This window comes from Pogona vitticeps, chromosome 1, assembly GCF_051106095.1.
Source record: "Pogona vitticeps strain Pit_001003342236 chromosome 1, PviZW2.1, whole genome shotgun sequence".
Taxonomy (NCBI): Eukaryota; Metazoa; Chordata; class Lepidosauria; order Squamata; family Agamidae; genus Pogona; species Pogona vitticeps.
Window position 1 is genome coordinate 78,526,245 of NC_135783.1, and position 144,179 is coordinate 78,670,423.

General features: G+C 41.0%; 3 protein-coding genes and 1 long non-coding RNA gene across 6 annotated transcripts; 1 reads left to right on the top strand and 3 right to left on the bottom strand.

Moving 5' to 3' along the window:
* Positions 1–12,522: 12,522 nt before the first annotated feature.
* On the bottom strand, positions 12,523–63,934 carry VTA1 (vesicle trafficking 1). The gene is made up of 8 exons (XM_020814095.3): positions 58,253–63,934; positions 40,240–40,334; positions 37,789–37,916; positions 37,046–37,121; positions 31,408–31,513; positions 24,354–24,524; positions 20,935–21,015; positions 12,523–15,635 (listed from the first exon to the last, which is right to left on the bottom strand). The coding sequence occupies exons 1-8, from the start codon at positions 58,359–58,361 to the stop codon at positions 15,490–15,492; spliced, it is 912 nt and encodes a 303-aa protein (XP_020669754.3). The 5' UTR covers positions 58,362–63,934; the 3' UTR covers positions 12,523–15,489.
* A 4,746-nt stretch (positions 63,935–68,680) lies between these two features.
* GJE1 (gap junction protein epsilon 1) lies at positions 68,681–76,027 on the bottom strand (the record flags this gene model as incomplete). The annotated part of the gene is made up of 2 exons (XM_020800178.3): positions 68,681–72,604; positions 75,797–76,027. Coding segments are annotated over 2 exons (627 nt in total), but the record flags the coding sequence as incomplete, so codon positions are not given.
* A 2,362-nt stretch (positions 76,028–78,389) lies between these two features.
* On the bottom strand, positions 78,390–85,909 carry LOC144585949 (uncharacterized). Of its 2 annotated transcripts, XR_013540589.1 has the most exons (3): positions 85,809–85,909; positions 83,165–83,964; positions 78,390–82,586 (listed from the first exon to the last, which is right to left on the bottom strand). It is a non-coding gene; the product is annotated as an uncharacterized LOC144585949 (long non-coding RNA). The 2 variants fall into 2 exon arrangements; XR_013540588.1 differs by having other exon boundaries at positions 78,390–83,964.
* On the top strand, positions 84,882–102,904 carry NMBR (neuromedin B receptor). 2 transcript variants are annotated; one of them, XM_020814209.3, is made up of 3 exons: positions 84,882–85,946; positions 96,651–96,999; positions 100,164–102,904. In XM_020814209.3, exons 1-3 carry the CDS (start codon positions 85,534–85,536, stop codon positions 100,548–100,550), a joined length of 1,149 nt encoding a protein of 382 aa, XP_020669868.1. In that variant the 5' UTR covers positions 84,882–85,533; the 3' UTR covers positions 100,551–102,904. The 2 variants fall into 2 exon arrangements, with proteins under 2 accessions (XP_020669868.1, XP_078239437.1); XM_078383311.1 differs by lacking the exon at positions 84,882–85,946 and adding an exon at positions 85,993–92,751.
* The last annotated feature ends 41,275 nt before the right edge of the window (positions 102,905–144,179 follow it).

The window sequence follows — 144,179 nt, forward strand, 5'->3', positions numbered from 1 at the left end:
CCTGCTTTCTGTAGTCAGTGTCAAAATATTACTCCCTGCATAGAAGGAATCACAGACAAGCTGAGCTTCGAATGCAGAGCAACATCTTATATGTGTGAACATGCAGTTTAGATAAATATGGGGGCCACTTTTCTAGACCTCTGTATGTTTTTTGGCTAAGAAAGTGGAAGTAGCATAGCAAGTTGTGGCAATGTGTCCTGCTTTGTAGAAGATAGTTTCTCTTTCAGAGATGAGGAAACTGCAGCTCTCCAGATGTTGCTGGATTCCGATCCCTGTCATCCATTACCATAGGCCGAGGTGGCTGGGCTGATGGTATCTGGAAGCCAGGCAAGATTCAGAGAGCTACAGGTTCTCGCTTCTGTTCTTTTTGAAGGGTTGTCTAGTTCAAATCTCGTTTAAAGAAACAGAATATGAGAGAAGAGGGTCAGACCTCTGACAACAGACTGAAAAGGGGCATAGAAGCTACCTGGTCACCATCTTCCTCACGATGGTAAGTATACATTTGTGCATGTGTGTTGTTGTTGTTTTGACTTATATACCACTCCATCATGCTAGAACACTCTCTGGATGGTTTACAAGACAATTATGTAAACCAGTGGTTCTTAACCTTTGTTACTCGGATGCTTTTGAACTGCAACTCCCAGAAACCCCAGTCAGGACAGCTGGTGGTGAAGGCTTCTGGGAGTTGCAGTCCAAAACTCCTGAGTAACCCAAGGTTAAGAACCAGTGATGTAAACAACAGCTTGTCCTCTTGTGAGATGGGTACTCATTTTACTGACCTCGGAAGGATGGAAGGCTGAATCCACCTTGACCTGACTACCAGTACACATAAATTAACATGAATACATTTTATGGAAATCTGCACATTTGTACAGAGGGATGCAATGCATTTCCTCTTGGTGATGTGTGAAGTGGCTACTGAGGTCAGAAGCTCAGCAAGGAATGATGATGACCACATGTGGATGATGAAAAGCAGACTGATTTAAACAGCGCATGCAACACGACCCAGGACTATGTTTCAGCCAGTGCTTGGAAAAATCTTTCTTTTTTGGGGGGTGGGTGGGTCACAACTCCAAGAATCTCATACAACAACTTTTCCAGGCAGTGATTTCAAGCATGGTTTAAAATAATTGTTCTGTAAGATTTCTGGTTCCATTCTGCCTTGCGCCATACGAGGCAGTGACCCCAAGATGGAACAAAAGCAAAGGTCTCCCAGAACAATTGGTTTACAACTGCTGAACAGTTGCCTTTCCATATGGTATCAAAGGCAACTAACAACATTCATAAGCAGAACTCTGAAATAAGGATTGCAGCTTGACCGAATGGAAAATAGGATTCCTGTGGGAGCAAAATGTGAAAGGAGACTTTGGGACAATGTTGTCTTCCTGTGTTCTTGAGTGGACTCAAAGAAACAGACCCCCCCCTCCTCCCATTGTAAAAGCATACTTAATTGTAGCAGCATATGGATATGAGGTTTAACTTTATTTTGAATTCATAAAATATAAATTGGTTCCAGCTACTACCATAACTGAATGCAGCATTTTTACTCCAGATGAATTAAGCAGTGGAGGAAACAGTTTTGTAGAAGCCATCATGTAAATCAGGCATTTGTGATTTTTGGGACTCTGGCTCCAGTGGTCATCCACCTTGACCTACATGAGGCCACCAAAATTTTGTGTCATGGCACTTTATGCAAAAACTTTCTCAAAAGAAGTACTTTTGTTTTAAAAGAAGGGACATAGGGGTGCACTCCTTGTTTTGAAATGAATTAGGAATTCTGTGGAACTTCCAGGAGCACAAATTGGCTTGTATACTGTACATTGCATACATTCCTCACACATGTTGTTGTTATGAAGAAGAGTTGCTTGGTTTATGGCAAAGGATGGGAAAGTGACACTTTGGGGAGTCACTGGGAAGCCCTTATGAAGTACTAAAATTACTTGGGGGCTGTGTGTGACCCACAAACGATACTTTGCCCATTCCTGACAGAGGGCCAAGCTTCAAGATGTTAAAATCAATGGAATAAAAATTAGATTCTTAAAGGAAAATAAGGCTCTCTGTTCATCTTATACCCTTACATTAAGATTGGAGGACTAGCAGCAAGACCTTGTACAGCTATTTTGGTGTTGCACAGGTGAGGCACTTCCTGCTTAGCTTCCAATCTGGCCAGGCCTTTCCATGTCACAGCTTGGCCCAATGTCTTAACTCTACCAACAAAAAAGTAGTGGAGGCTCTAGCAGCAGCAAGGTCAACCACAGTCATGGCCAAAAATATTGGCACCCTTGCAATTCTGTCAGAAAATGCAACTCTTCTCTCAGAAAATTGTTGCAGTTGCAAATGTTTTGGTACTCACATGTTCATTTCTTTGGTTAGTGTTGGAACACACACACACACACACACACAAAACAGAGAAGAAAAGAAATCTGATACAATTCCACACAGAAACCCAAAATGCACTGGTCAAAATTATTGGCACTCTTAATTTAACATTTGGTGCCACCCCCTTTGGAAAAAAAATAACTGAAATCAATCACTTCCTGTAACCATGAATGAGTTTCTTACACCTCTCTACTGGAATTTTGGACCACTCTTCTTTTGCAAACTGCTCCAGGACCTTTAAAGGATGTCTTCTCCCAACTGGTGTTTTGAGACCTCTCCACAGGTGTTCTATGGGATTCATATCTGGATTAATTGCTGCCCATTTCAGAACTTTCCAGCGCTTTATTTGTAATCATTTCTGAGTGTTTTTTGAAGTGTATTTCAGGTCACTGTCTGCTGGAAGACCCATGACCTCTGGTGGAGACGTAGCTTTCTGACACTGGCCACTATGTTGCACCCCAAAATTCTTTGGTAATCATCAGATTTCATGATATCATTCACACAGTCAAGGCATCCAGTGCCAGAAGCAACAAAGCAACCCCAAAACATCTTTGATCCTCCACCATGCTTGACTGTTGGGACTGCATTCTTTTCTTCGAATTCCTCATTTCTTTTTCTGTAAACAGTGCCATGATGTCCTTGACCAAAAAGCTCTACTTTTGTCTCATCTGTCCATAGTACGTTCTCCCAGAAGGATTGTGGTTTTGTCACATAAGTTTTGGCATATTCCAATCTTGCTTTTTTATGCCTTTGTGTCAGCAGTGGTGTCTTCCTGGGTCTCCTGCCATAGCATCCCTTTTCATTCAGATGGTGATGGATAGTGTGAGCTGACACTGTTGTACCCTTTGTCTGCAGATCAGCTTGAATTTATTTGGAAGTTGATCTGGGTTCTGTATCCACCATTCGAACAACCCTTGTTTTAAATTTTTCAGTAATTTTGCTCTTTAGTCCACGTCCAGGGAGGTTAGCTACAGTGCCATGAGCTGTAAACCTCTTGATGATATTGCACACAGTGGACACAGGAACATTAAGATCTCTGGAGATGGACTTGTAACCTTGAGATTGTCTATGTTTTTCCACAATTTGTTCTCTCAAATCCACAGACAACTCTTTACACATCATTCTTTTGTCTCCATGCTCAGTGTCACACACAACACAAAGCTAGTCAACTTTTCTCCATCTTAACTGGTTGCAAGTGTGATTAGTATATTGTCCACACCTCTTACTTGCGACAGGTGTATTCTAAATACAAATTAAAGGAGCACCACATCCTTGAAAAGCAATTATTTCTTAAATTTTAGACAGAGTGCCAATAATTTTGGCCAGTGCATTTTTGGGTTTCTGTGTGGGATTGTATCAGATTTGACTTTTCTTCTCTGTGTTTTTGTGTTGTTCCAATGCAAAACAATGAAATGAACATGTGAGTACCAAAACATTTGCAATTGCAACAATTTCCTGAGAGAAGGGTTGCATTTTCTTACAGAATTGCAAGTGTGCCAATATTTTTGGCCATGACTGTTGTTTTATCCCAGTGTTGTATATCTATTCATCTGGGACAACCACTTTGTATCCCATGGTGTGTTCAATTCCCTTTTCTTATTAAAGACATGGGTCCTCATTTAACTTGCCAGCCCTACACAACATGGATCAGGTCACCTTTTCAATACTAGGGAAATATTGCTTTGATTTTTTTCTAGGGTTTTGCTCTTTCAAATTTTTGGACTTCATTTCCTAGAATTCTCCAAGCATTCTCAGACTTGCAGCCTAGAATCTGAAACCAGCACAGGGCCTTGGAATGATTTATCGCCATCAGCTGGCTTATCCAGCTGCCACAGTGTTTCCTGGAGGTGTAGTTCTTTGGGAAGAGTCCTCTATAGCAGTGGTCCCCAACCTTGGGCCTCCAGATATTCTTGCACTACAACTCCCAGAAGCCTTTACCACTACTTCTGCTGGCCAGGATTTCTGGGAGTTGAAGTACAAGAACATCTGGAGGCCCAAGGTTGGGGACCACTGCTCTATAGACCCCAAGACTATGACAATGAACTTTTAAAATCCTTGTGTGTGGGGGGGGTGGCCGAGAAGCCAGTTGGTTTGGGGGTGTGATTGGCCATTTTTGTTCCCCACACCTAATTTAGACCCCTTTGGACCCATTTTTCAAATCAGAATTGACCCACTAGTTAATTCTGGTGTAGGTAACCAGACCCTATGAGCCCAAATCAATGGCATCTTCTGAAAACAACACCAAATGGCCATTTGTATCCCTAAAGGCGTGATTATCAATTTCAGGCCCATTTTCCCACCACATCTTTGGGGGTATGGATGAATTATTGAGTATGCTACAGTGGCATGGGGGGGGCGCTATGGAAGAACTTTTCAGGCCACATTTGCCTATCCCTGCCCTAACATATCAGATCCATAGTCTCAGGATAATCAGTGTTTACTATTTCTCAGACATTGGTAACATAAGGGGCCCACAACACATTTTACCAGTTACATCAACTGCCACCCTACTTGGGTGGGGACTGCATTGTTTCATTTACCCATTCTGTGGAAGTCCACAGTTTAGATTATTCAGGTGAAGAAACATTGGTTAATTCAAAATACAACGTGATATCTCCTGAGGGCAAGATCACCACATCATAACCAGTCTTTTGTTATCTTTGTTGGCTTCTAGAGAATTTTTAAGCCTAATTAAAGATTTTTGTTTTGACTATTCTTTCATTACTTGAGATAATGGACCTGAAGGACTGCCCCTATGTTTCTACCTGGACTATGAGATTTTCTTTGGAGACCCTTTGCCAAAAGCTCCTGCGAAGTGAAATGAACCCAGAGAAGGTGGGAGAGGCCCTTTTCAGTGGGAACACTCCAGCCGAGGCATAGCCTCTGTAGATAAACACACCTGGCATCTCCTTTGGTGTTTTATCAGCACCAAGTGAAGTCTTTTTAAGTGTTCACAGGCTGTTTCATCCCTTTTAGTTTTAAAATTTCAATATTCCATCCAAATGACTGACATTTTCATGCTGCTTACATTGTAGTTACATGAAATCCACCAGAATCTCTTTCCCAGTGGAATAGAGACTACTGGTGGTACAAATTCCATTTCCCAGTGCATCCCCCACATATAGTATGCTTTAAAGAATTGGGAGACCTTCCAAAGAAGATTTGGGGGTGATGCAATGAGGTAGGAAGGGGAAATTCTTGTTAAGCTGGTGGAAGTCCATACACATTGCTTATTGGTTTCTCTGACACAGAATTTTAACCCCCCTTCACCCCCACAGTGAATTGACCTCATACGTTTGTTCTAGAAATATTTTAAATAGAGTAAAAATAAAATAATGAATAAATATAGGAACTGGATGATCTCCTTGTAATTTCATTTTGGAAACGTGTTGGTGGAATAATAACCCTCATACTTACTGACATATTTCCAAAATGCAACTGGGCTGCTTCCTGCTGGAAAAAGAAAATCATATAGCTTTTAGCGTTATGAACAAAGCTCGTGTTCAGCAAATATGGAAAGTAAAACTAGAAGGTGCAGTTAACTGAAGCAATTCAAATACTTCCTTCTACATTCCAAGTCAACACAACAAGCATTATTTAACATTGGGCAAGCTGCCCTCCCTTTTCTAGGGCCGTGCATTTCCCATGAAAGTAGGTGGATATTTGGTCACTTAGAGGGAAATATTCTCAGGAGCACAGTGCGAGGTTGCCATTTTTTCCTTCCTTCTTCCCATCTCTCTCTCTCTCTCTCTCTCTCTCTCCTTCCTACCTCCTTCCCTGGACTGCCGACCTTCAGTTTATTCCTCTAAATGTCCCTGGGAATTATGCTAAATCATGACCCAGAATTGTTCTTCCATAAAGCTCTCATGAATAGTATAATCATGACTCGAGGAGTAAATTTTGTCCGTTTGTTTAGTCATTTAGTCGTGTCCGACTCTTTGTGACCCCATGGACCAGAGCACGCCAGGCCCTCCTATCTTCCACTGCCTCCCGGAGTTGGGTCAGATTCATGTTGGTTGCTTCGGTGACACTGTCCAACCATCTCATCCTCTGTCGTCCCTTTCTCCTCTTGCCTTCACACTTTCCCAACATTAAGGTCTTTTCCAGGGAGTCCTCTCTTCTCATGAGATGGCTAACTTCTGAGACCCACTGGAACTTGTTTGTTAGAACTAACTTCACTTTATATGCTACTCTTCCTTCACAATTAGTTTAACACAGTTTTAACACAGTTAAAATTACAATTCCAAAATCATAAAAATATATAAAGAAGCAATGAAACCATCAACATAGTTTTTTTTAAAAAGCAAAGGGAACATTTTACTGTACTCTAAAAGCTTGTACACATAACTAACAACAATTCTATTTGACATCAACAGTTTTTCAATTCCACTGGCAAAAATGTGCAAGGTAGCCAAATTTCTAATAGAAGAGAAAACCACAAAAGCCACAGAATGTCCTGCAATTTTTTTAAAGATATTGATAGGTATTCAAGTAAGTATTCTATATACATACCATCTTTCCTTGAAAGAAAATCACTCTGTATGCCTTCTTCCTGCCTCCATGCCTTTCATCCTGCTGCAGTAAGCTAGAAAAACCAAAGTGTCAATGTGCAACAGCATTTACAGTATATGACAAAGTCTCAGTAGCTTGTAAATTTATGCCTTTTACAGATTTTTATACCATGGAGTCTCATGGAAGATGGGGTGGGTAGCATCCAAGGACAGAGCACAAGAGTATTTGAATCCAAAAATCTACAAAATCTTTCCTACAGAAGTCTAGCAGTTTGGATCAGCTTTCCAAAGTGTCTTGTATTACGCTTCATACATGGATCACAGATTTTGTCATCGTCTGGTCATCTAATATCATCGGAGGGTTCATAACTATTTCTTGACCTAAGTTTCTGTTTGTTTCTGGGCCCAATTCTATATCAGTTTCCAGCTTTCCTTTACAAAGTGTCTCGCTTGATCTCGTACAGCCTCTGAAATCATATCTAGTTCTGCTTTGTCCAGAAGCTTCTTCAATAGCTCCTCCATTGTTGGTACTTCTTCATTCTTCCATTTTTGGGCCCAGAGTAACCTGGCTACTGTGTATATATACAGTAGACTATATTTTATTTTTTTATCAATAATCTCTGGCATTATATTAAATAATAACATTTCAGGTTTAAAACTTAATTTTCGCTGAACAATTTCTTGTGACAAACCTGTAACAATTTTTTTTATTTTGTTGGTTTTTTTGCTTTTTTGCATGACCACCATACATGATAATAAGTCCCTGGATTTTTTTTTTTTTTTTTTACATTTCCAACAAACGAACCTGTGAAGTTGGTGGGACCAATAGAAAGGCCAAGATTAAGAGGTAATATGTTAGCTGTCTTCAAGTATTAAGGGGTGTTGTATGGAAAACTGACCTTTTTCTTTTCTTTTCGGTGTACTGACCTTTTATTTTGGGGCGTGTATGTGTGTGTGTGTGTGTATGTGTGTGTGTGGCTCCAGACTGTAGGACCCGAAGTGACGGATGAAAGTTAGAAAAGAAGTCCCAAGGAAATATGAAGATTGTCTTGACATTTAAAAGCTGTTACATAATGAAATTAACTCCCTTTCAATGGAGATTTTGAAAGAGAGTCTGTAAATGGTTACTTGACAGGGATGCTTCAACTGGGATTCGCTAGAGACTGCCCAGAGTAGCTTTTGGCTACATGGGTGGTATATAAATCAAATCAAATCAAATAATAAATAAATAAATAAATAAATAAATAAATAAATAAATAAATAAATAAATAAATAAATAAATAAATAATAGGAGCCCTTTTATTTACCCTTGGAGTCCCTTACAATACCGCAAATTTATGATTCATTCAGAGAAGTACAAACAATGACTGCTTTTGTTCTAAAATTATTATTATTTTGTCTGTTGTAGACCTCTCACTTACACATTTACATGAGCAATGCTGAGCTTTTGCACCTACTTTCTCCTTATTTGCCCTTCCCATGTCGCTCATGGTAACTGCCGTGACCAACTTATTTGTACACGAAATGTCTTTGCGCTTCTGCTTTCCTATTTGTAAGGGTTTTTAGGGAAGCCAGTCTCATCGCTCTATAGTGTTTGGTAGATTTGAGCTAGGGATGAATTTGGCTCTGAAATATTTGTCACGCCCCCTCCCCCCCCCATGCCATTTATTATTTTGACGTTTCAAAGGATAGAGTCTGTTTTCTGTTATTCCCAACAAGTCACTATATTGCCACTGACGCTTGAACACATCTTCATCTTATTATATTTCCCACATGGCAGAAAACAAGTAGAGCATCCCAGTACAAAACCAGAGCAGGAAAAGGCAACCAGTAAACAGGGAGAAAGAGAAAACTTAGTTTCTAGACGAAATACCAAGAAGCAGAAAGTGGAGTGGTGGTGGAAGGGGAATTTGAATTGCCATGCCATGTCCTCCCTTTCCCACTCATCTTTCCTTGGCATTCCTAGGATGATGGGAGAGCATTTCCATTGTGCAATACAACGGTATTGGTAGTAATCCTATGTACTGTATGAGGGCACTGAATTGTATTGTTTAATAAAAGGGCTCCCCCCACCAAAGAGCAGGGGGTTGGGAGGTTCTACTCCCCTACACCCTCAAAAATTACTGGGATTGTATCAAATTTTGGGCAGGAGGAAGGAGTGAAGGAAAATGTTCCATTGAGGTCTTCTCCTAAGGCAGTGATTTTTGCCTTGTGGAGTAACACTGAATTAATATGAACATTCAAAGAGATTTGTATAGGAAATTTTGCATGGAAAATACAAGTGTGACCTGCAGTAAAATGTTGCACTGCAGTCTCCTGCTGTTTAGAATTCCAGCCAACCTATTGTTCCCTTTTTCAGGACATGTGGTTTCATTCTACCTTCTTCCGTCTTGATTTTCTTGTCTCCACCTTTTCAGGCAGGCTTTTAACAATCATAACTGAGTCCCTGAATGCGATTTTTTTTAGTTAAAATAGTTTTTAACATTTTACCTGTTTTTAACTATTGAAAGTATTTTAATCATTTATAGCTTAATAGTTTTTAATGTATATCTTACTCTCTTTTTAATTCTGTTCTTTTTAATACAGTGGGCTGCCCTGTGTATCCTTATGAGGAAAAAGGCAGCCTATAAATAAAACAAATAAGCAATAAACAAATAGTATTTTGCCAACCTCTACTCTGGTCACTTTCAAATATGATTATTCTCATTATGCCAGTTCTAGTTCTTCCTACTGATCTATTTGGGATTCTGAATACTGGCCAATGCTAAAGATTATACCACACATATGGCAGCAAACCCTGCTCAAAATCATATGCTCCGTTATTGGTTTTTACAGAACTAAGGGCACTAAAAGAGCTGAGCTAGGTATTATAGAAACCTTATTGTAGGAAGCAGCAACTTGTTAATTATTAAAAGACATCTGATTGTAATTCTACTTTTCTGATTTCCTGGGGCTCGGAAATTAGCTTGTTTTGGTTTGTTATTGGGCACTGGAGTTAAACACCAGCTTACTTGTGTTCTAATTGCTTGGATGCCAAGGTGGGAGCTGACTACATGGCTGAAATATGTGCATGCTTTTTTTCTCCCTAACAATGTGCTAATTCTGGCATCTCATTTGACATCAGTACAGACCAGATAGTGAGCCCCACTAGAGTGTCTAAGGACAGCTGCTATTCACATCACATGTGGGCTATGGTATGGATGTTGTTGTTTAGTCATGTCCAACTCTTCGTGACCCCATGGACCAGAGCACGCCAGGTCCTCCTGTCTTCCACTGCCTCCCGGAGTTGGGTCAAATTCATGTTGGTAGCTTCGATGACACTGTTCAACCGTCTCATCCTCTTCTCCTCCTGTCTTCACACTTTCTTAACATCAGTGTCTTTTCCAGGGAGTCTTCTCTTCTCATGAGATGGCCAAAGTATTAGAGCCTCAGCTTTAGGATCTCTCCTTCCAGTGAGCACTCAGGGTTGATTTCCTTTAGAATGGATAGGTTTGTTCTCCTTCCAGTCCAGGGGACTCTCAAGAGCGTCGTCCAGCACCACAATTCAAAAGCATCCATTCTGCGGTGGTGAGCTTTCTTTATGGTCCAGCTTTCACTTCCATACATCACGACAGGAAAAACCATAGCTTTGAGTATTCGAACTTTTGTTGGCAAGGTGATGTCTCTGCTTTTTAAGATGCTGTCTAGGTTTGTCATTGCTTTCCTCCCAAGAAACAGACATCTTTTAATTTTGGGGCTGCTGTCACCATCTGCAGTGATCATGGAGCCCAAGAAAGTAAAATCTGTCACTGCCTCTGTATCTTCCGCTTCTATTTGCCAGGAGGTGGGACCAGTGGCCATGATCTTAGTTTTTTTGATTTTGAACTTCAGACTGTTTTTTGTACTCTCCTCTTTCACCCTCATTACAAGGTTCCTTAATTCGTCCTCACTTTCTGCCATCAGAGTGGTAGCATCTGCATATCAGAGGTTGTTGACATTTCTTCCGGCAATCTTAATTCAGGTTTGGGATTCCTCCAGTCCGGCCTTTTGCATGATGTTGGTATGGATACCCATATACAAAATACCTGCAATAACGGAACACTTTCCTGCTACTCTGAACTCCTAAAAATGTAAATGTGAGGATAAAATATACAACTGAATGAGATTGCTTTACTACTTCTTGTAGTTGCCTTGTATTTTAGACAATATGAGTTTCCCTTGAGAATGAACACTACTTGTAGCTTTGCTTTTGAATTGAATTACAATGCCTCTGCAATTGCAGTTGTTTCCAGTTGGGACACTGAATATAAAATTCATCCAGTATTCAGTCTTTTTCTGCCAGCTCTCTATCCCAAAAATAGGAAGTGTAAAATTGTGTTGATGGAGTCTGTGGTAATTGGGAGGATGCATCTTGCTTAGAAAGTACTGGATCTTGAAGTCATTCTGTGGGGACGCTTATGGCACTTTGGTATCAACTGAGCAAAAAACAAACAGAAATTTTAGCTTGGATTACGTATCTAGTTGTGGAGCCAGAGGTTGAGAGTTCAATTCCCCAGTGTGTCTTCTGGAAGAGCCAGTTTATGTGGCTTTGGGCAAGCTGCACAGTCCCAGGATTTCCCCAGGAGAAGGGCAAACCACTTCTCAGTATTCTCTATGCGGAAAACCCAGAAAAGAATTGCCATAACTCAGAAATGACTTGATGGTACATGATTATTATTCTTTTCATTGTAACTCCCATTTTTGAACCTGTCCTTCTGATATTCAGATTTTGTGCTTCAGGATATTTTTATGGCACATGCCTTTCCCTATATCAATAAAAAAATTATGGAGATCTATGTGGGTTAAGGGGAAAGCAAATCCTTCCTCGAAGGTCTTCTATCCAAAACTTTGCCCTTATCCTTCTGAAAAATACAGGAAAAAAAATTAATGACCCTTCTGTTTTTGCCACTTTTGCATCCACTTCCCACAAAAGAAAATTTTAAAACTTCAAGTTAGTTTGTGTGTATGTTTGCAAAACCTATTTGTATGAAATTTGGCTTTACAGAGTCACCATGTCTGCACATTTCATCCAATTCTAATAAACACAGAAAAGCTATCTATATGTGTTATGATTTCCAATCATGGTCAATGGGAGGCATGAAGATTTGTACTTCTGAATCAAGATTCAGATTATTACTTCAGTTGAACGGGGTGAACTTTAACCAGAGATTAACCAAATTGGCTTGTTTTCTGAATACTGGATTTCAAACTTAATCTTGTAGTCAATATATATCCTGATTTTGTTTTTACTAACAAGCAAAGCAACCAAAAACAAACAAAAGAAAACCCACAAATCTATGTAAACATGTAAAGTTTCAAATTTTTAAAATGCCCGGACCAAGAATGTTTCATCTTGCACATAGGTTGCAATAAAGGTTTTCTGTCAAGTTTCACCACTGTTCATTGGCTGCACCACACATGATACTGATACTGGATGACTTACACTGAAGGTAGCAGTTCTCTTCTTTTGGACAGCTGGCAAGAAACCACGAGCACTGGTGCACACAGAGCACAGAACAGCAAATAATGCACTTCATTTCTAGTATTTGACTTGGCTCTGAATGAATGCATTCATGTCCCTTTAGTGTACCGCATGAAACAGACTACTGAGGCATTATAGTGTTATAGGTTTTTAGTATAATCTAATGAAGGAGAAAAATCTGGAACATACAGCTGAGAGGGAGTGAGGAACAACTGGATTCCAAGTTGACTTGGAAACTTCAGGAGTTTTCCAAAAAAGAATAGTTCATAAAATGCCTGTCCCAGATTACACAGTTCTGCAGCAGAGAAAGCAAAGTACAGTACATGGAACGTTCAGACCAACCAAAGGGAACAACACAGTGTAAGGAAAGGTGTAGAAGCTTAGAAGAGAACACTATACAGTACTGAAATGCACGGAGGTGGAATGCAACTAAAACAAAATGAAGGAATAGTAGTGGACTATTCTCTCTCTCTCGCATAGCAGCACACGCTATAGCCTGGAGACAGAAGAGAACTAGCAGGGCTGCAAAATGAGTGTCTAGGGCTGAAACTGTAACATTACTGATTTTTTTCTCTCATCAATTCTCACAATGGAGACTGGTCACTTAGATGTGCATAATTTAAAAGATTGGATACTGGGTTTTAATGCATCAAAGATAAAGGAAGCAAGTTAATGGGGTTCTTCAAATTCTGGAATTTATTTTGATAACTTTTCGGTCTCTAAATAGATTCCCTTATACTTATAGCACACTCTAATCTCTAATTTAACTTGATTATGGCCTCACCTCATTTCCTGGTATGCAGAAAGTGATGACAGAATAGGTATCAGGAAGTTACACCAAAATAACAAAATATTCAGAATTGTTTCAGCCTTTTGTTGTGCATAAGCTGAACAACTTAACAGATGATACAGGGAAATAAAAATTGGCTTCAGATTTGATGTTTCTCTTCTGTTCCTTTCTGTAAATTTGTGTGGATTTTTACTATCAGACAACTCTGCCCTTTTATCTCATTGCTGGGAAAATGATTAAAAGACACTGAAATGTCATGATATGCAAAATGCATTTAGTCTATTTTAAATGAAATTTAAACCACCATTATACATGTGGATAGCTTGTTCAATGTGTCAGTAGCCCTCTCCAGATGTGTTGGCCAACAAGTCCCATCATCCCAAAACAGGTGTCCTTACCGGGATGGTGGGGATTGTAGTCCAAGGATCTGGAAGATACAGGCTGAGAAAAGTAGTTCTATTTAAAAACATTTTTTCAGGGCATACTGAACTTTGGCAATTGAACAATATAGCAATATAATAAACACGTAATATCAAATGGATTAGAAATGCAGCTGCTACAATACAGAAGAATGTTGGTTGTCATTGTTGCCACGCATGCAAATACTGCCCTTTGTTGTGTTTGGCTTGCTTGAGTTGCGTAAGTAGCTTCCAAAGAACGCACTTTGGAATTCTCTGTTCTCTCCATGACTGGAGATTCCAGCCTGCTCAGTTTAGCAAAGCCAGGGAAGCAACCTTGTTCTGGCTAGTACTTTTCATCCAGGGGAATCCTGGAATATTTACAAATTCCAGAATTAGAAAATAGTGTATTCTCCAACTTCTGCTGGCATGGTTGAATGTGGAAACTTTCTAAAACAAAACTCTCTTGCCAGTAACATACAACTATTTTTGAGAACTAAAACGCCATAGATATTGGAAAGTGCTATGGGAATTTGGATCCTCACTTTTTCCTCTGGTGTGTGGAAGGGATATTATATGCACAGAAGGGCTACTTTTGCTCCTGGAATCATCTGTTGTCATAAAACCATGAACCTCTACCTTCAAGTAGCATTAGCTTTCTATTTTTAAAGCACTTTTCCCTTGAAAAGTGTTGCCTAATATGTTTTCCCTTCTATCATAGAATCATAGAAAAGTGAAGTTGGAAGGGTCCTACAAGGCCATCAAGTCCAACCTCCTGCTAATTTAATCAAAGCATATCACTCCATAACAGGAATTAATTTCTGGCAATCGCTTTATTAGAATAAAGATGTATTCTGCTGAACCCAGAACATTGATTCTATGTGTTTTGTATGTGTGTGAGAGAGACTGGGAGCGAGTCACCTTTCTTATTTGCAGCCTTTCTACCCGAAAGCTTGTCTGCAGCCCCTGTTCACTGTGAAAACAGCATGTATGGGTTTTAACATTATACTAGTAATTCAACACCACATGTACAAGGTCAAATGTGCTTTAATGGAGCCTACAAGACAGTATTAGTTGAAAAAAATGAAATTTAGGTAGCAACTGTATTGTTTGGCAATAGGTGCAAGTAAAAAGACTCAGCAAACAGCTCACCATCATAGTTCAGATAATTAGAACTATGGTAACTTTCTTAGAACTAAAAGCAGATGCTTTCAAAAATTCAGAATATTTGGAGCTGGGTTTCAGCCTTCAGCTGTATCTTCCATTTGATTCCTTTTACACTCAAGAAGGATATACAACATGCAAAGAAAAAGAAAAATCCTAAACCACAACAGACCATACAGCCTGGATGAGTGTGGCAGTCAGGAATCATTTAGATGGTTCTTGAAAATTCCGGCTCTTCTCACTTGATTTGACAGCTCCTAAAAATGTCTCCTCTGTCTTTCTTTTGGTGCCACATCACAAACCTTATGATGTGGTTTTCTGCCTTCTGCCCCCAATTAACTAAACTTTTTCTTTAAAACTATACTGCATTTCCAATTTTACCTCGTACTTGTGACAAATTCCAAATACACACTCTAAGAGATGTCCCCCTTCCTTCGTCAAGGTTATAGAAAGAACAGGATACGTCGTGAACTTTCAGCAGCACTTGCACCAGAAGTGCTCAGAAATGGTGTTCTCAATTCAAACCACTGTCCCCAAATCATCCTTGTTTCACTGTCAAAAAAATGGAGACAGGCCATAGCTCCAGACTAGACTATAGAAAGAATTTGATACAGAGACACAGACTTTGTTTCCTTGTTGCAGAAATCAAAAGCTTTTGTGCAACTGTGTTTCCCTGACAGGTTGACAGTAGGAGTAATGGACTGTTAGTTCTTTAGGCAAAACTCATGAATCCAGTAGACAAAGGCATCATTCTCTGCCTGTAGTCAGTAACTTGAGGGCTTTCTGTAGATTCTGCACAGCAGTGCTCACATCTTCATACTGTAAAGCACTGCCAGCATATTTGCAATATTTCTGGGCCTTGGCAAAGTCCTCAGGACTCAAACGAACTTCCCCTGTGAAAATAACGATAGATGATTAAGATTCAGGGTTGCTACATAATATACATATTTATTTAACCACTTGAAATCTAATCTTATATCAATAGTGAACACTGAAGTTGTCCAATACCCTTTACGAGTAAGCCAATACTTTGAGAGAGATTTGCCCTTTATCTGAAGCCACTAAGGAAACCTTTTAAAAAACCTCAGTCAGTTAAAAGTAATCATGTTACAAACTACACAAAAAAAGAGGACAATACCTCATGCGTTAACCTTACATTTCCCCTTTTCTCCCACCAAACTGGCAACACAAGTGAGACCATTCATGCCACTTCTGTATAACTTGCCTAGATATGGGAACATCCCTGTTACAAGATACACCAATGTGCTGATGCAAGATACGTGCAGTCTTGCATTTTAGTTTCCCTGACAGGTGAAAGAGAACTAGTCATGAACTTGCTATTATTGAAGGAATAGCCATTTCATATCAACAGTGAGATTTTTAAAAAATAAAGGAAAAATACAAGGCATGTGTTCATTCACAATAAAACTACACACTTCCAGACATAATGCCAAATTAATAAGATGTGATCCTGTTGTTGTCCCAACATATGATAAAGAAATGATAAGATTTGATTCAGGCCTCTTCATTTTTTAAGGAGAATGCTGAGCTTTCTGGAGGAAAAGTGAAATTCAGTCTCTCTGCCTGATAGATTGTTTTATTTGAATAATGTTTAGTTGTTGTTTTCATTGCTTTTCCCATTGTTTCATTTCTGATTGGTTCGTTTTTATGCATCCTGGAGTTATGCCTGCCCCAAAACAGGCGGAAAACTGGTTATGCAGCTATGTTAAATTGAGCAAAATACGCTCTTCCTGTTGTTTGATGAAAGCTACCTGTTGGCTCCACTACTGCCACACTCTGGAATGTTAGAACATAACTACTGAGGAGAAAATGTTGCTAACAAAATGCTAATAAATTACACAGCATTTATGGCTACATTAACATGAACAAATGTGAACCACTTTATTGATTACAGGGCACAGAGAGAGATCCGTTTATTCTTTTATAACACAAGTTCAGGCCTAGGAAATACACTTCATATGTTTATTTGAACCAGGAAGGCCATTGCTGTCTAGATACTAATGAATCACTACTCCCATTATCTTTCACCTTTGACAAGGCTGACTAGCACTAATGGAAACAACCTCTGGAGGGCAAAAGTTCCTAGACCCAGTATAAACTAGACCAATGTTATCTATGGTTTGTAACCTGCCCTGTTCCAAAGGCCTGCAATGAGTAATATGAAAGGTGTGCCCACAAAAAGTTTATATACTGTTTATTGCCTCCTAGACAGTTAGTCACTAAGAAAAATGCCTAACCCTTCAAAAAAAATCTGTTGGGGAAATCACATTGAAAATACAATTTTGCACCGGTATCCCTTGTGGCAAATTTCTCAGAAAATCTTAAGGTGCCATGATAGAAAAGGAGGCTGAAGGTTTTGGGTATCAGCTGCAAGTCTTTAGTATTATAGACACACAATATGACTTTGATTAGATTGTTGGTGTTTTTTAAACTTTGTGACTGCAGAATTTCTTAATATAATCTGAAAAGCAGAATGAAATGTTATGTAATGGGGGAAAATATGTCTGTCTCACACATATATGCAAATCAAACATCATAGAAATCATAGAATCATAGAAAAGTGAAGTTGGAAGGGGCCTACAAGGCCATCAAATCCAACCCTCTACTCAATGCAGGAATACAAGCAAAGCATATCTGCCAGGTGATTATCTAGGATTTTTTGGAATGCCTCCAGTGTTGGAGCACTCACCAACTCCTGAGGTAACTGGTTCCACTGTCGTACTGCTCTAACAGTTAGAATACTTTTCCTCATATTCAACTGAAATCTGGCTTCCTTTAACTTGAGCTGATTGTTGCATCTCCTGCACTCTGGGAGGATCAAGAACAGATCTTGCCCCTCCTCTGTATGACAGCCTTTCAAATATTTGAAAAGTGCTATCACTGAGCCTTGGGGTACCCCTCCTCCCAGTGAGAGAAGGACCCATTAATCACAATCCCCTGAGTACGATTCTGTAGCCAATTGTGTATCCACCTGACACTTGTTCTATTCAGCCCACACCCAGTTAGCTTGCTAACCAATGTTATCTATAGTTTGTAACCTGTCCTGTTCCAAAGGCCTGCAATGAGTAATAATATGAAAGGTGTGCCCGCAAAAAGTTCATATACTGTTTATTGTCTCCTAGAAAGTTAGTCACCAAGAAAAATGCCTAACTCTTCAAAGAAAATAAAAATATCTGTTGGGGAAATTGCATTGAAAATACAATTCTGCACTGAGTGCTATCATATCACTCCTTAGTCTTCTTTTCTCAAGGTCAAACATGCCCAATTCTTTCAGCCTTTCCTCATAAGGCTTGGTTTCCAGCCCCCTAATCATCCTTGTTGCCATCCTCTGAACTTATTCCAGTTTGTTAGCATCCTTCTTGAAATGTGGTGTCCAGATCCGGACACAATACTCAAGGTGAGGCCTAACCACATCACACTGTTGGCTCCTATTTAGCTTGTGATCTACAACAATTCCAAGATCCTTCTGACTCGTAGTTTTGCTGAGCCAGGTATTCCCCCATCTTGTAACTGTGCAACTGGTTTCTTTTTCTGAGGTGCAGTACTTTGCACTTATCCCTGTTGAATTTGATTCTGTTGCTTTTGGCCCAGTGCTCCATCCTATCAAGGTCATTTTGAATTTTGTTTCTGTCTTCTAGGGCAGTGGTCCCCAACCTTTTTAACCCTGCAGACCGGCTGGGGTGGGTGTGACGGGTGCCCACATCACTCCTGTCACTCATAGCTGGAGCTTATTTGCATGAGCCCAGTTTTGTATCATCTGCAAATCTGACAAGCATTCCCTGCATTCCCTGATCCAAGTCATTAATAAAAAGATTGAAGCTCATTCTCAGCTTTTGCCCTCCTAATGCCATCCCTGCATTTCTTTGCTACTCGCCTGTACTCATCCTTGGTTGCCTGGCCTACTTTCCATTTCCTGTACATGTCTTTTTTGTTTTTTAGGTCCCACCTGAGCTTTTTGTGATGCCACACTAGCCTCTTTTTTTGCTGCCTCCCCCCCCTTTTTTCTTGTTGGAATTGTTTGTAGTTGTGCCTTTAGAAATTCTTCAGAAATTTCTTTAGAATAAAATGCATCCTTGTCTGACACCTTTGCCTATAGGAAACCACCATCTCTTTCCATATTTTGCCCTAATGGTAGTTTCTTGTTCACAAGACAGGTTACACATCAGGACAATCACATGCTGAGGCACACCCATTTCCTTCGGAACAACCCAAAATTTCTCATGATCTGCACAGTCAAAGATTTTGCTATAGTCTATAAAATATAGACTAATGTTCTTATGAAATCCTTTGGTGGACTTCACTTCCCAGGGGATTAGGATATATTCATTACTTTTTGAATATACTGTTAGTGAATTCCAAATATTTCTAAATTTGAATGCACACATCTCGCTTTATTTTGTTCTAATGAAGTTAATGAGTTGGATCCAAAGACTTCCTTCCATTAATGGAAGAAGTCTTCCTCTAATGGATGTATGCATCCTGGCAGCAGAATCTTCTGTTGGAGGAGGGCAAACTTTGGCTTCAACCCCAATTCCAACAATATTTGAACAGTCAATGGGCCAAATCTGTTTTTAATCGGCCAAATGCCTCACTGCACCCAGAACCTAGAAAAATACTCAGAACAAGGCTCTTTTTATTAGTATAACTATACTTTGAGCACCTAGAGAAATGAAACTTCTTTCAGCTCCATTTATTCAAAATGAGTTATACAGATCTATGCTTAAAGTATACAACATCTATTTCAACACAGCATTAAACATCACACTGACTGTTCTCATGCAAAATATTACATCTTTTCCACATATACCAAGTTTGATACTGAAACCATGGAACTCATTTTCACTTTTAAAATATTACAAAGTTTTGTTTGCAATACCGAGGTCAACACCCATTAACTGATGACTGTGTAAAGCCCACATCTCACTTCTAAAGTTTGGTCAAAGCTAACCTCCCCCCTTTGCAAAACACAGCAAGAACAAATTACCCCAAAGAGTGTCTCAAGGACATTTTGTTTTTTTATACGATGATGCCAAAAGAAACTTAAAAATCATTCTTGTAGAAAACAGACAAGGCATCAGTCCAGTATTCAACTGATTTTCTGGAACAAAGCCTAAATTAACCAATCTAATCTTATTTTTACAGCACCTACTCTATTACATGTTCTGTTGGCAACATGCCTTATTTATTATTATTGAGGCCCACTTCAGATACCATTATAGCAACATTTTCCGGAAAGGGTTTGCAATTATTTGTAAATGAGAAAGTGAGAACTGGAAACATTTCAACAAAGAAACATTTAGAAACAGAGAGTTAGTATACATGGTACTTGCTTTAAATTGCCATCAGCGAGAGAAATAAATTCTGAAATACCAAAAATATTGACACATGGGTAAGGCTATGCCTTATGTAGCATGCAAGAAGTCAGCCTCTTTGCAAATCCAAGGATAATATTAGTATAGCAGTTATATTCATTACTGCAATGGGACAGTCCAGAGTTAACTTCCACCAACTATGAACCTTTCAGCTAAGCAGTTGATACAGAAGCTGAAAATAAAGTTAGGATCAGATATAAAGAAATCAAGCTAACAAAGAAGGAAAACTATTTAAAATGAAAATGTGTATGTGATAAAACCAATACTTATTTAAAAATTGGCTCCACACTTGCTTCTTTGAGATTACAAAACATCTTTGGGAGGGAGGAACACGTTCTGCCTGAACAGCAGCTAAATTTGTTTGTAGTAGCAAAACAAAGATTTACTCCTCTATGGACAGAAAAAATAATGATAATCTGATACCAGGGACAAATATAACCTAAAATGCCAAGTGAATAAAATTCCTGGAAGATACTCCTGGAAAAGAAAGAAAGAAATGCTTATTAGCTTCATGGTGTGAAGATCTGCACAGAGGCACTTCAGGGAATGCTTTTTTTGAGCAATATAAACCATGGCAGAAATTTAATTATTTTCATGTTGTCTTCTTTCCCTGTTTCTCCTTTTTTCTTAGTTTAAGTTGATTGATGTGCTTAATTTGATTTTTGTACTATTATTATGTTGTGATTTTATTTAAAGTTTTTTTCCCCATTGTGTTGTGAACTGTCCAGAGTGGCCTTGTAGCCAGATGGGTGGCATAGAAATTGAATGAATTAATTAATAATAAAAACAAAAATCTTACCTGCAGGTTGGATATTGTAAAGTGTAGGGTCAACTATTGGAACATTCTGTGGACTGGGTTGAATTGTGCTGCTTGCCACACCTGTACATAAATAAATACAAAACAAAACACACACATGTAGTTTTTAACTATAATCACCAAACACCTGTCACCTGGTCTAACCTATCTCACTGGGAAGCTGAGACAATAAATGAAAAGTCTGAAAGAAATAGAAAGTGCTGGGCATTGACCTGAGCTACAGCATCCATATAGTTCTCTTTAAGAATTAAATATTAACTGGGACTTAATGATTAATTTAAAAATGCCTACAATCTCTTTGGACGTCACCTAAATTGGAAAGAAGGAAGATATGTGCAAGATATGTACACATTTTATTTCAAATATACAAAATTTCAAAAGACCTTAGAGAACCTTAAGCCAACATTTTACAAGTAATGAAGGATAATATATTTGTAGTGTATCTATCATTAAATTTGCTATCCTCTTACAAGCCGTTCACACCATTTTATATGACACATTACACAAATATGCAAAGAACGGTGTTAAACAGAAACAAACACATGATAATTGCACACCACACTGCGTGGAGAACAAGATTAGAGAATTAAGAAAAGCAACCATACTTCTTTTGTTGTCAGAAGCCACAGGAGCCCCACTCTATGACTACTTTACTGTACTGAACAAAGAGTTGAAAGAAATAAGACTGGAAGGAAACAATTACACTCCCTCTTGCTAGAGCCTAAGTCAATATTTTAAATAATAACAAGCCACCACAAAAGATCATTATACCTACTGTAAGGCTAACAGTATGATCCTAAGCATGTTTATTCAGAAGAAATCCCACTGTTAACCGGTGCTTATTTCCAAATAAGTATGCATAGAAGTGTAATGTGTTCATACATGGATATTTCTAAGCTCCCATCTCTAAACTTCTTTAAACAAATACATCACTCTGTTTTTCAGACTTAAGCTCACTTTGGGCCAATGTAAGGTAATGTACTGATCATATTTTCCCAAGAAAATTGTCATCTTTTTTGTTGCCAAACTTTTCCTTTCATTCAGACACACAGAAAAACAGACCAAAACTACACAGACAGAGACCAAAATTACGCTTTCCAGATAACCCAGATACATCTGCAGAGACTCCTGTCATAGCACACAAGCCCAAAGATCCAAAAGGTTACTTAATGTATGCACAACAATGCAAGTAAGCACTGTGAGATGCTTGATCTTTTCTTCTTCAAACTGGACAATTTCATGTCGTAACAATTTCAAGTTATAATTTTTGATGCAGCACAGGAAGTACTGTTTAAACAAACAGTACGTATGCGGAAATATTTCTGCAGATCTTTGGATCAGACTATATAATTATATTGTGAGTACATGAGATATGTGACTATAAACTTCCACTGTTGGTCCCAATTTTTCTAGTGGTTTACCTTGCTAACTGAACAAATTTAATTAAAGGTATTAACTGGACGGGGGATAAAATTACCATATTTTTCAGTGTATAAGACTCCCCCATTTTTCTAACTCAAAATTAAGAAATCTAAGTAGGGCTTAGCAAGTGTAGGGGAAAGGGGATCAAAGCACTGCAGGATTGCATTGATCCCTGCGTTCTCCCTTCATGCTAAGCCCCATGTGTGAGTGTGAGGGAGAGGGAGAGAGAGAGAAAGGGAGAGGGAGAGTACAGCTAGTGGTGAAGGTTTCTAGGAGTTTTAGTCCAGGAACATCTGGGAACCCAAAGCTGGAAACCATAGGACGTTTCTTGAGCAAAACGTGTGTTAAAAAAAGGGGGGAATGTGAGAGGCTACATTTGGGCTCCAGGGGTGGAATGTTGTCCAATCTTGATTTAAATAACAATTTTATAATTTCTCAGCTCCTGTTTCACAAAGTTTCTTCTCTAACTGATGAACTCTTTATCTTTTTTCCTAAAGAAAACCTCAATTGTCTATGAATCCAGATGAAAAAAAAGGGTAATCATACAAAGATAACTTTCAGTAAAGCAATCACATTGGAAGTTCTAGCAGGACATCAGTAGCTTTCACTGACCCACCATCTCGTATCAGATATTCCACACAAGTTACCTTTTAAATACCTCTGTTCAGCTACCAAAATTGATAATGAAGCACAAATTTTTGTTGAAAACCTACTGACTGCTAGACACCCTTACTTGCTTCCAACGTCTATCCCAAGTATATCACAAATCTTCTTTCTGCATCCAAGCCCCATAATGCAACTGTATCTAATCAGATTCACTGAGAAAAGATTAACAACCAAATCTCTACATTCACTGGGGAAATCCATAACTTAAAGTGAATATCCAACATCACATTACCAGTGCAATACAGGCGTGACAGAATTCATTTTCTTTGCCCTCTCCCTTGCTGCTTTTAGTACTGCCAGAAGCAACTTCTGGGGAGCCTTCCAGCCCTCCAAGTTTTAAGGATATATGCAGGCATGCAGTACGAAAGGGAGATTGCCCCACTTTGGACTCTGCTGGTGAAACTGGTGTTGTCAGTGAGTAATACACTACTGGGTTTAAGTTTCAAACTTATGTCAGGCATTTCTAAAAACAAAGCAGGCATCAAACTAAGCAAAAACGAAAACCAACAAGGACAGATTGGTGTCCAGGAATAATTTACTACAGGACAGACTAAGAAAAGAAAATGACACAAGACATCTTTTTGTCACCTACATCTCCCATCTATAGCTACTCAAATGGGCCATCAATGAAATGTAGCCCATCTTGGACAATGGTGCTCCCCTCAAACAGGCCCCAAATGGTAGGTCTGTGCTTGTTTACAGACAGCCGTGTACCTTAAGCAACGACTCACCAACAACAGGTCACACAAAAGGATATAAACAGATTAATCAGAACCAGACACCAACTGTTTTCCTACACCAACTTTGGTAAGACCAGTAGAAAACTCAATAATGTCATGTACAACATCACAAGATGAAAAAAAAGATAAATCTTATGTGAAACACGCTGCTACCTCTGAGCAATATCCTTCAGCATGCATATTACAATGATTTATTTCCTCTATGTTTTTGGTGAAATGGACACAAATCTGATATCAGGAATGTCAATGTTCATAAACTAACTGGACATGTCAACTTCCCAGTACAAAATGGTCACTAATTTTGAAGTCAACATGGTGAAGTAAAGTAACTTGAAAACATATATGTACCTTAAATTACGAATAACACTTCTCACATCTGATGAAATTATATGAAAGCTCATGCTATAATAAATGTGTCTTTAAGGAGTCATAGATAGTATCCATTTTGTTTATAACTTTAGTTATGCAAACAAATAGTGAGCTTACCTGGAAAAAAAACTTCATTAGCGTGTAACAAGACTAATGAAGGAGATTAATGAGGCATGAGCTATAGGATGCATACAAATAACATACCTGTGCTATGAGGCACTTCAGCGGGAGTATTAGCTGGAGCATGGGCACCAGGTGGGATCTGAATGCCAGTGTAATTGCTTGTGGGCACATTGCCTGGTTCAAATGTGGATGATGATGGTTCAGATTCTTGACTGGGCAGAGCAGGGGAGCCATCATCTTCGTTTTCATCATCTTATGAACAAAGAACAGGGATAGGTTGCTTTTTTACTAAAATGCAGTTAAAATTATTTGCATATTCATAAATACTGTATATTGGCTAAAATCCTATCCCTTAACCACCCTGGTGTAAGGCCATCAGTGTTATTTTCAAGGATGTTCTGCCACAAGTTAAGAAGTCTTAATGTTACCTGATATGAGACAGAAAATTTCTCTAATTTCTTAATTTGCCACTAAAAATTAATCAAATGGTATTATGCTGATGAGTGATGAAATCTTCTGATCCATAGGGGTAGGAAGGCGGGTTTAGGTTAGTAGTTTTTTTCCTTGGTTCTTAGTTTTTATATTTTATCTTTTTGTCTTGTTGATTATATGTTAGATGGTTAAAAAATAAAATAAAATAATAAAAAGGAAAAAATGAGTGTAATAAGTAAGATTTTGGCCACAGGCATCCGCAAATAGGTAACTTCCCCTCCTCACAAAAGTATTGCAGGAAGAAATTAAAGAAGCATCCTGGATGATTTAGTTTTTCACATAAGAAATGCTAGGATAAATGAACATCCATGTACGGAGAGAATCAATATTGGCCAGCCTCAGCAAAAACATTCTCAAATTTTAACATGAAAGGACATTAGTGTAATCCCACCATGAAAGAAAGGTGTATTTCTTAAATAATAATAATAATAATAGTAACAACAACAACAACAACAACAACAACAATTTATTGTCATTGTAAGTATATACACATACAACGAAATTCACAGACACCCAGAGACCAGACACATGCACACACATACAATTCCCCAAACACTCCCCACCCACTAAAAGTCCCCCACTAAAAATACAAACATCTACACCGCAGGCCAAGTAACACAGTCCAACTAATTATTCACTGCTGGTGGTCTTTAAGCTCATTATCAACTGCAATTATAGCTCTGGGATAAAAACTATTGACAAAACGTGTGGTCCGAGTCTTAATTGTTCTATATCTTCTGCCAGATGGTAACAGTTCAAAAAAGTTATAAGCAGGATGGGAAGAGTCTCTCAGGATGCTATGTGATTTCCTTAGACAGCCGGATGTGAAGATGTCATCCAGGGTTGGTAGCTGGAGCCCGATGATATTCTGGGCAATTTTAATGGTTCTCTGTAGAGCTTTTTTGTCCGCTACAGAGCTACTCCCAAACCATGCCAGAATGCCATAGGTTAGGACATTCTCAATGGTGCTACGATAGTATGACAGAAGTAAATGCTGAGATAAATTTAACTTGCTGAGCATTCTCAGGAAATACAGCCTCTTCTGTGCCTTCTTCATTAGCATGTTTGCATTTATAGTCCATGAGAGGTCCTCTGAGATGTAAATACCCAGAAATTGAAAACTACCAACTCTCTCCACTTCCTCACCGTTTATGTACAGTGGTAAATGTACATTTCTCTTCCTCCTAAAATCAATTATGAGTTCTTTAGTTTTTTTGATGTTAAGTGTGAGATGATTTTCTTTACACCAACCTTTGTACTTCCTTTCTATAAGCAGACTCATTGTTCTTATTTATGAGCCCCACCACTGTCGTATCATCCGCAAATAAGGTGCTATGCTGTCACAATGACTAAGTTTTAGGAATAATAGTGCCAGCTCATGCTTGGGTTCTTAAATACCACCTGTTAACAGCATCAGCACAAGTGGCTGCTTAATCCTCTAATACTGTGTATATGCCACTGAGGATTACTTTGTTACACAGCAGCTGCCCATGTAGCCTAATGTACATATCAGTGAATGAAGTGACGATTGTGGGGCTAAGTTGTTCCAAAGCAGGCTTAACTTTACAGTATTTGCACTAAGGTTTTTGAGAATTACAGGGAGAACACCACTTTTTGAAAATGTGGCATTTTGTCAATTTACAGAAAGTTACTTTCATTCTTTTTCAACACTGACTTTTTCCAGAGAATGAAGAAAGTGAGTAAGCAGATAGGAATGGGGGAAGTCCTTCAGTACACTTAAACAATACTCCCTTTCTTTCTCAAATGCACAAAGGAAGAATTATGAGTCGTTCTTTGGAAATTCTGAAATACATTTCCGTATGAACTTTGGCACTATAGGACCCTAAAAATTGCAAGTTATGTGTTACATGTTATACACTTCAAGAATATTATTTGAAACAGATTTTGTTGGTTCTTATTGTAGAGATAGCAAACTACAGCAAACCATATCGGTATTATAAGCATCAACAAATTTTTAATTCTCCTTTTGACAAAGGCCCTTCAAACTACTGAAAGACAGAAAACAGTTTATTAAAATATTTGTTAACACTATTAAAATGCAGTGCAGAAACTCAACGGTCTACTCATAAAAAACTTTTTAAAGAACTCACTATTTTGATCTAGTTACATAAGTTTATCAGTATTTGTAAACAGATAAATAAAAACAACAACAACTGCCACCAGCTAAGATATCTGGACAGCTCAGTGAGTTAGGTTTCTGGTTACAGAGGTACAGGTTGGGAGTTTAATTTCGCACTGTGCATCACAGAAAAGCCAGACTATGTGGCCATGAGCAAGCTGCATAATCCCGGGATATCCCAGAAGAAGGGAATGGTAAACCACTTCTGAGTACTCTCTACGTAGAAAACCCTGAAAGGGGTCACCATAGAATTGATTTGATGACACACAATTATTATAGGCTAATATAGCTGTGGCTGAAAACAGTTACTATTATTAACAAAGGAGCTACTGGAATCCTCCCTTCCTTACTGTTCAGGATAAGCTATGAAATAAAATGAAACAGCAAAATTATACTTCTATTGCTTTTCAGCCACTAGCAATGGGATTTTTGGACCACAAATACCACATTTCTCCATTCTGGGAGTTCTTTCTATCTTGCAGGCACTTGGCAAACATCTCAGAAAAAAAAGATTCCAGATAACACTGGGGCAGGAACAGGAACTTGGGCAAAGTTTGCCTAGCTAAACCTGATAACCTTCTAATTTCGGTCTTTCTTCTGGAGTGTTTGTCAGGTGCTAGCAAGGTAGTATAGTGCACTGAGTGAACTATAATATCTTATTTTATATATCCCAGGAATGCTGAGTTGATGCTGATCAGTGCCTCTGAGAAATTATTGGCAAAGTTAAGTCAAGAGGTATGTTTTAGACAAAGAGTTGCCCTCCATATTAATAGAGATCACTGTCACTTGATGTCAAAATGCTCATCTTCTAGTTGGAGATTTCAACAGCCATAGCAACATTTGACAAAAATGGTGAAGATTATATAAAATGGGCAGAATTCCATTTAATGTGCCTAAAGTAAACAGAGACTACAATCCAGATCAAATTTTTGTTAATCAGTTTATAGCTCAGTGGTGGTGAACCTTTTTGGGCTCATGTGCCCAAACTGAGGGGAAAAAACCAAAATACTGGGCGGACTCAGAACCAGAAGTGGTGGCGGAAGGGGGAATCCGGGCACGGAGGTGCCTCAAGGCCCCTCCGCTGCCAGCACCAGTTGCTCTCAATCTGCCTGCCGAAGCACCAGCACCGGCTGCAGCCTCCTCCTGAGGTTTCACTGCATGGAGTGGCGGGGGAGTAGTAACCTATGGCTCGAGTGCCAGCAGAAAGGGCTCCGCATGCCAGCTGTGGCATGCATGCCATAGGTTTGCCATCATTGTTATAGCTCAACAATACTTCAAGAGGATGCGTGATCCAATCCCAGTCAGCACAGTCCCATTCCATGTCAGAATTACTCAGCCATTCAAACCCAATACATAGCATATAGGAGGCATAATTCAAAAAAGCCAAAGCTTGCAACAATGTGCTTTTGCGTGCTCCCAGAAGCATTTGGTGGGGGCACTGTGAAATACAGGAAGCTGGACTAGATGAGCCCTTGGCCTGCCCCAGCAAGGCTCTTCTTATGTAATGCTAGACACAGCTATGCTCTAGAATATCCCTCAACCAGAGAACTGTAATCAATCTGTAACTTCCATTTTGGGATGTTCTTGTGCTTTCATTCCAAGAAGGTGCTGGACCACAACATTCCAGGTCTTACTCCAGAAGCACATAACCAAAAAGAACCGTGATATTCATGGAAAATTGCTGATCCGTTAAATATTCGTCCTTTCATATTCGTGGGTTCTAGAGACCCCCCCCATGAATCCAAAGGGATGAATATTTCCCCATTTTATTTGTCCCTTTGTAATAATAATAATAAAAAAACCCATTCTGCCTACCGGTCACCAATCAGCTGATCGGCGGGCCAAAAGGCAGCCACCCACCCCACAGTCTACGCCCCCACCCTTTCCTCTCCCTACCTTAGCCCTCACCCCCGCCGACACCCCCTTACCATAATCCATAATTGTCGCCACCGCTGCCAAGGTCTCCATCAGGCCTCCACAGCCACGGCGTATAAAAAGGGAAACAGGCTGTCCTTTGCAAAGATGGTGGCTGTGGCTTCATTTCCTTACCCTAAATGAAGCCGCAGCTGCCATCTTTGTAATGGGCAGCCAGTTTCCCTTTTTACACACCATGGCTGCGGAGGCCTGATGGAGATCTTAACAGCAGTGGTGACGATTATGGTAAGGAGGGGTTGGCAGGGTTGGGGAGGGTGGAAGGGGGGCGGTGGTGGGGTGGTGGCAGTGGGGGGGTGGCAGTGGCAGCGGGTTTTTTTTAACGCACTAATAAATTCGTTATTTGTTGCTTCATGGGGGCAACTTTGTGAGTTGTCAACTTGCCATAATGGTGAGTCATCCCCATTTCTAATCTTGATTCTCATGGAAACAGAAATAACTCACTGAATTGATACTATAGCAGAGCTAAACGTGGCAAAAAGCAGCCAGAAAGCTTGGAGGATACTGAAAATATTAATCAATGATTCAAACAAAAGGACACCATAAACTAATACAATCCCTAACCAGGTAGCACATCAATTGCTTTTGGCAGAGAAGACCAATCAACACATAATAAAAATATAACATCAAAGGGATATTCAGAGAGAAGCCAACGCTTGTTTAAGAACAAAAGCTAAAAACCCCACACATAACAGAGGTTGAGAGACTGGGGGCAAGGGGAAAAGGTAAAAAAACAGAATCCTCAATAAAATTGAATTTGACAATAAAAGAAAGGGAATAAAATCTCTTTGAAGAAACAAGTTTTCTTAAATTTCTTAAAATTTGTGGATTCAGGCTGTCCCTTCCATTAACTTAAGGGTTCTGTTTGTAGAAGAGACAGAGATCTAGCAGAGGTTCCTATGGAGCAACAAAGGCTATTTTCAGTGATTCCCTTTCTCGGGCACCACCACCACCACACTTTGTTCCAGTGGCTTCCAACAACCTTTTTTTTAAAAAAAGGAGCATGTCTTCCCTTGTGCTCCCTAAATCAATGAAAAATGCCTCCACCTTCCTTCCTCTTATATGAGCTGTGAATGGAGGTCTGGCTTAGGTAGGCATCCTTCAGTCTCGAAAGAATATGGTAACGTACTCTGTTTGGAGGACTTGGAACTGCTTCTAGTGTGGCTGAGGAGGCCAATTCGAGAGTGACAATCCCTTCCACACTGAAGACAAATCCAAACTGTCCCGTGTCCACCTCCCTGGTTTTGCTGCTTTTGTGACTTGCTCTTTGCCTCAGCCTGCTGGGCAAGGGTCTCTTCAAATTGGGAGAGGCTGTGATGCCTCCAGGCTGAATGCTCAGATGTCAGAATTTCCCATCTGTTGAGGTCTATTCCTAAGGCCTTCAGATCCCGCTTGCAGATGTCCTTGTATTGCAGCTGTGGTCTCCCTCTGGGGCGATTTCCATGCACTAATTCTCCATACAGGAGATCCTTTGGAATCCGACCATCAGCCATTCTCACGACGTACCCAAGCCAACGTAGACGTCGCTGTTTCAGTAATGTATGCATGCTGAAAATTCCAGCTCGTTCTAGGACTACTCTATTTGGAACTTTGTCCTGCCAGGTGATATCAAAAATCTGTCGGAGGCAATGTATATGGAAGGTGTTCAGCTTCCTCTCCTGCCATGCACAAAGGGTCCAGGACTCACTGCAGTACAGGAGTGTGCTCAGGACACAGGCTCTATAGACCTGGATCTTGGTATGTGTCATCAGCTTCTTATTAAGCCATACTCTCTTTGTGAGTCTAGAGAACATGGTAGCTGCTTTGCCAATGCGTTCATCCAGCTCGACATCTAGAGAGAGGGTGTCAGAGATGGTTGAGCCAAGGTACACAAAGTCATGAACAACCTCCAATTCTTGTGTGGAGATGGTAATAGAGGGAGGTGAGTCCACACCCTGGCCCATGACTTGTGTTTTCTTCAGGCTGATTGTTAGTCCAAAGCCTTGGCAGGCCTTGCTGAAACGATTCATGAGTTGTTGGAGGTCTTCAGCAGAGTAGGTAACAATGGCTGCATCATCTGCGAAGAGGAAGTTCCGCATGCATTTCAGTTGGACTTTGGTCTTTGCTCTCAATCTAGAGAGATTAAAGAACTTTCCATCTGATCTAGTCCGGAGATAGACACCTTCTGTTGCAGTTCCAAAGGCATGCTTCAGCATGACAGCAAAAAAGATCCCAAAAAGGGTTGGTGCGAGGACACAGCCCTGTTTCACTCCGCTTCAGATGTCAAAGAGATCTGATGTTGAGCCGTCAGAAACTACAGTGCCTTTCATTCCATCATGGAAGGACCTGATGATGTTAAGGAGGCGAGGTGGACATCCAATCTTGGGAAGTATTTTGAAAAGGCCATCCCTGCTAACCAAGTCAAATGCTTTTGTAAGGTCTATGAAGGCCACTAAGAGTGGCTGTTGTTGTTAATACCATGTCAGTGGTGGATCTATTAGCTCGAAATCCACACTGTGATTCTGGCAGACAATGTATCTAATTTAATTCCTTGAATCTATAAGCAATATTTGAAAATAAATGTTTACCCACATTCTCCTTCCATTGCAACAGGTCCAGACTGTGGAGTCTCTCCATTCTTCAAACAATTATGAATGTATGCTGCCTTCCATCTGGCATATTTTCTGTGTTGAACATTCTAGAAAATAATGAAATGTGATTATTTTAATTGTTACTCTTCTTTGTCTGGAAAAACGTGGAAGTGAGAAATAAGGCAAGGAATGCTCAAAACATCAGTATTTATAATATTACATTATTCTTTTGTTTCTGTCGATTGGAAATCACCATAACAAATCTGAATGAAAAGCTGTCTAATACAAGCTTGCACATTGTTCCTACCAACTTTGGAAACAAATGAACAGAAAGGAAAATATCGTTCATATCTTTAAGGCTAATTCCCACTTTCCTCACAAAACAATTCGGATAGAAGAATGCACCTGGATTTCAATAAAATGTATTTTCAGCTGAGTATATGCTGGATTGAGGTATTAAAGACAAATATCTAGAAAATGTATTACACCTGAAGGCAAAACTTTCAGTGCTTGTTGAGAGATGGGGACAAAGAAGAAACATGCAATGCCCAAAGACGTAGTTCCTAGTATTTTGCACATGTTCAAAACACTATTTGAATAACAGTTTGTTCATAGCATATTCACTGATGTGTGGGAATTCAATCTAAAAATGAAAAACACTATGAAGTCTGAAATAAGAAACATATGAACTTTATTTGGAAAGAGAATGCTGAACAGCACAAAGTACCTCAGATGTTACTAAGATCTTTTTGAACCTGATCTATGTTATAAGACCTCAGAGAAATATATCTAACTTTGCAACATTTATTTACATTTATTTTACAATTGTCCCAATCCAATCCAATTTTTAAAAATATTCTATTGCATCCTATGGATTCATTCCAAGTAATTTTTCTTGGGTCATGCCCAAGTTATATTTGTTTTTATGTAAATAGGAACACCTAATATATTTACAGATAAAGAACTCTCCAACTTTCCAATTCTCAACCCTCTCCAATTCTCCTCTCTAACTGCCTCACTCTCTCCAACTGTCCCTTTTGCTCTGTCCCTCCTGTCTTCTCATAGGTTCCTCCTCTTGAGATTCAGCTATGATAGACAGGAGTGATATGGATCTCTCATCAACACTGCACTATATATGCATCAGACATGTGCTGCCAAAATAACTTGTGTATTTATCTTTTGGTTTTTAAATCACAGATGTTCTTTTATTGTTGTTTAGGATTACTCATTAAACTTCTTATATTTTATTACGTTTGCTTCTTCAAGTGCTGAATGTACTTATTCACATTAGCCAACTCATTACTATTATCTGACTATCTATTTAGTCAGAATGGTCTATTAGATCAGATGGGTGGGATACAAATCAAATCAAATCAATCAATCAATCATTCATTCAATCAATCAATCAAATATTTAGCTTTACTATTCTTTTTATCCCATTCTCATTCTAACCAACTTTCTGATTCTCTCTTCTTAATGCTCTCCAATTCTCCTCTCTAACTGCCTCACTCTCTCCAACTGTCCCTTTTGCTCCGTCCCTCCTGTCTTCCTCTTGAGCTTCAGCTATGATAGACAGGAGTGATGTGGGCATTCCGCCACACACCACAACCTTACTGGTTACAGCAGCAGTCCCTGGCCAGCACTGGGAATTGGACCATGTGCATCGAGAAGCCCTAGTGCTACCCAATGCCCACAACCGTTCACTTCAGCAACTGCTGAAGATTCCACCACAGGTAGCCAAGTTCTGGAAACCATGCGGGCATACACTACTCTATAATTCTAAAACACCTGGGACAGAGGTTGGACCCGCAGGCCCCCAAGCTTCCCCGATCTCCCTGTATGGGGAGGTTCCTTCACTGTTCTGGCTGAGGAGGTTCCTGTCTTTGCCCTTAAGTCATCCAGATCCAACCCCAATGCTCCAAATTGCCATCAAAGTTATGACAAAATAATTGACTGTACTCATACACTATAGTGATGATACCCAATCTTCCACAACACATCATCCCACCATTATAAAAGATAGAGGGAGGGAAAATCAAAAACAGTGAGGTGAAAGCAAATAGCAGATTGGATGGGGGGTTGCGCCCTCTAGCTTTTAAGCTGGGAAGGTAGGCCAGAGAGAAACCCCTCCTTTTCCAATCCTCCTGCAGCACCATCCTTTACCTGGATTTCCCTGACAGCCAATATCAGGTACCCAGGGGAACTCCTGGCCAATCAGAGCTGGTAAGGGACCCTCTGGCAGCCACCCCGCCTGCTGGACTGCAGGGCCACCACCGCCATACCCACCCTGGCATCTGAGCCTGTATGATCCCTCCTTGGCAACAATTACGGGTGACCAGGTAAGTCTGGGCCCCTGTTTTCACATGCAGATACAGTGGTTCTTGCTTTTTATTAGGAAGTAACTTTGCCCCTTCTATCAAGATTTGTATGCCAAGTTATCAGTTTACCCTGAAAATCTGTAAATCCTAAGTGAAGGACTAGCTTTAGACTTTTACATAATAAAATGTCCCACTGCACTTACAGAAGATGTCACTACATGATTCTCCTTTCACTTTTAGCAGCCTAGTACCATATTCTATTTCCACTCAATATAGTCCACCAACCTTCAGGACTAGCCTCTGAAGAAAGTAAGGGAGAACACAGCTTCTAAAAATCTCCTTTTACTAGATGTTTTCTGGACTCAGACATCATTAGATAAAATGACGCGTGAAAAGGAAGGATTCTAAAATGATAGATACAAATTGGGTTGGTTTGTTTTTTACATGGACTTAACATTTTAGAAAATGATATATTTATCTTCTCGATAAAACTTATAGAATGAGGCCCTAAGACACATGTCACGATAATTTTTCCAGCCATACACTTCTCGGCTCAGATTGTTTTGGGACTAGCTAGTTCATGTTTTTTTTCCAGTACTCTGGGTTCTCGAAATAACACTAGCTCCTGAGTAACTAAGAGTTGTTGGACAAAACACAACATCTGGAAACTTCCCTCTTGTCCTTCCTTTGGATTAACTCTTCTTTAGCCATTAGCAACATGGAAGCTTCAGTTTTCTTTATTTTTAATTGTGCAGAAGGTGGTCTTTTCCTAGATGAATTTTAACACGAAACAGTCACAATATCAGAAACACAGTGACAATCTTACAGATGCTGGGTTAGTTGCTCCTTGGAACATTTGTGACTGCTGGGAGGGAAGGTCACACCTTTGACTCTCAATGAGAATAATCTGTCTAGCCTCTAAAAGGCAATGGATCAAGGGACTGAGGTACCCATATATATTTTCTGATCAGGCAAAATAAATCCGTGATTCAGCAATCCCCCAACCATCTACTATAATGTTCTTTACAGTATAACAACCTTGTGTTCTAGAACAATTCCTTTTTCTAGCAAGAACTTATTATAATGCATTTAGACTAATTATTTCAATTTTTGAGTGTGGTATTATTCAAGATGATGTTTAAGTATATTCACTGAAAACATGCTGTTCAATTTCAGAGCCACGGGCTTTATTTATAAAATACAGTAAATTCATGCACTCTCTTTTGGGTTTTGAATTACTTTGACATGGGTTGCACTAATTTTACTGGCATTCCAAAACTCCCTTTGACTAGCTTTGAAATTTGCCTACACCAGCTCTACATTTTTTTTATTATTTCTGCACAGCCTTTCAACACTTCTGGCATTCTTTTCCATCTAATTTCATCCGTTTTGCACAATTCCTACAATTTTATTTTCCGAAAGGGAAATGCCAGAAAATGGAACATCTTGTTTAGAATTTATCTGTTCCAGCATGTCCCAGACTAAACCTCCTGCAGAACATGTGTAAGCAAGAGAAACTGACGGTGAAGTTGGCACACATTTGTATTTCAAAGTAGTCTTTCTGATGGTTTCCATTTTTTCCTTTTAACAAGCATACCTAACTTTCATCCTGTTCAGCCAAAATAAAGAGTCTTTGTTTAAATAAGTCTGCCTTGAGAGTTGCTTAAATTATATTTACCCCAGTTAGTTAAAAGCAGGGGTGGGTCACTTAATAGGCACAAGCTGGATGCATTCTGCTAAACTATTCTTTGTAATCCTTCAGTTGTCCAGCAAAAGCACCATGTGGTTTAAAAAAGTTTTAATTTAAAACAAGAGTGTAGAGCACAACCTGACACATCTGTCATTCTTACAGAAACAGATTCCATCTATCACGTTGTCCTTGGATTTTGGGACACTTTCAACACCTAAAACTAGCACTCCTAAACTGAAAGGGACAAGGCTTATCATATATTCTATACATAATCCAGTCCCCTAACAAGTTCCTAAAGAGCTATTCGTAAGGTTTGTCTCACAAATGGATTCTTCTGAAGACTGGTCCTGCTGGCAGGAGACCATTATAAAAGTAGTCTGTTCCTAACATGGCCAACAGCATTACATGCCTAACTTCTGTGTAGCACAACGTTGCAATACCATGCTATTTTCTGTGTAACACAATGTTGTTTTCATTTTAAATATACACATTCTGCATCCCCTAAGTGTAGTGTTGTAATTAAAGCTTCATCATCTGAAGACAAGTTGCATTTTTTAAAAAGCTATAACTAGTTTAAAACAAAACCAAACCAAACCAGAACAGTTTTCTCACTTGCCCTCCCTAATTCCCTCATGACAACTACTCCTCAGAATCGAACTGCAATATTGCTCTGTTATATCCTTCTCTTTTCACATAGGAAGCCCAATATTTCTTGTGTGGTTTTCATTACACATTTCCACAGTCCTGGCTGGGGGGCGTACTAGTTAATTCTGGTTAGACTATTGGAAGACTGGCTACATTACCTGAAATGTGATTCCACATCACCTTTGCTATTTCTATTTCTCTATGGCACAATAGTTCAAAGAAGCCCACTTCATTGTAATTCTTTTTCACATACAACTGGAATAGTATCAAGTGTATCATCATGTGAAATGCAATTGAAATTTCTTTCACAGTTCAAAGCTCAGCTCCAAAAGTTCAGAACACATACGATCAACAAATCCAAAGCATCAAGCTTATGGAAAATACCTAATACAGAATAATGCTTAAGACAATTTTCTTGGTGTCTTTCAGTTAAAAATAAGCGCTCTGTTCATTCAGTTCTTTAACCACATTACTACCTTTGATTTTAAATACAAAAATGATTGGTCTTTTTCTTTCGTCTGACCAAATAAGCTGCCTTCATCAATTACTGATCTGTCTGCTGTTCCCTATTACTCAAAACTACTATAATAGTCACTATTATGCTGCTACTGCTATTCAGTATTACTCAAAACTATCAATTAACAGTTTCTGTTTTGTAAAGGGAACATTGTGCCAAGATTCAGGGAACCAAGGAGCAAGTTTTGTCCATAGAAAGAAAAGAAGTTTAAGTCTTCTGTTTCCCAAACCATACAGTAAATTTATGAAATCGATATGTTCAAATACTGAGGCCTCCAATCTTGCAAAACTCAACCCATGACCAGGCCCTGTTGAGAATAATGGAACGAATTAGTCACAGCCAACAAAAGCCTCATTGCTCTTCTTAAAATGAGATTTAGTCACAACACAATTTAGCAGGATTAGGAACAAAAGTCTGTTTCTATGTGTCATGCTGTTAATGATGTACATTGCTGAACTGTGCAACTTACCTCATCTGTTAGTTCTCCAAACACAGTCAGGACATCTATTAGAAGACTTGCCGTATAAAAAGACTTAATCATGTTTCTAGAAGGGGAAAAATAGATTTTTAACTTCTCAAAAAGATTAAAATATACACAGACACACTCCATTTACAAAAAACTGAAAGTGAAAAAGAGTTCCCTTCCATCTCTCCAATAGGCTCAGGAGGAAAATACAAAACCACCTCAGGATACCTGTATCTTAAAGTGTGGTGTTGTGGTGAACAGTTTACACCCCCAGATTAGTGGAGCCATTGCTTGAGCTTTTCTGCATCATGTAAGGATATGAAGGAAGGTTGGCAATTTGTTTTGGATTTATCTGCAGACCCCCCCTAGTTTCAATTTCAAATGTTCCTCAGCTATAAAGGTAAAGGTTACCCTTGACATTTAGTCCAGTCGTGTCCGACTCTAGGGTGCGGTGCTCACCCCCGTCTCCAAGCCATAGAGCCAGCGTTTGTCCATAGACAGTTTCCGTGGTTACGTGGCCAGCACAACCAGACATGGTACGCCGTTACCTTCCCACTGTGGTGGTCCCTATTTATCTACTCACATTTACATGCTTTTGAACTGCTAGGTTGGCAGGAGCCGGACAAGTGACGGGAGCTCACTCTGTCATGTGGATTTGATCTTACAACTGCTGGTCTTCTGACCTTGCAGCACAGAGGCTTCTGCGGTTTAACCTGGCTATACATTACTTTTATTTGTTCACTCACTTGTGAAACCGTCCAGCTCGATCTTCATTATCTGCATAAAGAAACATTTTCAATGCATAATTCTCCACATGGGCACAGCCAACTATTTCTTGGGTAACTGCTTCATTATCAGCCAACTGCTTCTTCAGCTGGAAGGGGGGAAAGATAGATTGCAATGGGTTGTTTGCATTTGCTGAGAAAAATGAATTTGCAAGGGCATATTTTAGATTCCTAGTTTTAAAAAAGGAAAGCTGAAATTCCACAAGCATCTCACAGATTCATATCATGGCTTTAAACTGTTGACCTATACACCTGCTTTGGGTCAATATAAGCTAGCATGTTACTTCGTTTCCATGGTTCCACAAATGCCCATGCTGTGTGAATGGAGTGGAGCAATATAATGAAGATAGGACCTTCTGCTTTCCCTTCATGTTCATTAGAGCAAACAAAGGGCTTCAGACTGGGATCTGGCTCTCTTACATAGACTGTTTAGGTACTTGACTGTATCTGAACAGTTCTGGCTGCAGCCAGTCTACATCTCATCCTTGGCCATCAAAAGAGCATCCTGATTCTTGTTGCAGCAATTAGGAACTGTGTACTACATGGGTTAAGAACTGGTACCATGTGAAGTGTTACAAGAAGAAATTATATGAGAACTTTGTGTCTGATATGCAACATAAAACATCAATACCAAAAGTGGTATTGGGGCATTTGTCTTGTCAACAACTAGATATACAGAGCAAGAAGGCATGTGGAGCATGGTATGAAGGAAATCTTTGTGGGTGATGGTCAACTTTACCATGACAAAGCACTATTCACTCCCATCTACATTCATTCTCTTTGTAACCTGCTGAATGATAATGTTATTCATACTGTAATCATAAGGGGTCAACAACTCCCTTTAAAAAAGCTAAAACAAAAATATTCAGGACTTTCAAATAATTGCAACATTCTGTTACTAAGGCAGGTAAAGGTAAAGGTTCCCCTTGACATTTAGTTCAGTCATGTCCGACTCTAGGGCGCGGTGCTCATCTCTGTTTCCAAGCCATAGAGCCAGCGTTTGTCTGAAGATAGTTTCCGTGGTCACACGTGGCCAGCATGACTAGACATGGAACATCGTTACCTTCCCACTGAGGTGGTACCTATTTATCTGCTTGCATTTTTACATGCTTTTGAACTGCTAGGTTGGCAGGAGCTGGGACAAGCGACGACAGCTCACTCCGTCGTGTGGATTCGATCTCACGACTGCTTGTCTTCTGACCTTGCAGCACAGAGGCTTCTGCAGTTTAACCCGCAGCGCCACCACGTCCCTGTTACTAAGGCAAGCTGTGGCTAAATGACCACTGTTCAGTTTTTTAATAGTTCTGTGACACTTTGTGTCCCTATCTCATTATAAATAAAGCTCTGTATGAAGGCTCAACACTATTCAATTCATAGTCTGTTCCACAGCCACAGAAGGTCAATAGGAGTATATAGCTTCCTCATCTGAAGTAGCTTGCAGCATTTAATATAAATAAAGAGCTAATGAAACGAGAGTCTCTGGTTCAACCTAACTGCACCAGTGATCTAAAGATTTACCGGAATGCTTAGTCAAGCAGCATATTACGATTCAAAGACTCCTTTTCAGAGATGTTACAGAGTACAAGCCTCAGGTTTCCTAATAAAATCAGCAAGGTAAATAACACTGTTACAGTTACAACAGGTGGATTTAGGGCACCTGAATAGATTTACTGTTGCCGTTTAGTGTATCCATATAAAACAAAAACCAAAGATATTAGACTATTCTTGTATTTCTTACATTGCCAAGAGTAGTAAAGAAAACATGGGAATGACAGCCTATTTTATACGATGCACGTTAACTTACTATAGAGGCTAGACATCTGCCAATGAAACTGGCAGCAGAAGGAAGTCAGCTTGATCCATATTCTGATTCTTCCAGCTACGGATCAGCAAAGAAACAAGACTTGTATTCTTATTCCTCTTTTCTTCCCTACTGTGCATACATTCTCTCAGTTTTTGTGGCATTTTAACTATAGTTTTTCAAGATGTAAAAAATGGGCAAAGTATAGTTAAAAACACTAACCCATATTCAACTGAATGAACAAAGGATTTTTCCTAACCTATCTGGGCATTATTAAAAAATGGTAAGGAGAAAACAAGAACTGGAGAGAGATACAAAAAAAGGGAGGAGGGTGCACAAGCCTACAGCTCACAAGGACCCTCAAGTGAAATCTGATCAAGTTTTTCTGATTACTCAACTATTTCTGTCAATGGAACTCCTGTCCTGGACAGTCTGGAACAAATTTGTGAAGGGCTGCAACTACACATGGAGACTTCTATTTGCTCACACCATTTGATTTGAGTGAGGTTTTCTTCTATGTAAATATGTTCAGGATTGCAGATATGGCACTTTCTGTCATGATCATATGAGTACATACATAAAATTAACAATACAGTTGTAGGTCTACTTACACCTTCAAGTTGATCCATAAGCTTGCACAGAAATTTGCGACATTCTGGATTTTTACTGTCAATCTTCATCCCTGTCTGCATAGCATACAAACGGCCTATAAATGACAAGATGCAATGACGTTCATGGATGAATCGGTAATTCATGCTTTAGTGTGATTTAAAAGTCGAGTTTAAATCTTAAACACATAAAAGCATTAAATATCTCGGCCAATATCGTTTGCTTAAATGTGGAAAAAGAGGGCAAGTGGATACCCGTTACCACTGCTCTGGAAGGCCTCCTGGTTGTGTGGCCACTTGCACAATTGAACTTGCAATCAAGGTGAGAACAGACCAGAGAAGAGCCAGATTGTGCTCCTGTTCCATGTTTAGGCAACAGGATACTGGCCCTAGTAATTAAGGCAAATAAAATGATTCTGGAGCCAGAGGATTGTGCAACTAATTCCACACATCCAATAGGTTCTGAGTCTGCTAACACAAAATCTCTCTCTTTACCTCCTGTCATGCTACATAGCAAGTTACTGATTTCAGGCAGAACCTTCAGAGCAGTTTGCAACTTAGCATGATAGCCTGGTGTTCAAGGAAGACATCAAAATTCCAGTAGAAATGTCCCCATCATACTGTGTGCTGAACAAAACTATTTTGATTCCACGTATGTTCTCTGTCAATGTTCCACACCATCTGAAATTTATAGAAGGCTCCACTTCTGGAAGGATCCTGAACTGGACAAAGTGACAGAATCAGAGTGGTTCCGGGCAAATGGAGAGCAGGAAGGGAAGCAGCCTGTTTGCTTTACATTTACCACACCTACTTCATAGACCCTCCTTCATGGATTGCTGCCTTGTCGTGGCGAAGGGGCTTGAGTAACTCAGAGAAACTATGGGCTATGCCGTGCAGGGACACCCAAGACGGACAGGACATAATGGAGAGTTCCGACTAAACGCAATCCACCTGGAGTAGGAAATGGCAAGCCACTCCAGTATCTTTGCCAAGAACGCCCCATGATCAGAAACAAAAGGCTAAAAGATATGACGCTGGAAGATGGGCCCCTCAGGTCGGAAGGCGTCCAACATGCTACTGAGGAAGAGTGGAGGACAAGTACAAGTAGCTCCAGAGCTAATGAAGTGGTTGGGCCAAAGCCGAAAGGACGCTCAGCTGTGGACGTGCCTGGAAGTGAAAGGAAAGTCCAATGCTGTAAAGAAAAATACTGCATAGGAACCTGGAATGTAAGATCTATGAAACTTGGGAAGCTGGAGGTGGTCAAACAGGAGATGGCAAGAATAAACATCGACATCCTGGGCATCAGTGAACTAAAATGGACAGGAATGGGCGAATTCAGCTCAGATGATTATCATATCTACTACTGTGGGCAAGAATCCCGTAGAAGGAATGGAGTAGCCCTCATAGTCAACAAAAGAGTGGGAAAAGCTGTAATGGGATACAATCTCAAAAATGATAGAATGATGTCAATACGAATCCAAGGCAGACCATTCAACATCACAATAACCCAAGTTTATGCACCAACCAGCATTGCTGAGGAGACTGAAATTGAACAATTCTATGAAGATTTACAACACCTTCTAGAACTGACACCAAAGAAAGATGTTCTTCTCATTCTAGGGGACTGGAATGCTAAAGTAGGGAGCCAAGAGATAAAAGGAACAACAGGGAAGTTTGGCCTTGGAGTTCAGAACGAAGCAGGACAAAGGCTAATAGAGTTTTGTCAAGAGAATAAGCTGGTCATCACAAACACTCTTTTCCAACAACACAAGAGGCGACTCTATACATGGAAATCACCAGATGGGCAATATCGAAATCAGATTGATTATATTCTCTGCAGCCAAAGATGGAGAAGCTCTATACAGTCAGCAAAAACAAGACCTGGAGCTGACTGCGGTTCTGATCATCAGCTTCTCATAGCAAAATTCAAGCTTAGACTGAAGAGAGTAGGAAAAACCACTGGGCCACTCAGGTATAATCTAAACCAAATCCCTTATGAATACACAGTGGAAGTAAAGAACAGATTTAAGGAACTAGATTTGGTGGACAGAGTGCCTGAAGAACTTTGGATAGAGGCTCGTAACATTGTCCAGGAGGCAGCAATGAAAACCATCCCAAAGAAAAGGAAATGCAAGAAAGCAAAGTGGCTGTCCAAAGAGGCCTTAGAAATAGCAGAGAGGAGAAGGGAAGCAAAATGCAAGGGAGATAGGGAAAGTTACAGAAAATTGAATGCAGACTTCCAAAGAATAGCAAGGAGAGACAAGAGGGCCTTCTTAAATGAACAATGCAAAGAAATAGAGGAAGATAACAGAAAAGGAAAGACCAGAGATCTGTTCAGGAAAATTGGAGATATTAGAGGAACATTTTGCACAAAGATGAACATGATAAAAGACAAAAATGGGAGGGACCTAACAGAAGCAGAAGACGTCAAGAAGAGGTGGCAAGAATACACAGAGGAATTATATCAGAAAGATTTGGATATCCCGGACAACCCAGACAATGTAGTTGCTGACCTTGCGCCAGACATCCTGGAGAGCGAAGTCAAGTGGGCCTTAGAAAGCCTGGCTAACAACAAGGCCAGTGGAGGTGATGGCATTCCAGTTGAACTATTTAAAATCTTGAAAGATGATGCTGTTAAGGTGCTACATTCAATATGCCAGCAAGTTTGGAAAACTCAACAGTGGCCAGAGGATTGGAAAAGATCAGTCTACATCCCAATCCCAAAAAAAGGCAGTGCCAAAGAATGCTCCAACTACCGTACAATTGCACTCATTTCGCACGCTAGCAAGGTTATGCTCAAAATCCTGCAAGGTAGGCTTCAGCAGTATGTGGACCGAGAACTCCCAGAAGTACAAGCTGGATTCCGAAGAGGCAGAGGAACTTGAGACCAAATTGCTAACTTGCGCTGGATTATGGAGAAAGCCAGAGAGTTCCAGAAAAATATCTACTTCTGCTTCATTGACTATGCAAAAGCCTTTGACTGTGTGGACCACAGCAAACTATGGCAAGTTCTTAAAGAAATGGGAGTGCCTGACCACTTTATCTGTCTCCTGAGAAACCTACCGTATTTTTCGCACCATAAGACGCACTTTCCCCCCACAAAACAGGGGGGTGGAAAGTCTGTGCATCTTATGGAGCGAAGAAAACAGATTATATTTTCCTGTTTTCTTCTCCTAAAAAATTGGTGCGACTTATGGAAAGGTGCGTCTTATGGAGCGAAAAATACGGTATATGTGGGACAGGAAGCAACAGTTAGAACTGGTCATGGAACAACTGAGTGGTTCAAAATTGGGAAAGGAGTACGGCAAGGCTGTATATTGTCCCCCAGCTTATTTAACTTATATGCAGAATACATCATGTGGAAGGCTGGACTGGAAGAAACCCAAGCTGGAATTAAGATTGCCGGAAGAAATATCAACAACCTCCGATATGCAGATGATACCACTCTGATGGCAAAAAGTGAGGAGGAATTAAAGAACCTTGTAATGAGAGTGAAAGAGGAGAGTGCAAAAAACGGTCTGAAACTCAACATCAAAAAACCTAAGATCATGGCCACTGGTCCCATCACCTCCTGGGAAATAGAAGGGGAAGATATGGAGGCAGTGTCAAATTTTATCTTCCTGGGCTCCATGATCACTGCAGATGGAGACAGCAGCCACAGAATTAAAAGACGCCTGCTTCTTGGGAGGAAAGCGATGACAAACCTCGACAGCATCTTGAAAAGCAGAGACATCACCTTGCCAACAAAAGTCCGAATAGTCAAAGCTATGGTTTTCCCTGTCGTGATGTATGGAAGTGAGAGCTGGACCATAAAGAAAGCAGACCGCTGAAGAATTGATGCCTTTGAATTGTGGTGCTGGAGGAGGCTCTTGAGAATCCCCTGGACTGCAAGGAGAACAAACCTATCAGTTCTAAAGGAAATCAACCCGGAGTGCTCACTGGAAGGACAGATCCTGAAGCTGAGGCTCCAGTACTTTGGCCATCTCATGAGAAGAAAAGAGTCCTTGGAAAAAACCTTGATGTTAGGAAGGTGTGATGACAAGAGGAGAAGGGGACGACCGAGGATGAGATGGCTGGATAGTATCTGCGAAGCAACCAACATGAACCTGACACAACTCCGGGAGGCAGTAGAAGACAGGAGGGCCTGGCGTGCTCTGGTCCATGGGGTCACGAAGAGTCGGACACAACTAAACGACTAAACACACACACACTTCATAGACCAAAATCAGGAGAAAAAAAACCCAAAAGCCAAGTGCTTCATGCTGGCATAATTTTCTTCTAAAATATTTTCTGGTGAAATTAATAATAAACTCTATAGTTCACACAAATTTCTAAGCAGCAGCAAGAGCTGCTCTGGTCTCCCACACATATGGAATATGTTTTAAAAATACATAGAACTTAACACAGTACTAATGTAAACAGCATACACTTGTTTAAATTAGTACACTCAGATGTATCTGGCATACAACTCAATTTAAACTGCTTTACTAATTTATCAGCTTCCAGTTTTAGTTACTGAAAAACATATATTATTTGCTGCTTTTTAGTCAAAACTAGGGTTGTAAAAAAACAAAGCAAATGGACTGCTTGCATCACATCCCATAATGCTTAAAACAATTTCTAGGTTTACAATTTAATTATGCAGACTATACACTGAAACCAACCCCCAGCTAGGAACTCAATTTACCGGTCCTTGGAAGGATGAACCTTGAGCTAGCTATCTGAGATTGAACCCAGGTCATGAGCAGAGTTTGGGTAGCAGTACTGCAGTTTAACCACTGCACCATGAGGCTCCTTAAATTTTTTTTTCTTTCTTTGTTCTTGAAAATGTTTTGCAAGCAAGAAGAAAACATCTCAACAGTTTTCTCCCCACTGGGAGAGATTATGGGAGGTGTGAGGAATCCTTTGCATTTCTCTAAAAAGAAGAAATCAGTAGAGTCTTTTTGGTCAGAAACCTATATTTTTTGCAGAAAACATTGTGTTTTTGTGCAAACCCACAGGTTTTTTGTGAATTCTGTTGCTGATGAAAAAAAGTTGGTCTTTTCACTTTCATGTACGAGTGAAAATCTAATAGTGGTTGTCTAGCCTATTTTTGACAGGGTCTGTAAGTGTGACAAAGCATTTCTTTTGCTGATGATGAGAAAAATGGCAAGTAGTACTGTATTAATTAAAGCCCTAGTCATGGCTCTCAAAGCAGTTTAAAGAAAAAAAAAGCATAAAAGCCAACTTTAAAAAACAGCTCAGAGAAATCAGAGTAGCCCTCTGGCATGGGCAAATAAGATGTCTACCAGGCTGGAACAGACAGTGCCAGACAAGTCTCTTCACTGAGGAGATTCCAAGTACACACCACACCCACTTCTGATCACCACCTGTCTTATTTCAGATGGGAGAGAATGGCAAACAGACTGAACTGGCTCGTCCGGTGGCAGGTGAAATAACCAAAGTGTTCTTTGTAAATACTCCCAAATAGAATTGTAAAAGGAAAGTTTTACAAAATGCTTTAATATTATGAAATTTGAAATAAAAAATACCTGCCTTTAAAATAAAGTTTATGTTATACAAAAGAAAATGCTGCAAATTAAGGAGCTTTAAATTGTAAATGCCTGTAACTGGCAAATTCAACGTTCACATTAACATGCATGATGCAGACAGCCAACATATCATCATTGTCATCTTAGAACTGCAGAACTGGAAGGGATACATACTGTGCTGCTGGGACCAATGCCTTTCTTGGCATCATTTAATAAGTTTAAAATACAGGTTACATTAGGCTTGCCAGCCAAATTGTTCCACTGTGTTTCATTTGACCGATTCACAAACTCTTTGGAAATAAATACATAAAAATTGTGTGAAATAGCAAACTAACTCTCTCTCTCACTGTGTGTGCATATATAAAACTATAAATATAAATTTGCTGATTAAACTTCTGAATTGTTATGCCAAGTATCAGTTAATAGATCCTAAACCCTGTTATGTTTAAGAGGAATAGTGATTAACAACCTTCTCACACTAGTCTGCTTTACTCATCCAAATATACTGTAAATTAATTCCCTAGCACACTGAGTATTTCATTTGGGTATGTGCTATCCAAGCTCCTCTTTAGTTGCCATTTGAAACATTCCAAATGTATGCCTATTTTAAATAAAAATTGTTACTATTATGAAATTTGAAATAAAAAACATACCTGCATTTAAAATAAAGTATATGCTATACAAAAGAAAATGCTGTAAATTAAGGGGCTTTAAATTGTAAATGCCTATAACTGGCAAATTCAAAGTTCACATTAACGTTGCATGGTGCAGACAGCCAACATAAACAAAAATTGTTTCTAGAACACATTGCAACAAATGGCACAACATTCGAGATTCTACTCTACAATCCAAGTTCAATGTCACAAGATTGGTTTTTTAAGAATTCAATAACCTGCCCATCTCTATAGGTTTTTGACAGCTGCCTTAGCAGTGCTGATACTGCCTACATGTGGAAAGCTGTTTCAATTGCTACTGATATTTGTACACATAATACTGAACAAAGTGTTCAAATCCGAAATACACAAAGAACAAAAAATGTTCTCAACAATCTAGTCTATTTTTCCGTGTATACTCTATTCCCCCCCCCACTTTTCTAACTCCTAACTAAGAAATTAATGTTTTAAACATAAAACAGAATACATTTTAATTTAGTACAGTGGTGCTTTGGCTTATGAACTTAATTGGTTCTGGAACTCCGGTCATAACTCGAAATGGTTGTAAGTCAAAGCACCATTTCCCATAGGAATCCATTAAATGCAATTAATCTGTTCCAGCCAAAGAAAAAAAAATCACCAAAAACAAAAACACTGCAAGACCCATTGGTAACGTGATTAATCCATTCCAGATGAAGGGGAAAAAGAAAAGAAAAGCAAACAAACCATGCAAGACCCTTCAGAAATGCAAAAAAAGCACAGCAGAAAGCAAACAAACCCCGCAAGACCCATTGGAAATGGGGGGAAAAAACCAAAACAAACTCTGCAAGACCCATCACAGCACAGAAACATAATCCCACCACCCAGCCCAAAACCACGCTGCAAAAACCACCCAGAACAGTTTTTAAAAAGTAGAAAGCAGCACCTTACCTTTCCAGACAGTCCAAAGCCGCCTCCGATCGCACACTCTCTAACTGCTGGTGTGAAAGAGCTACAAAGAAGCAGCCTCTTCGCCACCAACGGTTAGCAATTTGAATTCCCCGCCTTTTTCCCCCTGCCTTTTTCTGGTTGTAACTCAAAGCTCTGGCTGCAACCCAAGGCAAAATTTTGCGGCTGGAGATGGTCATAACTCGAAATGGTCGTATGTCGGGACATTTGTAAATTGAGGCACCACTGTAGTTAGGTAACATTTATATACCAGTACTGTTATACTGTAACTTAACTGTCTTAAGTGTAACATCACACTTAGCTTTGAGCATATCACTTTATACAGCCTCTGGGCTCAGAACGCTAGGACATTACCAGTCCCTGTTGCATCTGAGCACTGTCTACATGCTCCACCTCCAATGTAGTGTGTTCCAACTGGTTTGTTTAGCATCAGCTGACGTCAGTTACATAAAGTTCATGATTGGAGGCAGCTAAGCCTTATGATTGAAGGAAGCCTATTTGCAGAAGCAAGGTATGGGCAGTTTCGCAATCATATGGTTCTCTCCTCTGCTTACTTCCACGTATAAGACAACCATTAGTTTTTAGTCTAAAGGTTTTAGTATTGTCTTATACACGGAAAAATATGGTAAGTAGATTGAAACCACCAGTAAATGGTTTAGAAGCTGTCACACAATTTTGCATACAGAATTAACAGAGAATTAGCAACATAACACATGTAAACACTGTTGGAAAGTGAGAGCTTAAATGAGAATGACACTAGATTCAATCTTCTTAGTGAACAAATTTTCCTGCCACACTAATCGATACATAAAGTAAGTGCAAGGTGACAACACATTTTACAGTGAAGTGGGAGTAAGCTTCATTTCACAAATGTCACAATGACAGCTCCATGAACAGATCTCTCTGGCCAGCCTTGGTCATAACTCTTAAGTCACCTAATATGGTCACATGATTGCAGTGTAAGGGGTAGATCCATCTAACTCTTGTAATTTTATTCCCTTCCTCTCCCCTCTTGTGCAGTATTTTACATCAGAAAAAAATCTGATTCCAGATAGTTCCTCTGTATTCCAGAGATGATTTTAGAGATGTACAAGGGACAACAGTAGAAAGGAGGCATTGTTTCATTGGATACTGCCATTCCAACAACTGATTTTGCCCAAAGTTTCAACATTTAGTTTCTATACCACTGGCAGCCAATGGAAGAGGTTGAGAAACAAACACTGACACGACTATCAGAATGCAGCGACTAGGATCTTCAGTGCCACTTGTGGAGTTCCACACTCACATAGGGGTTCTCATGTGGAGAAATAAAGAGTCCAGTAACCTCTGAGATGTTGTTAAGGTACTACACTCAATATGCCAGGAAGTTTGGAAAACTCAGCACTGGCCAGAGGATTGAAAAAGATCAGTCTACATCAAATTCCCAAAGAAGGGCAGTGTCAAAGAATGCTCCATACAATTGCACTCATTTCATATGCTAGCAAGCTTATGCTCAAAATCCTACAAGGTAGGCTTCAGTAGTATGTGGACCGAGAACTCCCAGAAGTACAAGCTGGATTCCAAAGGGGCAGAGGAACTAGAGACCAAATTGCAAACATGCACTGGATTATGGAGAAAGTCAGAGAGTTCCAGAAAATGTCTACTTCTACTTCATTGTCTATGCAAAAGCCTTTGACTGTGTTGACCACAGCAAACTACGGCAGGTTCTTAAAGAAATGGGAGTGCCTGACCACCTTATTTATCTCCTGAGAAATCTAGATGTGAGAGAGGAAGCAACCGTTAGAACTGGATATGAAACAATTGATTGGTTCAAAATTGGGAAAGGAGAAAGAGAAGGCTGTTTATTGTCCCCCGGCTTATTTAACTTATATGCAGAATACATCATGCAAAAGGCAGGACTGGAGGAATCCCAAACCAGAGTTAAGATTGCCAGAAGAAATATCAACAACCTCAGATATGCAGATGATACCACTCTGATGGCAGAAAGTGAGGAGGAATTAAAGAACCTCTTAATGAGGGTGAAAAAGTGCAAAAAAGGGTCTGAAGCTCAACATCAAAAAAAGGAAGATCATGGCCACTGGTCCCATCACCTCTTGGCAAATAGAAGGGGAAGATATGGAGGCAGTGACAGATTTTACCTTCTTGGGCACCATGATCACTGCAGATGGAGACAGCAGCCACGAAATTAAAAGATGTCTGCTTCTTGGGAGGAAAGCAATGACAAACTTTGACAGCATCTTAAAAAGCGGAGAAATCACCTTGCTGACAAAGGTCCGCATAGTCAAAGCTATGGTTTTTCCAATAGCAATGTATGGAAGTGAGAACAGGAGCATAAAGAAAGCTGACCACCGCAGAATGGATGCTTTTGAATTATGGTGCTAGAGGAGACTCTTGAGAGTCCCCTGGACTGCAAGGAGAACAAACCTATCCATTCTGAAGAAAATCAACCCTGAGTGCTCACTGGAAGGACAGATCCTAAAGCTGAGACTCCAATACTTTGCCATCTCATGAGAAGAAAAGACTCCCTGGAAAAGACCCTGATGTTGGGAAAGTGTGAAGGTAAGAGGAGAAGGGGACGACAGAGGATAAGATGGTTGGACAGTGTCATTGAATTTGACCCAACTCTGGGACGCAGTGGAAGACAGGAGGGCCTGGCGTGCTCTGGTCCATGGGATCACAAAGAGTCGGACATGACTTAACGACTAAACAACAAACCTCTGAAGTGTGATGAGTTATCAGAAGAAGAAAAAAATTACACACATATTCAAGGCACAGATGGGTTACATATGCATACTGGGTTCTCTGAATCTTGTGGTAGCTTTGTATCTCTATTAGTTAAGCACTAGGCAGCAATTTTTATGTTTTTACCGACTGAGCCAAGGTGCTGAAATTCACTATCACCCATTCCAGATGACTTACTTGCTTAAAGAAATATAAACTGAAAGAGTGGACAGAAAGCAACCCAGTTCCAAAACAGACCAAGCTGTGGTTTCATAGGTTTTGCAAGGATCTCAAAGTAAACTGGAATCCACTCCATGTACCTCTGTTCTACAAATGAGTTCATGCAAAGCTGCCAATGTCTATGCTACTACAAATTAATTCCTTATTTTTGAGGGACAGAATAATGTTTGAAACTGTGTCAAATGACTTTCATATGCACTTTTAGAACTTCGAACTATAGTAGAACATGCTGTTCTCAGAAAGCAACCACTTGTTTTACAAAGACAATTAATTTGGGAGAAAACTGAACTATCGTGTTTCTACAAAAATAAGACAGGATCTTATATTAGTTTTTGCTCCCCCCCCCCAAAAAAACACGCATTATCGCTTATTTTCAGGGGATTTTTTTTTCATGTACAGCAATCTACATTTATTCAGTCACGTCACCTTCTTCTGATTGCTGCACAATGGTGGAGGGCGGGGTTTCACTTATTTAGTGGGTCTTATTTTTGGGTTATGGCTTATATTACGAGCATCCTGAAAAATCATACTAGGGCTTATTTTCAGGTTAGGTCTTATTTTCAGGGAAACAGGATATACATGTTCATATAACAAAGCTTCGTATGTATCACATCTATTCACTTTGCCACACTAAGAAAATAGGAAAGAAAGAGTGATGTTGCTGACAGTTAGCAGGTCATTATTCCAAACAAGAGTCATGATGACTATACAGAAGACTTGCATCACAGCTTTGCAATTAAGCACAGACCTGGGAAAACAAACCAAGAGATCCATCTTCGCTGCTGTGTAAAGAACAAGCTCAGATGCATCAGCCATAGTGCTCTACTATGTTCAGGGGAAAATAATGTTATACTGTAACTGTGGCATCACTATATGTTTAGCATTTCTCTTGCTTGTTTCAGATATTAAGGGGAAAGGTGGCCCAATCTATAGATAAAGAAAAATACTTCTTTAAAGAGATTTAACATGCTACTTTTGTTCATGTAGTATTGGTTTAAATGCTATTTTTGTATTTATTTATAGAATTTTCACCCCACCTTTCAGGTGATTTCTAGGACTTCTAGCACTTTAAAGAATCCAATTATAACAAAACAAAAACACTCCTGAGGAAGACATCTGTACACACTGCAGCAGAGAATCAAAATAATGCTGAACATGTAACAAAGGAATCATTTTCTTATGGATAAAGCAAATTCTTAAAACAACTTTTAGTGCAGTGCTTCCCAACTTTGGGTCCCCATATATTCCTGGACTACTACTACTACTCCCAGAAATCCTGGCCAGAATAGTTAGTGGTGAAAGCTTCTGGGAGTTTTAGACCAAGAACACCTGGGGACTCAAGGTTGGGAACCACTGTTTTAGTGATTGTGAAAGAAGAAAGTACCAAAGCAGGGCTGCAGTTGAACGTTAAGAAGGCAAAAATCATGACTACAGAAAAACTGTACAACTTCAATGTTGTCAATGAAGAAACTGAAGTAGTTATAGAATTTGTATACTTTGGCTCAACCATCAACTCAAATGGAAACTGACGTGAAGAAATAAGACTGAGACTAGAAAGGACAGCAATGAAAGAATTAGAAGAGATAATCAAGAGTTAGGATGCATCATTGAAGACCAAGACAATCCACACTCTTACATTTCCAATCACCATTTATGGTTGTGAAAGCTGACAGGGAAAAAATTATTCATTTGAAATCTGGTTCTGAAGGAGAGTTTTGTGGATATCTTGGAATAACAGGGAATATATCATGCCATGAAAAGGAATGGCATGATATATTCCCTGTTATCCCGATTCATTTCCCCTTATCCTGGGGAAAAAATGAAAAAAACGTACCTGCTCTGTAGGGGTAGTGTTATAGAATAGGCTACATGCTTAATTTTCAGACTTGGGAATCATCTATTCAGAGTCTCCGTGTTGTCAGTTTACTGGCCTGCACTTAGCTCACCAAGACTCCTGGCACTAATCCAGCACTTGCCTGCTGCTTCCTGATTCAGATGGAATAGAGAAATAGAGCTGGATGGTTATCTGCACAGCAATGACTTTGTACTCCAGATCCTCAGAGAATACCTCCCAGTGGTTTAATGTAGATGTTAAACAGGACAAGAGACAATAAAAGAAACTTGCTGAACCCCACAGGATAACTGGCATGGAATTTTACAATTCCATGCACATGCAATTTCATTGCTACTGGCTGATCAACAAAAAACAGAAGGCACACTATAGTGGTGCCCCACATGACGATGATAATCCGTTCCACAGAAATCGCTGTTTAGCAAAATCATCGTCATGCGAAAGCTGTTTCCCCATTGGAATGCATTGAAACCCGCTTCATGCGGCCCAAAGGGGAAAACAGTCGTCATCCAGCGAAGATCGCCCATAGGGAAGCCATTTTGCGAGCGACAATCAGCTGTAAAAATTGTCGTCTTGAGAATAAATGGTCCATGAAGCGCAGACCAAATTATCATCCAGCGAAAAAAAACCCATTGCAATGACTGTTTTGAGAATCACTATAATGATCACAAAACCTCATTGTCATGCGGATTTGCCGTTTTACGAGGTCGTCTAGCGAGGTACCATTGTATATAGCACAATAGAACTCTATCATATATTTATTTATTTGAAATATTTTACTTCTCCTTTCTCCTTAAAAAGGACCCAAGACAGCTTATATCATTAAAAGACAACTTCAAAAGCTAAAAATATAATATAGGTCTAACTATTAAGTATAATTTGAAATTAACTGAACTACAAATATTCAGCTCAATGAAACAACCATTGAAGCATAAGATGGCACAAAACAAAACCAGTAATGAAGAATATGTCAATCTTAGAAAAGGTACTGATATATAAAGACAGGGACAGAGATCTAATCTTCCCAGAAACATTGGAACTACAGTGGTGCCTTGCTTAACGATTGCCTCGTTTAGCGATGAATTCGCATAACGATGTGTTTTTTTAGAAAATAATATGCACCGTATAATGATGTTTCCTATGGGCGATTTTTGCTTAGCGAAGTTTGGGACCATGCTTCGCATAATGAATGCGATTTTAGGTCCCCTGCTTCACTTAACGATGTTTCTTTTTTCAATTAAAAAAGTGTCTTAGAAGGGTCAAAAACGGTTCTAAATGCTTGGATTCGTTAGAGGACCCCTTAAGTCATGTGCAAACCTGATTTGGCTTTGATCTGACTTTTCATTAATTTATGGTGAATTTTTTTTTCGGCCCATAGGAACCAATGGACCTGTCAAAATCTGACAGCTCCATGCTTTCCTATGGGGGAGAAAACAATTCACCATAAATTAACGAAAGTTCAGATCAAACCCAAATCAGGTTTGCACACGACTTAGGGGGTCCTCCAACGAACCCAAGCATTTAGAACAGTTGCTGAGTCTTCGTTAATTTTTTGTGAATTTTTTCTTCCCCCATAGGAAATAATGGAGCTGTCAGATTTTGACGTCTGTCAAAAGTTGGGGGGAAAAAATCACCATAAATTAACGAAAAGTCAGATCAAAGCCAAATTAACTTTTGCATCCGTTTTAGAGGGTGCAGAAGCTAATCCAAGCATTTAAAACCATTTTTGACCCTTTTATGACACACTTAATTTTGCAAAAATTGACTTCGCAAAGCCATTGAAATGTATTGAGTCAGCTTCAATACATTCCAATGGAGGAAACATTGTTTCGCTTAGCGATGTTTCCTATGGGTTTTTTCGCTTAACAAAGGCAATCCATTCCAATTGGAACGGATTAACCGGTTTCCAATGCATTCCTATGGGAAATGGTGTTTCTCATAGCAATGGTTTCACATAGCGATGGTTTTTTTGGAACGAATTAACATCGCTATGCGAGGCACCACTGTATATTAAAAAATAGTTCTTCTGAAGAACTGAAATGTATGAAATACTTAAACTTCACAATTAAGTTCTTGCCTAACAGCCACAGACAACAAACAGCACACAGGTAAGTAAAGGGAAAAGAACATAGCACAGGAAAAGAACACTCTGTTCTTCCACTGCATCTAGAACAAGGAAAGAAATATAGCTGTTGAAGTTCTTGGTCCCTCCTCTGCCAACCTCATAATTCTGCAAACTCACAACTTTGTTGATGAGCTTGTTTACAGTATAAGTCTAGAGTACTTGTTTTTCTAATGAAACAAACTTACTTCATAAATTTAAGAACAAAAATAGATTATAATAATTTAACAGAAATTGTACTATTTGGTCTGTCTACTTTGAAAAACTTATACTGTGGCCTAAATGTAAACGAGCTAGAATTTTTGGCATGTATACATTACTGGAACAGCGACGTCTATGTTCGCTCGGGCATGTCGTGAGAATGGTTGGCAGACAGATTCCAAAAGATCTCCTGTATGGAGGAATAGTGCAGGGAAAGTGCAGAGGGAAACCGCAGCTCCTATGCAAGGATATCTGCAAGCAGGATCTGAAGGCCTTAGGAAAGGACCTCAACAGATGGGAAACTTTGATATCTGAGCATTCAGCCTGGAGGCAGGCGGTGCAGCATGGACTCTCCCAATTTGAAGAGACACTTGTTCAGCAGGCCGAGGCAAAGAGGCAGTCCCCAAACCAGCAAAATCAGGGAGCTGGAAAGGGGACAGATTGTATTTGTCTTCAGTGTGGAAGGGATTGTCACTCTCGAATTGGCCTTCTCAACCACACTAGATGTTGTTCCGAGACCTCTATTCAGAGCACGTTACCATAATCTCTTGAGACTAAAGGATGCCTATAGTGAAATGCAATGTCATTGTTGTGTTAAGGTTGGAGCCACAACAGAACTCTCCTTTAACCCTTCAGCCAGAGGTACTGTCTGAAAACAGATTCCTATGATTTGGGGTACATGGGAGCTGAAATAGAAGGGGAGGTTGTCCCCCTCCTGATTCCATTTTTAAAATCAATTCTATTAGCTGATATACCTTGCTGAATTCTGCCTCCTGTTTTGTTCCATAAATATTCAGAGACATACTTAGCGCTAGAAAAGGTGCTATGAAATCCCACATACTTTTTTCAGTTGAGCAAAACCAGCAGAAAAACATCAAAATAGAATAAAAAATAAAAACAAAAAACCACAAATTTTAAACTAGCTACATGAGACAACACAGATATTTCAACAATCTCAAAAAAAAAAAAAATCAGAAAAAAACCACTCCTGAAATAGCTGGGGTCTAAAGAACAGCTGATCTAGCCCATCATGGTCTCAGAGGCAATAATCCTCCATGGCAAAGAACAAATTGTGCCTGAAACAGTATTTTCAAAAACAGACTGCATGGGAAGAATAATCAGCTGCTGAAAGAGGAGAGTAAAAGATTTATCATCAGGGCATGCCCAAACACTTAGGTGTGCCTACTGCAACTCTCTGGATTCTGGCCAACATGACTAAGAAACATTAAAACATCTGACTAGTCTGTTAAACTTGGATCTAAGGAAGTGCCAGTGAAATGTTGTCTATCAAGGCAATGGTCCCCAGCCTCGGGCCTCCAGCTGTTCTTGGGCTACAACTCCCAGAAGCCTTTACCACCACCTCTGCTGGCCAGGGTTTCTGGGAGTTGAAGTCCAAGAACATCTGAAGGCCGAAGTTTGGGGACCACTGTGACAAAGCATAACAGAAAGGTTAGAAAACAGCCCTGTAGGGGCTGGGGTGAACTAAGGGGCCAGGGATTTCTTAAAAATGGATAGAGGCATCTTGAAGTAGCTCAATGGGACTGGGTTCAGAGTGAATGCTACCTTGAATGCGCATATTATTTTATTTATATCCTGGTCAGTTGTACTGAACAGTAATACTTCTGTAACAGTAGAAAAAAATTATAGCTGCAAATACTGTACTAGAATAACTGATTACTAGAATTACTAGAACCCATGGCTGAAATCTTGTTGCACAACTTATGCTGCATAAGGTTGCGTCATCCATGGCAATGTCTCACAGTTTTCAACATCTTTCCAATGATGAAAACCACCCCAAGGGAGCCTTTGGTGGTGGTGGTAGGTTTGTAGGAAATTTTTGCTTTCCAAAAAGTCATCACAGCTAACTAATTCATCAAACTTATCCAGTATAACTTATGGCAACAGTATTTTAGCTGATATCTGAAATTTTAATAGCTTCCCATTCATGAAAGTTCATACAGAATTCTGTGAACTTCAGAAAATGTAGCCTGAATGAATTAAAACAAGCTCAACTCTTGAAAATGCCAGTTCACTCCTCTAGAGTATGTGTCTGTGAGTGTATGACTTCATTTTCAAATAGTTATCATGTAATTTCATTTGAAGAAGATAAACCCATGAGCAATATGCTTAGCAGATTCCCACATTATACTTCTGGAAAAAAACACCTCCTAATATACTGAATAATCTGTCAAATATGATAATAGTGCATTACATTTGCATTCTCATCTAAGAGTTTACACTGTGCAAACTGCTTTAAAAATGAGGCTAGCAAGATATTTCATGCTTTAAGAAGAAAATATTTCACTCAAGATTCCCCCTTCCTGTTTCGAAGACTTCTGTTTGATTCTACAGGAAAAATAAAATGGAAGATGAAGGAGTGAAGCAGGTGGAGAACCTTTAACCCTATTTCCCCAAAACTTCATCCCATTTAATAGGAAGCAATCCATAGGGCATATAATACAACAATTCATATCTTATGAGTAATTAGGAAAAGAATGCTTGGAAGAGGGATTGGTCTGCTTGTCATTTTTTATTTACTTATTTCTAAGTTTATGCCACTCATTGACGGCCAACTGGTACTGTATTTTCAGGTTGACTATACAGAAGAAGATACTTAGGTTGTATTATAATCAAAGCATCTGTGTATTATAGAGGTTAAAATAGGGGATAGGAAATTACTATATTATTGCACATCACTTATTCCACTTGATTCAAAGAGCAGTCGGCACCTTGTAATGTAACACAATACTCCTGTTTATCCTATCACTGGGGGAAAATATCCTTCAGGTGAGACAGTGGATGAAGACAAAGAAAATGGATAGGCAGCTTTAGACATATATACTGTGCACTCATATAATGAAGCAAGGCTACACACAGTATTGAAGCTACAGCTATAACAGGGGAAGACAAAAAAATAATAACAGTAATAACAACAATAATAAGTTGTTAACACAAGGTGCATGGGACCGCATTTCCTTTTTGCCTGACCAATTCATTTATTTAAATAGTTTTATCCCACCTTTCTACTTAGAAAAGGACCCAAGATGGCTTATAGCAAATGACAATATTTAAGAACCAAATAATGGGCACACAAATATGACCGTCTGGTTAGACTCCAAAGGCAAAAAGTGGACTCTGCTTTACGGGTGCCCATTCGCCAGAAACTGTGGACGTGACTTATATACACTGGAGCTGTTGCCATGTTCAAGATGTGTCCCATGTCCACTGGTTCTTAACCTTTGTTACTCAGATGTTTTTGGACTGCAACTCCCAGAAGCCTTCACCATCAGCTTTGCTGGCTGGGGTTTCTGGGAGTTGCAGTTCAAAAGCATCTGAGTAACAAAGGTTAAGAACCACTGTACCAGGCGATGATCATCGCTGATCATGACGAGGCCGGGATGGGGTAAAGGCATATACAGTATATGGCTTGTCTGCGAGTAATCAGTTAACTAGGGTCGGCGGCGGTGACTGAACCCCGGACGCCTTGCTCACTCAGCTTCCCCTCGCTGCCAGAGACCACGCGCGGCACGGGGAACGGCCAAGTCGCACCGCTCCACAATCTTGAGCATGCGCACTGAACTGGGGAAAGAGAGAGTCGAGATGGGGCGGAGTGGGGGGGGAGCGGCACAGTGAAGCCCTCCATTGGCTCCTCCCATCTTCTTGTTCCCATGGAGGGAGGGGCACTCGGAGTGCTCCAAGGACCGAAGGGGGTGGGGCCCCGCGAGCCGTTATAGCATCTGTCACTTACAGTAATAGGCCACCACAGGCTCCCGTTTCTCCAGCTCTTGGGCGGTTCTCAGAAAATGCTGAATGGGCTTCAACTGCGCCGGCAACGGCGGAAGGCCCGAGGCTGCCATAACGCATAAGAGCCAACGTCAACAGCTCCGGCTTAGAAACCCCACTACGGTGACTACTACGGATTTGATCTGCCTATCCCAGGCAGTTCCGTTTCCGGCGCGGTGACTCGGGGGGTGGTGGTGGTAATTTCAGCCGGCTCCGCTTAAGAGCGCATGCGTAGTGGGGCGTGACAGCGCATTGCCCGCGACGCGCTTGCAGTGACATCTTGCGAGCAGACGCGGAAGCGGCGAGTATAGGGGCGAGACTTCAGAGGGCTTTCCAACGACACTTCCGGTTCCCATGCTGCTTTCATCCTCCATTTGCGGGATTAGAGCGATGGGATTTAAAGAGTAAACGGAACTTGGACACATTACTTTCTCGACGACAGTTCATAGGATTCCCCACCTCAAACAATGTCTGCAGGGTGTGAGGGGAACAAATAACAAATGCATAGTTACATTTATTTATTCAAATTGTATCCCGCTCCCATTAATGTCGTAGTACTACTCTGTGCGGGTTACAATCACTTAAAATAGAAAACACAAATGGAAATAGAATTATTAAAACTGATAGAAAAAAATCTTTAAAAAAAAGAAAGCCAGATGGCACCGATTAATCTAAGAGCTGATGGAGGAAAAGAGGGGAGGGAAGAAGAAGAAAAAGGGGGGGGGGAAGGAAGGAGGTCAACTGGGGTTAGTAGCCAGGAGTGCTTTTTGTTGCACGTGTAGCGCTTTTGATAACTTTGTTTTCTCCCCCTCCCCCTCCCCCTCCCCAAAGTTGCAGAAAATAGACGTTTGTTGCTGATAACCGCTTGGAACAATGTTGCTCGCTGGGACATCAAAAAGTTGTACTCCGAGAGAATCCAACCACTTAAAGACTAACGAGGTTTATATGTTGTCCCTTCTCCATAAACGTACTCCTAAGATTTGCTCTTTTGAGAATTCACACATTTCTGCTCTGGCACCATTCAAGCATAGGAAAAGGCAAAAAGAGATTAATTTGCCAGAGATGAATTGAGGAGAAAACGTTCCCTTGTTGAATCAGCTAGACTACTGTAGGTTTCAAAGACAAGGTAGTGTAAATTAAACGAACCACCTTTTTTCTGAGCTTTGATTTATTTTTATTTATTATATTCCTAGCTGTATTCCATAAGTGGGACTTACAATGACCTATAATTAGATAAAATAAGTCTAACTGAAATGCAACATGAAAAAGGCATGCTTCTAAAAAAAGTGAATAAACTCTCACCAAGGTAGATTTATATTATTTTCATTTATTTTATTTATTCAATTTGTATCCTGCTCCCATTTGTGTTGCAGCACTACTCTGGGTGGGTTACAATCTCATAAAATAGAAAACAGAAATGAAAATAGAAATATTAAAACTGATAACAAAATCTTAAAAGAAAAAGAAAGAAAACTAGGTGGCACTGGCTAATCTCAGAGCGGAAGGAGAGGCTGGAGGAGGGAAGCGGGAAGTGGGTGGAAGAAGGTGGTCAGCTGAGGTTGGTGTGGAAAGTCTCCCGGAAAAGCAATTTCTTTAATTGCTTCTTAAATGTCCACAAGGAGAGGGCTAGGCGGAGCTCCTCTGGAAGCTGGTTCCATAAGGTTGGAGCCATGGCAAAGAAGGCCCTACCTCTTGTAGAGGATTCATGATCCTCCCTTGGGGTGGCCACCTGGAGGAGCCTTGACTGGGATGACCTTTTGGATCAGGCAGGTGACATTAAGGAGAGACACTCCAACAAGTAACATGGGCCAAAATCATGTATGGCTTTGTATGTGAGTGTCAAAACCTTGAATTTGATCTAGAACATGGGCAACCGGTGGAGGCGAGCCAGAACTGGAATGATGTGATCAAATTTACTTCCACCAACCACCAGTCTGGCTGCTGCAGGCCTTGTCCAGATATGGGCAAAGTTAGGCAATTAGCCTAAGCTGGTTGAAGGTTGATTTAGACATGGCTGCAATCTGGAACTCACAAGAGACAGCCAGATCCAGAAGAACACCCAAATTACACACTTGGTCTCTAAACTGGAGGGGAGTACCATCCAGCCTAGGGACCATCCCCCCTAACCTATCAGAGGTCTCCCCCCCCCCAGGAGCAAAATCTCTGTTTTGTCCAGGTTCAATTTGAGCCTGTTAGCCCTGATACATTCTAATACTGCAACCAGGCAACGCTCTAGCGTCCAGACGGTATCCACTGTAGAGGTGGTAATGGAGAAATAGAGCTGCATGTCATCAGCATACAGATGATGTCTTACTTCAAAACTCCTGATGACCTTCCCCAATTGCTTAACATAGATATTAAACAGCATTGGGGATACAGTAGTGCCAATCCCTGAGGAACCCCACACCTAAGGGTTCAAGGTGTCAACACCTCCTCCCCTAGTTGTACTCTCTGGACATGGTCCTCAAGAAAGGATCAGAGCCAGCTCAATGGTAAGCCCCCAGTCTCAACCCCAGAGAGCCTGTCCAGGAGGATACTGTGATCGATGGTATCAAAAAGCCACTTAGAGATCTAAGAGTACCAACAGGATGCATCTGCCCCTGTCAGCTTCCCTTAAAAGGTCATCCTGCAGCAAGTCCAATGTTGTCTCAGTATCCCATTGTGGCCTGAATCCAGACTGGAACGGGCAAAGGCAATCCTGCTCCTCCAGGTATAACTGCAGCTGATTGGCCACTACCCTTTTGATCACCTTGCCAAGGAATGGTATGTTAGCAACTGGACAGAAATTGCTGAGATTGTCTGAGGTTAACTGGGGGCGTTTGATGATGGGTCAGATTACGGTTTCTTTTAAGCTGGAGGGAAGCATTCCCTCCCTCAGTGATGAATTAATAATGTTCACGACCCAATCAATCATATCCCCCTTTGTGGCTCTGATCAGCCACACTGAGCAAGGGCCCAGCGAAGAGACAGCGGGCCTACAGCTAGCCACCACCCTGGAGGCTTCCTCCTTGACTACAGGGTCAAATTGAACCAGCTGGGCAGTAGGAGATGGGGCAGCCACTTCGGCAGCAATAAGGTGAGTTGTACAACACAAAACGTATGCTGCATAGAAAACCTAGCAAGGCAAGCAGTTTCTCTACTAAAAAGAAAAAAGAAAACAAATTGCTTTTCTTGAGCAGTTTCCTGTATATTTCAAAGTTTATGATGGGCAGAAATTAAAAAGATACAGCCCTTCTCTATTATACAAGAATTTTGTGATCTCGCTGTCATTTTGTCTTGCTTTGTTTTTCTGTTAATTAACCAAAATACTGCATTGCACTAATGAGGTGGCATATAAACTAATGAAATAAATAAATAATTGAATTAAATTCTACATTTATTGAAATTATTTAATTACCTATTAACATACTTATCATGTGAGTTCATGGAGTGAATATGCTGGTAGCTTGTCTTTATGGACAACTGATTCTTTTACTGCAAACTGCATGTGAATGGATGGGCCACTGTGATAATTTACAGTATTTTATGGACCAGAATCCTATTTCTTTTGTGACTGCCTAAGGACAGTTATGTAAGCATTTCCCCACTGCCAGTAAACTTTGCTTCACACACTCAGTGTTGCATTTGTTGCAGAACCATCATGTGGCATGCCTAGTAGTGCAAGAGGAAACATCTAGGATGGGAAAAATTAACATGAAATTGTGTTTTTTTTCCCATTTGGATTTGTCTCTTTAGGAATTTTGCAGTATAGTGGACCTGAAGGATATCATTGGATATAATTTGCTCGTATGGGGATCAAGTAGCAATGTCATAGGGCTGTGGCCTTCATGTCCTGCTTGTAGGCTAGCTGGCTGGCCATTATGGGAAACCAGGTGCAGAAATACATGAACTCCTGGTCTGAGGATCCAGCAAGATTTTCCTTAAGTACTCGTTGCAGCGAAAGACAGGATTTGTGCAGCCATTGAAATGATGGACTGCTCTGCTTTAAAAATGCTGTTCTATTAGTCTGGAGGGTTTAGGATCCAGACAGGACTAGAGGGCGTCCTAGGGGAAGTCCCTGGAACCAAGGGAGATGGGGAGAGTACTCTCTGAGGGCACCTATATTCTGAAGCAGATGAAATCAAAGACTACACTTCCCATCACTCCTCATTTCTGAGGATCTCAGAAGAAGCATGCTAAAAAGAAAACAGGGAAAAAAGAGGAGCTGCAAAAAGGCAATTCCTTGATTCAGAGTATAAGGCTCCCTTCGCTCATTTCTCTTGGGGTGGTGCACACTAGGGATATGTATTTTCATGGTTTTGGACTCCAAATTTCCAGAATTCTCCAAGACAGAATTTTGGAAGTTTTAGTATATAAACATATACCTGTATTCCACTCACCCTGAGGTTGTATGGCCTTTGCTTCCTGTTGTTTGTCTAAAAAAAAGAAGGTGTCACAGTGCTTCCTGGGAGTCAGAGTCTGGTTCTCATTAGGCTTTATTGAGGGCACCTCTTGAAGAACTATGACTCCCAGGAAGAGCACAGTAGCAGATTCTTTTTAAAAACATTAACAGTGAAGGCTATGCAGCCTTGAAAGCAGGCACAGCCTTTCACACAACTCTGGCTATGTGAAATGTAGGTGTATATTTGTGGACCAAAACTTCCAGAATTCTGTTGGAGCAGTTCTTGGTGCATTCTGGAAGTAAATCCAAAAAAAGCAAATTAACTCACACCTAGTGAACACTTGCAGAGATCAGAAATTTAGGGTTTTTAAAAGGCCAGCCAATTTATGTAAATGTTCAGTGTTCTCTGTAGGGATTTCTTTTCTTGGAATCAGTTCTTGGGCTGCTAATTTTAATGATCAGTAACCTTAAAATTAAAAATAGTTGATCTGAATAAATTAATGAATAAAATACATCCAATTTATTTCAAATTTATTTCATAATGCATTTAATTTAAGGGATAAATGTTATTCAATGAATTAAAAATAAGGTATTTGTAAATAATTATTTCTGTGAGAGTCGTGGTGGGTATTTATGGCTTAATTTTTAGTAGATTTATAGCAATGAAATTAAAAGATGAAAGGTAAAACAGGTATTATGAATTGTAAAATCTATTCATAGTGAACTGCAGAAAAATATTAGAAGGTTATTAAGCACCATGGTACATGAATTTAAATTATATCCCACCTTTCTCCCAATACTGAATGTAAGGCAGTCATCTGATTAGTCTTCTGCTCTATGATGAGTTCTACACCTTAACTCTAGTTAAAGTACAGCAAATATATCTAATTATGATCAATTTGCACATACAGTATTAAATTAGCATACACAATTTGATTTTTTTTTCCTTTTTTGGTGATAAATGTTTTCCTTTTTTTGTGATTTTTGATACTCCATATCACCCATTTTGGTGATGTCTGGCCTTCGTTTTAGTACTATAGTAATAGCCACCCTAGTATCCCCTTCATGGATTGCTGCCTTGTCATGGCGAAGGGGCTTGAGTAACTTAGAGAAGCTATGGGCTATGCCGTGCAGGGCCACCCAAGACGGACAGGACATAGTGGAGAGTTCCGACTAAACGCAATCCACCTGGAGTAGGAAATGGCAATGCCACTCCAGTATCTTTGCCAAGAACGCCCCATGATCAGAAACAAAAGGCTAAAAGATAAAAAAAAAATCCCAAAGAAAAGGAAATGCAAGAAAGCAAAGTGGCTGTCCAACGAGGCCTTAGAAATAGCAGAGAAGAGAAGGGAAACAAAATGCAAGGGAGATAGGGAAAGCTACAGAAAATTGAATGCAGATTTCCAAAGAATAGCAAGGAGAGACAAAAGGGCCTTCTTAAATGAACAATGCAAAGAAATAAAGGAAAATAGCAGAAAAGGAAAAACCAGAGATCTGTTCAGGAAAATTGGAGATATTAGAGGAACATTTTGTGCAAAGATGAATATGATAAAGGACAAAAATGGGAGGGACCTAACAGAAGCAGAAGACATCAAGGAGAGGTGGCAAGAATACACAGAGGAATTATATTAGAAAGATTTGGATATCCCGGACAACCCAGACAATGTAGTTGCTGGCCTTGAGCCAGACATCCTGGAGAGTGAAGTCAAGTGGGCTTAGAAAGCCTGGCTAACAACAAGGCCAGTGGAGGTGATGACATTCTAGTTGAACTATTTAAAATCTTAAAAGATGATGCTGTTAAGGTGATACATTCAATATGCCAGCAAGTTTGGAAAACTCAACAGTGCCCAGAGGACTGGGAAAGATCAGTCAACATCCCAATCCCAAAGAAGGGCAGTGCCAAAGAATGCTCCAACTACCGTACAATTGCACTGATTTCACACACTAGCAAGGTTATGCTCAAAATCCTACAAGGTAGGCTTCAGCAGTATGTGGACCAAGAACTCCCAGAAGTACAAGCTGGATTCCGAAGGGACAAAGGAACTAGAGACCAAATTGCAAACATGCGCTGGATTATAGAGAAAGCCAGAGAGTGCCAGAAAAACATCTACTTCTGCTTCATTGACTATGCAAAAGCCTTTGACTGTGTGGACCACAAGAAACTATGGCAAGTCTTTAAAGAAATGGGAGTGCCTGACCACCTTGTCTATCTCCTGAGAAACCTATATGTGGGACAGGAAGCAACAGTTAGAATTGGATATGGAACAACGGATTGGTTCAAAATTGGGAAAGGAGTACGACAAGGCTGTATATTGTCCTCCAGCTTATTTAACTTATATGCAGAATACATCATGCGGAAGGCTGGATTGGAGGAATCCCAAACTGGAATTAATATTGCCGGAAGAAATATCATCAACCTCCAATATGCAGATGATACCACTCTGATGGCAGAAAGTGAGGAGGAATTAAAGAACCTTGTAATGAGGGTGAAAGAGGAGAGTGCAAAAAACGGCCTGAAACTCAACATCAAAAAAACTAAGATCATGGCCACTGGTCCCATCACCTCCTGGCAAATAGAAGGGGAAGATATGGAGGCAGTGACAGATTTTACTTTCTTGGGCACCATGATCACTGCAGATGGAGACAGCAGTCACGAAATTAAAAGAAGCCTGCTTCTTGGGAGGAAAGTGATGACAAACTTCGGCAGGATCTTCAAAAGGAGAGACATCACGTTGCAAACAAAAGTCCGAATAGTCAAAGCTGTGGTTTTTCCTGTTGTGATGTATGGAAGTGAGAGCTGGACCATAAAGAAAGCAGACTGCCGAAGAATTGATGCCTTTGAATTGTGGTGCTGGAGGAGGCTCTTGAGAGTCCCCTGGATTGCAAGGAGAACAAACCTATCAATTCTAAAGGAAATCAACCCTGAGTGCTCACTGGAAGGACAGATCCTGAAGCTGAGGCTCCAGTACTTTGGCCATCTAATGAGAAGAGAAGACTCCTTGGAAAAGATCTAGATGTTGGGAAAGTGCGACGGCAAGAGGAGAAGGGGACAACAGAGGATGAGATGGCCGGACAGTATCTGCGAAGCAACCAACATGAAATTGACACAGCTACGGGAAACAATGGAAGATAGGAGGGCCTGGCGTGCTCTGGTTCATGGGGTCACGAAGAGTCAGACACAACTAAACGACTAAACGAACGAACGAACGACCCTAGTATAGATAATGTGCATATGTGGGCAACATGATTTTACCAGTTGCTGCTGTGTGTGTTTCATCCCTTTCTCTCTCTCGATATCTGTTGCACTCTCCTAAAGATCTCTCTTTTGATTATCAATCAAAACTGACAATTTTTATTTTGCTTCACCTTCTAATTCTAAGTACATTTTGCTATTTGGATAATATTGCTTGGATTAAAAAAATAATAAGCATAATGAAACTTGTACATTGACTGATGGCTTTTAATTTTCCCCCATATTCATCTATCTTTTCACACTTGCCAACAGCCCAATTTCTTCATGAAGTCATGGAATGACTAATTTCCATTAACCATTAATTATTTCTACTCATATTTCGTCCCACACATGGCGGACAAAGGAAAGGCTATAACACTAGATTTTTATATGTCTGTTTGGCTCTGAACCTTAGGAATCAGTCTCGGTTCAATACTCTCAAATTAATGTGAAAGACGGTTGCTGTGGGTTTTTTGGGCTCTTTGGCCGTGTTCCTTAGATTGGTCTTCCTAATGTTTCGCCAGTCTCTCTGGCTGGCATCTTCAGAGGACAGGAATCAGAACGCTGATTTATTGCTCTGTCAGAGTTCTGACTCCTGTCCTCTGAAGATGCCGGCCACAGAGACTGGCAAAACGTTAGGAAGAATAACCTTCAGAACATGGCCAAAGAGCCCAAAAAACCCACAAGTGTCAGATCCCGGCCCTGAAAGCCTTCGAGAATATAATGTGAAAGAAATAACAGCTGAACATTTACAGAAAGCTAATCCGAACAAAGGCATGAGTAAAGGAATATCTACTGTTACTTGCTTTCAGTATTTGGACCTCAGGGGTAAAGTTCCCCAGAACACAAGCGGTTTTCTTTATCTATATGGCTAATAGTTATATCTTCTGTTTATTTAGATGGTTACTTTGCCTTCACAGGTGTGTTGGAGGGCGCAGTAAAGGCCACCTCTGTTGCTGCTCCCAGACTAGAACTCCCTCCCACAGGAAACCAGGCTGGCTCCATCTTTGCTGTTCTTCTGCAAGTGGGCAAATAAATATCTTTAACTTCAGGCAGGATTTTTCTTACTGACTGGCTATCAAAGAGAGTTTTTTATGATGGGATTGCTGTGGTTTTAATATTATTTTAAATATGTTCTTACAATAAATTTTATTCTAGTTTTCAGATGTGTAATTCTTTTTAAAATATTGTAATAATTTATTGTTTTGGCTTCTAATCTTACATTTTTTTTAATTCTGCAAACCACATTGGATCCTTTTTAGGAGAAAAGTGGTGTATAAAAGTTAACATTCATATGTTGATAATCTTGAAGATCAACTACTATGTTTCCCTGAAAATAAGACAGGCTTTTGTGTTAATTTTTGCTCCAAAAAACAACAATCATGTACAACAATAATGTACAACCATCTACATTTATTCAAATACAGTCACATCCTCTTCTTCTGGTTTCACTTAACTGGGGCTTATTTTTTTGGGCAGGGTTTATATTATGAGTATCCTGAAAAATCAGACTAGGGCTTATTTTCAGGTTAGGTCTTATTTTTAGGGAAGCAGGGTACTGCAGTGCTCTCTATGTGGTGCTACCCTTGCAGGTGATATGGAAGCTGGAGCAGTTCAAAATACGACAGCCAGGTTGGTTTTGGGAATTGTGAGATATGATCAGATCTCCTCGATCTTGGCTTGCTGGCATTGGCTTCCTGTATGCTTCTGTACCAAATTGAAGGTATTCATGTTGATATATAAGGCCCTAAATGGTTTGGGACCTCGCTACCAGTCAGAGTGCCTGTCCCTAATCTCCTCTGACAGTGCCAGCTGCTCCTCCCAGGCTATGCTGCTGTGGATGACTGCTCTAAGGGAGGTCTGGAACCCTGCAACTAGAAACCAGGCCTTCTTGGTAGTGGCTTCGACAGTATGGGATGCCCTGCCTGGGACAGTGTGCCGGGCCTCTTCCCTTCTAGCCTTCTGAAAGCTGGTAAACAGAGCTTTTCAGGGAAGCTTTTCAGAGTATCATCCCCCTGTTTTGTTTTATTTTTGAAAGTTTGTTCTCATTGCAGGGTTTTATTGGATCATTTGCGTTTTGACTATGGTGGAGGCTTGGGTGTTCTTATGTTTTGTAAACTGCCCAGAGGAGTGGTTTGCTACTAGATGGATGGTACATACATACATTTAAAATAAATATAAAATTAATAATTAATTAAAGTCATATGACCTAGCACACATTCCTACATCTTGTTCATCAGTGTTTTGGTTACTATGGGGATACTAATTAGAGAAATAATGTCAAGTAGTATAGACAATAAAAGGATTGTTCTAATGCAACATGGGAATTGACAATTATTGGAATAGGGGAAGTAAGGAGAACTGTTCTCAAGCATCCGGCATGCTTGTAAGAGTTGTGCACCTTAGATGGAATGCCTGTGCTTTTAACAACTGTGTGACAAACATAGATCATATGCATGGTGTATTTCATGCAGAAATTGCATTTTCACCTGTTTTTATATGTCGAATATTTTCCTATCATGCATTTTTTTTCCTGGAATACAAGAGGGATAACAGTGCTGTATAGAAAAGTGACAGAAAAGGAACACTGCTTTCAGGCGGCTTTTTTTTTCTTTTCATTTTTCTCACCAGTGGAATCAGTTCCAGTTCTTCTCTGAAAGCACAGTTCTTCATGAAATGTTGCCTTCTATGCACAGAAATCAGAAAGGTATGGACATAACAGTTCAGACTTTTACCAGTAGATAACATGAGTAGACTTTGATGCATTCACACATACTATATTTTTATGAATAAAAAGTTTTTATTGTACCTGAGATCATATATTTCAAATCTGAAGAAAAAAAAACCCGGCAGATCATGTATATAAATAGAGACATGGATGGATATTTGATAAAACAATAGAAAGCACAACTAAGCAAAAGACAGTACATAGTTTAAAGCACTGTGTCAAGCGCTGGATTCTTGTCCCTTTAATAACAGCCAATAAAGCTTTACATAGCATCCAGATAAATATTATCCCCAATTCATATTATTAGTCTGTTATTAAAAGAACAAAAAGGGCTGTTTTTTTTTTAAAAAAAGTAGCATGTGTAATACAGGGCATGCTTTTTTCCATATTGGAACTAGCATAGAAATCGTACCCATTTAAAAATATGAAACAGTGAAAAGTAGTACAGACTGTGTGAAGTTAAGTGTTATAGTTTTGATCAATATAGGAGACAGGAATAGGCACCAATCTGACATTCTTTTTTCATTAAAAACAGTGGAGCAGGTTTTAATAACACATTAAAGCCTATTAAATCAAGATAATGTGTGTGTTGGGAGGACCCAATGGATACCAACTGCTTGAAACTTACGTTCCAATCCCACCTTTTCTGTGAAGTTTACTCAATGACTGTGTGCAAGCTATTCTCTCTTAATGAAACTTAAAATATTAATGGAGCAAGCCCTTTGAATGAAAGATGTATCATTAATGTTAAAAATATTGTTGTAACTGCTTAACAAGGCCAGGCTGCAATTTCGCCTAAAGTTCTATGAAGTAGGTTTACTTTCTATATTAAAATATATATATATAAACAGTCATTCTCTTGTCTTCTATATGTAAATACAATGGAAAAAAACCAAAGACAGCATTCTGATACTGATATGCAAATGAGCTGTGTATGTGATCTAGCATAGCTTTCTCTATCACTCTGTCTTCAAACAGTGCCTCATATGGCTTTCTTATGCAAATCAATTACTTCTCTTTAGTATGCCTATGTGTATATTTGTAACAGCTTGTTTACTGGTGCATGCAAAGGCAACGTGATGGTTCTGCTGCTTGGATAATTATGAAAAAGCCAAGCCCGTGTGGTGTTTGTATCCCCTGTTTACTTGGACCTAGACCCATTGCTGTGGTGGTTCTAGGCACAACTAGAATTGCAGACAAACCTATATAGACAGAAACCTCAAATGTACAATTGGGTAAGAGGAAGGAGTATCATGGATCATGATCATGTATCATGTTGAAGCTATGGTATCATGTATCATGTTGAAGTTGTGTGTAGAAAGGGTATGGAAGAGCCTTATCAAAGTAAGACTGTCCATTTGCCTTCACACTAAATTTGTGACAGCTATACCATGCTTTAGATTGGTACAATATACAAAACCAGCTGATCTGAAGCACTCAGGTTGTAAATGCATACACATTTTTCATCGTCATTTTGTTCTGTTCTCAGATTTCTCTCTTGCTATATTGTTTATGACTTACAGTATATGTAGTGTTTGTTTGTTAGTCAGGAATCCAACATGTTTAGTTTATGTTTTCATATTTGTTTACAACTTTAGCCTATCAGTGGTAGACTACTACCTGATCTTGTTACTTCAATATCTGATTGCAAAAATTTCTAAGCACTTTTTGTCTTGCACACTTGTGTTGTGTGAATGCTTCTTGGTTTAATGGATTTAGCTTGTGGAAATCTCACACAAAGGGTGAATTGTACTTAGTAAAAGCTTTTTCTGATCATACATAATGGCCTTATTTTTAAATCAATACTTCTGCAATTTTCAGAGGGTATCCCTACTATGAGGAGTTCATAAATGAAAAGCACAATTATAAAATGCAGATCTGTTCCAATCTGCTAAGTGCCACATGTCAGAAAAGTGGCAAAAATATTTGACCTTACTGTTTTGCTTAACAGTTATCTACAAAACTAGTACAATTGGCTCAACAATCGTACAACCCTCTATCTGTCAGACAGATAATCTTTTATTAATATAAAAATTTGCTGCTTTTAGCTTATCTGAAACTTCAGGAAATACTGTAATAAAGTGTCTTTCTTCCCACCATAGAAACTTTTCTGTGCATGAAATATCTTTGGCAGGTATCCGCACAAGTACAAAAGGTACAACAATAAGGGGAAAAATGTCGGAATCTCTGGTTAAGATAAGTGGGTGGTAACAGAACAAGGGCAATAGACAGGAAAATAGGACAAAGCTGTGGCTCAGAAGATACTTTAAAGTGGCAAAGAATACCATTGACTTTGAACAGAAATTACTTCACATTATTAAAAGTTATATTATGATGTTGAATTTCAGCAAATATATTTTCCAGAGCTATAGCTGTGGCAGCAACAAACAGCAAAGAATCTGGTAGCATCTTAAAGACTAACACATTTTTATGGCATTAGCATTCATGGACTTGTGTAGGCATCCTTCAGTCTCGAGAGAATATTGTAGCGTGCGCTGAATAGAGGTCTTGGAACAACGTCTAGCGTGGCTGAGAAGGCCAATTCAAGAGTGACAATTCCTTCCACAAAGAAGACAGCTACAGTCTGTCCCCTGCCCATCTCCCTGATTTTGCTGGTTTTGGGACTGCCTCTTTGCCTCAGCCTGCTGAACAAGTGTCTCTTCAAATTGGGAGGGGCCATAATGCACCGCCTGCCTCCAGGCTGAACGCTCAGATATCAAGGTTTCCCATCTGTTGAGGTCCATTCCTAAGGCCTTCAGATCCCGCTTCCAGATATCCTTGTATCACAGCTGTGGAAACCAAAGAGCTGACTCTGAAGCCAAAAATTCATGCACTACAATGCAGTTTATCAGACGAATGAATCTGATAATAGTATCTGGAGGAATTAGGCCATGAAAATGTATGCCATCGTGATAAATCTATCAGTTTTAAGGGTGTCACAAACCTCTATGTTTTTTCCATTGAAAAAAGCAAATCAGAGCTGACTGTTAGCCTCTTAATACTTAAAAAGTTTTCTATTATTCTCTTATGTAGATTAAAATTAGTTAATCCAACTAATTGTGAGAGGAAAAAATCCCTTGACTTTGTTTATTAAATGTTAAGTAGAATTCTTTTCCTGGCTAATGTATCATTATAAGATAAATTATTAACTTCTTATCTTTCCCTAATAAAGTGTAAAGTTCTGATTTTTGCAACATGATGGTAATCATTCAGACTCACAGGTAGCCCCATGCATTTCCATTTGGTAGCCTATATGACTTCAGTGGTATTTGGCTCCAGTTAAGTGTTAACAGGATCAAAGGCTTAGGCTAGAGATTAAACCCATGGGGCTTTACATCTAGGTTTTCAGACTTCAAGTTGGGGTGTGATACCATAATTATGTTTGTATTATTAAGTATGCCTTTTTTTAAAAAAAATCATCCAGAATTTCCTATAGAAATAAATATGCAAGTATTTTTAAATATTTAAGGTGCCACCTGTTTCAAAAAACGGAATTTCTCTTTAAAACTGAGAAGTTTACTATATGTACAAAAGATACGTGACAATGAACAAATAGAAGCTATTCATTATAATAGTAAAGTTATTGGCGATTCAGGAAGCCTAATCTTCTGCACAAGATCTCAAAAATTTCTGCAATACACAACATAATCGTAATCATCGTGAATGTGTACATAGCAATAAGGAAGATAGTCTTTTCAAAATGTTCTGGTACCATGCATCTGGTAATATTAAACTTTTTATCAAGGGCTGCAGTATCACATCTGTAGAGCGGGTTCACTTGGAAACCAAAGAGCTGACTCTGAAGCCAAAAAGCCACAACTTCAAGGACGATCCTTAACAGAACAGAGAGAATATAAAATACGGTGTAGGCAGGTCTTTGGAGGATATCTTCCTGAGCGATGCTTTTACATGCAGCGTAAAGGTGGAAAATGGCTCCAGGTCCCAGTACGGTCACTAGTTGTAAGGCCCAGAATACCTAAAGTATAGCAGAAACTTGGCTGTCAGATCTTTTACAACTCTACTGTGCTCTCTGATATAAACATCCATCCGAGTGTTCTGTGCCTCTTTTGTTATTGTTATTTATAGATCACACTACTGTAGTTTATTTTTTTTAAAAAAGTTACTATTATAATTTATTCTAAAAATGATTTCATTATTAAAGTTATCTTTTTCTTTTGGCACTGCCATTTTCTCCTTTTTTTCTTGGCCTTCAGTGATTCAGCAGTTCAGTGTGTGTGTGTGTGGGGAGCTGTACACAGAGAGAAGGTTTATAGTAAAACATGTAGTTTTATACTTTTGGGAAATCCTTTCTGCACAAATGTCTCATGGGGGGGGGCATAGATTAAGTTCATGGAATGAAAACTGGTTAGGCAAAAGGGCTTCACTTGTTGCCTGAGTGAATGAAGAAAGAACCGAAGAACACACACACACACATACACCTTATGTTATTGGGAAGATAGGTAGTAGTAAGTGAAGTCACCATCCATTACATAGCATCTGGGTGAAATATCTTTCAACAGTTTTAAGTTTGCAAAATTATACTAAAGACATGCTAGGTATGTGTTTGACATTATAGTAAAAACAATAAAATATCAGTATTAACATGTTGCACACATAACCATTATGATAAACACAAAGAGTGTACTTGATAATAAGGTACAATTAACAAATCACTACGCAGGATTTTAAAATGTCTCTGCTTTTTTAAAAATGTTGGAATGAAAATGTTTGAAAACTCAATATTTTTTTCCTAAGAAATGATAAAGATTTTTTTTTAAAAAAAGTGCAAACCTTTAAATATTTGCAAAGCATGCATAAGAATGTAATGAGTAAGAAATTATTGTTTAAGAGGTGGCATATTGCATTGTCCCTGAAAACAGAGGAAGTAATCTGGTTTTTTAATATACAATGGTGCCTCGACTTACGAACTTAATTGGTTTCGGAACTCCGGTCAAAACTCGAAATGGTCGTAATTTGAAGCACCATTTCCCATAAGAATGCATTGAAATGCAATTAATCTGTTCTGGCTGAAAAATGATCACCAAAAATACAAAAAACAAAAACCACTGCAAGACCCATTGGAAATGCGATTAATCCGTTCTGTCCGAAGGAGAAAAAAAAAGTAAAGCAAACAAACCATGCAAGACCCTTCGGAAATGCAAAAAAGCAGAGCAAAAAGCAAACAAACCATGCAGGACCCATCGGAAACGTGATTAATCTGTTCTGGCTGAAGGATGAAAAGAAAAGCAAACAAACCATGTAAGACCCTTTGGAAATGCAAAAAACACAAAGCAGAAAACAAAAAACCCCGCAAGACCCATCAGAAATGGGGGGACCCAAAAAGCAAACAAGCCCCCACAAGACACATTGGAAATGTGGGGGAGAACCCCCAAAAGTGCCCAAACTGCAACAAAATCAGCTTATTTATACCAAAGTGCCAATACTGCAATTAAAAGCCGAATGCAGAGATTTTAGTTTAGAAAAAACAACTGTTCCTGCATTGCAAGGATTAAATGCTTGTGCCCCTCCCATGGGCGGTATTAACATATTTACTGGTCCTCCAATCCTCCATTGGGCTAGACCGGTAATAATCACCACTGCACCCCTCCGCTGGACCATTGCACCAGCAGAGGGGAGTGCTGAAATCCGGGATCGGAGGATGGGTAGGTATTTATGGCCACTTATGGCTTGTGTGTCCACAGAGAGGCCTCTGTGTGCCAGCTGTGGCACGTGTGCCATAGGTTCACCATCACTGGCCTAGGTGTTCACAAAAATATAGGCTATAAAGACTAGATCTTCTTCAGCCTATAGCATATTGAAACCATATGTAGCAACCATCAGTGCCTCCCCCTTCAGTTACTGAAGGAACTTGGGACGAGACCACTTTGAAGTATATTTTTGAGAAATAATGGTAAAACAGTGGCACAGTAATGTGTAGGGAGTGCATTACAGTGGTGCCTCGCTTGACAACATTAATCCGTTCCAACAAAATCGCTGTAGAGTGAAATCGTCATCAAGCGAAAGTAAAAAGCCCATTAGAATGCATTAGAAAACGGTTAATGCGTCCTAATGGGCAAAATACCTCATTGTAAAGCAAAGATCCTCCATAGGGCAGCCATTTTCTGCTTCCTGTAGAGCGAAGAATCCGTCCCTAACACAGTGGGGAGCCGTTTTGAACAGCGGGTGGCCATTTTGGAAATCGGACAACCAGCTCTTTTGATCGTCGTAAAGCAAAAAATCTGTTCCCGAAGCATCGTAAAGCGGGTTTATTTGCTATCTAAACATTGTTTTGCGATCACAAAAGCCTAATCGTTAAGCAGATTCGTCGTGGAGCGGGGTAATCATTAAGCAGGGCACCACTGTATTTGTAAAGTAATGAATCACATGCCACTTCCTGAAAAGTAACAGAAAACACTGATGTGGTAATTTTATTTTATTTTTTTAAAAAGGCCAGTGTAGAGTAAAACTTATTTCTGCCCTATTCAAAAAGATCCTCTTGAGCTGTGCATGCACTAGCATCATTAATTACAGTATGTACAAAGTGCTTATACAGAAACTCTGAAGCAAAACAGGCTGTATAACTTTAGGACACAGTACATATGTAAACAGATGAATTAAACAGAGATGGAGAGGCTATGAAAACAGACTAGCTACACTTTGGCAGGTATAATGAAGGTGTGTTCTGCTTCTCTGTCCTATTTTCCCAAGAATCGGACTCCCTGTTGGGGAAACATGACTGTTAATTTCCCCTCTCCTATATAGAAGCCAGCGACATCCATATAATATACAAAAGGGGTTTCAGCCCTCATGAATGTCCTGAGGTTAAAGTGGAGAGAGCGACTTGCAGTGTCTCAAGTTTTAGAATCTTTATCTAGAATAGGAATTAAATGGTAAAATCTTGCCCAGTTTCCATTCCAGTGCAATTTGCATATAGAGAAAAGAAATAGCTTTGTCATATTTTCTCCCAGCATCATAAAAATGTAGTTTTGAATATAGCATCCCCAGACAAATGTACGCTGCCTGCTGTCTGAACTGGTACAGACAGAAGTTCTTTCACCTCAGTCTGTTACTTCATTCTGTGTAGTCTATGTAACAGCTCTAAATTTTTATGACATTATGACTGCTGAAATAAGTAATCCATTTTACATGAGAAAAAAAAATGATTTACCTGTGGAGTTATAGGCCTGAATTGGTTGTAACAATATAGATTAATTTCCCTCTTGTCTGGCTCGCAGCTGAAGTGTAAGGCTTCGTTCCCATAAACAGCAAAGCCCAAAACACCAAGGAAGAACATTCGAACAGAGCCAAAGAAAAGCGTGTGGAATTGTCCAATCACTGTTGGGGGCCTAAGCTGCAAAGAAGCACAGAGATTAAGTAAGAAAGAAGGGGGGAGGACAAATCAGGTTTCAAAACTCTTTTAAAATGGATCTTCATTCCTCATCATTCCACTAATGCTTGCTTCCATTAATTTACTGAAACAGTATTAAACTTTTTTTAAAAATTCATGCTATAGCTACCTTATTTTATGCCATAGCTGCCACTTATTCATTTATTTTGCACACCACCTTGATGATTTTTGTGGAAATGTGATATGCAAACGATACTATTAAACAAATACATTACCCATAAAATTAACATGAGAGAACATTCCATTACTGAGAAAGTTGTATTTTATCCCAGGTTCAAGCCTTTTAAATCTTTGTAGCAATTAATAGGTAGATTATTATATGTTTCATGGCAATTGTTTGTCTATTGAATTGATACTTCTACCTCTGGTAAATTAAATTGAGTATAAAGAACTTAAATCTTCAACCAGAATTTTTAGGAAAATATGGCTCTCTGTGTGGCATTGGACTGCATCTCTAGTCAACCATCACCACTGGTTTTGTTGAACAGGGATGATAGGAATTGTAGTCCAATATCAACAGTGGGCCACACATTTTTCCCCCTGCTTTAAGCTGTATTCTGTCACTTCTGGTATATTTCTCATTTGTCTCAAAAATCATAAACTGTTTGGTATCTTAACAAATAGTTTTTGAAGATCCTTTCTGAACAATGTTCTCCGATGATCATATTGAAGCTGTGTTGGGTAGTAATGGATTACCAAGTCAATGACAGAGAGCAACTGGTTTCACTGATTCAATTTAAGCTGATGTGAAATGTTGATTTCAATGGACCAGTTCCACATAATGGTCAAGAATGAACAGCCTCCTTCCATCACGTGTTAACTGATTTTTTTCCTCTTCCAATCCCAATCCTTTAAAAGATGTCAGATGCCACTTGGGAGGGCTTTTAGATCCTGAATAGTGCATTTAAGATTATACTATAATAGTTCCCTTTGGCATAGACTTGATATAAGGGGCATTTTCTATAGGGCACCTCCCCAGTTTATTGGGGAAAAGGCCTACCAATTCCATTAGTTTCTGGTTCTAGTATGTAACTTTAGAAACTGGCAACCTGTATACTCCAAAGTATTACAAACAGACTAGCCAAACAGATTCATAATGTTTCATATGCCATGATAATCCCTCCTCCGCCAACTGATGCATCACATAAAGTGCCATCTTTATAACCAGCTGTTATTTAGCCTTAAAAATAGTGCTCTGATAATTTAAACGTGTCAGTTCTAAAACTTACTGCATATTCTTTTAACAATCAAGAGCGGCTAGTAAAATACATATTACCTATTAAGAAAGGTTTCATTATGTAAGCTGGGAGTGCTGTATTGAACCTTTGCATTTAACCAGTTCTTTGGAATAAACCCCTTTTTAAAAAAAATCCTGATAATATCTCTTAATAATGAGATCATATTTTTCTCTCTAGCATTTTTCCTCTCAGTCATACTTACACAACCTTCATAGAAGTTCTTGATATAATTTAAAGACATGTCTTGTAAGATGTCCTCTTAGTGCAATTGTGGGGTAATTCCTACACCTCATTGCCAATTTACTGTCATCGGGCTCATGTCTGATGCTACTGCTCCTCTCCTGACCTTTGCTATAGAAAACTCTTGTCACTGCACAATTTTGCTGTTTTATCTCTGGGGCCCCAATTAACCTTAACGCTGTCAGGGAGGGAGAGAGGGTGGGAAAGCCCAAACAAAAGCTGTGTACATGTGGCCTGTGTGGTAATCCCCAATGAACACTGTCAGCAAAAAATCCACAACCCGACCTCATCAACTAGCAGCCGGCAGCACAATAGGGTGGTGAATGTGCAACTGGCAATCGGAGTCATCTTGTGCTAGAAACACATGACACTCCTGGCTTCACTCCTAGCTCCAGCTGGTCTAGATGGCTGCATTGCTCAGGTGAGCGGAGCTGCACTCCACCGGCAGGTGTTAGGACAGTGTCCCTGGTATCCTGAGCTCTTCAGTACAAGACACCATGGAAAGTAGTGCCACTTGCCTTATTCTCAGCAGGACCCAGGGTGCCATTTGGGCTGGCAGAACATATTTGATCCAGAAGACGCTCCTAAGAAAAGAGCCTTCAAGGATGTCTATCAGCCTCACAAGAGCGCTAATCTAATGCTGAGAATGAAAATCAGCCTTCTGAGAAGTGTATGGGGTCTGGCAACAATGGGAAGCCCCCAGAGGTAAAGGTTTAAAATAAACGTCAAAGTCTGCTTCAGAACTTCTACATTTCACATGCTCATTTTCAGGATCCTACCTTTCAAAACGGTTCATGCTCTAAACTCCAGAGGATGTGAAAAAATACATCTAAGCAGATTTATCCGGATTCTTCGGTTGCCTAATAAGTTTCTTAAAAATATATAGCCTTACCTCTCTTCTGCACTTACTGATACTCTATTTTGACGCCGATCCGTTTGTCCTTTCCTGTGCTTTTATACTAACGTGGTCCGTGGGCCCCTTCCTTCCTTTCTTCCTTCCTGCCTTCCCTGTGATGGACACCTAAGAGCTCCTTCCACACGAGGACCCAAAGCAAACTCAGCCAGACAGCCTTACTCCGTGGTCTTCGTAAGTAGGGGTCGATTTCCCCATCCAGCATCCTTTCCTGCTCCGCTGAGGAACCCGTAGCGCCGCTGAAGAAGCAACGGCAAAGACTTGGGGGAGAGAAGGCGAGGAAAAGGGGGAGGGAGGGAGATACGCACCAGCCGCAGCCCCGGGGTGGCGTTGCTGGGGGTCCCCATTCATGCAGCCGCCTGCCTGCCACTGGTGCCCAGGAGACTTGCTGTGATCATCCTCGGTCCAAGGGAACTGTTCTCCAGCCAGACCGAAGAGCAGTTTTCCCCCGCCCAGAGGGCTCACAAAGAGAGCCCGCCAGGGAGGGAGGGAGGGAGGCAGAGAGGGAGGGAAAGAGGGAGGAAGGGACAGAGGAAACGAGGCAACCCTGACCGCCGTCCATTGACAAAGATCCCCCAGCCCGACACGCGGCTTGGGCTTTGCCGTCCATCTTTTCGCCCGCGGCCTCTCCGGCTGCCTCGACGCAGACCTCCCGCTCTGCAAGCACACAACTGAAGTCCATCGGAACCGCGTTCTGTTATTCTGTGGGGACAGGTTGTTATTCTGCGGGACAAACCCACCTGTCGGGCTTACGGAACCAGCTCCCTCTCGCCCCCGCATTTGCCCCCAAGCGTGGGTTGTTCATTTGTTCCGTGCTGTCAAATCCCAACCCACCGACAGCGACCCTAACAGGGTTTTCAAGATAGGCGAGAATTAAAACCAGGCAACTTGTTTCCACACATGAGAAGAAAGGTACATAACAGCCACCCACACCCCCAAACTCCAGTCAACAGATGAATTAAATAATAATCTAAACCCATTTTTAGCCATTCCTACCACTATAAGTAAATCCTGAATGGCCATCAGGAGGTCATGAAATATGGAAGTTGGAATGTGAAAATAGTAATGAAGAGAGGAGAAAGGAAGTGACCTATGTTGGTATAGTGTACTATAAAGACGTGGATTTTGACCTGTGAAAATATTGTCACCCTCTTCCCATACATGTAAATGTATTCTGAGGTCTGGAGGTGGACAAAGATCAATCAAGCAGACCAAAACAAACTGCCACTGTTTTTTCCCCCATTAATAATAGTTATCTGCCCAGAGGCAGAGATTGCCAAGCAGCATGTAACAATATAACTTGGCTTTAAAACCTATAATCAGAGCACCAAAACAGAAAAGATCCAGAATTACTAATACGAAGTAGCAAAGGGGGCAAAACAATATGTGCTTCAATTACCTCAAGATAATACAGTAACAGACAGTATGTATCTGTCTTTCCAAGTGGTTAACAATACAATCTGCTAGCAAGAAAAAGTTAGTAAGATAACAACAGCTGTGAAACATCAATGCAAAAAAAAAAAAATCTAGGCAGGAATTCAGCTTTTCTGCAGTAGCAGCTGCTGACTCTAATAGAGAACAAATTATGCAGGAAAATTGCTCCCAAAGACAAGAAAAGAAGATGGGGCAAGAGGTGAGAAAAGGGGGGAATGAATGATAAATACATGTTTTGTTTTGCATTTTTCCTGTAGAGGTGGGCAAGCCAACTTCTTAAGGAGAAAGTTCCACAACTGGGATGCTGCCACCAACAAGGGAGTAATACAGGTGTACATACATAAAATTTGCTGGTTGTCAATATCTGCAGTAGTTTCTAAGTAAATAAACAAGTCTGTGTATGTGGGAAGGAAGGCATATGACCTAAAAAACCCTGTATGTATGGAACTGAACAGAAGGCAGGATCCTTAAGGTTGAAGAGCTCAGCAGGGAGCATTGAAAATATATTAATCAAGATAATTCTTTGCTCTTTTTGGTGTCTTTAATCAATCTAACAGGGCCGTGGTGGCGCTGCGGGCTAAACCGCAGAAGCCTCTGCTGCAGGGTCAGAAGACCAAGCAGTCGTAAGATCGAATCCACACAACGGAGTGAGCTCCTGTTGCTTGTCCCAGCTCCCACCAACCTAGCGGTTCGAAAGCATGCAAATGCAAGTAGATAAATAGGGACCACCTCGGTGGGAAGGTAACAGTGTTCCGTGTCTAAGTTGCACTGGCCATGTGACCACGGAAGATTGTCTTCAGACAAAACGCTGGCTCTATGGCTTGGAAACGGGGATGGGCACCGCCCCCTAGAGTCGAACACGACTGGACAAAAAATTGTCAAGGGGAACCTTTACCTTTACCTTTAATCAATCTAACAGATTATAATTACTTGGTGGAGGAAGCAGATTCATTTCTAAATGGAGAGATAATGTGTCTTCATCTTTGACTCCTAATTCCAGATATGGTAGGGAGAAGAACTTGGGACAGAAATTTTTTGGCATATCAAGGCCAGGCCCTGAAACATAGTATGAAGCAAATGCATGTCAGTAACTTTTGTTTACCACCAAAGAAAAATATGCACTCCTACACATCTAAGCATCAAGAAGCTGGACTTATGGTTTACAAGACATGACTTCAAGAAGGTCTGAAGCCTTAGGAATGCTTATTCAGTTTGTGATGCAGTTGTGAGCAGGAATAGCATTGAAGCACAGATGGGGAATATGCACCCCAGTTTCTGTCCAAGTGGTTGATAATTCCTTCTTATCCTTCTGCTTTGTGCATAATGATTTTGTCCCTTTAATCATAATGGGGCTAGAAGATTTAGAGTGAAAATTTTGGCATTAAGATAGTCAATTTTTCAGTAAACATCACTTTTCATCAATTGCTACAATCAAGCATTTAAACCAACATGTTTCAAAGGAAAATGTAACATCTTGAAACACATGTTATTGTTCCAAAATAACGCCTCCCCCCCCCTTACTTGATAAGTTCAATGGAGATTACCTCTGGATATCTGCGTGTATGCTGATGTGTATGTTCAATAGTCACTGCTCAATAGAATGAAGCCTGCTTGAAGAGTATTAAATTAAATCCTCATTATTTGGTCTGACCAAAGGTTAGGTGGTAGCATGGTGAAGAATGAGCCAGGTATAGGTAGACCTCTGGCTGGGAAATTGCTTTGCTCACCCCATCCTGTAGCGTACTTTATTCTGTTGGGATTGTAAGCAATGCAACATGCAAAGGAATGCATGCTTACTTGGGAGAAAGTGTGTGTCAAACTTGATGGATAGCTTGCATGACTCCTCTCTCTCTCTGGCCAATTAACTGATCTTTTCTCTTGGTGAGCAAAGATGGTCCCTCCCCTATTTTCCACTGTTTTACTGCCTTTGTTGAGACAGAATCTTTTGAGACATCAGAGAGGAAAAGATGCTCCACATGTCCACATGTTTTTTCTCTCAACCATGTGGCCTGAGATAAGCCGTTAAAAAATTATTTTTTAACTCTTTTCTTCATTCCTTCTACTATCCTTTTGTGTTTTATTGAAGTCTTCTGTAACCAATTCAAACCTACAATTTGCAGCATCAGTGAGTAAATAACTGTTTTCTTTTTATCTTAAAAGCAGTGTCTGAGTAATTACGTGAGCTGGTTAAATGCATTGGGTGTGTGTTTGGGAACTTGCTACTTGGTTTTAACTCCTAAAGGTACTAGTCCTTCCATTGTGCAATTAAGGGAATTAAATACATTTCTCTCTGCTGGTACTACATGAACCATAACACTCTCTAATAGATTCAAGTATGTACAGAGGGCAAGCATCTTCAACACATGCAAAAAACACTCGTTTTTCACTGAGGAAAAAAAACCAGTAAGAAAGAAGAGTAAAAGAGCTTGAGACAACATGGAATAGTAGAATAGAATGTTTCAGCTACTACCAAGGTAATAATGTACAGGACTGAGACTCCACCTGGCTCCAGTTCAAGATTTCTTGCTGCAGCTTACTGTCCCTGTAAGATTGTGTTCTAAACTGAAAAGTTCTGGAACAGGGCTGGACAAACATTGGGTGCTGAAGGATTTGTGTTGTTTTCCTTTCATTCTTATCTGCTCTGAGTTCTGTCCTTAGATTCTGCTCAGTCTTCTCCCAATGTCCTGTTCTAGAGCCCCTAAAGTTGTTCAAGGTCTCCAATGGTCTGATCGCACAAGGACAGAGAGGTGCAACATAGGTAGTTATTGGCTGAATTCACATAGAAGGAAGCGCTCCTGTGTGCAATATGATTTCCATATGTGTTAAATAAATTTAGCCTACATTCACCTGTCTTTTCTTTTACACATGCACACATCTTTTATCTGTCAAATGTTTAAGGTGCCCTTATATCTTCAGTGCCCCCACTACCCTCAGGTATGCTTTTTGGCTTGCTTATTTAAGCCTGCTGGGTTATCCAGCCAACACATTAATCACCTCCCTACCTGTCATTGCTGTTGTCCCCCACTCCACATCTCCATTTGTAACACAAAAAGTAGGGATTCAATAGATGTATTTGTCCATACTAAGGAACCTGCTTAGGAGGACGGGAGTTGCTGGGCTAAAGTCCTACATCCTTGGACAAATGATGTTGTTTCTCTCTTCCACACAAAATAAGGACACAAATAAGAACTAATCACATGCGGATGTTCCTGCTGAACTGGATGAATAATATGAAACGCTTGACAAGAAAAAGTATGAGCTTATGCCAGTGTTTGGCAACTGCCCTGTGTTGGTGAATCTTACCTGTCCCTCCTCTGTTACACTGTGAGACTAATCTCAGTGAATCGATGGGGCTTCCTGTCAAACGAATGTTCCATTCCGAATCCTGCCAAATAAATGTTCCACTCCGAATCAGGGCATATAAAGAACGCGAGGCTGGGTGGATTAATGGCATGGGGATTCCTTTCATTCATTCATTTTCTTCATTTCTCAGCGTTCCAGAGTTGCGGGTTTGGTCTGTTCAGCTCGCCTCCTCTCTCTTTTTCTCCCTCCTCCCTCAAATCCCTCGTACTTTGTCACGCACCGTTGTGCCACATCACTTCGGAATAAGATCAGAACACCATCTCCGCGGAGAGTTTTTGAACAACCCGTGCAATCCGCGATCCAATATGCACTTATCTGGAAGTCCGAGTCCCAGTCTGAAGCGACGCGTCCTGCTGGTCAGTAAGCACGCGGAGGATTGCGCCCTTAACCGCCAAGACCCGCACTACCACCCAGCCTCAGGTGCCGCCAGGGCTGCTCTTTGAAAACTTTCTCTTTGACGGTAGTCGACGGGGGACGGCGCAGGGATAGGGATTTGGCTGATCCAAAGAGTTATGGTTCTTTGAATGCGCTTAATTCCAATACTTACTCCCCCCGCCCCCATGATAGCGCTCGTTCTCTGTCAGGCATACACACATCCCTTGCTCCATCTGTTGTTTGCGGGCTCCTACCACAGAATGGGCAAGGCACTCTTTGGGCAGCTTTGCATATTTCTGCGTGCTTATAGTATATATATAGTCAACTCAGTCATCGGCCGTCAGTCACTTTGTGAGGGTTCATCTCTGAAAAGAGAGGGTGACAGATGTCTTGACCAAGCAAAAAAGAATTACGATTTCCCTGCCTCAGCTCAAAATACACACAAAGAGACCACCATAAAATCTGAAGTCTGCAAACACCCAGGAAAACTGCAAAGTTTCTTTGTATATTATTGCATTTATCCCTCAACTTTTCTCCAGTGAACTCAAGACGGCGTTAAGTGGCCTCTACCCTTCAACTCAACCAACCCTGCGAGGTGGCTTAGGCTGAGATTGTGTCCAGATCGTTTCAGTAGGACAGCTTCCAACCAAGAATTAGTTCATGTGCTTTCTTACCAGCAAGTAAGCCAGACTGAACTCCCTGGGGCTTACTTCTGAGTAGACCTGAGTCTAGTCAGCGTCGCTAGATCACAGGTTGCGTACTCTGCCCTGCGGCCAAATAGGGGGCGGGGGAACTTCCGGCAAGCCTGTTCAGCACCAAAGGGCGGACAGTTCCCCCTTCTGCCGCCGCCTTGCCGCCGGCTGGGCCCCAAGATAGGAACGGGCCGTCGGTCCTGGGGGAGCACCTTGGCGCTCGGCGGGGCAGCGTCTGAGAGCCGGCGGTGGGGTATGTCCTCCCACCCAGAGCAGTGCAGCCCAGGGCGGGGGATTTGTTTATTCCCCAGCAGACTCTCTCCTAAATTCATCCCTCGGGATGGGAGGCTTGGACCTCTAGGCTCTGCTGCCCCCGGGCGCCCGTGGTCCCAAGGCCAAGGTGGTCCGGTCTTCGAAAACAAACCCACTGGGGAGGACGCCTGAGGCGGAGCCACGCATCTCGACTCCCGGTTGCCGCTTCACTCCGCGAGGGCAAAAACCTCCTTGGTGGGTTTGGAAGTTATAAAAGGGGAGGGGGGAGGGGGACGCCAGAGGGGTGCCCCTCCTCCCGCCAAAACAACAACAACAACAACAACAACAACAATAACTCTGGGCGCCGACCTCCCTCAGAGCTGCTCCTCCTCGCGGAGGCGGACCTGGGCGTCCATAAAAGCAAGGCGCCCGCTGGAAAAGGAGGGAAAACTCCTCGGGCTGCTGCTGCTCGGAGGGAACTGAGAGAGAGACGGGCAAGTAGGCGAGGCGAGACCGGTCGCATCCGGGAAAAGGGCCAAGAGGAGTCGCCTTCGAGTCGGGAGAGAGGCGAGCTGCCTTCGCGGAGGGAGCTCTGCAGAGGCGATCTGCTTCTGGGCAGAGAGATGAAGCCACGGAGAAGCCTGGGAGGCGGCTGAGGGCGCCACGAGAGCCCGGCTGGGCTGCTGCCTGGACGCGTGGTGGTGGTGGTGGTTTCCACCCCGTGGGCTGCCATTCCCTCTGGACGCCCTGACACGGGAGGAGGCGAGCCCATGGGTTCCTGTGGGGCTGGTTTCCGCTTCAGCGCCTCAGGGAAGGGCAGAGCGCGCGGCCTCGACAGTCGCTGGAAAGGGCGCCCAGGCTAGCGGAGTCCTTTCCCGGAGGAGGCGGGCTCGCAGCTTGGGAGAAACCTCTCGCCGGGCGCAGCCAGCCTCCGAAAGGCACCGAGAAAAGGCGTCGCCCTGGGGACGCCTTCCCTCGCCGGAGGCCACCATGCCGCTGCGCTCGACGGCTCGGCCTTGGGACAACCTGACAGCTGAGGGGAACGCCAGCTCAGAGTTGGGGCCGGGGCTGCTGCTGCCGCCTCAGCCGCCGGCGCTCTTCATCATCCGCTGCGTGATCCCCTCGCTGTACCTGGTGATCATGGCCGTGGGCTTGCTGGGCAACGTGACGCTGCTGAAGGTCTTCGCCGGCCAGGGCGCCGGGCGCAGCGTGCCCAACATCTTCATCTCCAGCCTGGCCGTCGGCGACCTCTTGCTGCTCCTCACCTGCGTGCCCGTGGACGCCTCGCGCTTCTTCCTCGAGCGCTGGCTCTTCGGCGAGCTGGGCTGCAAGCTGCTGCCGGCCATCCAGCTCACCTCGGTGGGCGTCTCCGTCTTCACGCTCACCGCCCTCAGCGCCGACAGGTAGGCGAGCCTGGAGGCGGGGGGGGGGGGAAGAGAGGCTCCGTTCTCTTGCCTCCCCTTGCGAGCCCGCCAGCGGCCGTGCCCTCCCAGAATCCTCCAGCCAGCTTGGCCAGGGGATTCTGGGCCTTGTAGTCCAAAGAAGGAACTGCTCAACTCTCAGGAGGCCGAAGAGGAAGGAAGACGTTCGGTGGCAGAACGAGAAAGTCCCCGCTGCTGTACTCGCAAAAGAGTGAGGAAAAAGCCACCTTTCTCTCTCACACACGCACGCAAGGCCTTCTCCCCTAACCGTATTACACAGAAATTTTAGTGTGGGAATATCGAAGGAGGAAGGGCTTTACTTGTTCAGTTTCTGCCTCTTCCCCCCCCCCCTTTGTAAAGTTTTAGACAGCACAAGTGGTCTGACAGAGCGCAATCCTAGCGGGGTTTTTAAAAAATCTGGGTTGGATTCCAGCCAAGAAAGTGGGTTCTGTGATGTGGATGCCCCTAAGGCTCGACACAGGAATCCTGTTGATGTATGCCCTGTTTCTGTATTTGTTTTCATGGTTTTAAGTGGAGCCCTGTCATCACAGGTCGACTCTGAGTGCAATTGATCATAAACAGAAAACCCTTTCTTCTTCCTTGAGTTGAATTAACCATGGTTTTTATATGTATACATATAGCTTCTCAATCTTTTAGATTTTATTTGGAAGCAAAAGAGCTCTTTACACCTAAATGAAAACATCTTTCGACACACCACAAAAATCATGTGTAGGAAATTAATATCTGAACATTCATTTTCAGTGAATTGCTGAACATGTCAGTGGTTTAGGTATTTGGCTGTGCAGCCAGATTTTGGGAGTTCATTTCCCCACTCTGCCTCCTTGATAAGGTCTGGGCTCAATGATCCATAGGGTCCCTTCCAGCTCTGTAGTTCTAAATGGTGGTGATGTAAAATGTATGAAACCCACTTGCCATAACAAAGAGTTGATGGCCATAGTGTGGTTTCAAATGGGTTTGAGGCACATTTGTGGTGGATCATGGCTATTTGTGATATGTAAACAGAATTCCCATCGTCAGTGCTAGTCTGACTTTGAACATCAGATCCAGGAGAGGAAAAAAGGGAGCACATCTTTGCCTTTGTGTTTTGTTTGAGAGCTTCCAGAGTCATCTGGCTGACAAGAAAGGCCCAACAGATCTTGCCACCTGAAGCAAAAGGCAGCATCCTTTTGCCTACCTGGAAGCACATGGGCTGGAAGTTGTACTTTTACTTCAGAAATGTCTACAAGACAGTGTCTTCCATCAGTGTCCTGAGGATAACAGACTAGTTCTGAGGGTGCAAGATAAGTATGTAACATATGTTGTTGCATCCTCCAACAGAGATGGATGTCTGGATAGGACAGGAGGAAGGCCATTTCTCTCCCCCACCCTGCTAATGCTCCCATTTTGCAACCAGATGGATTCACGTTGCCTTACAGGAACACTGGTCCTGCTGGTTCAGCAGGATTGTAAAAATGGTTTGTAAAGTCATGAAGGATCCTATGTTCTTAAAAATTACAGAATATAGAGCATCCTAGCATTGTGTCTAGTTTTAGTGAACCACTTTGTCAATAAAAATACTTTAAAAGGCATTCAACTACATAGCTATTTGTACTGGATTGTGGCTAAATACAGAGGAAGAAATCAACGTTCCTGAAGATTTTCTATATCTATGTTCAATCATCAGTCCAAATTCAGGCTGAAGCCAAGAAGGAGTATGAGACTGGGAATGACATCTATGAAAAAATAGAAAAGATGCCCAAGAGTAAATATGTGTCACTGGTGACCAAGGGGAAGATCATGATATTCCCAATTATTATGTATAGGTTCGAAAGCTAAACAGTGAAGAAAACTGACAGGCGAAAGAAAAGGAGAGAGAGATTAATTTGAAACGATGTGCTGGAAGATTGCTTTCCACATACCATGGACTACCAGAAAGAAAATAAATAAGTTCTATATCAAATCTGAACTTTCACTAGAAGTTGACTAAAATGAAACTATCATACTAAAATGGCTAAAATGAAGCTATCATACTTTTTCCACATCCTGAGAAGATAACACTGACTGGAAAAGTCAGTAATTGTCAGAACGCTTGAAGGCAGTCGGGGAAAAAATAAGAGTAAATATGAGATGGACTGACACAATAAAGGAAGCCAAAGGCTTAAGCTTGCAAAATCTGAGCAAAACTGTTAATCATGGGACCTTTATTATAGGGTTATTAATTATTTGTTATTTATTTATAAGGTTACCATATGTGGGAAGTGACGTGATGACACAAAACAACAGCAACAAATGTGCATTGCATCTGGATAAAGCCTAAAGTCCAAGTCAGATCAGTTAACAGTGTTCAGGATGTTTTCATTGCAAAATGAGCTTTTCCTTTACGATGACAAGTTTCAAAGCTGGACTCTAAAATAATCGTTGTTAGCAATTTAGGTTTTGAAAACATGAAAAAACAAAGTATCTTCAAACAACAGAAGCAAAAACCAATGACGACTATAATGTTCCTGAAAAAAAGGGCCGGGGTGGGGTGGGGGGGGGGGAGAAAAGGGAATGGAGGAAGAAAGTTTGAATGACTGACAAATGCACTTCCTAATTCTGGGGCAAGTTTTATAAGGGGCTCTTCAACTGCTGGGCTTTTCTGTGAAGTGAGGATGGTGCTATGAAATAGCTAAAGTGTTCTGCCATTGTGACAGTGCTTCACTACCAAACCAAAACCAAACCCGAAAACAAACAAACAAAACAAAAAACAACAGCCCCCCCCCCGGGTTGGTTATCAAGTATCATGACTCATTATTCCTTGAACCTTTTCTTCTAAAACACTGTGTGTCCTGATCTGAGACACTTCCAGAATGTATCCTCTCATCCATTCTCTCTCTCTCTCTCTCTCTCTCTCTCTCTCTCTCTCTTTTGGTATAAATCATTCTTAAAACAAGTGTAGTAAAAAATGTGCACGTAATTTACACTGCTTGACAGGATTGTTCAATTAGTGCAACTATTATTATGCTGCAAACAACTTGCACAATTAAAGCTGCACCTGTGGATATTTCAACAAGGTTTTTGCCAAAAAAATTTGTTGCTGCCAGTTCTCTTAAAAGAAAGAGAAAGGCACGTAGCAGAAAAATTCCTTCTAGCTGCATGTCTGCAATTCAGCCAAATAAGTGCCCTGCTAAGGGACTATTTGGCTGCAAATTTTATCCAGTTATGATAAAGAGAACAAAAAATGATATGTATTTCTGGATTTCTAGAAATAGTGAATGGGAAGCACCAATGTAAGATTGGCAAATCTGCACTTGAGTTTATAATTTGAGTCAATACAGTCTTGTAAATTGATATGAACAGAAGTCATCTATTTCACAAAATGCCTAACCAGCATGCAAGCCGAATCTTGTTAGTGGTGCCTATATGTGGTTTATAAATACTACAGAAGAAAAAGAGAATGAATTAATAAGGAAGGAAAAAAACTACTGAACAAGGGAAAAGGCCCTATAGGCCATAATTAGGTATGTATTTGAAATCAAAGTTGACAAAACTACAGTAATTAAAAAGTTGTTTGGGCTTCATTCTTTTTACAGTGTCATAGGAAAGTCAATTGTTATACACACATAGTTCCAAATGCAAATATAATGCTTATTGAATCCAAATATTTTTCTAGTTATGTATACTGTAAGCAATATAGAAATTAGATATGGCTATATCTTCATTTTTCTTAGTATCAGGTTTTGCAAAATTCTAAATCAAAAATGTCAGGGAAAAAATCAGTACATTTAGAAAGTAATCATCAGCTTAGAAAAGAGTACTCCAGATATGTGGCCTAAAAGCTGAAATTCTGGAAACCATAAATTTTCTGTTATGTGTCATCAAGTCAAAACCGATTTATAGTGATCCTGATAAGGTAAGTGAGATATTTAAGGATAGGTTTTAACAGTTACTCCCCAGTAAGTTTCCATGGTTGAGCAGAAATTTGAACTGGTCTTCTGAGTCCTAGCCTGTCACACTACCCAACAATATTCTAGTAACCATCAGTTCAAAATGGTAAATAAGGAAAGAAAGAAATAGAAAGAAATAATGAATGAATGAATGAATGAATGAATGAATGAATGAATGAATGAATGAATGAATCAAGGTAGGTAGGTAGGTAGGTAGGTAGGTAGGTAGGTAGGTCGGTCGGTCGGTCGGTCGGTCGGTAGGTCGGTCGGTCGGTCGGTCGGTCGGTCGGTCGGTCGGTTGGTTGGTTGGTTCCCATGCTCCCAAAACTGCTGATATAGAATTTATTGAATGAAACGACTCCTCTATACATCAAGATCTATATGTTAACATGTGAAACCTGCAAAAATTATATTATTATGCAACATGCTATTGTTCAGGTTTCTGGCCATATGGGCAAGTCTTCTGCCAGGATATTCTGTTCCAGGCTTTCTATCCCAATCAGAATCCCATGCCCTCTGGAATGCAGAGTCTTTCATGTATGTACTATTTTAGGGTGATCTACTCCCACTTCTAAATTATTTTCTAAAGGGTTAAAAAATCACATCCTTTCTGCATATCTTGGAGTTTCTCTTAATATGCCAATGCCTCCCTTTTGTGCACTGATGGTACCTCTTTGATTACTAAGGAGTCCAGATGTTCAAGGCATTTTCTGAGGATTTCTTATGCTAGCAATAAAATGCTATGTTGTTATTTTGTCTTTTTCTCTTTAATGGACTTTCTCTCCTAAGAAAGAGGAGAACATGTTCTGAAGATCCCATGAAGTTCACTGGATGAGGCAGGATGACGGCATGATAAAAAGCCTCATCTGAAATCACCCTCATTTAGAGAATGATTTTATAATGTACTACATTTCTAACTGAAGTGTCCACCTCCCTTTTAAGCATGACAGACCTTTCTTTCTCTGTATGTATTAATATGTGGTATTTCAGGAGAGATATACCAGCTGAAAGTGTAAAAAAAAAGAGAGAAAGAATGGCAGAAAAAAAAAACACTGTAGACAGTAAGGAGTGTTTTTGCTTCTTCTGCACTTTATGGCAGCAACAGATCCAGACTATTAATCCTAGAAACAACATTTGCTTGCCAAGAAGCCTGTTTACAATCTTTGCCCGAGTTAGCAGCATTTTGCAATATCACACGGAGACTTTCACTTGCAGCTTTTCTCTAATCCTTGCATCTGCCATCAATGATTTTGAAGTTTACAGAGGAAATAGGGAGCATGATTCCATGAAAGGCAAGGCATTATGAGGATAAATGGTTAGGAAGCCATTTTTTTTCCGAGCGCCACTGGTCTCTCCTGCCAGTCATTTCTACTTTCCAAGAAACCAATATGTGAATTTGACCTTTTTTTCCCTTAGTAATTGTGTCTAAGAGATAGACATTGATCTTGCTTATCTGAGCATGTCTGCCTCAAGAGGCAGCTTCTTGATTCAGTTCCCTGCAGCTGGAAATGCCTGTGAACATGGCAAACCATATCAAATTGAGATGTTTTTAATTATGTTAGAAGTGCCACAACATGGTGGAACTTTGATGCACTAAAATGTTATCATTTTCTAGTCTGGAAGATAACTGCTTCAGCTGGAAAACCCATTTGCTTTCTGACTTTCAAAGTAGCAATTCTAGACATCTGAAGGGCCAGAACACCTTGTGGTTGCAAAACAGGGCACTTCAGAGCAAATGGCTGTGAGATAAGCTATTCCCATATTGGCACTTGCTTTGGGCTTTTGCAGTGCTGCAAAGAAAAATGCCTGTTCTGTATAGTAGACTACCAGAAGCAGCCAATCATTGTGAGAACAACCAGATGAGTGATTTAAAGCATTGTTTCTTTACATTTGAGCATGGTAGCTGTCATATGCAACATATCGTTAACTTGGACATAAGTCTGCGTGATGCCTGTTACAGTTTTGGGATTAGCATTGGACCACCTTGAACAAACAGTCTTGAATGCAAGCAAGCTATTAGTTATACTGTGAAGGTATAGGCAGATATATATGGCTGTTTTTTCCCCTAGACACTTCCCTAGCCTAGCAAACTCTCTCTCTCTGTGTGTGTGTGTGTGCGTGTGTGTGTGTGTGTGTGTGTTCAGAAGCATGGAGAACACCATGCTTCCAGTCCAAATAAGTATCTGCCAATACCCCTGTCTGCTTAGGTACTAGATGGGCTGGGTATAAATGTAGTGAATTAATGAACCAACAAACTTTACATTTATTAGATTTTAACCCCTCCTCATTAGACAAAGTCTACTCGGGGCGGCTTACACGCATGATAAAAAACATAATAATGTAACAAACATCATAAAATCATCCAAAACATCATAACTTTAACACTTATTTTAAAACATTGCCAGGATGAAATAACTCAAAAAACAAAGACTAGAGATCAGCTAATTGACTGGAGGGAAGGCCTGCCGAAAGAGCCAAGTTTTTAAACGGCTTTTAAAAACACCCAGCGAGGGTGCCAGACAGATTTCTGTTGAAAGGCTGTTCCATAGCCAAGAGGCCACTGCCGAGAAGGCCCGGTTTCTTGTTCTTTCTTTCCAGGCCTTTCTCGGCGTTAGGCCCTTCAGCCCTCCCTGCTGGCTATGTTGGGTGATTTGGGTAGATCTAAACAGTCCCAATGTACATCATCATTAACGAACGAACGAACGAACGAACGAACGAACGAACCAACCAACCAACCAACCAACCAACCAACCAACCAACCAACCAACCAACCAACCAACCAACCAACCAACCAACCAACCAACCAACCAACCAACCAACCAACCATAATGAAAAAAAAATCATGCATGTCAGGCCTCAAGGTAGGTTAAACAGCCCACAGTATGGACTTTTTCATATGAAGATGTCTTTTTAAAAAAAAGTTAGTACTTCCTTTATTTTATTTCTTTACAACTCTGTGATTGTTTTATGTGCATACTCTATGGCTTAATTTTTTTCTCAATTTACTTAGACATTTTTTGCTGGGTCTCATGTGAACATTTTAAGCATTTAAACATAATATAGAATCAGCAATGTTCAAATACAGTTCAAGAGTTCATCTTAAAAAAACCCCAACAAACCAAAGGGATTTGTGGCTCTTTCAAGCTTACTTAAGAAACAGTCTGAATTATAACAAAGAAATAAGCCCAGTAACAACAGCAATAACTAACAATATTAACTAACTGGGCTGTTATAAGCCCAGTAACAACAGCAGTAACTAACAATAACGAAAGACTATAATGCCTGGAAAAGTTGAAGGCAACAGGAAAAGAGGCAACAGGAAAAGAGGAAGACTGAATGTGATATATATTGCCCAACAAAGTTTGCAAGACCTGAGTCAGTTTACAGTGGGGTCTTGACTTAAGAACGGCTTGAGTTAAGAACATTTTGACTTAAGAACCACTCTCTTAGGAAAATATTGACTTGACTTACATACTTAGATTTGAGTTAAGAACTGAAAAAAACCCACGTGGGAGGCAGGGAAAGTGCAAAATTTGAACTTTCAGTTAACTGTTGGCCAGTGAAAAGGGTGCCTGTCTGCTTCCTCACTCCTCCCAGCGTTTAGAGAGTGGATTGGGAGACAGTATTCAGACTGCCTGGTACTGCCTGGACTGTCTTTTCCCTGCCTTCCCTGAACCTTTCTTGACCTAAGAAAAAAAAGAAACAAAATATCCCCCTCTAGTGGTCGAAGGCGGAATAGCAGCTTCCCATTAGTTTCTATGGACGGAAAAGAGCAGATACGGATCAAATGGTTCTCAATGCATTCCTATGGGAAATGCAGATTTGACCTGAGAACTTTTTGACTTGAGAACCACCTTCCAATACGGATTAAGTTCTCAAGTCAAGACCCCACTGTATTACAGAATGTTTTCAAAGTCATTAATTCATGTCATCACAGGTCAGAAATTATTTAATAGCACAGAGCAACTAGAACAATAGCTGCTTGGTGTTGGAACCAGAGAATTGGTGTCAGCTTATTCCAGAAGAAAAAAAATATGATTCTGAAATATAGCTGTGGACACACAAGTGCAAGTACATCACCTCCTCCATCATTCTTAAAAAGCTTCTGGACAGTAATTCTAGTTAATGCCTGTAATCCTGTTAGGTGGGTTCTGCTGGTACAATAGGAATGATGTCATTGTCAGAGGCAAATTGCAGCTGATTAAAGGCTTCCTTTTATGAATTTGGATGCATGTTACTTTTTTGTGTGCAAAAGGTGCACACCCTGAAATAACAAAATGAAGCCTTTAATCAGTGATGATCTGCCACTGCTGATGGCATCCATCTCATTCTGTAGGCAGAACTGCTAAACAAAATTTCCGCTAGTGTGCCCCTGGGGATACTAATTCTGTTCAGTTGCATGCTATGTCTATGGCCAACCAAGAGCCCTATTTGAAATGATTCCTATTGAAAGTGATACATGCCACTATTTGTGTTTGCATATTTATATTCTGTTATGGCTATGTGCTCCACATGCTACAATTTGGACCTGATCTGACCTGTCATTCATTCAACTTCATTTCACATAAACAAAATCTAAAATATGTGGTTCATTTGCTGTCCCCCATCTTTCTGAATCCTACTGAAAACCTTGACTAGGATTCTGTTATATTTGTAGGAAAGCCCATTTTCCAGAAGCCTCACACCTGGTCCAAGGTGCCCCAGTTCAGCTCAGATGTTGAGCTGCACCCAAATCAGATGCCTCCCTCTGTTCTCCAAATCACAATGCCTTTCAGTGAGGATTTCAGCAACAAGTAATTTGGTCAAGGCTCTCCCGCTCATTAAAATGAAATCAGTTTTTTTTAAAAAATGAGTACTCTAACACTTATCCCAGCAGCTGTATCCATTCCTGATACAGCTGCACAAATGTCAACAGTCCTGGATTTATGGCAGCTGAGCATTTCTCCTGGATACAAATGAGATATTGGAGACTGTTTTTCTCTGCTCCACAGTGCTCTGCAAAGGGCTGTCTGGATTTGCTAGGGATTTAGATTTACTAAGGGGATTTCCTAATCTAATCAACATACTTATTGGTTAACACAGCAGTTAATAAAAGGAACAAATCTCCAGCTTCAAATTCCTGGGTCCCATTTATCATGGTTGTTTGAAGAAAGCTGGAAGGTGCTTGATGCTTGAAGGATAAAGACAAACAGTTTTCATTATACTTGCAAGGATGGAGCTGGAAGGATTCGTGGAGGGTGGCACGTCTGTGTAATGTGAAGCCAAAATACACATTCCTTGCAGATCAATTCAGGGATCAGGTTAGTCTTCTACAATAAATACCTTGTAGGGTTAGTTGTTGATCATCCTTTTAAGATCCCAATATATGTCAAATGACAAAAGCACTACTGCCATCAGCTGTGCTCAGCAGAAACATAGCTCTAATAACTGCACTGAATTTTAAAATTTTACAGTTCAGCCTATACATATCTGCTCCATAATAAGGTAAAGGTTCCCCTTGACATTTAGTCCAGTCATGTCCAACTCTAGGATGTGGTGCTCATCCCTGCTTCCAAGCCATAGAGCCAGTGTTTGTCCATAGACAGTTTCCGTGGTCATGTGGTCAGTGCAACTAGACACGGAATGCTGTTACCTTTCCACCATAGTGGTACCTATTTATCTACTTGCATTTTTACATGCTTTTGAACTGCTAGGTTGGCAGGAGCTGGGACAAGCGACGGGAGCTCACTCCGTTGCATGGATTCGATCTTATGACTGCTGGTCTTCTGGCCTTGCAGCACAGAGGCTTCTGCGGTTTAACCCGCAGCACCTCCATGTCCCACCTGCTCCATAATAAGTTCCACTAAATAGAACTGGGCTTATTTCTAAGGAAGAGGATATGAGGGTTATAGACTTAATTTTAAAAAAGAAAACCACGGTCAGTCAATCAGAGTTGCAAGCTATATTCTGTGATGCAAAAGTCCATTTCACCCAGCTCCCAATCCCAAATACAGGACAACAGAAGTTAATTTCAATTGTTACTACAATTACGGTAGGTTATAACTTGTCAACATATTCAGGAATAATAATAGCAGTGAGCAGGTAGAATAAATGAAACATCCTGAAACATAGCCCATACAAAGTTTTTTTTAAAAAATGTAAAATAAGATCTTGTACCAGCCAACAGATATTATAACTATGAAAAGAATCCCTGTTAGTTGTCCAGGGTGATGTGATGTCACGGTGCTTTGAACTTCCAGCTGTTCACCAGGATGAAAATGTGTGCAAGGGCAAAACAAGTCTTTAGTGGTTGCCCATGGTACAAGCAGAGGGGGCTGTGTTCAGAGTAATGTGGTGCTCTCCCTCATTCATCTACAGTCTACTTATGCAAGCCTATAGCTTTGTGTAAAATAGCTGCAGGAAAAAAAAGGTGGCTGGGAATTACAATCTAGAAGTATCTGGAGGTCTATCATCACCCACCCCTCTTCAACACTTTTCTAAATTGGCCCATTTATATGTATTTCAGAACCAGTTACTTGCTTGCTTCTGCCCTCTCTGTTTTTTTCTGTGTCTATTCTGTCCTTGCAGTAACACATACAGATATGGAGACATAAATGGGCCCTCATTCAATAAGTCTTTTGAAGAGCAATGTGGGAACTATCTGTTTACTGCTATATTTTCTGTCTCCACTCCTCCCAAAGTACTGTAAGATGTTATCTGCTTTCAATAAAAGCTGGTGTTCTTTAAATAATAACACCCTTTCCCTCTTATCCTCTTTCAGATACAAGGCAATTGTAAATCCGATGGACATTCAAGCATCCAGTGCAGTCTTATGGACCTGTATTAAAGCTGTTGCCATCTGGGTAATTTCCATCTTGCTCTCAGTTCCTGAAGCAGTATTCTCTGAAGTGGCACACATCAACGATGCAGACAATGTCAGTTTCACACAATGCATACGGTATCCCCTGAAGGATGATTTGCACCCAAAAATCCATTCAGTGATGATACTTCTGGTATATCTCCTTATTCCACTCACTATCATTAGTATCTACTATTACCATATTGCCAGGACTTTAATTAAGAGTGCACATAATCTCCCCGGAGAATACAGTGAACAATCTAAAAAACAGGTAAGCTAACTTCACATGAATCTTAGATGTACTTTAAAATATTAATTTCAGGCATAGAATCATAGAATAATGAAGTTGGAAGGGGGCCTGTAAGGCCATGGAGTCCAACACCCTGCTCAATACAGGAATACAAATCAATGGATATCTGCCAGGTGGTTGTCTAGATTTCTCTTGAATGCCTCCAATGTTGGAGCACTCAGCACCTCCTGAGATAACCAGAAAATTATGTGACCCACCCTTCAGTTTAACATGCAACATAAGTTGAAAAATAGGCTTTCTCCATCAAGATGGTTTGAGAAGTACTTTTCATAACACTGAATGTTTTGTCTGTGTCAAGGAAACTAAGACAAGTACAGCTGAGCAAATTCACCTGACCCACAGACATTTTTGTAGGGCTTTCCAGAATTCACTGCAAATTCTGTCTGTTTGCATGGCTCTTAGAACAGTTTCATTTGGTTCTTGTAGAGACCTAAAAACAGACATCAGTAATGCCAGTGCTGTATGCAAACTTCACCATAGTCTGCAAAGGCTTAAGTCCTTCAAATATCTAGATTCCAGGAAGACCTTGGATTGGAGCCAAACACTACTTGGGTTCCAGATTAAATTTTAGGCATTTGATCCTTTATCTTCCCTATCTCTAGATAGTAATAACAGCCGCATTACTTGTTGCTTTTTTGCTAAATTATATTAACTGTATGATATGAGTCATACAAACATGGTTATTGGTTTAAGAATTGTTTGCTAGGTCACAAAAATACAGCATTTGGTGGAAAAACAGTAGGCAACATAAACACCATTAAGGCCATCTTTATAAATATACTTCTCCCTTTAACAATGTTGGGGCTAGGGGTGCAGGACCCCCGTGTAGTTCAAAATCCATGTATAACTCTCATGCCCCCCCCAATATAATTAGCCCGACTACTTCCATTTGGACCAGGTGCTGCTATACCACCAACATGAGGAGCCTTGGTATGCCAGAGACCCACCTTCCTCAAGCTATTCTTCTCCTGGAGCAAAATAGCAGCACGGCATTTATTGAACATTTATTTATTGAACATTCATTTATTAAATTAATTATTAAGAATCCACTTATAACCAAAACTGTGCTGCTCAGACCTGTGCAATTCAAGGGATAACTGTAGAGCTTGAACTGGTGGATCTCAGGCAATTTACCTGGAGCTTTAATAAGTTGCAGTCTTGAGCACTATTGCTTGAAAGTCAAGTCCACCAAAATTCCTTCCAAGAGAAATTGCTTTGCACTAATCTTTATGAGTAATTGCAGTTAGTGTGACATTTGTATAACATGTTCATGAACACAGTAAGTACCAGACTATACTTATAGTGGCTGCTGATCAGTTGCTAGGAACAATTTAAAGTGCTGGTTTTACCTATAAAGCCCTAAACAGCCTGAGTCCAAGCTATCTCAAAGATTATATCTCCCATTATGAGCCAGCTCAGGTGTTAAGATCATCAGGAGAAGATTTTCTCTTGGTCCTGCCACATTAAAAGGTAAGTCTGATGGGGACACAGGAGGGAGCCTTCTCTTTTGGAACTCCCTCCCACAGGAGGCCAGATTGGCCCCAACTTTGCTATCCCTCTGCAACCAGATAAAGACCTTTCTCTTCAGGCAAGCGTTTCCTTGGTAAACCAGCTACTTGTGTGTGATTTTAGATAGATTGTTATGCATTGCTGCTTTGACTGGATTTTTAGTACTACTTGTGTTTTCCATTTTTGGGGTTTCCATTTCTCAGAGTGACATTTTTTTTTTTTGGTATACTTATTGATCTTTGCCTTAAAATTGCCTGTTAATGTTCTAAGAAGGCTCCTTATTGATTTTCTTTAGTTTTAAATATTGTCTTTTAATGATATTAACCACTGTTATATACTCATTGCTTTCAACTTTAAATATTATCGTTCATTTTTGTAAGCCACCTTGGGTCCTTTTCAAGGAGAAAGGCAGGGAACAAACAAACAAACAAAACAAAACAAAACAAGCAAGCAAGCAAGCAAGCAAGCACCTGCTGTGAAAAGATTAGAGTATAGCCTTTCAACAGGATGCACTGTTTGGGTAGAAGCCATTGGACCAATAGAAAATTACCGTGTCATGGGTAAGAAAGCAGCAGAGAAAGCGTATTCCTTCACATGCAGCCTGTCTGAATTTTCATCAGGCTATGATTAATTAGCGGGAGGTCTGGTCCTGCACATCTAGGTATTCTTACATTTTGTTCTGCTGTGTTCGTGTAACCTGAGACAGAAAATGACTGACAGTAATTTTTGCTTTCTCCTAGACCTTGACAGACTATGTCCACTTTTAGCCCCTCCCCAAATGCTTCCCAAATAGCAAATCATTTCCACAGAAGCCTTTTATGGGGGAGGGGGGGGTGAATTGCCATTTATGTAATTTCTCCTCTTCCACCACCATCCCTATCCTAGATATAAATTGCTTGTTTTAATGATATCTGAAAGGCAAACTGGATGACAGCAATTGTTTATTTGTTTGCCTGTTTTGCAGAGGTGCCCTCCTCCATAAGACTTATGTTTATCATGATAGGCAATTTTCTCATCAGTGTCCAGATACATTGCATTTAGCATGTTTTCCTTTATAATTGGTCCTTTGGAGATCAACATAGGCTTAATTTGAAAGTCTTATTGCTGAGCCACATATCTTTTAGTCCTGCAGTGGGAGGGAAAACAGCCTAATATTCCTAGGGAATATTTGTTTCTTTCAAAATCTGAGCACTAATTTGAGAACAAAAGAATGCTGGATAAAGACATGAGAAGGAAGGAAAAGCTAGTCCTTTGCCACTGTTGTCACTTCTGGTCCCCTTTTACACATGGAGGGTGATGATAGATCTGTTGCAGAGGACCTCTGATATCCTTGGGCTGTCTCCCTCTAAAGAAAGCCTGGGGAAAAAAAAATCAGGGTTCCATCACACATCGAGAGCTTACATGGATAGTGGAGGCTTCTCCACTTAAGATTGTCACCTGTACACAAAGAGGGCAAGAGAACTCAGATGGAGGGGGTCATGCCTAGCACATACCTCTTCTTATGTGCATATTCAACACATTTTTATCACCACCAAATAAGATTCAGATATGACCAAAAACTATGGAACAGCTTTGTTTGCTGTGATTGATGACCTTTATTCATTTTATTTTTCTAGATGGAAACTCGAAAGCGCCTGGCTAAAATCGTACTCGTCTTTGTTGGGCTTTTTGCTGTCTGCTGGTTACCTACCCATGTGCTGTACATGTACCGGTCCTTTAATTACCATAAAATCGACCCATCCCTTGGCCATATGATCATTACTTTGGTAGCCCGAGTGCTCAGCTTCTGCAATTCTTGCGTCAACCCCTTTGCACTCTATTTTCTGAGTGAGAGTTTTAGGCGGCACTTCAATGCCCAGCTTTGCTGTCGCATAACGCCTCATCGACAGAGATCTGCCAGTTACCTGAACAGCACCTCAGCCATTCGGATGACTTCTGTGGAAAATAACACCAGGAACACTGATGCTATGACAACAATTGTGAATGGGCATAACCCCAAATAAGATATACCATTGTGACTACTGTACATCCAAGCTTGAAATGAGTTTGTTTTAAGCATTATCTCTGCTGCATGTCACAGTTATTTAAAACAGATTATTAGTACCTTTAATTTAAGGACAAGCATTTATTTATCTTCCTCTGGTTTACAAAGGAAGTATTTTTACCTTCTTGTGGATTTGGAAGGATATACAGTATATTCTCACTTAGTAGCAGCGGAGGAATTGTTTCCAAAATTCTTGGATGGGAACTGAGGAACACAAATGAAAAAGGGGCAGGATGAAGACTAATATATACAATTAGTTGTTTATCTTGTTGAAGAAGTATATATTACTATAAAAGAGTGCTTTCATCTGGGAACTTTTAGGATACTATATTGCTGTGTAACGCCTTCTTTCAAAAGGTAGCCTCCCTGACTCAGTCATGTGCATACTTTGATGTTCTGCCTGTACCTCTAGATTCTGACTCCACTGACTGTGTCTTCAATGAATTTCTGATGGAAATAAATACATTATTTTATTTAATTGTTGAAATATCAATGAATATGTATATGAACACATTTCCCATCCAGGTTGCAAGCTGTTTACAATAAAACAGACCGGAACTGGATGAGGAACTATATATGCAAATAGATCCACTGCATAGTCTGGTTGGGCTAATAACACTGAAAAAGTAGAGGATATACTGGGATTACCTACTCTAAATCCTGATGCCCTGCTTGCCCTGCTCCCATGGAGAATGCAGCTACAGGTGAATTCTCCATCACAAGGAGAGCCATGACAGGGCTTCCCTCACAGGCTCTGACTCCTCTGTCTTCTTCCCTGCTTTCTTCTACAATTTGGACAAGGAAGTCCTGAAACCAGGAGTCTATTCTATACTTGTAGCTCTCCATATAACTTTGGATCCTATATCCTATGGACAGGTGATGCCGACAAGCACAGCTTGCTGCATAAGAAGAACATGTGAATATGAATGTCCAGCCAGGGGTATTGCCTGTAGGGCATTGCTTTGATTTTGTGCAAATCTGTTATCATAAAGGATTATAATGTGATCCATTACATATGTATTGAGATGCTAATTGTGTGTGACCAATATATACATTGCAACAGGCACCTATCAAAATTGTTCAGTTTGCCACAAGGCTAGATTGCCTAACAGCCACAATGAGGTGCATTAGCAAGACAATGTTGCCTCACATTGCGAACAGTTCACTTTAAAAATTATTATTGCTTAGTGCTTAATTGATGTGGCTTGTCTGTCCATCCTACCACCCATCTCATTTCATACTACAGGAGCTTTTGTCTGCATCACTGTGTCACATTTTGAATCTGGTAAACATCTGTGACATTTGAATAATAAATGGCCAGTTACAAATGAATGTTCTTTTTGTGGGACTATCTTTGAAGATAGTCCAGAAAATGCAACTGGTACAAAATGATGCCATGTGTGTCCTGGTGGTTGGTAGAGAGTTCAATGTTATCTTTACTGGCCCCAGTCTGAATGGCTGGTACTGTCCTCTGAAGCCCTCATTTTAAATTGGGTTTCAGATTAGTTTAAAGACTACCTTCATTGGTACCACCCTGTCTGCACTCTGAGATCATTGTTGAAAACCATAACCAAAATATTGTAGTTTTCTACATTTTCTGTGTTTTATGATTTCTTCATCTTTCTTTCTTCATCTTGGTTCTTCTTCATTGTTCATCCAAGAAATTCTCTGCATTCTGTGGTAAATCCAGAAGACAGCTACCGAACACATGACGTTTCAATCTTGAACTGTTGCACAACTTTTCTCGTGTGGTAATTGCCTTGTAATGACAGTGACAGTAAAGGAAGGGAATGACGTACTTTAATGTGGGCTCAGCTATATTTAAAGAGAATGGTTTTTAAAAAATGTTTTCAGTCATTTCTCCTACCTTATTCTGTGTAGCATGAACAGCATGAGGCTGGCAGCATATTTTGATCCAAGGACACATTTAGTGTGACAAGGGAGAACCAGATTGTGAAAAGGCATGAGCCTCAGGTTTTGGCAGAAGCCAAAACCACCACCACCACCGAACAGCTTGTTACAACTGTAAGAAAAGGTTTATAGCTCCTTTCAGGCAGGAAATGAGTACATCTTGAACACATTGCTTTGCAGACATCTTGTCCAAAGTTCAGAGTAGCATGATATTTGTGAATTGTCATTGCCCTGGAGTCCTGTGGAAACTTCTTAAATGTTACTTTGCTACAAATTGTGTATTGTATTTCCCTGACAGTTTACATGGTTCTATTACTGTGAAACAGTAGATGTTGTCAGTCTGAAGATTTCTGTGTGAGGTGGCTCTGTGTAGTAATGATTAAAAATGATCAAAGCAGAAGACAGCATGGCTGGGCTGCTCTTTGTTCGTAAAGTTGCTGCACAACTCTTTTCAAAAGCTCCAGATAGAAAGTAGATGTTTACACTTCAGCTGAGAACAAAATCAATACGCTTTATGACCCACATGTACAGAGTTGGGCTTAGTGTCTCTTTGAAAGCTGTGTGATAAAAATAATTGGAACTAAAAATGACAAATACTGAAGTCCAGATACAGATTTCAGGGGCTTATAATGATCTCGGCAAAGAAGAAAGGAACATCCCTGGAGGACTCAAACCTCACCATTGCCTCGCCTCTTTCCCAGAAATGACCATAGAGCAGGGGTCAGGGAACTTTTTTACCTTTTACCCCCCCACAAAAAAATTTATATACATTACCCCCTTGATTCGAAAGGAAGGAAATCATACATTATTTGAATTAAAATATTATTGAATCTACACAGGCTGTGTACTGAACTAGCAGGATGCACCAAATTTGATAAAGATGTGCCCTATTTTTGCTGGAACACATTACACTCCAGCCATGGTGCGGTATAGGGAGTAGTAAGGTGTCCAATGTTCCTAGCAAGTTGCATTAAATTTTTGTTAGCTCGCAGAGGATTTAATCATCAGCAGATTGGTGCTAGCAATGACATGCTTGCTAGAGACAGCCAACGCAGAATTGGGGGGGGGGCTTTCCCTACCACTTTAATCATTCTACATGTGTGGTGTGCAAAAAGGAACAAACCAGGCTAAAGGTCATGTCACCACCCTGGTGCCACAGCCCAATATCAAAGGACCAGTGTGCTTTTTTATCATCATCAATGGAAAATTCAGCAGTGGCCAGAGGATTGGAAAAGATCAGTCTACATTTATTTATTTATTTATTTATTTATTTATTTATTTTATTTTATTTTATTTATTTATATCCCACCTATCTAGTCGGTTAAGACCACTACATCCCAATCCCAAAGAAGGGAAGTGCCAAAGAATGCTCCAACTACCATACAATTGCACTCATTTCACATGCTAGCAAGGTTATGCTCAAAATCCTGCAAGGCAGACTTCAGCAGTATGTGGACCAAGAACTCCCACAAGTGCAAGCTGGATTTCAAAGGGGCAGAGGAACTAGAGACCAAATTGCTAACATGCGCTGGATTATGGAGAAAGCTAGAGAGTTCCAGAAAAACATCTACTTCTGCTTCATTGACTATGAAAAAGCATGGCAGAAAGTGAGGAGGACTTAAAGAACCGCTTAATGAGGGTGAAAGAGGAGAGTGCAAAAAAATGGTCTGAAGCGCAACATCAAAAAAGTAAGATCATGGCCACTGGTCCCATCACCTCCTGGCAAATAGAAGGGGAAGATATGGAGGCGGTGAAAGATTTTACTTTCTTGGGCTCCATGATCACTGTCGAGAGGGTGACAGAACCCATGAGATTCAAAGCCTGCTTCTTGGAAGGAAAGCAATGATAAACCTAGACAGCACCTTAAAAAGCCACCCTTTCCCCCCCACCTTAATTCAAAGTTTTGCTTGCCTGTTCATTTTCACAGTTTTGAGTCAAGTCTCTCTCTCTCTCTCTCTCTCTCTCTCTCTCTCTCTCTCTCACACACACACACACACACACACACACACACACACACACATCCATCCACCCACCCACCTTCCCTCCATTTCCTCCCTCCCTCCATTTTCTCCCTCCATTTTGTACATTTAAATAAGCTTGATGAAGTCCTCGGTCTCTCGCACCTTTCTTCCCTCCTTTCCCTTGCTTGCTCCTTGATCCTCTCTATCCTCCTGCTTCTTTGCAGCCATTTCCGGAGGCAGCAGTCATTCAGAAGCCCCAGACTGATTGATTGCCCGGGGCTAATCCCCAGCTGTAACCAATTAGGGAGGCTTATCTCCCGATGTACTGAAAGAACGGAGCATTTAGAAGTGCCCTGCTGCAACAAAGGAAGTAGGCTTACAATTTGAGCTTTGGCTGCAGAGGGTGGGGATGGGAGGGAGGGAGGGGGTAGCAGTCTGCTCATTACACCCAGAATTTTCACTTTTACCCAATTTGGGGTAATTTATCCCTGTTTTCCGACCTATGCCATAGAGGTAGCATTGGACCCACAGAAAAAAGAAGCACAGATATTTTATCTTTATTTCCCTCTGTTCACTGATTCATCACTTAGGGCAGATGTTTTGGACTACAATTCCCACAGCCCTTTGGCAGTATAGGCTCAGGATTCTGGGAGTTGAAGTCCAAAACATCTGGAGTGCTAAAGGTTCTCCACCTCTTCCATACGGTAATAGAGGGAATAAGGCAGCAGTGCCTTCTAGTAAATGTTATTTTTCTGAGGGCAATTCTGAGAACAGATAGATTGTCATTCTAAAACAAAAGATGCCTTGTGAGTGACATATATGAATGAATCCCTGAGTGTACCCAGACAAATGCCCTTCATGCAAAGGTGGGCAAATGATAGGATTAGGTCTCCATGTGGACCCTGAGGCTGTTTATGTGACCCCTGGTTTCTTTGGCTGCCCCCACCACCGCAAAGAGTTTCTGCAGGGAAAGTGAATTATCACTCCTAGAAATCTAGTTCTAGAATAGTAGCAGCTCTTTTTCAAATACATTGCAGGGCCAGCCTGAAGGAGAAAAACCACAGTCTGGAGTTTTATCTACTTTCAGTTTCTTGCCGCCTCCTCCTCCTTTTGCATTTATGATGATCCAGAGGATCCTAAGAGCATGTTTGGCTCAGATATAACAGAGAAATAAAGTTGGGTGTCATTTGCATACCGATGACATTTCCCCCCCCCCCCAAGCCTCTCAGGACTGCATTCAATGGCTTCAGGTAGGTACTATGGCATTCCAGATTAGTATCTATGGATGTAGAAGTTGAACAAAGAAAAAAGCTCACAAAAATAAATTTATTTGAAAATTAGTGTGGAAGGAGAAATTTGGCAGTTACCAAGGACAGCCAGAAAAAAAGTAAGTGGGTGCTAGATCAAATCAAGCTCTCCCTAGAAACAAACATGATTACGCTGGGGCTATTGTATGCTGAGAATATAATGAAAAGGCATGACTCATTAGAAAATACATAGATAGTGGGAAGAGTTGAAGGTGATAAGAAAAGGTGACTCAACAAAAGGCAGCCATGGCTTTTAGTTTGCAAGATATGAACAATTTTGTTGATGATCGACATTTGGAAGTCACTAATTCATAGGACTGGCATAAATCAGAAGCAACTTGATGGCACATAATGATAACAGGTACTACAAAGCATTAGGGACAAGGCTGTGTCTGGCAACACTCCACAGAATAATTGCCAAGGAAAAAAGCACAAAGTCATTATCTAGAAACAGTCCTCTTAGTAGGAGTAAAACCACTACAATATCAATACCACCAGCACCAGCAGCAGCACCACTCCTTACAGAGCCAGTCCAGAAGAATACCATGATCAACAGTATCGTCTAAGCTGATTTGTTGATTTTTAAACCCATTTCACTCTAGGAACTCCACTATGAATAACTCTAGAATTGCAGGCTTTATCCAACAAATGTGTATGAGTGGGGCTGTAAATGCCTGTTATCAAAAGCTGGAAATCATTTATGGAATATGAATACAAGCCACAAAAATAAGAAACATAAGTCACTGCAGACTGAAATGGCAATGTATAATAAACGGCACTCAATTTCTAAATGGGGAAAAGGTACACTGTGTCTAAGGATCTTCTATTGCATTTTCATTACTATTCCCTGACTGATATTTATGAATAACTTTTAAGAAGTTTATGACAATCTGACTGCAAGCCCACAATGAAAAAGGTGTTAAAATCTTCTTCCTTTAAGTGGTTTCAGCAAAGGGACAGCAAGTCAACTACTTTGGTTCAACATCAGTGATCACACACACTGGAATGGAAGAAAAATGGAGCTATCTTACAAGGAAAAAAAGAGTCTTGCAACCTGATGCAGAATGTAGTTAGAATGAGAATGCTGGTGGTTATCCAAGAAATGCACTAAGAACTAAATAAACAGGTCTTCACATGGTATATTGTGGGCATTAGAGTTGGGTATGAACCAAACCACGTACCAGAAAAAAGCACTAACTGGACTGGTTTGTGGTTTGGTTCATGGTTTGGTTCGGGGATGCCGTTTGGCCAAAGCAAAATGAAGCATTGAACCATTTCCCCCTTGGCACTTCATTTGCTTTTGCAAAATGGGATGCCCACCCCTCCCCTTGCCCCTTTTGCTTCCTTAATTTTTCTTGAAGCTGCTGCCACTGCCTCCTCCACTGATGCTGCCATCCTGAGAGGCAGCAGGCCCCGCTCCTTGCATGGAAGCTGGACCTGCTACCTGTGCACTTGCTCCCACCTGTCAGCTGAGTGGCAGACATATGCACACAGGCAACAGGCCTGTCTTCTATACAAGGAACTGAACCTGCTGTCTGTGCATGTGCACTGGTCATACAGCTAACTGGTGAGTGCCTGCGTCTCTCCCTCTAGCATGAATGCAAAAAAAAGTACATGGGGGGGAATCGTGATAGTTTGTGCATAGCCACAAACCACAAGCCATCACAAACCAGCTTGTTTTCCAGCTTGTGCCCAACTCTATTGGATATACATATGTAAGCTGCAAAAGGATATCAGCCGAAGCCAGAAGGGGAAGAAAGATGGAGCAACTTTGCAGACAGGCCGGCTGGGCGCATAGAGGAAGTGCTGCCTCTGGGAGGCAAGAGTTGCTTCTTTGCTTACTTGCTCACTCCCCACCCTCCCTCTCTAGGGAGCAGCCAGCTAACAAGCAGCAGCTCTCCCCCCACCCTTAATTGCCTGTGCCCTCCTTCATCTGCAAGAAGCTGGGATGTGGAGCTACTTTGCAACTCCTGCCTCCCGGAGGCAGCGCTTCCTCCGCGCGCCTAGCTGGCCTGTCTGCAAAGTTGTTCCATCTCTCCCCCCCTTCTGGCTTTGGCTATTGCCGTCTCTCCCACTGCCCCCCCCGCAAGTAGCTCCACGTCCCAGCTTCTTGCAGATAAAGAAGGACACAAGCAGGTAAGGGTGGGGGAGGGAGAGAGGCTACTTGTTAGCTGGCTGCTCCCTGAAGAGGGAGGATGGGGAGCGAGCGAGCAAGCAAAGAAGCAAAGCCGTGCAACATGGTGCTTCCCAGGCTGGCTGGCCCACGGCGGCTTCCCCGCAGGGAAGGGGCACTGCTCTCCTGCAAGAGGCACTGGGGAAAGGGTTAGTATGAAGGCCACAGTCCCACCAGCAAGTGCGACACGCCCCCCCTGCGAGGGGGGAGATCTGTGTCCACAGCCCAGTTCCAGCTAACCCCCGGACCGGCACCAGGCCACGGACCGGGGGTTGATGATCCCTGGTCTAAACGCTTCACAATCTTTTCCCTAATTGACTATCTGTCACACTCTATCTAGCACTCCCAGTTCCCTTGACTCCACCCCTCTTGTCCTATCATAGGCTCCTAAATGGAGCTCTAAAATGACTGACAGGAGTGATGTTTGGGCTGTCCGCCACACCAGGCAAAGGGAATTTGAGCTAGAAAATAGGCAAAGAAAAATGCTATTTCAAATAGAGATGAAGAAACTGAAATTAGCTCATCATCATCATCATCATCATCATCATCATCATCATCATCATCATCATCGTCATCATCATCATCATCATCATCATCTGGTGAGGGAAATCTCTCAAAAAATTACCTAAAGAAATTTCCTCAATATAGGAAAGGGGATTGTCCTGAAACTTTCCTGATTTCATTTGAGAGAGCTTGTTGGGACTTTGAGGTAAAAATGATGAGAGGATGATAATTTTGAGATCACAAATAAGTGAGGTGTTAGCTGAGCTTTATTCTCAGATGCCTCTGGAGCAGGCTAGAGATTTTAAGATATATAGGAAAATGGTGTATTCCAGATATTTATTTATTTATTTATTTATTTATTTATTTAATTTATATCCCGCCTATCTAGTCCAATGGACTACTCTAGGCGGCCAACAACAAAGATAAAATACAATAAAATAAAACAACAGATTACAGAAGAATTAGAATAAAGAAACAATAAAGGGGAAAAGAAAATCAAAAATAATCTGGTGAGAAGGCCTGCCGAAACATCCAGGTCTTTAATAGATTCTTAAAGGTGCCCAGCGAGGGAGCTCCGCGAATACCAGGAGGTAAGTTGTTCCACAAGCGAGGAGCCACTGCCGAGAAGGCCCTATTTCTTGTTTTCTCTTTTCGGGCCTCCCTCGGCGTTAAGCTCCTCAGCCTCACCTCCTGGCTCGCCCGTGTGATCCGGGTAGAACTTGGTGGGAATAGGCGTTCCGCCAGGTATCGAGGCCCTAAACCGTTTAGGGCTTTATACGTAAGTGTTAACACTTTGAAGTCGATGCGGAACCTGATGGGCAGCCAATGCAATGCAGCCAGAGTGGGCGAAATATGTTAGAATTTTTTCACTCCACTGAGTAATCTGGCCGCCGCATTCTGCACCACCTGTAATTTCCGCAGCAATCTCAAAGGAAGCCCCACGTAGAGCGCATTACAGTGGTCTAATCTTGAGATTACGAGCGCGTGTACTAAGGTGGTGAGCGCCCCCACTTCCAGGTAGGGCCGCAGCTGGGCTATCCGCCTGAGATGAAAAAAGGCGGTGCGGACCACCGATGCCACCTGTGATTCCATGGAAAGCACCGGGTCCAGATGAATCCCCAAGCTGCGTACCCCATCCTTTGCAGGGAGAGTCACCCCCCCGAAAGAGAGGGAGTTTCCCAAATCCCCGACTGTGGGAGGGCCCACCCTCAGTACTTCCGTCTTGTCCGGATTCAGCCTAAGCCCGTTCTCCTGCATCCATCCCAGTATAGTCCCCAGGCAGCGCTGAAGGCACAGAACGGCTTCTCCTGCAGTTGGCAAAAAGGAGATGTAGAGCTGCGTGTCATCCGCATACTGGTGACACGAAGCACCACACCCCCTGATGACCCCACCCAGCGGCCTCATATAGATGTTAAATAGCATTGGGGAGATAATCGACCCCTGTGGAACCCCACAATTGAGGCACCACGGGGCCGAGACTCTCTCCCCAAGCTGGACTCTCTGGGGACGGTCCTCCAAGAAGGAACGGAGCCAGGACAATGCCAGGCCACCTATTCCCAACTCGGAGAGCCTCCCCAGGAGGATACCGTGGTCAATGGTATCAAAGGCCGCTGAGATGTCGAGGAGGACCAACAGGGACACTTTGCCCCTATCGGCCTCCCTCAATAGGTCATCACACAGGGCGACCAAAGCCGTTTCTGTGCCGTGGCGCGGCCTGAAGCCCGACTGGAATGGATCCAGGGCATCTGTTTCATCCAGGAGCGCCTGAAGCTGGTCGGCCACCACCCTCTCGACTACCTTGCTAAGGAAAGAAACATTGGCGACGGGCCTATAATTGCCAATTTCGTCCGCCGCCAAACTAGGTTTCTTCCTAATGGGCCTAATGAGTGTGTCCTTCAGGGCAGATGGAAATCTGCCCTCAAGGAGAGACCCATTTATTATAGCCGTGGCCCATTCCGTTGTTAGCGGCCTGGCTGCTTTGATTAGCCAGGCCGGGCAAGGGTCCAAAGAGGAGGTGGTGGCACGACAGCGGTCGAGCGCCCTGGAAACAGTGTCAGGCGTAACAGGCTGAAAGGTGTCCAAAATCACCGGACAAGACGGAGCGCTGGACATCTCAGCTCGACTCACTGTACTAAAAAAAGGTGAGAGGTCCCGGCGGATGGCCTCCACTTTTGATTTTAAAAATGCTGCAAATTGGTCCGGCGAGAAACTAGGGGGAGGCCCATCGCCCGGACCAATTCCGGAAAGGTCGCGTACTATACGGAATAACTCCGCCTGCTGGTTGGACGCCTCGCTTATCCGGTTAGCGAGGTATGATCTACTAGCAGCCTTTACCTTAGCAAGATAAAGGTTAGTAGCGACCCTGACAGCTATCCTGTTAAAATCCGTCGGGGCCTTTCTCCATTTGCGCTCTAGCCGTCTCCTGACCCGCTTCCTCGCCCGGAGGTCCCGGTTAAACCAGGGAGCCGGGCGGTCTCTGCGGCGGAGAGGGCGTTTAGGTGCGATCATGTCAACAGCCCTAGTCGCGGCAGCAAACCAGCCATCTACCAGAGCCTCGACAGGAGCGCCAGCCAGGTCAGCCATAATACCTCTCATGGCATCCTGGAATCCAACAGGATCCAGTAGCCTTCGAGGGCGGACCATAACAATAGATCCCTGCTCCCTGCAGGGGGGGAGAGCCATTTTAATGGTACACTTTATTAGGTGGTGATCCGACCATGACAAGGGTACCGACTCAAGGTCAGTCACCATCGGACCACTCTCACTCCCATTGGTAGAAAAAACCAGGTCAAGTGTGTGACCCCCCACGTGAGTGGGGCCGTTGACATGTTGGGACATGTTCAAGAAGGCCATGGTCTCCAAGAACTCGAGAGCTGGACCAGAGGTCTCCGCCCCCGCGTGCACGTTGAAATCCCCCAGAACCAATAGGTTCGGGGAACCCAACAGTGCCGCGGAGACGAAGTCCACCAGCTCCGGTAGGGAGGTGGCTGGGTCGCGGGGAGCACGGTAGCCCAGCAAGATCCCAATACCATCCCTGGCCCCGATAGACACATGGAGGGCCTCAAGACCCGGCTTTATCACCGAGGAGCGCCTAGTGACCTCCAAGGTTGATTTATGGACAATGGCTACTCCCCCCCCGACCCTCCAGTCTACCCTGGTGTTGGACAGCATAACCGGGCGGACAGATGAGAGCTAGAGGGGGACCCCCCTCTCCGCCAATCCAAGTTTCGGTTATGCAAGCCAGGTCTGCATCCTCCTCCAGGATAAGATCTTGATATGGAATTAATTCAGAGCACCTCAGAAATAAATTTAGATCAATTTCAAAGAAACCTGAGGAGTCTTTTATCCAACATGGAGCACATTTGACTCGGCTTCTTAATAAATGGTTGGAACAGAAAATATGTCTCTATCTTAGAACAAATGAAAAATGTGATTGGATTAGAACAATTTTATTCCATTTTGCATTGTCTGGTCAAGGACAAAGATCCTAAAAATGTATTACAGGCATCTGAATATGTTGATTCCATTAGTGAGATCAGAGATCCTTGATTTTCTGAGGTAAAATTTGGTAGGAAAGTGTGGGGCAACAATAAATCTGGTAGAAATTAACTCAGAAATACCCAAGCTAATGGAAGCCATTTTAGAGCCAAACCCTCATCTCCAGAGCACAGTCACCTGAAACCTAATAGTTCTGATGGAAAGGTTAACAAGGCCCTTTATACTGAACCTAAAACCAGTAAACAGTGTTATGCTTGTGGTGAGAAAGTCATTTTTGGGCGCAGTGTGAAACTCAAAAGAATAGGGATTTTAACCACCCTAAAGGTGGAAATTCCAGTTAGCCTAAAAAAGGTATTTTGTGTGCAGCATAACAAGGCACAGCAATCGGCAGTTGAAGCTGAGGCCTCTTCCCACCACAGCATAGTTGCTAAGGAAACAGGCTTTGCAGAGAGCCCAGACATTCCAGAAGCAAGAGTGATGCAATGTTTCCTAATCCAGTGCAATCAGGGTTTATTGACTTACTCCGGAGAGCCTATTTTCATTGACAACGTAAAGTATCTGGGTATAAAAGATACTTGTTCCCAAGTTAGTATTTGTCACTCAGACATCATTTCTGAAGAGAATATGTTGGAACAAAACATCACCCTCAAAGGCATTAGATCAGATGTGGTGCCAGTGCCCAAAGTAGCAATGAGATACCAGGGATGGTCTGGTATAAGGAAGGTAACAGTGTCAGACCAAATCCCTGCTCCTTGTTTGATCAGTTTTGATCTAGCCAAGCATTTGCAGAGTGTTTTGATAATAACTACTCTCAGGGGAGGCAAAATGAAACCTCTGAGGAAAGTGCTGAAACTCTTGATGAAAGACCCACTTTAGATGAGCATCTTGAAATAAGAGAGACAGCTGAGTTAGCGCTAATGACAAATCCTAATAGTTCCTCTTTTATTCAGGAGCACAATGAATATATTACTTTAAATGATTGTTTTAGAGAAGCTAATAAGAATCCCATTCTACTGACCCCTGGATACTCAGAGAAATATTGTGTGGAAAAGTGTTTATTATATATAGAGTTTTTAAAGGCACCTCACAGAGGGAGAGGACCCCACAAACAGCTAATTGTCCCTATATCAGGAGAAGATCTTAGACAAAGCTCATAAAGATGTGTTTGAGACACACATGGGGGTCTCCTGCATGAAACAAAGGGCTGCACAGAATTTTTATTGGCTGGGAATGGGTCAGCATGTTATGAAGGCTGATGCTTATCCTATGCCTCACTTAGATGACCTAATTGAAACAATAGGTCGATGCCCTTTTATTTCCAGCTTAGATCTAATGAAAAGGCTCTGGCTAGTACCCATGAATCCTAGGGATTAGGAGAAAACAGCTTTCTGCAGTCTCTTATGATTGTATGAATTTTGGATAATGAGTTTCGGCCTCAAGAATGCCCCAGCCACATTTCAATGGCTGGTGGATAAAAACTTATATGGCGTGAGAGATTTCACCATGGACGAAATAGGTATCTTTAGCCAGACCTGGGAAAAACATAAGTCCTGTTTATAATTAGTGTTGCAAAGAATACTGAGTGCCAGTTTGACAATAAAGCAGTCAAATGTCAAATTGGTAACTCTGAAATAAAGTACCTAGGACATTTAGTCAGGGGAGGGACGATCAAGCCCCTAGATGGAAAAATAGAGGCTATTGATACATGGCCCATCCCAAATTCCAAGAAAATCCGAGCTTTCCTAGGAATAGCCAGATATTATAGGCCTTTTGTGCCCAATTTTAGTGAGATAGCAGCACCTTTATCGGACCTGACCAAAAAGAACCAAACGGAGAGCATCTCATGGACTCCAGAGTGCCAGGAAGCCTTCAATTGACTTACGACTGCACTGACCTTGAGACCTGTTCTGATTGAGACAAACTTCAAAAAGGAATTTACCATCTTCACCAATGCATACAACAATGGACTTGGAGCCATGCTGTGCCAGTCAGATAACAGTGGGACATTGCATCCGGTAACATATGTGAGCAAAAAGCTCCTACCCTGTGAAATACATTTACTGACCATTGAGAGAGAATGCTTAGCCATTGTCTTGATATTGCAGAAACTAAAAACCTACATATGGGGTAGGAGGTTCATTTTCTGCACTGATAATTCACCTTTGAAATGGATAAGCACTATGCTTTAATCCTACAGGACTTGGATTTCGAAATCAGGAGTGTCAAAGGGTCCCTGAATGTGGCTGCAGATGCTTTATCCCAAAGACCTAATGATTAAGAAAATGTAATGTTAAATGAAAATGTTCATAATTGTATTGATTGCGCCTCGTGGCGCAGTGGTTAAACCGCTGTACTGCATCTAAAACTGTGCTCACGACCTGGGGTTCAAATCCCAGGTAGCCGGTCAAGGTTGACTCAGCCTTCTATCCTTCCGAGGTCGGTAAAATGAGTACCCAGCTCGCTGGGGGGGGGGGCAATGTGTAGCCTGCATAATTAAATTGTAAACCGCCCAGAGAGTGCTTGAAGCGCTATGGGGCGGTATATAAGCAGCACGCTTTTTGCTTTTTGCTTTTTAAATGTTTAAAGTGGTAGGTTTGATTGGGTAAACATAGTATTTTAAGGTATATATAAGTACTGTATTGGTAAGATATTGTTATTTTTTGCATGTACTTAGCTGTTTGTTTATGAAGGCAAACTGGTTTCCCCTCATAAAACAAACTTATTAACAGGGAAGGACTGTGGCGATCACCTTGCTCTTGCTCATGTAGGAGATTATTTGCATGTACCAATGGGAGCTGTTGGGAGGTGGAGCCAGATAAACTAGAAGGGAGGGGTGAGTCACAGTCTGGGAAGTTCAGTCAGTGAGAGTCAGAGAGGAGAGTCTGAAGCAAGAGTTTGTCTGTGGGAGTTAGAGAGTGTGGAACTTATAGCGAGCTAAAAGAGTTAAGAGTGAAACAAGTTATTACTAATCTAATGAATACATTAAAGTCTGTGGAGAACCTGATTAAGTGAATTGTAATCAATAAACCTATGTTGTTCATCTTTATACACAGCTTGGACCTCAATCTTTATAATTAAAGGGTCTTCACAGAGTTCAACTGGTAGCAGTGTAAAGGAGAGAACCTGTTGTGGGCCTCAGGCTAGTGAAAAAAACCTGGGGATACGTGAGGGGCATGTCACAACAGGACAAAGAGTGATGAAACAAGAGAAGCATTTGAAGAAACCAGCATGCTCTACAACCAAGGAGAACATAACTCCACAGAGCCTCGAAGAAAAGAATCTATGTGTATTCCCAAAGTGAAAGGCACAAACCAAATACACCAGTGGAGCACATGTCTCGCCATGGTGGTGGGGAATACAAGCTTTTCTGTTTAGAAGCTAAACTCAATATGTAAAAACAGGAAAGGCAAGTAAGGTATCTAGTCAAACATAATAAGAGATGAACACTGTAATACGGTAAGACATACAGCTTTAGGCTAGTATTTATCTGCCTGTCTATTTTCATTTTCTTGACTAACATAACAGACATTCTTAAAATGAAATGGTTTGGCTTCTTCTAATGAGAGGGTATGGTAGCCAAGATTGAGATACAAACACAAAACACTGATGTCCACATAGTATAAAACGTGTTTGCTGTGGCTGAGTGACTGTCAATTTTAATCCCTGAGATTGAGGCCTTTTGGAGCCAAAAATGGATAGACTTTGTTAAGATATTCAGGTGTCATTTCATGTTCCCAGTCTTTACATATCAGATGGTATCCTAGATCGTAATTCACAAATCAAGAGCTGTGATTATCTGAGCTGCAGTGCTTTGCACCTGGTGATACAATGTATGACTTTGGTAAAACAGATATGTAAATCTGTTTTTTTTGTTGTTGTTTTTTTTAAAAAAACTTGTTTCCTGAATATAGCATTGTTGGGCACTGCATTGCATTATTGAAATGACATTGTGGAGATTCAGGTATCTTTATCTTTTTCTGTTTTTGCCTGAAACGATACATTCAACCAGTATATTGTTCTTTAAAGTAAGTGTTATGTCTAGATGGGCGGCATATAAATGCAATAAATAAATATAAATAAATAATAAAATACAGTAATGCTGAGATAAACACATGCAATGACAGTGCTCAGAGAAGTCACAAAGGTCTAGCCCAGAACTGTATCATACACTACAGTACTTTGTTCTTTAATAGACGTGTTTCTTATCCAGGCACAAGATGTGTGTACAGTATGTACATTTCTCAAAGTCTGTTCTGAAGTCATTCCTCTACATGTACAAATTTAAAGGAGGTGGGACTATAGTCTGCCTGTAGGTGCTAAGATTCTTTGGCATTTATATATACAGAGTGCCATGATGTAATTGTGAGCTTGTGACTATTAAGTAGTTATAATTCTTCTGGAGACTGATAATTAAGGCAAAAGGAAATGCTTCACTTAGAAATTAATAGCTGCAGGGAACATAAGGGCAGACTCCTAAATGTATTTACAGAAATTCCTGAGGCTAGCTTCTTGATTTGCTGATCTGCTCCCTCTAAAGCAGGAGCAAGCACAAAGTTGACAAGTTTGAGAAGAGAAGAGATTGGAGAAGAGAAGGAATACAATGGAAGAACACACACACACACAGAGGGAAGGAGGGAGGGAGGAAAGGAGGGAGAAGGAGAGGCGCCCAGGCAGTTATAGACTTGTACAATGAAGATCTTGCAGAAGAAGAGAAATGGCCTTGGAAAACTGCATTCCAGGCACAAATAAGGATGTTTCTTGTTCGTATTATCAGTAAAGGAAGCAGGACTCTTAAGTGACACCTTTTCATCTGTGGCCTCTGGTTGACTAATCCAAGAAGTGTGCATGGAGATGTCATTTAATTATACAGGAGGACCATAATACACAAATTCAGTAAGTCCAATGTTTCCATATGTTTACTTCTGTCTGAGTGGGAGGAGAATTTTCCTTTCCCTGTCAATGAAAATACCGTACTGTATACTCATTAACCTAGGTTGCTGGGTTTACTGGCATCCATTAGACAGTTTTTGAGACAAAATGTACACCTGAGTTGACATGCTGGAATATGAAGGAGCAGGACAAAAAAGTGCGGTAAATTTAAGGCTACACCTAGTTGTGAGCTGTCAATGTACTTTATGCAAACATGTAGGAACAATGGAAAAGTATGACTGTGTAATGTGTACATCAAGAAACAAGAAGATACCTTAGTCATCTGCCTGTCTGTGCTTTCCATCTCTTGCTATAGAAGTTCTCTTCTATAATCAGGACTAGAAATGGGGATGAACCAGGAAAAGGATGGTTTGTGGTTAGCCATGAACCCTGAATCACCACAACCCCACTAGAAAACTGAGCCAGTTCACGGTTTGGTTTTCAGTTTGTGCCTGGTGTGTGTGAGAGGCCTACCTCCTCCTGTTGTGCTGCTGCACTGTCACTGCCACCTCCCAACCACTGCCCTGCTGTTGCCATTGTACTGCTGCCATTGCCCGATCGCCACTGTCATCACATTGGCACAAAACCTCCACATTTGCAGGTACGATCTGACTGGCATCTGTTCACCATAGCAACTGAGCCTTAATGGCATGAGATACCATTTGTGGGATCATTTTTGAGCAATGTTCCTACTTAGCCTGATTTCAAAGGGCTTTTTTTCCCTCCATAAAGCTTGCCAACCTGCACTATTATGGCCCTATTTAAATCTTTTTCCCAGCCGGTTCAGGCCTAATATGTTACCATAAGCTGTCTGATTATGAAATTATACATTTTGGAAGAATGCCTTTCCTTTCCTTTTCCACACTTAAAATTGATGACACACTGTATGATTGGATGGCTTACAGCTTTAAATTGGAGATCACTGTGAAATGTACTGTATGTTGGCTCTGAAATTACAGTATTCTTATATTTGCTTACTACTTCTGTAATTGAATAACAGTTTGGGGCAATTCACTACAGAATAAATCTTTTAAGAAATAAGGCCTTTTTGTAGTCTCTAAGCTGGGTTTATCAGTGCTAAAAGAAAGTAGCTGATGAAGGAAGGGAATCAGAGGGAAGAAAAAGAATTTCAACATGTTTATAAGAAACAAATTGGTGATATGGGTAGTATTTTGAAAGATCTCAGAGGAAATCCCCAGAGCTTGCCAGTTTTACATGTTTTACAATCCAGTGGAACCCATACATATTTGCCTCTATTAGGGTGCAATCAAACGGGCATTTGTCCTGTGGTTTGGGGATGGGTAGGTTTCCTCCATGACCATGTGATATATGTGCCATCATAAACCAGTTTGCCCCTGGTGGTTGTCTCATTGTTGTTAACCTATCAACAATACTTTGAAAAGCCTTTTTTTAAAAAAAGCCCTTTCAAAGTATCACTGAGGCACTGTGTCAATTAGCAACAATTACAAAGAAATGAAAAACTTCATCTCTCTTCCCCTTTGCAGGTGAGCAGAAAAGAAGCTTCTCATTTCTCGAGATTGTTATGTGAATCTACAGAGAGAAATTCATGATGATTGTTGGTGCTAGCTTTTGGAAATCATAGAATCATAGAAAAGTGAAGTTGGAAGGGGCCAACAAGGCCATCAAGTCCAACCCCCTTCTCAGTGTAGGAATACAATCAAAGCATATTTAGGAACATTGTGGTGCAGCGGTTAAACTGCAGTACTGCAGTGAAGACTTTGCTCATGACCTGAGTTCAATCCTGGGCTCAGGTAGCTGGCTTGAGGTTGGCTTAACTTTCCATCCTTCTGAGATAAGTAAAGTGAGTATCTAACTTGTTGGGGACCAATGTGAGGCCTGAACCATTAAAATTGTAAACCATCCAGGGAATGCTTTAAGCAGGATATAAGCGGCACACTTTGCTGTGCTTTACAGTTCTTTCAGGTGTTCACACCTCCTCCACAATGTTCCATTTCAAGAAATTCCCCTACTTCTGTGAGTGAAGTCTGGTCCTAGCCCTGTATTAATACTGAGACCTACTAGGTTTCTTAGTGTGCAAACAGTTATATATTTTCAGCAAATACTGATAAAAAATCCAAATGATTAAGGAATTCTTTTCAAAACATTTTCTCTTTTGGTTGTTGTGGGTTTTTCAGGCTCTTTGGCCATGTTCTGAAGGTTGTTCACAGCCAAACAGCCCGAAAAACCCACAACAACCATTAGATCCCAGCCGTGAAAGCCTTCGTGAATATATTTCCTCTTTTCTTTCAGTTATGAATTAAGGCATTAATATTAAGGGTAATACTTCTCTCAGAATCTGGATCTGCAAATGTTGTTTGAAATATTGAGTGCCTTTGCTTAATTTGCTTTTGGCCTTTGTTCATTCATATCTTAGCCTTTTTATAACTTTTAAAAACAGTGCTCAATTATGTTTTTCCTCCCTTGTTGTCTGTGCTTGAAAAGCTATAATCCTTTCTGACATCAAGACAATACGATGGCAGGAAATGAAAACACCACAATGATTTATCCTTTGATGAAGAAACAAATGGGTGGCTAAATACTACAAGAAAGCAAAAATCCTAGTGCCTGTCTGATACTGACATTGGAGGCCTTGCCTGTGATACTGGAGGTAATATACAGACATCATGACTAGCTCAACCATCACGGGGATTCTGGCAGTTGCTGTTCCAAAGACCTAACTTTCCCAAACTCTGACAATGCTGTAGTTGATTCCATATGTTGATTATGTACAGCACATAATCAACATATGGAATCAACTACAGCATTGTCAGAGTTTGGGAAAGTTAGGTCTTTGGAACAGCAACTGCCAGAATCAATATATCATTTTATCCATTCTGATTCTCAGACCATTCAGCTTCAGTGCTGAATTTGGGTTTTGACATTATGAGAGAGGAGGAAAAAAGTCTCCTTGTCCACTTTTTCTATGACACACATTTCTACACATTTGTATCATGTCTCCTCTTACTCATCTTTTCCATATGGTAAGCAGCAGACCATAATATGTAGCTCATTTTAAGAGCAACAAGTGAAACCATATAGAAGAAAGATGGAAGATCAGATGACAAAGTGAGCAAGAAAACACCAGTTTTAGAAACTAACCTTCTCTTTATGAATCCTGAGAAGGACAGTTGCATGAGAGATTTACTCTTTAGTAATTGTTCCTAAAGGAAATAATTCATGTCACAGATTAAATCCACTGCATTTGTCATAGATGTAGAAGAGGCAGGCAATCTGGATAACTGGAATGGAGGCATTAGGATGTGGAAAAGATGAATAAAGCATAACTCTTTTCACTGGAACTGGGGAAGTGAACATATGTACATCTGGTTTTCTGTCTGTGGGAGAGTAACCTGACACCTATTTTTATTAGTTTAGCCTCTCTCCAGCTTTTGCAAAAATTTGGAGTAGTACATATAAGCATCTTAGAACTGAAAGGGACCCTATGGACCATCCATGCTTTCTGAAATCCAATCAGAGCTTTGGAAACCGATCCTCAATCTAGCTTCTCACAGAAACAAAACCTAACCAGCTTAGCTATATGAAAAGATCACCTCACCATTTCCTTTTAGCTCCTTCCTTTCTGGGAAAGCCCCATAATCGACCAGTTAACTGCTTTAGATGGTTGTTTGAATAATTTTCCACAACTGAAGCCTTTAATTTCTGTGAAACATCTGATTCGCTACCATTGTCTTTTGAACACTTTGTAAAGACACTCATCTACACAGATTTAATGACTGGAATAGATCAGGGAAGGCTATTTTAGTTCTTTTTGTGGTAGAAGAGGCTCCAGATCTGTGTCTTAAATCTGTCTGTAGAAGCAACCTTTGACTGTGCTATTAAGGAGAAAGAAGAAGTGACTGGGAAGCACGAAGCAGTAGGGAAGCTGCAAGGGATTAGGGGACTGGCGGTTTTTTAAGAGGCAACCTTGACAGACTCTAATGGGCAGAGACCCTACTAGTCTAATCCTTTGCAACTCCCATGGAGTTTCACTCCTTCCAGCCACTTCCTCTTTCCTTTAATACAGTGATTGTGCATGGGAGACCTCAATTTGCGCATTGATCCATTAAACACCTACTGGCTGTGGATCACGTCTTTGAAACCAGAAATCTCATTAGACTAGGTCCAGAATTATCAAAACCAATATACAAAATTAGTCACTGTTGGTATAACACCAAACAATTTCTATAAGTGCAACTAACATATTTGCACCTAATCAATTGGGTTCACAGAATGCACAGCATATCCTGTGCAATTCAGTCCCGTATAGTCAAAAGATTTTTTATTTCCACAGCCTGGGATTTCTATCTCTTTCTTTCAGGAAATACTCAAGCAACTGGTGTGAGATGGAGGTGTAATACTTCAAGGGACTGAGTCTGCAGATGTAATTGGCTTCCATTTTATTCATTATCCCTAAATCAAAAGGGGAAAATAACACCTGTCATTGTTGGGAAATGCAATTAACCAGGTGTGACAGCATCTGCAGGGCAATAGACATAATATCTATTCGTTTGCTAGCAAAAGAAGAATTTGGATGTGTTTTTAACTGCATTTGCTGACAACCAGCATGCTTCACAGAGAGAATTAATGTTAACCTTTCATGATAAAACTGAGAAACACTTTTTTGCAGAGCAAGTTCACACAAATGTTTTGCTGGAGAAGCCTATTGAAAGGATGACTGGGTAAGCAAACATCTAATTTGCTCATGAAATATATTTTAGCACATCTCTCAAGTATTACATCATCCACTTTGATTTTTTTTTATATTGATCCTTAATCACATCTAGTATTCTATTTGTCATTAGCAATGGGGATGACTCACCATTTTGGTGAGTCATCCCTCTTCATAAGTCATCAAAAGTTGACGTCTCACAAAGCACAAAGTTGCCCCCATGAAGCGACAAATAACAAAGTTATTCGTCAATTTGTGGGGGTTATTAAACCCCCCCTGCCTCCCCCCCCACTGCCACCCCTCTGCTGCTACCGCCATTCCCCCACTGCCACCGCAGCCCCACCGCAGTTGTATAGTTGTATCATTTCCCTTGGAGTTTGCTAGGGGTGTGAACTGGGAGATGAGGGAGGGTTGGACAATGATTCTCATAATTCTCCTTTCTGGGAATCCCATCTGCAGGACCCAGACTTTCAGGCATCAAAATTCTGCTCACCAGGAGAGAAGGCCCAGCCGGCAAGCTTCATGCGTGACTAGGTCTAGCTTCCTGTATGAAAAGGAAGCTTCCCAGTTACCATCAGGGCAGCTTCCTTTTCAAATGGGAATTCAGACCTATTCAAGCATGAAGCTTGCCAGCATGAAAGGGACCTTCTCTCCTGATGAGCAGAATTTTGATGCCTGAAAGTCTGGGTCCTGCAGATGGGATTCCCAGAAAGAAGAATTATGGAATTTGTAGTACAAAAATGCATTTCCTTAATTTCAGGAATAGGTTTACCATCTAACGCAGTGATTCCCAATAGTGAGTAACCCAGGTGTTGTTGGATGTAACTCTCAGAAGCCTTTACTACTACCTGTGCTGGGTGGGGTTCTGGGAATAGTAGTCCAAAATTACCTGGGCTACCCAAGGTTGAAAACTACTGATCTAACAGACAAAGATTGGGCTGGAAGGTATCCCAAAGTGCCTACAGTGGGTTGGGCACCAATATGTGTCCTGTTATTGGTGGCCAAGATCAGATTGCGGGGGGGGGGGAGTGCATATCCCTAACTGTGAGGATCACATTTGCTTCCAGTGATTCTGGGGACTCTGGCCACAACCTCATATCAAAACCACAAATCTATAAATTATATGTATAACACAACACCGGGCAATATACAACACAGGAGCGGGACTTTTATGTCTCAGAAAAAATTGAAAATACATGGAAGAAGCTATTTATTTTGTTTCTTTCATTTTCTTTTGTTGATTCCATGATTTCTTTGTTAACAAAAGAGAGATGAAATTTCATTTTTTTTGTTATGTGTTTCCCTTTTTCATTTAATAATTCCTTCTCCTCATATCTGTTAAATTGCATGGGATATTTTAACCCAGTAGCGCCATGACTGCTTTGTTTGGTGGTGGTTGTTTTGGGAGTACCGTTGCCTGGTTTTGGAAAAGATAATTTTTCTGTTGACTTGCCTCTGATTTTGAGGAGTAATTTTAATGAGTTCCTTAGGGCTTTTTTTGGATTCACACCTGAAGACATGAATGGGGGAAATGAAATGCATTTACCCAAACTGGTGGTCCCTTTCATGCTAAATGAAAGGACTAGTGCACAAAAAACACAAAAATGAAAGTGATAACCTTATCTCCCCCCTCCCCACAAGAAAGAACCTGAAGCAAAACAAAAGTATTTGTTGTGCACATCCCTTGGTGTTAATCCCAAGCTGAGCTGGTAGTTAGAAGCAACAGGAATGGGTTCCTAATGCCATCAATATGTAAAATATAATGAATATTTTCCTCACATCACTTGCATCTTTCCTCAATTTTCTTCTCTATTATTATTCAGATATCACATTGTTGTGCTTATCATTCTTAGATTTTATTAGGACATTTTCTTGACACATTCAACTTATTCAGTGATAGCTAAGTCTAAGAGCTGTCTCCAGGATCTGTCAGGTAAAGGTTTTTTTAGGGTGAAGCCATCAGCTGCTTTTCCATCTTTCAAACTTATATTGCTACACAGATGCTCTAATTAGGTACTAAATATGGTGCACTGGATAATGGGGAAGGAGGAAGACAGGCTTCTTATGCAGCAAGCTCAGCTCAAACATTTTTATCTGAGGTGAAGGATAAGATGCTATTCCTTCCAGAATCCAGCTCAACTAACAGTTAAATCTCATTTAAAAATCTAGGTTGTGGGGGATGCTTGGAGTCACAATGAATCAGAATGGCTCTCTGACAGTCTTCATGGGATGGGGACAACCCACTAATTAAGCAAAGTGATGCAACTATCTCAGAGCAAGACCCTTCTGACTGGGCTACCTCCCTTCTATTCTATGCATGGCATGTCTGCAGCACTTTGAGGTTGCCAAAATTTGGTCTTACTGTTGGTTGGCCCTTTGTTCCTACTTCCAAGTCCACTCACTGAGCTAAGTGAAACACAAGATACTCCTTCTTGTCTCTTTTGGCTGCCACTAGTCCTCTGGCTGCAGAACATCACTCAGAATGTACACCTCAGGGTCTAAGAAACAGGTGAAGAAAAATTCCAGGGCACCAGCAGAAGCAGAGAGGTAGAGGAAATGTTGCAATACATATGGACTTCCCTAATATACATATCTCTTTCTCAGAAGGTAGCTCCTCTTTGCAGTTTTACAATATCTTGTTGCAGATATTTGGATACATTTTTTTCATACACTGTACTGTACTATACACTTCTCTGACAACATTTTCAGCAAATCCTCACAGTGAACAGTTTTGTTGGAGGCAGTCTGTTTATGTCAAATGTAGCACTGATTTCCTATAATTAAAGTTCCAAAGCCATGTTGCAATGCAAAAGAAGGTTAGAATTAAGGTGGGTTTCACGATTGTGAACAGATGTGCCAACAGAATTAGAGGGGCTGAGTGGGAAAATTGCTAGAAACCTATGGGGGGTCAGAGTACTAGTTGTTGCTACTTAAAAAAAAATCAAGCTGGAGACTTTGGTTTCAGGTGCATGCCATACAGTGCACATAAATATGATCCATACATGTGTTTACAGAACATTTAAAGTGGACCAAGCACATTGTTCTGAAAAGAATTCAAGTGAAATCATGTACAATTTTGCCTATTGCATTGGGCCTTCTTAATGGTCCATACAACAACATGGATGGTCATATGTGCATTTAGTTAAAGCTATGACAGTAATCCAGGGCAGACCTTTCAACATCACAATAATCCAAGTTTATGCACCAACCACCACTGCTGAGGAGACTGAAATTGAACAGTTTTATGAAGATTTACAACACCTTCTAGAACTGACACCAAAGAAAGATGTTCTTCTCATTCTAGGGGACTGGAATGCTAAAGTAGGGAGCCAAGAGATAAAGGGTATAACAGGGAAGTTTGGCCTTGGAGTTCAGAACGAAGCAGGACAAAGGCTAATAGAGTTTTGTCAAGAGAATAAGCTGGTCATCACAAACACTCTTTTCCAACAACACAAGAGACGACTCTATACATGGAAATCACCAGATGGGCAGTATCGAAATCAGATTGATTATATTCTCTGCAGCCAAAGATGGAGAAGCTCTATACAGTCAGCAAAAACAAGACCTGGAGCTGACTGCGGCTCTGATCATAAGCTTCTCATAGCAAAATTCAAGCTTAGACTGAAGAGAGTAGGAAAAACCACTGGGCCACTCAGGTGTAATCTAAACCAAATCCCCTATGAGTACACAGTGGAGGTAAAGAACAGATTTAAGGAACTAGATTTGGTGGACAGAGTGCCTGAAGAACTTTGGATAGAGGCTCGTAACATTGTCCAGGAGGCAGCAACAAAAACCATCCCAAAGAAAAGGAAATGCAAGAAAGCAAAATGGCTGTCCAACGAGGCCTTAGAAATAGCAGAGAGGAGAAGGGAAGCAAAATGCAAGGGAGATAGGGAAAGTTACAGAAAATTGAATGCAGACTTCCAAAGAATAGCAAGGAGAGACAAGAGGGCCTTCTTAAATGAACAATGCAAAGAAATAGAGGAAAATAACAGAAAAGGAAAAACCAGAGATCTGTTCAGGAAAATTGGAGATATTAGAGGAACATTTCGCGCAAAGATGGACATGATAAAGGACAAAAATGGGAGGGACCTCACAGAAGCAGAAGACATCAAGAAGAGGTGGCAAGAATACACAGAGGAATTATATCAGAAAGATGTGGATATCCCGGACAACCCAGACAATGTAGTTGCTGACCTTGAGCCAGACATCCTGGAGAGTGAAGTCAAGTGGGCCTTAGAAAGCCTGTCTAACAACAAGGCCAGTGGAGGTGATGGCATTCCAGTTGAACTATTTAAAATCTTGAAAGATGATGCTGTTAAGGTGCTACATTCAATATGCCAGCAAGTTTGGAAAACCCAACAGTGGCCAGAGGATTGGAAAAGATCAGTCTACATCCCAATCCCAAAGAAAGGCAGTGCCAAAGAATGCTCCAACTACCGGACAATTGCACTCATTTCACACGCTAGCAAGGTTATGCTCAAAATCCTCCAAGGTAGGCTTCAGCAGTATGTGGACCGAGAACTCCCAGAAGTACAAGCTGGATTCCGAAGAGGCAGAGGCACTCGAGACCAAATTGCTAACTTGCGCTGGATTATGGAGAAAGCCAGAGAGTTCCAGAAAAACATCTACTTCTGCTTCATTGACTATGCAAAAGCCTTTGACTGTGTGGACCACAACAAACTATGGCAAGTTCTTAAAGAAATGGGAGTGCCTGACCACCTTATCTATCTACTGAGAAACCTATATGTGGGACAGGAAGCAACAGTTAGAACTGGTCATGGAACAACGGATTGGTTCAAAATTGGGAAAGGAGTACGACAAGGCTGTATATTGTCTCCCAGCTTATTCAACTTATATGCAGAATACATCATGCGGAAGGCTGGACTGGAGGAATCCCAAACCGGAATTAAGATTGCCGGAAGAAATATCAACAACCTCCGATATGCAGATGACACCACTCTGATGGCAGAAAGTGAGGAGGAATTAAAGAACCTTGTAATGAGGGTGAAAGAAGAGAGCGCAAAAAATGGTCTGAAACTCAACATCAAAAAAACTAAGATCATGGCCACTGGTCCCATCACCTCCTGGGAAATAGAAGGGGAAGATATGGAGGCAGTGACAGATTTTATTTTCCTGGGCTCCATGATCAATGCAGATGGAGACAGCAGCCATGAAATTAAAAGACGCCTGCTTCTTGGGAGGAAAGCGATGACAAATCTTGACAGCATGTTAAAAAGCAGAGACATCACCTTGCCAACAAAAGTCCGAATAGTCAAAGCTATGGTTTTTCCTGTCGTGATGTATGGAAGTGAGAGCTGGATCATAAAGAAAGCAGACCGCCGACGAATTGATGCCTTTGAAATGTGGTGCTGGAGGAGGCTCTTGAGAATCCCCTGGACTGCAAGGAGAACAAACCTATCAATTCTAAAGGAAATCAACCCTGAGTGCTCACTGGAAGGACAGATCCTGAAGGTGAGGCTCCAGTACTTTGGCCATCTAATGAGAAGAAAAGACTCCCTGGAAAAGACCCTGATGTTGGGAAAGTGTGATGGCAAGAGGAGAAGGGGACGACCGAGGATGAGATGGCTGGACAGTGTCTGCGAAACAACCAACATGAATTTGACACAACTTCGGGAGGCAGTAGAAGATAGGACGGCCTGGCGTGTTCTGGTCCATGGGGTCACGAAGAGTCGGACACGACTAAACGACTAAACGAAACGAAACGATGACAGTAAGGCTGCGAGGGAAATTTAATGAGGATGCTGAGTTACTGTAATCTTTACAAATTATCATTTTTTTCATGAGTCATTTACAGCCCTTGCCTCATTATGTAATCCTGCCAGTAAAGCAATTACTGTAGCTGTGAACTGAGTCATTAGGAGCAACCTAGGCAGATTCTCCTATCCTTGGTTACATTATGTTACACCCATCATTTCTGACGTCCCTAGAGTTTCAGGGATTTTGTAGATGTTGGCAGTCATCAAATTATATCAGCATAAAGATACACCCATGGTTATTTTGCTGTTGTAATTTTTAAAATGAAAAGAGTACATGCTGCTTTGCTGGTTACGAAGCTTTTGAAAAGCAACAACAACAAAATCAACAACAACATGAGAGAACCACAATAACTGGGACATCTGAAGAACTGTTGGAAATGATATGTGCAGAAGAAACAGGTGAGAAAACTGAAAATGAATAGCAATAGGCAGTGAGGATGAAGGGCTTGATCTGCAAATAGCTATGATGGCTTGAAAGGTTAGGAACGAAATAACAGAAAATGAGAGCAGCCAACAGTGTTTGATCTTGTTTGATCATTCATATAGAGTTGGCTCGGCCTCACAGCAGGGCAAAATGATCTGCTTGTGGAAGCACCTCCACTGTGGGAGGGTTGTAGCTCAACATGTCTGAATTATGCAGCAAGAGTTTTATAGAGGTACTGAATCTTTGTAACTATGTGGCGTTGCTGTTTGCATTCTGGTTCAAGAATAAAATGTCTTGTAACATTCATATACTTTGCTTCCACTCAGAACTGCTGCTGGTGTTTAATACACTCTACATCCCCAACAACTAACACCATCAATCCTCAGATCTCCATGGTCCATCCGGCCTTGCCCTGGCCCTGCCAGATTGCTCAGTAGTGCCCTCAACCAGATATCAGGCCCTGCAGAGCTTAAGAACAGGGTGTTGGGAGGCCCACTGGGGTGGGGAAGGCTGCACATTCCCATAGTGCCCCAGAAGAAGGGAATAGTAATCCAATTCTGAGCATTTTGTACCTGAAAATCCTGGAATGTGTCTTAGGTCAGAATCAACTTGATGGCAGGTAATTCTTATTGCAGGCATCCTCAATATCATATCTGCCCTAGTCCCACAAATTGTCTGAACGGCCCTGCTTTCATCCAGTTTGCACAGAAGAGCGGTTACCTTTCTTTGAATATTCTTGCATACATAGCAACAAGATATGCATAAATATAGGCTGAGATAATTGATAAACCTTTCCAAAATGAAGGAAAGCTTTAGCGTTGTCCAGACAGCAATTTACTTTTACTTTACTTTATTTAGACATATACCCTGCCCCTCTAGACAAAGTCTACTCGGGGCGGATTACAAAAAATGATAAAATACAATAGAATAATATACTTACTAAAACCTAATAATACAACCAACTAACTAGTAGATATGTACATTCTCAAGACGGGAAATTAAAGAAATGAAACAATTAATTGACTAGAGGGAAGGCCTGCCTAAAGAGCCAAGTTTTTAAATGGCTTTTAAAAACACCCAGTGAGGGAGCCAGGCGGATTTCCATTGGGAGAGTATTCCGCAGCTGAGGGGCCATTGCCGAGAAGGCCTGGTTTCTTGTTCTTTCTTTACAGGCCTCTCTCAGTGGTGTTTGGCCACAGCTATGTTCACTGGGCCATGAAGCATACCATGAGGACAGTTTGGGGATGCAATTTAGGTTTGGGGGCCTTTGCCACTCTCGGAAAGGAAAGAGGGGCATCTTGTGGCCAGAGCTATTGGGATTAGCCCTACTGGATTTTGAGCGTTCAGCTCCCAATCTGATGGTGGTTCATTTGGGTGAGAATGACCTTACGATCAGGAAAGGCAAGTCATTGATTTTGCAAATTAGACATAATGTGTAGACACTGAAGGATAGTTTTCCTTCAATGGGGGTAATCTGGTCCAACTTTATACCTAGGCTTGTATGGAGAGCTGACTGTGTTCGAGGTCGGATAGATTGGGAGATAGGCCGTGCAATGAGGTCAGGACTAGGTGCAGTGATCCAACATCCGGACATAACCGTTAATAGGCCTGAATTATTCAGGGGTGATAGGGACAGACATCTTTCTGAAGGTCATGCAAGGGGGCCTTTGTGCTGAAATTTTCGGCTTGGGTGGCATGCATGGGGCATGTAAATAGCCCCATGCCATGGTGGGTAGTGCAATAACAAAAGCTTGGTGGAGTTCAGGATTGACACGTGGTGACAGCATTTTGGCCATCTCTCTGTCAGGTTCTGACAATCAGGTGTCAGATGAGAGGTGGGCTATATAGGGTACGATCTCCCAACTAGCTGCCCTCTTAGGGTCACAGGGCTCGGCGGGAGAGTTGGTTGGTGGGTACCAAGTCACAGAGCTCCTGATGGCGTGCTGTACAGCAGACAGCACGATTCAGAAATAGGCCCAAGTTTTAAACCCAACACCTGTGTCTTGTCTCATTATTTCTGGGCTGGGTGGACAAGTATTATAAATAAAATTTCTCCAGTTTCTCTTTATATCTTAGACTACTTCTGCCTAATGAACATTATGTTTCTTGGCAAGTAAGGACAATTCAGAGTTCTGACACTAATGAGGCTGGCATAATGATAATGGAAAAAAAAATTAACTTTCTGTTAAAACAACTCAGCTTCTGAGTTGTTCCAGATTCTCTGGTTTATCTCTCTGGAAGAGACAATGAATACAAAGAGCTGATGCCTGCAATTTGGTGGTCATTATTCCTAATGTTGTGATAAATTGTAGCAAGTACAATTTAAAGCTAGTGGGTTATTCAGCACTGAAACTGCTTTGGGGAGATGAAGACCTCAGCCTAGTCATAAAATTGAGTTTTTGAACATCATCTAGCTGAACCTCGGTGTCAGTCATTAAAAGGATGAACTATCTACTGAGTCTACTATCTACTGAGTGATGTGATACTACTAAAGAATGATTTGGGGGAAGCTGTCCACTAAGGCTGAATAAAACAACAGGCTCGCAATATATAAAAATGCTAGGCACACACAGTATTTTCCAACAACTGTGCAAAAATGGACTGAATCAAGGGTAATTATTAGATTTAGGGACAATTACAGGGTGACACAGAGCTCTGTTCAATGCAGACGTCATTGGCAAGCTTGGCTGCTCAGGCATGGAACTTTGAAGCAGTGATGTGCTTGGAGGAAACAGTCTCTAATAGCAAGAAATTAGCATTTCTCTTAATGGGTGATTTGACTCTTTGGTAAGGAATAAACTAGTAGTATATGCAATCCATTGCAAAGCCACTCTGGTTCAACTAACAGTGATCAAACACCCTGGGGATGGACATCAGAGATAGAGCCTCTAGCTTCTCTTGCAGGAAAGAGAAGGAAGTAGAGAGGGTCAGCCTGAAGGAGGAGAGAATGGGTTATTGAAAAAACCTGAGACTCAGAAGAAACAGAGACAGGCCAAATCAGGCAGCTTTCTTGAACTACTTGGAACTGACCTGTATTAAAGATCTGCTTATATACAGGGAGACAGCATGTCATCAGAAATCATGTTAGTTTTCCAGAGATGTTATTCCAGCAGACTTTTGAATACTTGCAAATGAAATCTTTCAAATGATCTACCACAAAACATAGCAAGCAATTTGCAATTTTAAGGAGGTGTTAGAAAAATTCCTCTGATAAGAAACCAATATATTTCAGCACTTCACATATTATTCTAATGATATGTTTATCTGCAATATGTAGTTTGAAGAGGAGAGGATGCAGCTCTGTGACTGACAGCCCTAACTTCTAATAACAGAGAAAGATTTTACTTCCAATCCCAGTCCTTGATGGTGGAACACAAGAATAATATCCTGCCTAAATACCTCACAAGGCTTTTGTGGGGGCTTTCTCCTAAGAGGAGGAATGCTATAACTGTTTTGATGGACTCTGTATGACCTCAGAGAGTGTAGCATAGGGCAGATGCTTGAAAAATACGGGATGTTCATGTCCTTCTGCCAGTGTATTCTATACATCTATCATCTCCTACTGTCCTATTACACTTTTTGTGACAACTTCAACCAATTGATCTGAAAAAAAGAGGTCTTTGTTTCAATCTTCATAGCTCCATAGTTTCTGTACTCATCCTTCAGACATTTTGCAAATTTGGTATGCAACTAAGCTTTTGTGATGCATGCCATTTCCACATTAACTATCCAGAAACCCATGAACTGCATAAAAATGGAAGCAAAATACTGCACACATCAAATCTAAACAAATGCCTTCCATCCACAATTCTCCATAATTACGTCTGGTATTTTGGATATTTCTCAACTAAAGTCACCTCAATCTTGTATGCTATTTTCATAGCAGTCGCCCCCCCCCAAAAAAAAAACACAGGGGAGTGGGGGATGAGCACATACTAATTTCGGATACCTTCTAGCTGTGAAGATTGCTGTAGCAGAAAGCTTCATGTGCTTTTTCTTCTGAAAGTTGGCAGGCATGATCTTGGAAGTGCTAGAGAATAATTGTGCTGATAAAAATAGTACCAGTAATTTCCTTTTGAAAAAAAAATCAATATGTAAAGGTATACAGCCTCAAAGCCTCCATGTTTCTGCATGACATTTGACAGGTATTACTCTCTCTCTCTCCCTGGGAATTATTATTCCTGCAGATTTTATCCAGTTTTGACAAAAAGAGAAATCATCATCATCATCCATCATCAATAATAATAATAATGTGATATCAAGTCAATTCTGACTTATGCTGATCCATTTGTGCAGGGTTTTCCAGATAGAGGATACTCAGAAGTGGTTTACCATGCTCTTCTTCTGGGGGTGGAGACTGTGCAGCTCCCCAAAGCCACACAAGCTAGCTCTACTCTCAGGAGGCTCAGTGGGGAATTGAACCCCCAACCTATGGCTCTGCAGCCAGATATCTAAATTATTAAGCTATCCAGCTGGGTTAACATTATAGCTATCTCTTAATTTTTTGACAAAATCAATGGGAGGCATGAAGACTTAGTATCTTGAACTCAGATATGGATTTGGACCAAAGCTAATTGAGTGGCCTCCAAATTGGTCCAGACTCCAGATCAAACTGGGTGAATCCCTAAATCAGGGTCCAATTCTCCGGTTAGAACCTACTTGCAGTGAGTTTATTTCTTGTCTTCTTTTAAAAGTACTAAAAAGATGGCTCTATTGAAGTGAGATCCAAAAGGGATATTTAGTCACTGTGTCATATTTGTTGTACAGGAGAATCATTTTTCCTGCTTTACTAATAATCTGGCAGGAGAAGATTTGCAATGAAGTTATTATTTAGCCCTTAACAAATTCCCACTCTACTGTTTTTAAGCTTCTGTATGGAATTCCTTGCCCTATAGACAGCTCATAGGCCTTTGGCTCAGCACCAGGTAAATTTTGGAAAACATTGCAATTGATTATCAAATAAAATAATCCTAGAAAGAACTGCTTAAATAAGGAACTTGGTAGTTCTTTCTACCAGCTGAATGAACAAAGCCTGTAAATCTTTATGATGAGGAAGGGGAAATTAATTTCATTTCCTCTGTACATTTTATGGAAACAAGTCAATTCCTGTGCTAATCATCCATTTGTCTTTTAGTACTATTCACAATTTATTTTTGTGATATTGCAATACTTCTAGCTCGTTTGTAAAATTGCTAAGCTTAAGCTAGTGGTTCATGTTCTGAACAGGGGACTCATTGCAACATTTGAGGATCAGCCCCACTCCTGGACAATGGGTTGGGGATGCCCTGTAAACATGGTCAATGAGAATATTTGACATTTGGTGGGTTCTGAATAGTTCTAATCTGAACTGTGATTTTATGTGCTGTCATGTCGGAACTGACCTCTAGTCACCCTAATAAGGCTTTCCAGGTAAGTGAGATATTTAAGGAGCTGTTCTCCCCTGTGAATTTCCATGGTTGGACCAATTAATGGTGTTGATTTTAAGCTTTAAGCACTAAACACCTAAGGATCTGCCTGTCTCACTATGAGCCTGTCAGACTGTTAAGATTTTCAGGATGATAGGCCTTCTTAAAAATATTGACAGTTTCCAAAACTCATCTAAGAAGCATGTGGGAGAGTGGCTGCCAGATTCTGGAATGTACTCTCTTCTGACTGATCTTACAGTCTTTCCTTGTGGAGTAAAAACACATCATTTAGTTAAAGGCTCTTCTATTGATTTTTATTCTAAAAATGTTGTAAGCCACCATGGGCACTATCTTTTATTCAAAGAGTGGGGTATAAATGCAATGAAAAAAATACAATATACCAGACCAAACTTGCTAGTATTTAAAATTACTCAAGAAGGATCTCGGTTGTCTTTGTGACAACAGGCTACACATTAACATAGGCACCTCTCTGGAAATTCTTTCCTCCACAGTAGTGCCAGCTTGTGGACTGGGGCACATAGGTGCCTACTGCTAAAATTTCAGGGACACGTTCTGTCCTCAGTCACAAAGAATATATGCTCCACAACATCTTGTGGTTTGGAAATGTTTAAGGAAAAAGGACAAAAATACATAGACCATGTTTTGTATGAATCTGCCAATGCTCACACTGAAGGAGTAATAAAGTGGTATTCTGATAAATTATCCCCTTGTGAAGGACAGGAAATTACTCTCCACTGACCTGTGATGGAGCCCACTTAATGTGCATTAAGAATGAACTACGTTGTGCCAGTCCTTGTGTAGCAGCATTCAGACACAAGTGGAAGGCATTAGCAGGTATGAGTGTCTGAAGTTTACAGAAATACAAAACCTTAAGAAGGGAACATTTCTTAAAAGGGCAGCAGGTGATATGACTTTTGGAAGCAAAGCAGTCCACAGAATGCCTATTGGGATGGGTGGGCGGGAGGACTATGGAATAAAACATCTGAAATCCTATATAGAACGCCCCCTCCCATTGCAGGACTTTTCATTCATTCATTCATTCATTCATTCATTCATTCATTCATTCATTCATTCAATTTATTTATTTATTTATTTATTTATTTATTTATTTATTTATTTATTTATTTATTCATTCATTCATTCATTCATTCATTCATTCATTCATTCATTCATTCATTCATTCTATTTGTACCCCGCCTATCTGGTCAGAACGACCACTCAGAACGACCACTTTATTATTGGTCACACATATTCCCCCTGTTTCCAGAAACAAAGTCATTGTGGTTTGGGCCAAAAATGTCTTTTCTTTACTCATGGACTAGAGCAGTGGTTCCCAGCCTTGGCCCCACACAGGTTCTTTAGCCAAAACTGTGAGAAATCCTGGCCAGCATAGTTAGAGGGGAAGTCATTTGTGAGTTGCAGTCCCAGAACATCTGGAGAACCAAGGTTGGGAACCACTGGTCTTTGAGGAGGTATCAGGAGGTCTGCATAAATGCTTAATATTGCAAAAGTTGAAACAGTCCAAGAGGACTGAGCATGCACAGTGGCCACAGAATGCTGGCCGACTGTTGGGGGTGGTGGGAAAATGAGAATGCTAGGAGGATGAATGGAATGGAGTGGAATGGCATGGCTGAAATTATGAGGACTAACATTCAATTCAGATAATATTAATTCAGCATTTAAAGGAAATCTCTTCTCTCTAGGATTACTTTATTTGTTTTATGAATCTGAAGGTACCAGTGACTTCAGAATGACAACTTTCTATGATTTTCTTTGTGTCAGAACTGTGATAAATCCTAGAATAATTATCTATATGAGCTTGTGGATAAGCATGTAGTTTTTGTCCTTCCTACATTTTGAAACCATGGTTGCCGTAGCTCTTCGGTGGACAACATAAACATTGAGCTATATTGCGAGAGGAGAAGGGGACAACAGAGGAAGAAATGGCTGGACAGTGTCATCAAAGCTACCAACATGAATTTGATCCAACTCCGGGAGGCAGTGAAAGACAGGAGGGCCTGGCGTGCGCTGGTCCATAGGGTCATGAAGAGTTGGACACGACTAAACGACTAAACAACAACAATATTGTCCATAAATAATTTAACATTGTAAAATATATTAGATGAGAAGTAGGCATGTTCATGCCCCCAACACCCTCTGGGGCTTTCACAGAGCCCCCAAATCACCTTAAAAAATTAATCAGCAAATGTTTAGATAGATGCATTATGGTTGTTGTTGTTTTTTTAATTGGGGGGTGGAGTCTTTGAGGGCTCATGATAATGCTCCCACACCACTGCTCCTGGAGACTTCCAGAAGCAGAGAAATCACAATTTTTGGAAACAATTGAGGGGATAACATGGGAGCTACTAGGGATTTATCCGTTGCCTACCCTAGGTAAAACCTTAAAACAAATAAAAAACAAAACACACACACACAGAGAGAGACAAACAGTTCTAGCACTCCTCTCATTCCCTTTGTCAGCTTGTATTGTTCAAGACAAACATTCTATGACCAGGATTATTTTCTTATTTGAGAAAAGGTCAACTTGGTTTTTCTTACTTGGTGTTATTCTCTTAGGATATCTAACAAAAAGAAAAGGATGTCTATATATTTTTGTAAACAGGCAGACAGGCTAACGTAAAGCTCAAGGCCAATGTTTCTCAAATGCTGACTTAATCCAGCATTCCAGCACTTATTAGTTGTTGTTTTTTTTCAATCGAATGTTGGCTACAGTCATTTTATACAGTGGCTGCAGCCACCATATAATTTTGATTGAAGAGATGTCCTTGTGTTGTCTCTCTCATAGAAATTAATAGTGAAGATCATGCTTTCCCTCTGTTTTCACAATCCTTTATTCCAGCTTCCTTTACTTGTGCCTTTTATCCAACAGGAAAATACAGAATGGCAACTATAGGGCCAAAATTATGGTTTTCTAACCTCCCAGCTCCCTCAGTAAAGTATTTGCTTTTGGAGGTACATGTGTGTGATCTTGGAAAGAGTTTCCCAGCGAAAAACTCCAAGCAGTTGTGTGTCCAACTCTCAGTAACAGCCCTTAGTATGTGGGTGTTGGGTTTGTTTGTTTGTTTGTTTTTTGCTTGGGAGCTCTGGTTTAAAGCAAAAACTTGAAGTTTAATGATAGATGCTGTTGTAGGAATTTGGTAATTCCCTCTTTTTAGTTAGCAGAATATAAGTTAAAACAAAGCAACAGCAGCAATGGTAGCAGAAAAAACACTTGAAAAGCACCTTAATTAGAAACAGATGTGATCTTCAGTTACAATCGGAAGTATAAAAGGGAGGAAAAAGAAAGAAATTGCTGTCTCAGCCATGTGGGGGGGCTGAGTCCACCATGTACCTACAATGTTTGCTTTGTTTAAAAGAAAAAGACGGAGAGCAAACTAACAATGGAAGCAAAGCAAACAAATAGGAAGAGAGGTGAGGTAAGCCAGAGGGGGGAAAAGAACTTTGGTTATTGATTAGTGGGAGAAGACAGTCACCTTTGTTTGTGAAACTTCCCTTCTTCCACTGAAATCCAGTGTTAGGTTGCATGCAAGACTGTTCTTTTCTCCAACATACTGTATGTGAAGGAATTCAAGGATCAAAGTGTGGGCACTGACATACCCTTCTTGCACCTTAACTTCCAGCTCTAATAAATGCTACAGCACAATCCCACTAGCCACTTGACTTTCTATGTAGCACATCACTAGTGGCATGACGCTGTCTAGGGCGTAGACACAGTCTGGGGGGGGCGGGGTATAAATCGAATGAATGAATGAATGAATGAATGAATGAATGAATGAATGAATGAATGAATGAATGAATAAATAAATAAATAAATAAATAAATAAATAAATATGAAAGGGCTAAAATAATACACATACTTTGATAGTTATCAACATTTACGAACAGGCTGTCTGTCAGCCCAATCCTATCTACAGTTTGTTATTATGCACTGTCAAGCTGCTCCTGACTGGTTCTATGAATTAAAGACCTTCATATCATTAATAGCCCAGCTCATTCTTATAAACTAAAGGACATGGGCTCCTTTATTAAGTTAATTCATTTCATGTTATATTTCCCCTTCTTATTGCCTTTCACATTTTCTAGCATTGTCTTTTCCAGTAAGCCTTTCTTCTCATTGCATGTCTAAAGTATTATAGCCTTAGTTTTGGCATTTTAACTTCTGGTGACAGTGCAGGCATCATTTATCTTTTCTTATTTGTCTTTCTGGCATAGAACAAGTGCAAAGAACTAATAATGGAGTTTACCCTCTCTGTTTACTTGGAGAGGAACATATGGTGTTGGAATGCTGAGAATACAGTTTCAATTGTAGCATGTTGCTTTAAGCTGAAGATTTCCCCTTCATTTGGGAAGACTTTCTACAAATAAGTAAATGTCTGTACAGTGTGATGTAGTAGCTGATGTCTTGGGAGACTTCAATCCCACTGAGACACAACACTTACAGGGCAGTCTTGGGCTAGACACAACAGAGCTGTGAAGCTCTGAATTGGGACTGAAGTGGGAAGGATCTTGTATGGCACTTTGAGCTCTTTGGACAAAATGCAGGATTTAACTGTAATTAACAAAAAAAATTACAAAGAAATCTGCAGAGTTCAGTGGGTATTACTTCGTGATGAGATTGCAACCTCAAAGAAAACACAGAATTTATTGAAGCTGATGATGTTACACAGCACCAACTAGAATTAGTAAGTGATAGGATTTGTTTTTAACATCAGTGCATTACAAAATATTGCAGCTTACTGAAATGATTGCTTAAAAAAAATATGACAACCCAAAATGAACCAATAAATTTATTATCCCAAATTAGGAAAATAGGATTGCCAGACAAAAACAGAGAGATAGGGTCTCATTCCAAATTAAAGATAATAAAAAGATGAGGGAATTGGTGAAAAACAACAATGCAAAGCCAGAAAAAAATGATCTCAATGTCTGAAAACCTCCATTAAAATTACTACAAAACTGATACTTAAATGGGAACAAATGTGCTGATGAGATGATCCGATCCCTGAAACATATACTTTTGTTTCAGTTTATAGAAGACAGTTTATCTCCATGCTAGCTGGGAGCAACTACAAATGTTTCGAATTCTGGCTGAAGATGTTACTACACAGAGAGGGAAATGTGAATTAATTTGCATTTGGTTCTCTTTGATACAAGTGCTCTCACAGGCAGAGGAGAGAAAAAAAGCCTTCTAATTGCAGTTTTATTTGAAGTACCTGTAGGTGACACAGTTCAAAGGAACTGATTTAAGAAGGTTTTCCTTCCCCATTCTCTCATTTCCTCATCTTATTTTGCCAGGGGTAGAGCTTGTTAAACTGTAAAAATGAATACTGTAAAATAAACAGATCTGCTCAGGAAGAAAAGAGGCTTTGCAGAAAGAGCTGAGTGCTTCCACTACTTATGTGTGTGTGTGTGTGTGTGTGTGTGTGTGTGTGTGTGTGTGTGTGTGTGTGTGTGTGTGCGTGTGTGCGTGTGTGCGTGTGTGCATGCAGACACACTCTCCTTATCGTCCCCCGTGAGGCAAAAGTTGAGAGAAGTGCTTTGCCAAATCACTGCTTTATGTGTGTGTGCATGAACTTGGGTGGTCTTTCCTTTCTGCATTGGTTCAAAGTGATCACTTGCTTTGAACTGAAACAAAGGAGCTTTTTAAAAGTAGAAGGATCTCTAGTGGGGAGCAAAGACTACAAATTGGGCTATGAGACCCTGGGCTGATGCCTATTTTGCTTTGTATCATGTGATCAATAGGGGAAAAAAATGCAAATCACCCTCAAACTCATACCCTGTTTCCCTGAAAATAAAACCTAACCTGAAAATAAGCCCTAGTATGATTTTTCAGGATGCTTGTAATAGAAGACCTACCCCCAAATAAACCCCAGTTAAGTCAAACCCCACCTTCCACCTTTGTGCATCAACCAGAAGAGGATGGCATGATGGTATTTGAATAAATGTAGATTTTTGTACATGGAAAAAATTCAACATACCCTGAAAATAAGCCCTAATGCGTTTTTGCGGAGCAAAAATTAATATAAGACATTGTCTAATTTTCAGAGAAACACACAAGTAATTCCTACATTTTTCCTTCGTGTATTCAGACTCTTCAAAAGACCCACGCATGTCTGACCATCTTAAAGAGACAATGCTTTTCAATATGATCAATCATTTCTTTCTGAGGGGATGTAATTGTGACAACCCCAGACCTACTGGGATATGCCACAGTTTCACTAAGCTGCCACCAACCATTCCCTATAAGAAGTCACACAGACCAGGGATGGATTTTTAAACAAATAAAAGAACAAGGTTTATTTACATAACACACAGGGAAAATAAAATGATCAGGTGAATAAGATACAGTAACGTGGCTTAGTCTCAATCATACATACACACAGTTTGGTTCACTCAGAACACTTTTAAATAAAGCACAGACCCTGAACCTATCAGTTCTGGCTAACCCTACAGACACCTGAACCTATCAGGTTGGTACTGACTGACACACAGTAGTACCCTGTCTGACACACAGACTCCCACTCAAGCTTCTTCTCTCAGCTCTTCTCCTTCTAAACTTCTCCACACACGCTCTACATATATATACAGTACAGCCCCTCCTCCTGATGTCCCGCCTTCCACTCCCCATAGGATGGAACTTTCCCTCCAAACCCATGACAGACAGGTAACATCAGTGCTGTATGTAACACCTCCCCTCTTTATAAGTTGTTTTGTAGGGGGAAAGCTAAGGTGCTTTTCACCAAAAAACAACCTGGTTAAAACACACAAAACCAGTTATACATACAATATCATACTTACTTATACTTACACTCTAAGTTAACCATATCAATTAGGCATTTAAACAATAACATTTACAATACATCCAGTTACCTTTATTCATACAAACCAACATGTTTAATAAACAAGCACATTTAACCTTTGGTTACCAAAATATATACATAGTCCATGTTTCTTTCGCCGTCTTCATTCTTCGGGTCTTCTTGACAAGGCGTCAGCAACACAGTTCACTGACACTCTGACCACCTTCACTTCAAAGTCATAGTCTTGCAGGTTTAAAGCCCACCTCATAAGTTTGCTATTGTGGGTTTTCATTGTCTTTAACCATTGCAGTGGTGAATGGTCAGTGCACAGAGTAAAATGTCTTCCCCAGATGTAAGGCTTGGCCTTCTGGATCGCGTAGACTATGGCCAGGCACTCCTTCTCCACGGTGGCCAAATGTCTCTCACCTTTCTGGAGTTTCCTACTCAGGTAGGACACTGGATGCTGGTCACCATTTTCATCCTCCTGGCAAAGAACTGCTCCTACCCCGCTGTTAGACGCATCGGTGTAGATGATGAACTCCCGGTCGAAGTCTGGAGCACGCAGCACTGGATAGTTGATGAGGGCCTCCTTCAACCTCTGGAACGCCTCCTCACAGTCGCTGGTCCACGGGATGCGGTCATCAGTCTTCTTCCTCGTCAGATCGGTCAGCGGAGCCGCAATCTCGCTAAACCTTGGGATGAACTTTCTGTAGTAGCCCACCAACCCAAGAAATGATTTGATTTTTTTCTTGGTGTTGGGTCTAGGCCAATCACGAACTGCTTCTAACTTAGCCTCTACGGGTTTTATCACTCCTCCCCCTACTATGTGACCCAAGTATTTTATTTCTGGGCTACCCAGCTGCAGTTTGTTCTCTTTGCAGGGCCTAGGCCAAAGCACTCCCTCCCCTGGGTTAAAGTGCCTCTCCCTGCCTTCCTGGTTATCCCAAGCTTTCTTTCTGACCTTTTGAGCTTGCAGGGTCTCTGCTGCTAGCTCTAGGTTTCTCTTTAGGTCATTCCTTAAAGAGTCTATATATGTCACCACGTCTTGTGGGTCATCCTGGGTGATCTGCTCCCACTTTTGTTTGATCAAATCAAGGGGCCCTTTCACCCTTCTCCCAAACAAAAGTTCAAACGGACTGAACCCGGTACTGGCTTGTGGCACTGATCGATAAGCAAACAAAAGGGATTGCAGCTTCTGGTCCCAATTGTTTGGATTCTCTGCCAAGTAAGCCCTAATCATGTGCATTAGAGTCCCATTGAACTTCTCCGTTAACCCATTACTTTCAGGGTGATAGGCAGTGGTTTCCTTGTGCTTAATTCCACAGATTTGCCATAAGCGTTTCATGAGCTTCGATGTGAACGATGCGCCCAAATCTGTGATTATTTCTGAGGCAAATCCCATCCTGGACATATACCCCACCAAGGCATCTGCCACTGTGTTAGTTTCAATGTTAGTCAAGGGTATGGCTTCAGGGTACCTCGTGGCATGGTCCACAATGTTGAGAATGAACCGGTTCCCCCTCTTTGTGGCCTTGGGCAAAGGTCCCACAATATCCACCCCTATGCATTTGAACGGAGTGTCAATCACAGGCAAAGGGCACAACTTTGCCTTGGTCCTGTCACGATTATTCCCCTGCCGCTGACACACATCACATTTTTTACAGAACTCCCTGATCTGCTTCCCTATGTCAGGCCAGTAAAAATTCTGTGTGATTCTCTGCTGTGTCTTGTTCACCCCTAAGTGCGCAGCAAACATGTCAGAGTGCCCCCTTTGTAAGATCATGGGGCGATACTTTTCAGGTACCACTAGCTGACTTCTGATCCCATCTCCCCCTTTTGAGATATTCCTCAGGGTCTCTCTATATAAAATTCCCTTTTTCTCTAGAAATCTCACTGGGGTTTCAGGTGTTAGCTGGGCGTCTGTCACCTGTTCAAAACACTTTTGGAGAGTGGTGTCTGCCTTTTGCTCTTGGCCAAATCTGCTGTCTGTGGTTAAGGTTTCCACCACAGCCTCGGAACTCCCCTCTGCTTCCGTCTCGGGCTCATCCGTACCCCCCTGAACTGTTCCCGTGGTAGCTTGTGAATGTGTAATCACTAGCACCCGTTTCACATGTTCAGCCAGGTCATTTCCCATGAGCACGGCTGCTGGCAGAGTCGATGAAATCGCTAGCCGCCAAACTCCCCTCCAGCCTTGAAAGTTCACAGGTACCTCCGCTACTGGCAGTGAGATCACCTGTCCCTCAATCCCTGCCACCTTCATGCTCTCATTCGGGATTATATACTCCCTAGGAATAATATCTGGATGGCACAGGGTCACCTGGGAACAAGTATCCCTTAGCCCCCGATACTGATGGTCAAGTATTCCTACGTCCACCCCTGCTGTTTCAAACAACTGTGAATCTGTTCTCACAAGTAAGCAGCGCCTGACCTCCACAAGAGGACCATTTTCCTCAGCCTGATCAGCAGATGTAACTGTTCCAGATTGAGTAGCCATGGCAACAGGCTCCCTCAGTGACAAGGAGCTTTGCTCTTTCTGGACACAGAACACAGCTTTTGGCTTGGTTCCACTCAAATCATGAGGCACAATTCCTTTTAGCTGCTTTAATTTCTCACACTCTGAGATTAGATGGCCCTTTCCTTGACAGAAATAACATCTTCTGGTGTATTTTGAGTCTTTCTCATCTTGTTTTGGTTTTCCCTCCAAAATCTGAGGTCTTGGTGGTTTCATGTCTGAGGGCTTCCCTTCAACATGGGCCCCTCCCCCTTGCTGCAATTTCTTCCCTTTTATTCTCAAATCCAGCTCCTTTTGCTTAGCCTCAAACTCAGCCCTGATCTGTAAAATTTCTTCCTCAGCCCTAGCTTTTATCTCTTTTACTTTTTCTTCAGTCTTATCTCTGATTTCTTTTAATTTAATGTCTTTTTGCTGATTATATTTTTCAAGATCTTGCTCACTTTGTCTGACCTGAGCCTCATACTTTTCTCTTTCCGCAATTTCTTCAACTGATAAGTTGTTATTTTTCTTATTTAGGAATGTTAATTTTAATTGTGCCATTCTAATTCTGTGTTTCAGTTCCATCTCTTTCATCCTCATGGCCATTCTTTCTCTCTCTAATCTTTCCTCCATTTCAAATTGCCTCATCCTCAGTTCATGCTGTTGGGCTAGAAGCATTTTTCTGAGTTCTGGGTTCTGTTCTCCCGTGCTCTCATCCTGCACTGAGCCAAATTCTTCCTCAGAACCTTGGTCTACCTGGGGTTCCCTTACTTCACCCATTTCTGCCATTTGGCTTCGAGTCAAGGGCATAATCCCCCCCCAGAACAGGCTGCTTTCAAAAGTCAAGCCTCAAAATAAAGCGACCACTTTTTTTTTCTTTTGCCTCAGAACCAGCCTTCTATAGATTGCTGCTGTTCTTCAGCACTAGCTTGCAACTGTTGCAAGCCAGAGTCTACCCCCCTCTGCTAGGCCTCTCAGCAGGCAGGCTAGATCACTGCTACTTCACACAGTTTTGCCTCAGCTTTTTTCCCGCCAAAACAGGTTGCCTCAGAGCTCCCTAATCTAGTCCCCAGTTGGCACGTTCTTCCACTAGCGCACCTCCCCGTGAGGTACGCCTAGAAGATTACCTACGCACCCTCAGAATGTCCCTGACTAGACCCCCCGTGCTCTGGGCACACTTGCCAAGGCTTTGCTGGACCACTGGACAACTGGACCAGTCGTATCCCACACGCTGGACACCAATCAATGTGACAACCCCAGACCTACTGGGATATGCCACAGTTTCACTAAGCTGCCACCAACCATTCCCTATAAGAAGTCACACAGACCAGGGATGGATTTTTAAACAAATAAAAGAACAAGGTTTATTTACATAACACACAGGGAAAATAAAATGATCAGGTGAATAAGATACAGTAACGTGGCTTAGTCTCAATCATACATACACACAGTTTGGTTCACTCAGAACACTTTTAAATAAAGCACAGACGCTGAACCTATCAGTTCTGGCTAACCCTACAGACACCTGAACCTATCAGGTTGGTACTGACTGACACACAGTAGTACCCTGTCTGACACACAGACTCCCACTCAAGCTTCTTCTCTCAGCTCTTCTCCTTCTAAACTTCTCCACACACGCTCCACATATATATACAGTACAGCCCCTCCTCCTG

Coding starts and splice junctions, on each gene's coding strand:
- NMBR (XM_020814209.3), top strand. CDS start 85,534: ATGCCGCTGCGCTCGACGGCTCGGCCTTGGGACAACCTGACAGCTGAG. Junction 85,947..96,650: donor ACCGCCCTCAGCGCCGACAG/GTAGGCGAGCCT, acceptor ATCCTCTTTCAG/ATACAAGGCAATTGTAAATC. Junction 97,000..100,163: donor GTGAACAATCTAAAAAACAG/GTAAGCTAACTT, acceptor TTATTTTTCTAG/ATGGAAACTCGAAAGCGCCT.
- VTA1 (XM_020814095.3), bottom strand. CDS start 58,361: ATGGCAGCCTCGGGCCTTCCGCCGTTGCCGGCGCAGTTGAAGCCCATT. Junction 37,917..40,239: donor TTATGGATCAACTTGAAGGT/GTAAGTAGACCT, acceptor CCCCCCTTCCAG/CTGAAGAAGCAGTTGGCTGA. Junction 31,514..37,045: donor TTGGAGAACTAACAGATGAG/GTAAGTTGCACA, acceptor ATTATTTTCTAG/AATGTTCAACACAGAAAATA.